At 39.7% G+C, this 124316-nt stretch overlaps 2 protein-coding genes across 2 annotated transcripts; both read left to right on the top strand.

The window, feature by feature from the left end:
• The first annotated feature begins 60519 nt into the window (after window positions 1-60519).
• SLC30A5 (solute carrier family 30 member 5) lies at window positions 60520-96488 on the top strand. The gene is given in 17 exon segments (XM_030322305.1): window positions 60520-60830; window positions 70254-70376; window positions 71548-71614; window positions 73506-73591; window positions 77810-77846; window positions 77848-77898; window positions 81591-81678; window positions 82857-82933; window positions 83168-83338; window positions 84572-84860; window positions 85037-85245; window positions 85785-85942; window positions 87240-87369; window positions 89766-89967; window positions 90630-90856; window positions 94686-94814; window positions 95646-96488. Coding segments are annotated over 17 exon segments (2298 nt in total). The 5' UTR covers window positions 60520-60747; the 3' UTR covers window positions 95817-96488.
• Window positions 96489-109764: 13276 nt separating this feature from the next.
• On the top strand, window positions 109765-119069 carry CCNB1 (cyclin B1). Its single transcript, XM_030322314.2, has 9 exons — window positions 109765-109986; window positions 110603-110773; window positions 110871-111023; window positions 113759-113941; window positions 115415-115573; window positions 115792-116028; window positions 116529-116669; window positions 117294-117404; window positions 117807-119069. The coding sequence occupies exons 1-9, from the start codon at window positions 109966-109968 to the stop codon at window positions 117912-117914; spliced, it is 1284 nt and encodes a 427-aa protein (XP_030178174.1). The 5' UTR covers window positions 109765-109965; the 3' UTR covers window positions 117915-119069.
• The last annotated feature ends 5247 nt before the right edge of the window (window positions 119070-124316 follow it).

Genomic DNA, 124316 nt, shown 5'->3' on the forward strand with positions numbered 1-124316 from the left:
CTCAAAAAATAAATAAATGTTGAAAAAAAAATTTTAGTAAATAAAAATAAACTTAAAAAAATAATGGTGAGTGTCTCAAGCACATGTCTATGTTAAACTACCACCAAATACTTAAGTAGAAATAAACCATTAATTTAGGGTTTTTTTAATGTTTATTCATTTTAGAGAGAGAGAGAGACAGAGAGCAACTGGGGGAGGGGCAGAAAGAGGGAGATAGAATTCGAGGCAGGCTCCAGGCTCTGAGCTGTCAACACAGAGCCGACACGGGGCTCAAACTCGTGAACGACGAGATAATGACTGGAGCAGAAGTCCAACACTTGACTGAGTCACCCAGGTGCCCCATAAATAAACCATTAATTTGGAGGCAAGAATCTTTACAGGAGCAGGACCAGCTTCATGGGCTTATGACCTATGCAATTGCACAGGATCCCTAGGCTTAGAAGGGCTCACACACTTGGCTTAATGCCCCACTGTGGCCATCTCGACATTCTTAATGATTTTTGAACAAGGAGCTCCACATTTTCACTTTGCATGGGGTCTTCCAAATTATCTAGCTGTTCCTGTATAGAATTTTTTATTATAAAAAGTGAAGGGAGTTTCATAGAATCAAATAATTTTGGATCCAAGGATTCTTCTGAGATCATTTACTCCAAATATTCATTTGACAGATAAGAAAACCAAGGTCAAAGAAAGGATAATTGGCTTATTCAAGATCCCCCAGTGAGTCCTGGCAATGTCAGACTAGAAACAGATTCTTATCACTCTGTGTCCAATCTCCTCATTCCTCCATGTGGCAGCCTTCCCAGCAGAGAGGACTGCCTGACACTTAGTCTATTTTGCCAAAATATTTGGTAAGCTGCTTAGAATTCTCATAAAATGAGGCTGATATAAAAACACAAATGTCAGGGCACCTGGGTGGCTCAGTCTGTTAAGCTTCCTACTCTTGATTTCAGCTCGGGTCATGATTTCACAGTCGTGAGATCAAGCCCCGCTTAGGTCTCCAAGCTTAACGTGGAGCCTACTTGAGATTCTCTGTCTCTGTCTCTCTCTGCTCCTCCCCCACTTGTTTTCTCTCTCTCAAAATAAATAAATAAACATTAAAAAAAAAAACCACAAAGAGGGGGGTGCCTGGATGGTTCCATTGGTTAAGTGAACGACTCTTGGTTTCAGCTCAGGTCATAATGTCACAGTTCATGAATTCAAGCCCCACATCCGGCTCTGTGCTGACAGTGCAGAGCCTGCTTGGGATTCTCTCTCTCCTTCTCTCTCTGCCCCTCCTCCACTCGTGATCTCTCTCTCTCTCTCTCTCTCTCCCAAAATAAATAAATAAACTTTTTGAAAAAACACAAATGTTGATCTTTCCTTGTTCAATCTTACAGTTTATTTCTTCACCTCTTCACCTTTGACTTCCTCAAAACAAATGGCACTGACAATCCCCAAAATCCAAAAGGAAAGCTGGGTGGAGGAATGTAGACTAACGGAAATTCTGTGGAGGATCTTTTGGTAATAGATATCAAAATTGCACTGTTCATACCCTTCAACCCCGCAATTCCATTTCTACACGTAGTCTCACATATGCACAAGGACTTCTGGGTGCCCAAGCCTACTCACTGCAGTATTGATTAAAACAGCAAAAGATTGGAAACAACCTAAATATCCATCAACAGGAGACTGGCTTAAAGAAAAAGATGATAATACATTCAGGGAACAGAATATTACATAGCTCTTATGAAAAAAAAGAACTTAATCTCTATCTACTAGTATAGAAAAAGACCAAATTACTGTTTCATGAAAAAGCAATGTACAAAACAGTATACGCCATGCTTCTGTTTGTGAGGGGCAGGTTATTTCATTGTATGTCCTATAATTACTTACACACGTTTGGGGGATTTGGATATGCATGGAATTTGTCTGGAAGCATCTGCAGAAAAAGAGTGACTGCCTCTGAGGAAGGGACATGGGAGACTCAGAGATAGGAATGTGGGGGAGATTGTCATTCTATGCCCTTTGTTCCCTTAAAATTTGTACTCTGTGCACATACTATGTTTTCAAAAACTAATTAGTTAAAATAAATGAGTGTCTGAAGAGGGACCCCATGACACCACCAGTATTATATCACATCTACAACAAAGAGAAACATACTATTGCCATCATTTTTACTTTTTCTGGGACCTTGTATTGAACTGGCAGATAAAGGAAATGATACATAGTTAAATCAGAGCTTGAAAAACAATTCTCTCCCTTTCCCCTCCTCTGTTCTGCATTAAAAAAAAAAAAAAATCTGCATGACCCATTGCTTGTTTAGTCATTGGCACAACTGTGTGACACAGTGGAGAAGATGAGGAATGTTCCCAATCTTCCTTTGGAAAGTTGCCAATATCATCTGTAAAGTGCCCTTCAGACATAATCCACGTACATTTTCTCGGTGCACCTACCATCAGCGTTCCTACGCACTTTAATGAGAGTTTTATTTTGAACCAAAACCACAAAGGGGGACAGAATCTTCGACACTGCCCTGGTTTAACAGAAGTATGTTTTCCTCAGGTGACAGCAGAAGAGGTGAGCTTAGTCGTCTCACTAAACCCACTTCCCTTGGGAAAACTGTGGTCCTTAGCTGGGAAGCAAACACAAGGGAGTATCTTTCCACCTCATATCCTCTTTGCAGCTCCTCCTCTACACAGCGTACCTTTATACAACGCACATGTGGTGGATCAAAGACGGCCACAAATTCTTGGACACTTCTCTCCTTGGAAAAATGATATGTGTTTCCATTCTCCTCGATTCTGGGCTGCCCTGTGACTGCTTTGACCAATGGAGTATGGCAGAATTGGCGCCATGCCAATTCCAAGTGCTGTCTCTGCGAGAAGCAGCACCTTCCTCCTTGTCTTCTTAGAGTCTTAAGCAAGGCACTGTGTAAAAGTCCGAGTGCCCTCTGAGCACATGAGATGCCCTAGGACTACATGGAGATGGAAAGGGACCTAACTAAAGTCACTCCTATCAGGACATCAGGCTGTGGGTGAAGCCATCTTGGACCCTTCAGCCCAAACCAGCCACCAGCTGAAGAGCATCAAGTGACCCAGTCAATGCCACATGGAGCAAAAGAATCGCCCAGCCAAGCACTGCCCAAATTCCTGACCCACAAAATGAAGAGATACAACAAATGTTATTTTAAGACACTAAGTTTGGGGCTAGTATGTTATGCAGAAATAGATACCCGGTATACCACACCATCACTATGAAGCACCGACAGCTTCAAACCTTTCATACTCAGAATTCTCTTTCCTAATTTGCCTCCGAATAATGACAGAAGGATCTCACGCCAGGCAGCCATAGCTACTGGGAAAAGGGGCCAGGTCCAAGCTGAAACAACAAAAGAATCTCCAACTCCCAACACCTACTCCCCACAGTGCTAGAGATAAGTCTACATGGCCAAGTTGAAGCACCATCCCCTGCCACTGAGGACCCCAGAGATCGCGGGCCACAGAACTTGGAGTTTGCCAGTCCATGTAGGGCCACTATCCCGGAGGGTGTCCTTTGCCCCCCCAACCACTCCAGTGCTCCACCAAATCCATGTCCACCAACCCCCTGTATTCCACCTCATGGGGGTCACATATGTTTATTCTTGGATATGGGGTGAAAACCACACCCTCTTACTCGAGCCCTTGCCCTTTCAGGCTGGGCTGAGAGAAGGAAAGCTAAGTCTATGAGAGAGAGATTTCTGGATCAACTTCCCAGGCCCACAACGACTGGCAGGTCACCACCCACTCCAGCCCCTGTGCCTGTTCTCACCCACCCACAGGGTTACCAAGGCCTCAGGGAGGTGGCACCGTCAGAAACCATAATTACAGATTTCATCATACACTCGAGCTCCCCACGAACAAATTCTTCCATACAACATGCAAATCTATTGTTCGACTTTCAAACATCCAACCAACTTTCAAACACATTGTGGGGAACCCACTAAGTACAAAAGTAACACATTGCCTCTTCTGAATTGTAGACATGGCCTTGAAATTCAGAAAAGGGCATTTTCAGGGTTGAGGCAAAAATGGAAGATTTAGAAGTAACATGGCGAAGGAGGACAATGAGGCTAGCAAACATGGTTTACAAAGTCCAGGTTGTGCAAAGGGGCCCATGAGCAGAGAAGCCGTGTGAGGGCAAAAGGGAGGTACCAGGTGGGTCTCTCCCCTCCTGCTTCCTGGCTTCCAAGGAGTCAAGTCCCTTTCATTGTGACTGAAGGCCTTTCCTTCACCATGGTCTATATAGACAAACTGGAGTGGTGACTTGGCCATCTGAATAACCTATTTTGATAGATCTGAAAGTCTGAATATTACCCACGAGAAAGGTGTTGGTTTGAGAGAAAGCTGTTTCTCACAAGCCAGAGGAAGAAATTTTAGGATTTTCCTAAATTATCTCAACAATTTTCTCAATCTCTCACTTCAGACAAAATATTTAAAGAAAAACTCTTTCTAAAGCATTCTTGGGTCAGGTCTTACAGAAGCAGAGAAGAGAAGAGGGAAGGGTAGAGCCACCCAGATTACCTGTCTGGTTGCTTAGACTGGTCCAATTTCACTAAGAATCACACAAACCTCTTCATTCCTTCTGCCGTGCTCACCTGACCTTTTTCAATTTCTTTTTCTTTTCTCCATTACCTTAAGGGAGTAATCTAGACACTCTGGCTTTCTTTGCATGCAAAATGTAACAGTTCTTTCTTTCTTCTTTTCAGATAAAGGCAGTCTTGGGGAAAGGAAAAGAAAAGCGCCTGGCTTCTTCAAATTAGCTCTGAAATAAAAGTCACTGCCAGATGTTATATAAAAGGTGACGTAATCCTAAAGTACTTCATTACATATGCAGCTCTGCTCTTCAGCCCAGGAGGAGTTTATTACATTTTGTCGATCCCATTTTCTATACCCACATCATTTTTACATAATTTTTCCTGCCTGACAGACATCTTCACATTTTCACAGCAACCCATCAAGATAGCATTACAACAGCACAGGGAGCCAGGTTAGCAGTTTACAAATAACGGCGCTAATAAGCCAGATTTGTCCCTGAGATACAAATCAGGGGTAAACGGTCTATCCATGCATGTGAGAAGCACATCTATTTTAGAATAATAGGGAAGAAAGCAGACCTCCATTCCAGCTGACACCATGTTCTTTCAGAACATGGACCAAATCTAGTCCACAAGTAGGAAAACGGGGAAATGCCAATCTAAACTTATTTCTGCAATTCTCTTTGTTTTCCTAATAAATTCCTGGCTCGTAGTGAAATAGATAGCCATGGCAAACGCCATTAAGATCGAACTTCCTGCCTTTTGGGATTGGCACGAGATTTAGAAGAAAACGCACCGTTTGTACCAATGCAATATCTAGTTCCTGAGATGCTGTAAGTGCGCACCCTGCGAGACACTTCCTCCCACTCCCCAGGTGCTAAATAGCTTTCCCCCTCCTTCCCAGGCACTCGCGGCCCCACTGCCCTCTGATGGTGAAAGGCGGCAGTGCAGGCTGGAAGCTTAATTGCTGCAGAAGGATTGAGAGTGGCTGGAGGGAATGGCTGGGAGATCATCTGCCTTAACGTCAGTGTCAAAGGCCAGGTACATTCAGCTCTTAGCTACTTACCAGAAATGAATCTATCTGACTTAGAATTCCAGTGGGATAAGAAAATGCCCTGTAACTGTCACCCCAAGGAAACAAAAATGCCATTCATCTTGAGAACCTCCTTAAGTTTTAAGGAAAGACCCCTCTTAAAATGAACTTTGTGGTTTTAAAGTATAATTACATACTTAGGGTAACAGAGGTGCTCATTCTTTTATAAGAGCAGGATTTGAGGGGCGCCTGGGTGGCTCAGTTGGTTTAGCATCCAACTTCGGCTTGGGTCATGATCTCGCAGTTCATGAGTTCAAGCCACGTGTAGGGCTCTATGCTGACAGCTCAGAGCCTGGAGCCTGCTTGGATTCAGTGTCTCCTTCTCTCTCTGTCTTTCCCCTGCTTGCTCGCTCTCTCTCTCTCTCTCTCTCAAAAATAAACATTAAGGGGCACCTGGGTGGCTCAGTCGGTTAAGCGTCCAACTTCGGCTCGGGTCATGATCTCATGGTTCGTGGGTTCGAGTCCCGCATCAGGCTCTGTGCTGGCAGCTCAAAGCCTGGAGCCTGCTTCGGATTCTGTGTCTCCCTCTCTCTCTGTTCCTCCCTCGCTTGCACTCTGTCTCACTCTCTCAAAAATAAATAGACATTTAAAAAATTAGAATTAAAAAACAGATATTTAAAAAACATTTTTTAAATAATAATAATAAAACAAAAAAAAGAGCGGTGTTTGAATACAGGATAAAGGGACATGTGAAGGCTTTATAGAAGAACTCTGACCCTCCCTGACTGCCAAGGAAATAGATACAGATCTGTGGATAACTAGCGCACCAAATAAATGTATTCTATTTCTTATTTGTGTCCAAAGGCAACACATTCCTTTGTTCTACAAGTAATTTCCTTCAGAGGTTCAAAAATTCTTTTCCTTTTTAAAGTAGTTTTTCTTTATATGAAGGTTATTCATGCACATAGTGTAGAATCAAATAATTCTACAGGTCTCATTCCAAAAACAAGGCAGTCCCAGCCACGCTCTCCTTCTGTTTTTAGCTCTGTTAACTGGATCACTTGCTATGTACATTCACATTTCTAAATAACCTCTTTATGTTGCTACTTCTCAATATTCCAGTTTAGGCACCTTATACTGACCTTGCACTATGGAAGATGATTTCATACACACACACACACACACACACACGCACACACACACGCACGCGCGCACACACACACACACACACACACACACACACAACTCCACCACACATATATAGTTCCCAGTATAGAATAATTTGGGTAAGGTTAATAATATTTATAACACTATGAGTAGTAAAGTCTTGACAGCTAAGTCATGCGGTACAACCCTATTTACCCTTTCTCGCATTAACAAGTTTTTAATTTTCCTTGGAGTTAACAAATAAAGTTAACTTTTTTTCATATGCTACGCTTTCTTCATTGTATTAGTCTTGTCAGGCTGCTATAATAAAGTACCACAACTTATGTGGCTTTAAACAACAGAAATTTAGTTTCACAGTTCTAAAAGCTAGAAGTCTGAAATCAAGGTGTCGGCAAGGCCATGCTCTCTCTGAAGTCTACAGGAAGATGGTCCTTCTCTGCCCGTCTAGGTCCTAGGAAGATCTCTGCTCTGATAGTCACCTGTCCTTTTCCCTGTGTATATCTGTGTCTCCATCTGGCATTCTTCTTACTTTGTATGTGTCTGCGTCTTTTCTCCTCTTGTTATCAAGACATCAGTCTTCTTAAATTAAGGGCCTGCCCTACTCCAGTATGACCTCACCTTAACTTACATCTTAATTACCTCTGCAAAGACCTTATTTCCGAATAAGTTCACATTCTCAGGTATCAAAAGTTAGGACTTCAACATATTTGGGGGGGGGCCATTATTCTACCTAAAACATTTATCTTCACTAATTTATCTCAAACTCTGTCCAGTTCTCTAAATCTCCTTTGAGCGTATTCAAACATTTTCTGTTTCCTATCAGGTTTCATCTCTTGGATTAGTTTACATTCAAGTGAGCTTTTCCTATATGATTGGCTACAGTTACAGCCCCGTGTAGCTTCGGGTTCAGTGCAAAAACAGTGTATGTTTCCCTCTTAATAGTCTCATTGGCTATACAGGGTCACATGCCAATCTCAAGCCAACAATTACAGGCAGCAGAATGCTGTGTGCACATTGGCTTAGACCTGCATCTTCTGTTCCATCACCGAAGATGGGAATAGGGCAGCTTCATTTAACTACCTGATCTGAACATGGGGAAATAGGTGATTAAACATGAGGTGAATAGATGCGGAGCACCAAAAGTAACTTAATGTCCACTATAGCTTGTTAATAAGCACTTTAAGAGAGGTCACTTTCCCCCAAGGCCCAACACAGATTTGGGCCCTTTACAGAATTTTATGATAATCTACTCACTCCAAGAAGGTTAAGAAAACAGAAAAGAAATTGAATGAAAATACATTTAGATCTACACTTTATCCTTTTTCTGATATTATAGGGATTCGTTTGGTAATGTCTAAGGGAAAAATACTTGTCACTCGAATACATTTTTATGTCCTAAAATGTTTGGAGAGAAGGTATTACCCCTCATACAAAATGTCCTACAAATGGAAGGAAATATCCTGTGGTCAAATCCCCATGATTTCAAACAGAATGATTCAGAAAATAAAAAATTCCAACCAGGCAGGCAATCACCATCCTGTTGATAAAAATGTTCTCCTGCTGAGATGCCACAGAAGCTTTCTCCAAATGAGTTTTCGCACCACACTCCAGTTGTCCAACATCATCTCTTCCCTTCTATGAAGGAGAGAACAGCAGCCTCATTTCCCATCCACCTTACAGCACCTGCCCCCGGAAAGGAACAGAAAATATTTAACTTTACATTTCCTTTTTATTGGTTCCCCTATTAATTTTTTCCATCTTTGGCTAATTTTTTTATACTTTTGAACTACAGGTCCAAAACTTTAACAGTCACTTTATTCACGGAAACTGCACATTTGAGCCTAAGAAGTCTTCCAGCGTGAGTGGCTGGGACAAGGCAAACAAAACCTTAAAGACATAAGTACCTGGGTGGCTCAGTCCAGTAAGTGTCTGACTCTTGGTTTCAGCTCAGGTCATGATCTCACAAGTTCCTGAGTTTGAGCCCCATGGTGAGCTCCATGCCGGTTCAGAGGCTGCTTGGGATTTTCTCTCTCCCACTCGCATGCTCGCTCTCTCTCTCGTTCTCTCTCTCTCTCTCAAAATAAATCCATAAATAATAAAAATAAAATAAAATAAATTAAAGATATAAGACCTAAGACAACAAAATCAAAAAGAAAAATGAGGGAAACAGGAGAAGATGATGTGATGATTAATTTCATGTGTCAACTTGACTGGGTCATGGGATGTCCAGATATCTGGTTAGACATTATTTCTGGGTCTGTCTGTGAGGGTGTTTCAAAAAGAGATTAGCATGTGAATTAGTGGACTGAATAAAGCAGACTGCCCTCCCCAGTGTGGGTGGGCTCCATCCAATCCTTTGAGGGCATAGGTAGAACCAAACGGCAGAGAAAGGCTGACTCCTCTCTGCCTGACTGCTGGAAGTGGATCATCTCCTCTGCCTTTAGCTCTCCTGCTTTTCAGGTCTTTGGACCCAGACTGGAATCTCCAGCCCTCAGAGCTTCAAACTACACCCTTAATTCTCCTGTGCCTCCAGCTTGCAGATGGCAGGATCATGAGTCTTCTCAGCCTCCATACCATGTGACCGAATACCTTATAATAAACTTCTTTATATATATGCATATACCATAGGTTCCGTTCCCTGGAAAATCCTAATACAGATGGAGTCAGAGCGGGGCTAGGAAAAAACAAAAAAAGGAAGAAGAGAGAGAGAAAGCCAAGAAAATGGTGAGAAGACAGAGAGACTGATATAAGAGAGGAAAAGCCCTAACCTCCATATGAGGATCAGCACTCTGTAATTCACACTCAGCTGCTCCGTAATTCACTGCCTAACCTGTCACCTCTCGGGGCCTCAACCTCCCCACTGAGAGGAGTGACCCGACACATCTCTTGAGTCCTTCTGGTTCTACACACTGTCATGATCCTCTGCAGGTGCCACCCACTCAGTTAACCCTCATGCTATATGGGTGCCTACCTGGCAGGGTCCTTACCCATATGGGATGGCAGTCAAGCAGCTCACTGTAGGAACTAGACGTAAATGCTGCCTTTGCCAGTATAGCCATCTTCAGCATTCTGAGATCAGAGAGGGAGGATCCCAGGGGGCTGGGCAGCTAAGTGCTGGATGTAAAGCTGCCAAACCATCAGGCCCAAGGGAGGTGCTCTAAGAAGAGCATTTCCTAAAAACTCAGCATTTAAAATGACACATCTTAACATGCCATTCCCAGAACCCATCATCTCCCCTCCTGTGGGGTTTTAATGGTTGAAAAGACAATGAGGTCTCTTTTCCAGGTCATATTAATGAAAGACCTATTTCCCAGATCAATGCCCTCCAAAGCAAATATATACTCTCTTCATGTTGTATTCACCCTTCTATTTGTTGCTGCTCTACATGTAAGGGTATGAGATTTTATAGTGTAATTAGTATTGAGAAGTTTGGGCCAGCAGTGATCTTCAACTCTGGGGCATTAAATCATGTAGAGAGGTTTTTTGTGTTTTTTTTTAATATGAATGTATGGGCCTCTTTCCTAAAAATTTTCATTTAATTGGTCTGGTGAGGAGATCCAAGTCTTTTTTTTTTTTAACCACTCCCCAGGCAATCTAATATGAGGCCAGGTGAGAACCACTGGGCTGAGGGATTGCGGTGTTTCCAAAAGGCTCAGAGTGGCCACGAACACCTCTGACACACGTGCTTTACATTCCCGGTTTTTTTAGCCAAGAATTCTTAAGGAGAAGTTCCACCCACAACAGGAATAGATGCTGTGTATTTGGGTCCAGCTTTTCTCTTTCCCATCTAGAGCTTACAGCTTGTATAGACATTCCCCCAGGCAAGCAAGGGTCCTAGCAAGGGTGAGAACACCACCAAATTTTCTGCCAAGCTTTTAAACTTGGGTTTATGTTGCCATTTCAGAACTCACACTAATAGTCTAGTACTTCCATCTAAGGGAATGCATTCCAATGCCAAGTCCTTGTAGTTCTGTGATATATTCACCAACAAAACCATATCTTGGGTAGTGGAGAAAGTAGAGTCAATGCCCATATGTTCCTGAATCTTAAGTTTTCTCCAGTATTCTGAAGAGTCAGTCTCTCTACCGAGTTTAAAAGAGCTATATTCTCCTGAGCACTATCACACAGTTTGTTGTGGATTTTTATTTATTTTAAAGTCTTTTTGTTAATGTTTATTTTTCAGAGAGAGAGAGAGAGACAGAGTGTGAGTCGGGGAGGGACACAGAGAGAGGGAGACACAGAATCCGAAGCAGACTCCAGGCTCTGAGCTGTCAGCACAGAGCTCGACGAGGGGCTCAAACTCATGAACCGTGAGATCATGACCTGAGCCAAAGTCAGATGCTCAAATGACTGAGCCACCCAGGCACCCCTGTTGTGGATTTTTCAAGAGAATTATTTTGTTTCTATGGCCTTTTTTCATTTTCTGAAATTTGGCGATAATAATCCCCCCTATAACCTACCATATATTCAGTCCTTAAAATAGATCAGTCACTATATCAGGCACTAAAATATACTATCTCTAATCCACAGGACAACCATGCACAATAAGCACTGTTTCCCCAAATTTACAGATGAGAAGCTTCATAGCTGTAACTGTTAGAGCTGGGATTCAGATTCAGGTCTGTCTGGCTCCAAAAATAACAATCTTTTCACAATGCTCTACTGCCCACAGAAAATCTGTTGGAAGGTCAGTAACTGTAACAAAACAATAAAAGTAGATATTCTTGTAACAAATGTTTTCTCCTGAGCCATGGAAGTCACAGTTTCTACATCCTCAACTACATTAGAGTCTTTGGAGCCTCCAGAAAGGAGACTTTGAGAGTGGAAATACTTCCTGATTAACTTGTGTGATGTGTTATAAAGTCATTTCTAAAATATATACAATCAAGTCCTATAGATGATTAATAAGTATGGCTAGTAGAGTAGGAACCAGAAGGTCCAAGAGATAGACAGACAGCTTTTTGAGTCAACAAGGAAAATCACTTTGTAACAAGGCATGCGAGTTCTTCTGCAGGTGGGGATCCTTGAGAGAGAATAGAGACTTTGGGCAGGGTTGCCTGGAATATTGATTCAACCACATTCAAAGAACAATGGTGAAGAAAAAGCACACATGCACTGAGTCCCTACCCTCACAAAGCTTTCAATCTAATGGTGGGGAGACAGGTATTGATCAAATAATCCCACAAGCATGATCATGTAAAAAATACTCTGAAAGAAAAGCACAGGGTTCTTTGACAGCATATAGATCAGTGGCCTTGATCTAACGGAAGGCAAGAAGGAATCATGTACAGTGAAGAAAGACTTCCCTGAGGAATTTCTATTTTCCCAGTAAGAGTTCAATGTTCCCAAGTTAGCCGATGGCATGTTCTGTTTTATGTAACAATGACAGCTAGGAACAGCCTACTCTCCAACCTCCACTTCAAAGCCACCAACCAAACCCATGAGATAATGGATATGAGCCATTAAATTGCCACCTGCCAATTTTTCTTGTCACTTTCTCTTCCAGGGTTTGGATTTCTAAGTTTTAGGTTTAGCAGCATGGACTCAATTGCTTCCCTTTTTATGACCCTTCTGCACTTCTCTTCCCCACTCTTTATACCCAACCTAACAACCGTATACCCATGGGGTGATGGCAGTTCTCCCATATCTTCAAAAACAAGGAAATTAGGATTCTTGCCAGATTTTTTAAAACAAAGAAAGATCCCCCCAGCACCCTACAAGCCAACTGAATTGACTGAGAGCCTATAATATTTGGTCAGCTACATCCACCCAAGGATGTCTTTAGGAAGCCAGGAAGAGCAAGACCATAATAGACAAGCCCCTACCTCACTCCATAGGTCATGCAAAAGCTGGAGGAATGTTATAGTTTCAATGTTTAGATCCGAGCAGACTTGGCCCTTCCCACAGAGACCATCTAGTCTTAAGGAAAGACTGTCCCCTCTTCTCTATTAGTAGGCAGGGGCTGCCTCACCATCCCCTCGAGAACCAGGAAAGCCTATTATCTATCTCTTAGATTTAGTGAACCAAACAGAAGTTTGATTTCTTTTCAGATAAAAGAGATGATGCAAATGAGAATTTTATCTTGCACGGAGGAGTGACAAAGTAGGAGAATGAATCCTACTTGATTACAATCTTCCATCATTCTGATTTTATAATTACTGAATGGAATCAATCAGCTTTCAATTGTTACCTTGGTGAAAGATTAAAACATCATTACTTGTCCTACATATTTCACACTTTAGCAAATTTTAATAAACTGAATGCATGAGAAATGGTTATATTATCTTTCATGATATTGGGATGCTAATGACATTTCTATTGATTTTAATTCATATTTGTTGGTCAAAAAGAGTCAGATTCCAACGAGGCATGGAATCCTATAATCAACACTAACAAATGAAGACCACTGAACACTGAAATAGGCCAAATGAAATCATTAATCAGAAATATCATAAAATAATTACCAAAAAACTAAGGAGGTCTTATCTTCCTAATGAACATCTTTTATGGTATATTGATTCATTTATAACTCTTACACATTGGTGATTTCTCTATTAAAATGTTTTCCGTAAGTATAGAAAAAGCACTTTGAAAAGACAAAATCGGAAAAGCACCAATTTATCAGCAAAGGGGATCATACACACCTCCCCCTAAAAAGTGAAAAAGAGTCCTGAAGATCATATAGGACATGCAACCCCTTGTTAAAACCATTCGCATCTGGACACCTGAGTGGCTAGTCAGTTGAGCATCTGACTTCAGCTCAGGTCATGATCTTGTGGTTTGTGAGTTCATGAGTACGAGCCCCAGAGTGGGCTGACTACTGTTAGCACGGAGCTGACTTCGAATCCTCTGTTCCCCTCTCTCTCTGCCCCTCCCCCACTCACACTCTTTCTCAAAAATAAATAAACATTAGGGGTGCCTGGGTGGCTCAGTCGGGTGAACATCTGACTTTGGCTTAAGTCATGATCTCCCGGTTTGTGAGTTCGAGCCCCGCTGTCTGCGCTGACAACTTGGAACCTGCTTGGGATCCTCTCTCTCTGCCCCTCCCCTGCGCTCTCTCTCTCCCTCTCTCTCCCTGAAAAATAAATAAATATTTATCAAAAATAAATAAATAAGTAAACATTAAAAATTTTTTCACGTCTGAAAAATTCTTAGCCCAGTAGGAGGAAAGATTATACAGAGTAATCAATAACAGAGAACAGAGTAATAGTGAAAGGTGAAGGTTCTGCAGTTAAACATCATGGCTTCAGGTAACTTTGTCTACTTTACTTCTTTGTGCCTCAGCTCCTTCATCTGTAAAATGGGGGGGGGGGTAATAATAATAGTACTCATTTCATAGTCCTGGTCGCAGGATGAAATGAGATGATGTGTATGTATAAAGCATGGTTAAAAACAGCATTAAACTTCATGTATGTGGAGATGTTGTTTTGATTCTCTCCAATGCTCTCTCTTGGTTTGAATTTTTTTCCATTACTTATTCTCTCTAGCTGGTCAAGTGGACTATGCCTCCTAGGGGACAAATCAAGTCTGGGAGGGTCTGATATCTGGAGTTCACACTTACAAGAGGCAAACAATGAGGGGTGAAGTGGGGGCAAGACAGACCAGGCTTTTAAATGCTCTACAATGTGAAAATATCCCCCCACAGCCTCAGTCTTTAATAGACCTATAAAAATCATGATACATGTCATCTATGGGACTTAATTTCTTGTAAAAGCTGGAAAAGGCAATGTTTGTCTCCGAGAGAATGTAGAAGGTAAAATACAGATGGCCCTGTTAAGACAATGAGTGAAGACTGGGGAGCCCAGCCTTATGACAACAAGGACCCAGAGAGTTACAGAAAAGTTGCTGGAGGGGCCTGAGCCAAGGTGACTTGAATCTCCAAGAGGTGGGAGGTAGAGGAACAGAAATGGGGGTCCCAGGTGATACCACTGGGGATTTCCAATATCAAATCAACTCTTCAAAAAAAATAATAATAATAAAATAAAATAAAATAAAATAAAATAAAATAAAATAAAATAAAAAACTCTTCAAAGGCCCCATTTCCTCAACTGAAAATTTCCTGGACTTCTTTCCATTTGGGTTTTTCCGAGAACCTCAGGCCACCAATTCAACACACTATTCTTCAAGTTCCAGTTAAATTCGTTCTACTACCTTTTTAAATCAGATTTTTATTATCCCACATCTTCCTTTAAGGTTGTTTGAAATTTTAGAACAGTGTGATATCAAGATTTTTTTTTAATCAAAGCCCTAGGTCAGAACACCTCTTGTATGTGCTGCAGAAAAAAATTACATAAGCCACCCATACCTTGTCCACAATGATGACAACGGTAACAGTTATTGTTTGTTTATGGAACACTCACTATAAACCAGATATCACACTAATTATGCTTTACTGGCATTAATGTACTTAACCTTTACAACTGCCCAATGAAATAGGTTCAGTTATAACAGATAAGGAAACTGAAGTCAAGAGAGGTCACTTGTCAGAGGGGAGGTGGCTGGGGGGATGAGTGAAATAGGTGAAGGCGATTAAGTTTAGACTTAACTTGGTGAGCACTGAGTAATGTACAGAATTGTTGAATCACTGTACTGTACATCTGAAACTAATGCAACCCTGTATGTTAAGTATACTGGAATTTAAAAAGAGAGAGAGAGAGAGAGAGAGAGAGAGGTCCCATGTCCAAGGTCACAAACTTGGTGGTGAAACCAGGATTAGTTCATTTTTTCAGCAGCTATTCATTAGGGGTAAAATATACCAAGTAAGTCACACTTTTTCAATCTAGGTTAGAGAAAAGAGAGGTGTATTTATTCACAATAAATAAGTGTATTTATTCACAAGAGCTATAAAAGCAAACACACATCACAAATAAATAGTTTTACTTCATGGACCTTGTTGCAGGTCTCATTTTTCAAAACTAGCCACAACAATAACTCACATCCTACATGCCCTCGATGTGATGTTAACTCTCCTCACATCAAGATATGGAAATCTAGGTGTGCCTGGCTGGCTCAATCGGAGGAGCATGTGACTCTTGATCTCAGGGTTGTGAGTTCCAGCCCCACGTTGGGTGGAAAGATCACTTAAAAATAAAATCTTTTTAAAAAAGATACAGAAATCTAGGTTCCCTTCTTGAATGTGGGAGGGTTTATGACTAACGGTGGAAGTGACACTATGTACTTCCAAAACTAGTTCACAGGAAGTTCACAGCTTCTGCCTGGTTCTGTTGAAATGCTTGCTTTTGGAACCCAGCTACCACACCATGGGAAAGTCCAAGTACAAAGAAGACAGCTCTAGATGTTCCAGCCGAGTTTCCAGACAAGATCTCAGCCAACAGTGAACATCAACCTGTAGACACAAGAGTGAAAAAGCCTTTGGATGATTTCAGACCATCATCAAGTTGACCCCTATTCTCCAAATGTTTCCAGCTAAAGCCCCAGACATCATGGAGCAGAATAAGCTGTGTCCATTGTGCTGATTATATTCTTTCTCAATTCTGGACCCACAATACCCATGAATGTAATAAAATGGCTTCTGTTTTATAGCAAGTTTGGGATAATAAATTAAGCAGCAATAGCCCCTGGAACAGCTTTTAACAAACATCATTGGTTTTTGCAATTAATCAAGCACCAAAGCACAGAAACGTAAAATTGTAGGTAACCTGTTCAAATTGTGTGTTGACCTTTTCCTTAACTTAATCATGTTATTCTTTAGTTCTTCCAAAAAAGAAGAGCCTCTTTAGCTTAACAGGGAATTTCTGAAATATTCATTAAAATGATCACAGCAGATACATACTGCATTAAAATAGGAAAAGGCTTCCAGTATGATATTAAACGGAAAGAAAGCAGAATACCAATTTTTATACATGTTATGATTACCCTATGTAAAGATTCCTTATGCAAATGGAAAAAAGTCTAGAAGGGAACTCTGGAAAAATTAAAATAATCAACCTGATATTTGGTAAAGTCTCTTTTTTTTCACAATTGATACATGATGTGGATATATGACTTGATATATGCTTGATATATGATATATAGATAAAAATATATTAAACTAAAATCATCAGAGAAAGAAATGGGGCAAATTTCCACTCCCCTCCTAGGAACTCTTTCACATGACTGGAAACATTTCCTTCATTACACAATCTCTCCGTGTCTCACTTTTCTTCCCTAAGAAATGGGAGTAATAATAACACTTATTTCATAGAGTTGTTATGAGAAGTAAATGAGTTGAGTTAATTAGGGGAAGCCTTAAATAGTGCCTGACACATAGAGAATAACAAACATTAGCTCTTTGAATTATCTCATTCACTCCTAATATTGTAGATGAAGATCATCTCCATTAATCCTGCCTTTAATTCCCAAACCGTGCCACTAACAAGCACTGGAGGACTGAACTAGGAATGAAGACATCTGTGTCCCAGTGTTAGCTAAGGAAATGAGCTGTGTGATCTTGGCCAAGCCACTCAGCCTTCATTTCCTTGTGCGTATAATGAATCGGATGCCTACCTTTTTGGATTTTCAACTGAAAATCAACTGACATAATGCTCTGAAGGGATTTGGTCAAAGTCCAAAACAAATGCCGTTTGTCTATCTTCTTATTTTACCAATTCTATTCATTTGCTAGGGCTGTTATAAGCGAGTACTGTATACGGAGTGACTGAAACAACAGAAGTTTATCATCAGCAGGGTTGGTTCCTTCCACCTACTGTGAAGAAGAATCTGTTCCAGTCCTCTCCGCTGGCTTCTGGTGGTCTGCAGGCAATGTTTGGTGTTCCTTGGCTTATAGGCACATCAACCTGATCTCTGCTTTAATATTCACATCTGCTCTCCCTATGTGCCTGTCTCTGTATCCAAATTCCCCCTTTTCATGAGGACGCCAGCCATATTGGATTAATACCCAGCCTAAAGAACTCATTTTAACTTGATTACCTCTATGAAACCCTATCTCCAAATAAGGTCACATTCTGAGGTCCTGGAGGTCAGGACTTCAACAGGTAAATGTTGTGACACAATTCAACCCATAACATTGATGAAGAAATGAAATCCCCAAATGGGTAGTCTATTTAGGAAGAGTGGGACATAAATCCAGCAGACATTGACAACTTGTTTGATGCATACTGAAAGAAATGTGCAAAACACTTCTTTTGAAATTCCAGACTAAAGCAACTCTGACTGAATCCTTTTATGAACCTCAAATTCAGCCCAGATTCATAAATCCTTGAAGAAAACCCAAGCCAATTTTGGAGTTTCCGACAAGATTCAGAGGCTGAATGGATCAGACAGAATTTCATTTGGTATTTAGGATTATTGAATCTAACCTGAAACTTAATGCAAATTCATGGAACACAAACCCCTTACAAATTGAATAGAAGCAAATACTAAGGGCTCATGAGCCATCTGGAAAGCACATGCTGAATGTTGAGGTTTTTCCATTGCAATAACAAGGTAGGGAGGGGAAAGCCAGGCTGGTAAGTTCTCACCATCACCAACTCTATAATATAATGTATTTGCATCTCATGTGAATTTGAATTATTTCAAATAGTGTAATATACAAATAATAATAAGATCTCACTTTGTGAGCAAAATTTTAAACAATATGAAATCTCCTTAAATATAAATTTTGTCAAAGCTTGCAAAATTTCAAGAAGGGCAGGCTGACTGACTTGCAAACTATGTGTTGGTTAATGCCATAGGAAGGTGTCCCTTTAACTGGTTAACAAAAATACCTACATGGCACAAAAACAGACACTCAGATCAATGGAACAGAATAGAGAACCCAGAAATGGACCCACAAACGTATGGCAAACTAATCTTTGACAAAGCAGGAAAGAATATCCAATGGAATAAAGACAGGCTCTTCAGCAAATGGTGCTGGGAAAACCAGACAGTGACAGGCAGAAAAATGAACCTGGACCACTTTCTCACACCATACACAAAAATAAACTCAAAATGGATGAAAGACCTAAACGGAAGACAGGAAGCCATCAAAATCCTCGAGGAGAAAGCAGGCAAAAACCTCTTTGAGCTTGGCCACAGCAACTTTTTACTCAATATGTCTCTGGAGGCAAAGGAAACAAAAGCAAAAATGAACTATTGGGACCTCATCAAAATAAAAAGCTTCTGCACAGTGAAGGAAACAATCTTATAGCAAAACTAAAAGGCAACCAACAGAATGGGAGAAGATATTTCCAAATGACATATCAGATAAAGGGTTAGTATCCAAAATCTATAAAGAACCTATCAAAATCCACGCCCAAAAAAACAAATAATCCAATGAAGAAATGGGCAAAAAGACATGAACAGGCACTTCTTCAAAGAAGACATCCAGATGGCGAACTGACACATGAAAAGATGCTCAACATCACTCATCATCAGGGAAATACAGATCAAAACCACAATGAGATATCGCCTCACACCTGTCAGAATGGCTAACATTAACAACTCAGGCAACAACAGATGTTGGAGAGTATGCAGAGAAGGACGGTATCTTTTTGCACTGCTGGTAGGAATGCAAACTGGTGCAGCCACTCTGGAAAACAGAGTAGGGAGGTTCCTCAAAAAATTAAAAATAGAAATGCCCTAAAACCCAGCAATTGCACTACTAGGTATTACCCAGGGGATACAGGTATGCTGTTTCAAAGGGGCACATGCACCCCAAAGTTTATAGCAGCACTATCAACAATAGCCAAAGTATGGAAAGAGCCCAAATGTCCATCAACAGATGAATGGATAAAAAAGATGTGGTATATATATATATACAATGGAGTATTGCTTGGCAATCAAAAAAGAATGAAATCTTGCCATTTGCAACTATGTGGATGGAACTAGAGGGTATTATGTGAAGCGAAATTAGTCAGAGAAAAATAAATATCGCATTACTTCACTCTTATGAGGACTTTAAGATACAAAACAGATTAGGGAAGGGAAGCAAAAATAACATAAAAACAGGGAGGGGGACAAAACATAAGAGACTCTTAAATATAGAGAACAAAATGAGGGTTGCTGGAGGGGTTGTGGGAGGGGGGATGGTCTAAATGGGTAAAGAGCATTAAGGAATCTCCTCCTGAAATCATTGCTGCACTATATGCTAACTAACTTGGATGTTAAATAAATAAACAAGTAAATAAATCTTCACAGAAAAAAAAAATTAAAAAAGAAATACCTGTAATCCTTGATCGGCAGAAACTATTACATATGGAAATCCAAACTTGACCAATGGTTTCAATAGCTAATATGCTCTCACTTTATTTTTTTTAAGTTTATTTATTTATTTTGAGAGAGAGCACAACCAGGAGAGAGGCAGAGAGAGAGGGAGAGAGAGAGAATCCCAAGCAGGCTCTGCACGGTCAGTGCAGAGCCCTATTCAGGGCTTGACCCCATGAACTAGGAGATCATGACCTGAGCTGAAGTCAAGAGTCGGAAGTTTAACTGATTGAGCCACCCAGGCGCCCCTGTGCTCTCATTTTAAGTTTGACAGTTGCTAAGAATTAAAATCTTTTGGAGCACTTGGGTTGCTCAGTGAGCTATGCATCTCATGGTTCAGTTCATGAGTTCGAGCCCCCCACATCAGGCTGTCAGTGCAGAGCCCACTTCAGATCCTGTGTCCCCATCTCTCTCCACTCCTCCCCCAGTCATGCATTCTCTCTCTCTCTCTCTCTCTCTCTCTCTCTCAAAAATAAACTTTTAGAAAAAGAATTAAAGGGATGCCTGGTGGCTCAGTCGGTTGGGCGTCCAACTTCAGCTCAGGTCATGATCTCATGGTTCGTGGGTTCGAGCCCTACATTGAGCTCTGTGCTGACATCTGAGAGCCTGGAGCCTGCTTCGGATTCTGTGTCTCCCTCTCTCTCTTCTCCTCCCCCACTTGAGCTCTGTCTCTCTCTGTCTCTCAAAAATAAATAAATGTAAAAATTTAAAAATATTTTAAAAGGGATTAAAATCTTTTGAATAGTCTTTAACAGTGTCATGCAAGTGTTTACTTAAGTGATGGCCCAATTACTGAAAAACTCACTGGAAAATCAGTCTCTTTGGACTGGAAGTTAGTCCAGTTCAAAAAGCTACAGAAGTCCAGATACCAACCTCAAAATACCCTATTGTTAAATTAGGAAAGTGTATTATCTGAGAGATGTAAGGCTAAGAATACAAAAGCACTTCAAGCAAAAAGAGGCCAAAACAGGTGTAGGGTTTTACACTTTGAGAGTACATCCCCTCCGCTTTATACTTATTCCTATGGGAAAATTAGCCTTAGCTTACAAAGATTTTAATTATGCAAAGCCCTCCAGGAACATGTCTCTTGAATTAAGGGCCACCATGCTGTATTTTCTTAACAATTTCATCGAAATATCACTTATACACCATGAGATTCACTCCTCCTGAGTGTACAATTCAATGATTTTTAGTAAATTTACTGAATTATGTAACCATAACCATACTCTAGCTTTAGAGCATTTTCATCACCTCGGTAAGATTTCTCATGCCCATTTACAATTAACCCCCATTCCTACCTCCAGCAACCTACAAATCTACTTTTTGTTTCCTTAGAGTTGCCTTTTCTGGACATTTCATGCAAATGAAATCGTACAATACATAGTCTTTTGTGTCTCGCTTCTTTCATTCAGCATGATGTTTCTCAGTACATCCATGTTGTAGAATGGTTCTGTATTTCATACCTCTTTATTGCTAAATGGTATTCCATTTCATGGATCCTGTAATTGTTTTTAGGCTTGAGTTTAGATGGCCCAAAGGCATAGCCACTTCTTACTATATGTGCCAGATGTAAGTATGGCAGAAAATACCCAAATGTGGCCACCAACAATTCCTCCCCTCTTTCTGCACACTCCTAACATTGAGAGGTGGAGTCTACTTTCCTTCCTTCACTCTAGAATCTGGACCAGCCCTGTCACTTGTCTTGTCCAATAGATGTAGCGGCAGTGATGTCCTGTCACTTCTGAGCCCAGTTGAGAGAAGTGGCAGCTTCTGCTTCCTCTTGGAAGTCAACCATCCTACTACAAAGAATTGAGGGCTGGTCTACCGGATGATGAGAGACATCCCAAGGAGAGAAACTTTTGACAGTAAGAGGCCTTCTCGGGTGTTCAGGCCCCAGCCAAGCTTTCAGCTGAATGTAGCGCCATGAGTGACTACAGTTCCACCCATATGTTGCTGAGAAACCAGCCAGCTTAGCCCAGACAACTCATATAATGAGAAATAATAGATTGTTGCTTTAAGCCACTCCCTTTTTGGAGCAATTCGCTATGTAGCAATAGGCTACTGAAACAGAACAAGTTAACCAAAGTCTTTCTCTTCCATTTTAATTCATGTTGATGTTGTACTTTTTGAGTTTTTATAGTTGTATGTCTTCGCTTCCAAGAGATTTCTAATGGGCCTTGACTTCAATATCACTTCCTTGGCTGTTTGCGATACAATGAAGAGTTTTACATCGGTCAGCCTACTCTCTGATATTCATATGCTGAAATCTTAAGGGAAAGTTTTAAATTCTCAGACGAGAATCACCCAGAAAGCTTTATAAAAATGGATGCTCCACCCTCTCCTCCCCTCTTTCACCACAATAAATAAGGAATCAGTATCCAGCTGCTCCCATAACACTTTACAAGTTAATTTAATAATCTCACCAGGAAAACTCAATAACTCAATCAAGTATCTCCTGAATTTTGATTAAAGGCAAATAAGCATGCTAAACACTGTGCATACAGACATAAAAACTATGAAAATATAACCCTTACCCTCAAAAAGTTTAGAATCCAGTTGCAAAAAAAAAAAAGAAAATATATCATGTCAGTATCAATGGAACATTTAATCAGCCTACACTGGAGATACAAAATTAGGTAATTTTAACTTACACAATGTTAGCTATCAATTATATCTCAATAAAACTGTGGGGAATGCCTTCCTTCTGTGGAAAGCCATGCTGACCCCTTTCCATACATTTGGTCCAGGAGTTACTGTCTCTGGCCTAGCTAATCAGAGGACTGCATCCTTCTGGCCACAGTGATAAATTCAGGGATGAACATGTGACCTAATCACAGGCAATGAGACACAATCACTAGACTTTTGTTGGGACTATGAGAAAGAGGCACTTTTTTTTTTTTAGAGCTATTAACAACAGCTTGCTTCCTCAGGAGGAAAGAAGCCTGTCTTAGAAGAAAACTGAATATTAGGAAAACAGAACTGGAAGTTGTCTAGAGAAATTGGACCCTGATGGTATCAACTGAACACCTCTTTCATGGCACACTGAAAGCTAGTTCCTGCTCTGGACTTTTCAACTCTCTGAGCCAAAACACACACACACACACACACACACACACACACACAGAAAGACATATCTTTTATTGCTTAGGTCAGTTTGAGATGGATTTTCTATCACTCATAATACATATTTCTTAGAAGCATGTTTATCATCTGTAAAATGAGGATAATACTTGCTACCAGGCTTTGGTGGGTCTGAGTATTTTGGAAAATATAAAGCATATTCAAATATAAAGTATTTTCCTACTTCCTCTTGTCCTGTTCCTCCCTGTTCCTTGCATACTAACACTTTTAAAGCATAAAACATAATGCTGGACCAAAAGAACATTTTCATTACCAGATATGCCCGTTCTGTGTTCAGTTCCATGGAATGTTTCATCTCGTAGAATTCTCTGAAACCCCATCAGCAAAGTTCTGTTTCAGTGAGCCATTTTTTCTTTAGGTCACAAAAATAGCTTCTGCAAATAAAATCCTATGTTAAAAATGGTGTTCATGAAAAAAAATTTACCTGTGATACATGCGAACATGCTTTGGAAATGAAATTGCCTAGGAGATTCACTGTTGATGTTTGGAACATTGTCATCACTACTAATTAAAGTCCACTTTCCTTCTGGTTTCTTGATCATGGGACTTGCTGCTCAAAAAAAGACACAGCCAAGTGGGGAGCCAATAATGAAAGCTCTTTGGTCCTTATTCAAACGGCAGATTTTCTTTTCAATAATCAAATGCTCATTTTACTTCTAGAATTCTCTTTCCTTCATTTCTGCTCTTCCCTCCTTTTCATGATTCCTTAAACCACCTTTGAAATTTGATTCTTTGAGTGGGAGAGAGCCAAAGCATAAGAGACTGTTAAAAACTGAGAACAAACTGAGGGTTGATGGGGGGTGGGAGGGAGGGGCGGGTGGGTGATGGGTATTGAGGAGGGCACCTTTTGGGATGAGCACTGGGTGTTGTATGGAAACCAATTTGTCAATAAACTTCATATAAAAAAAAAAAAAAAAAAAACACCCGAAGAACAGAAAAAGGAAAAAAAAAAAAAAAAAAAAAAAAAAAAAATTTAATTCTTTGATTTGACCCATCTGCAATATTTATTCCTCAAAACTACTATCAGTGCCTTTGCAGAAATTTATCTGATGCCTGTGAACATCAGAGGACAGGAATATAAAAAAATCAGCAAACAAAAGCAGTATTTTGGTATGTGAATTCTATCTCAATAAAGCTGTTACTTAAAAAGAAAAAAAAAGCAATGAGTTAATACTGATCCAGCCCTCAAAGAACAAATACAGAGTCACATACTGCTCCTCCCCAGAAACAAACCGTGTCCAGGGTTCATCAGCATGAACGATGGTGATATTCTTCTCTTGGCATCCAAATAAAACCCAGCAAACCCTCCCTCAAGTGTTACCAGTGAGGCATGTGGAATCACAGTGAGCGAATTGAACTGATAAAGGCATTTTATCTGCCAGCATTTAAATGTGCCCTTTAAAGACTAAAATCAATTCCAACGTCCCTATTTATACTCTGGTGGGACCCATGTGTATATATAGCAAAACAGCCATTAGGAAAGAGGCTTTGCATCTTTCCACATAATCCAAAATGATGGCAAATTATGATGTGGTGATTAAATCAAAACCATACATAAGAAAAAATATATTGTGGACTGGATATATGCAAAGCTACCTTCTTTTTAAATTTAACTTTCCATTCCATTTTTTATGTTTAATCCCAACTTGCCGGTGCACTCTCCCTGTAATTCATTCTCTAGCTCAGCTGGACTCACTGCTACTTAGAATGGCAGATACAACAGTGAAAAGATGATGTCACCCTTTAGCCAAATTGCACTATTATTACAGAACTGCATGTACTCTCATTCATTTATCTCTGCTGACATCGCTCCACGGGAAGGTTTTCCAGGGCAGATGCGAGCTCCCTTGGCAACAAAAGTGGTAGAGAGTGCACATTCACTTTAAAATCCTGAGAGGTAGAATTTAGTAAATCTTGACTCTTTGGAAGCATATTGTGAATAAAGGAGACATCTAATGTCCTCAAATGTATTCTGATTAAAAACCTCAACCTTGAGTATGAAACAACCCCCAAAATTTATCCTCATCACAGACATATTTTCTCCATCTAAAGGCATGCTTTTGACCCATAAAAATCATGCAGACTAAAGTAGTCTATTTGGCAGGTATAGGTATATATGCTAAGAAATGACATTACACTTTAGTTACCATTTGATTAGGAGTTGAGCAAAAATTAGTAAAAGTTAATTATGCAGAGTTCTATCCAAGTGTGCAAAAACAGCTTCAAATTTGAATACAAGCATTAGAGAAACAGAAAGGGGTTTTTGAAAAGGAAAGCAAGCAATCAGAGAGGCGGTTGAGAACAGAAAAGGCAAACCAGGAAATGAGAGTGAAAAGAAAACCCAGGAAATATCAGGTTCATTTGAGGGATTCTTTCCCCCCCAAAACTGCTCTTCCTCTTTCTTTCCTCCTTGGCTCTTTGGAGAAGTAAATAACATTTAAAAATACAGTTTCTGGGGCGCCTGGGTGGCTCGGTCGGTTGAGCGACCGACTTAGGCTCAGGTCATGATCTCATGGTCTGTGAGTTCGAGCCCCGTGTTGGGCTCTGTGCTGACAGCTCAGAGCCTGGAGCCTGCTTCCGATTCTGTGTCTCCCTCTCTCTCTACCCCTCCCCCACTCATGCTCTGTCTCTCTCTGTCTCAGAAAGAACTAAACTTTAAAAAAAATTTTAATACAGTTTCTTTCTTTTTTCTCTTATCTTTTTGAAATATAGTTAACGCACAGAACAGAAATTCCGATAGTACAAAAGGGTATCTGAAAAATAGGAAGTCTTGAGGCACCTGGGTGACTCAGTCTGTTGAGCGTCCGGCTTTGCCTCAGGTCATGATGTCACAGCTCATGAGTTCAAGCCCCACATGGGGCTCTGCACTGAGTCTGCTTGGGATTCTTTCTCTCTCACCTCTCTCTCAGACCTTTTCCAAATCATGCTTTCTCTCTGTCAAAATAAATAAATAAACTTGAAGAAGAAGAAGAAGAAGAAGAAGAAGAAGAAGAAGAAGAAGAAGAAAAAGGAAGGAAGGAAGGAAGGAAGGAAGGAAGGAAGGAAGGAAGGAAGGAGCACCTGGGTGGCTCAGTCAGTTAAGTATCTGACTTTGGTTCAGGTCATGATCTCGCAGTTCGTGGGTTTGAACCCCACATTGGGCTCTGTGCTGACAGCTCTGAGCCTGGATCCTGCTTCAGATTCCATGTCTCCCTTTCTCTCTGCCCCTCTCCTGCTTGTTCTCTCTCTCTCTCTCTCTCTCTCTCTCTCTCTCTCTCTTTCTCTCTGTATTTCTCAAAAACAAATAAACATTAGGGGTGCTTGGGTGGCTCAGTCGGTTAACCTCTGACTTTGGCCAGGTCATGATCTCATGGTTCATGGGTTCAGGCCGTGCATCAGGCTCTGTGCTGACAGCTCAGAGCCTGGAGCCTGCCTCTGATTCTGTGTCTCCCTCTCTGTCTGTCCCTCCCCCACTCACACCCTGTCTCTCTCTCCCCCACCCCCCCAAAAAAAATGAATAAACATTTTTAAAAAATTTTTGTCATAAACAAACATTTAAAAAATGGGGGCGGTGGTGAGGGGCCAAGATGGCGGAACAGCATGGAAGTTTTTTTACATCTCTCATCCCTGAAATGCAGCCCAGATCAACACTAAACCATCTTGCATACCAAGAAAGCTGATTTGAGGATTAACAGAACAATTTGCACAACCTGAACCACAGAATTTGGCAGGTATGCAATGTGGAGAGGTGAACTGGAGGAGAGAGAAGCCCTGGAGTACAGGGAGCTGTTTTCGTTTGCAGAGAGAAGACAGACATGGGGGTGGGGGCAGAGTATGGGAAAAGCACCCCCATCAAAGCAGCTGGAGAGAAAAAGGAAGAGTGGAAACAGCCACAAGGGACTGAACAAAAAACGGAGAAAGGGGAAAGGAGAGCATTTAAATACCATTAAGACTCTATAAACGGGGGGAGCACATAATCTGAAACTCCACAGCTTGATACCTGGTAGTGCTCTGGTGGGAAGGGTATATCCCCAGGAGCAGAGAGCAAGGCCCAAGGAACCCTCAGGCCACACGGGGAGAGACAGGTCCCCTGCTGGTAGAGGAGGTGCGGCCTCCCCACAACCAAAGGTCCCAGCAGACCCCAGAGAATGGCCACATCCACTGGGATTGGAGCAAGGATGTTAATGGTGAAGCCTGGTGCCAAATGTGTGCTGTGATTTGCCACAATCCCTGAAATGCTGCTGCTACACAATTGCACAAACTTTTTCTTGGGTGGGCTGGTGCCGGCCACAGTCTCTGGGCATAGGAAGTGGCACAGTCTGGCGAACATTCCTGGGGGTGGGCTGGCACCTGGCCATTGCTCAGTGATACCCTCCCCCAGAGAGTCAGAACGGGTCAAAGCCACAGTCCCTCAGAAGTGAGGGGTTGGGAAACACAGCCCCATTTGAGATAAAACTCAGGAGAAAGGTGGTGCCCAGCAGCCTGACAGCTTGGTCACGAACAGTATAGAAGCGGAGAGTGGACAGAAGCCAGATACAACACAGGGGTGCTGGACTGCAAGTCATAAAGAGCACACAGGTCTGATACTAGAGACTGGGTAGGTAGGTGGTGCCATTTTCACCCCTTGCACACATGCGCATACATGCACCACAGCAATCCACCCCAGTAAGCTAAGTAGTGCCATCTAGTGGAGAAGGGAGCTGTTACACTAAGCCTCACCCAACTGGGCCAACCATGTTCTTGAGGACCACCATAAGTCTCTCCTGCTTAGTTTATGGACTATAAAGTGCTTCATGGTTTGAATTCTAGGGGAAAACAATGTAATTTCAATCATATTTCATTCAGTTCACTGGTCCATCTATTCAATTTTTTCTTTTCTTTTCCTATTCTTGAATACAGAAGGAAAATTTATTTTTATTTTCCATTTTTATTAAAAAGATTTTTCTTTAGGGGGACCTGGGTGGCTCAGTCAGTTAAGTATCCAACTTTGGCGCAGGTCACGATCTCACCACTCGTGAGTTTGAGCCCCGCGTCGGGCTCTGTGCTGACACTCAGAGCCTGCAGCCTGTTTCAAATTCTGTGCCTCCCTCTCTCTCTGACCCTCCCCCGTTCATGCTCTGTCTCTGTCTCAAAAATGAATAAACGTTTAAAAAAATTTTTTTAAGATTTTTCTTTAATTTTTTTACTATGTTTTTTACTTTTTTGTAAATTTTTTAATTTTATTTTACTTCCATCATTTCATTTTATTCTGTTTTATTGTATCTATTTTTTCAAATTTTTGAACATTTCCCTTTATCTTTTTCCTTTTTTTTATTTTCTTATTTTTCCCTTTTTTCTCTAACTAATCAAGGTTTTTTTCAATAACCAAACCAAATAGGATCTAGCATCCTTTATTTGATTTTTTTGTGTTGTTTTTAATTTTTTTACATTATTAATTCCTTTCTTCCTTCAAAATGACTAAACAAAGGAATTCACCCCAAAAGAAAGAACAGGAAGAAATAACAGCCAGGGACTTAATCAACACAGATACAAGGAAGATGTCTGAACCAGAATTTTGAATCACAATAATGAGAATACTAGCTGGAGTCGAAAATAGATTAGAATCCCTTTCTGTGGAGATAAAAGCTAGTCAGGATGAAATTAAAAATGCCAAAATTGAGCTGCAATTTCTAATGGATGCCACAGTGGCAAGGATGAATGAAGCAGAGCAGCAAATCAGCGATATAGAGGACAAATTTATGGAGAATAACGAAGCTGAAAAAGAGCGAGACTAAAGCAAAAGAGCACAAAATAAGAATTAGAGAACTCAGAACTATTCTGGGGCCCCAGAAGATGAAGAGAAAGAAAAAGAGCGAGGAGGTTTATGTGAGCAAATCATAGCAGAAAACTTTCCTAACCTGAGGAAAGACACAGACATCAAAATCCAGAAAGCACAAAGCACTGCCATTAGATTCAACAAAAACTGACCATCAACCAGGCATATCATAGTCAAATTCACAAAATACTCATGCAAGGAAAGAATCATGAAAGCCGCAAGGTAAAAAAAAAAAAAAAAAAAAAAGTCCTTAGCCTACAAGGGAAGACAGATCAGGTTCACAGCAGACCTATCCATGGAAATTTGGCCAGCCAGAAAGGAATGGCAGCATATATTCAATGTGCTGAATCAGAAAAATATGCAGTAAAGGATTCTTTATTCATCAAGGCTGTCATTCAAAATAGAAGGAGAAATAAAAAGTTTCCCAGACAATCCAAAAATTAAAGTTCATGACCACTAAACCAGCCCTGCAACAAATTTTAAGGGGGGCTCTCTGAGGGGAGAAAAGATGGGAAAAAAAAGACCAAAAGCAACAAAGACAAGAAAGGACAAGAGAACACCACCAGAAACTCCAACTCTACAGACAACATAATGGCAATAAATTTGTATCTTTCAGTAGTCACTCTAAATGTCAATGAACTAAACACTCCAATCAAAAAGACATAGGGTAAGAGAATGGATAAGAAAACAAGATCCATCTATAAGCTGTTTACAAGAGACACATCTTAGACGTAAAGACACCTTCAGATTAAAAATAAGAGGATGGAGGGGCGCCTGGGTGGCTCAGTAGGTTAAGCGGCCAACTTCAGCTCAGGTCATGATCTCGCGGTCCGTGAGTTCGAGCCCCGCGTCAGGCTCTGTGCTGACAGCTCAGAGCCTGGAGCCTGTTTCAGATTCTGTGTCTCCCTCTCTCTGACCCTCCCCCGTTCATGCTTTGTCTCTCTCTGTCTCAAAAATAAATAAACGTTAAAAAAAATTTTTTTTAAATAAGAGGATGGAGAACCATCTACCATGCTAATGGTCTCCAAAAGAAAGCCGGAGTAGCCATACTTACATCAGACAATCTAAATTTTAAAATAAAGACTGTAACAAGAGATGAAGAAGGGTATTATATCATAATAAAGGGTCTATCTGCCAAAAAGATCTAAGAAGTGTAAACATTTATCCTCCAAACGTGGACACACCCAAATATATAAATCAATTAATCACAAACATAAAGAAACTCATTGATAATAATACCATAATAGTAGGGGACTTCAACACCCCACTTACAACAATGGACAGATCATATAAACAGAAAATCAACAAAGAAACAATGGCTTTGAATGACACACTGGACCGGATGGACTTAACAGACATATTCAGAACATTTCACCCTAAAGCAGCAGAATACACATTCTTCTCAAGTGCACATGGAACATTCTCCAGAAAAGATCACATGCTAGAACACAAATCAGCCCTCAACAAGTACAAAAAAATCGCAATGCATGCATATTTTCAGACCCCAACAATATGAAACTCCAAATCAACCACAAGAAAAAATTTGGAAAGATAACAAATACTTGGAGACTAAAGAACATCCTGCTAAAGAATGAATGGGCTAACCAGGAAGTTAAAGAGAAAATTAAAAAGTACTTGGAAGCCAATGAAAATGATAACACCACAACCCAAAACCTCTGTGATGCAGCAAAGGCAGTCATAAGAGGGAAGTATACAGCAATCCAGGCCTTCCTAAAGGAGGAGTAAAGGTCTCAGATACACAACCTAACCTTATACCTTAAAGAGCTGTAAAAAGAACAGCAAATAAAACCCAAACAGTAAAACAGATCATTGAAACAAGGCGCTGGTTCTTTGAAAGATTTAACAAAATTGATAAACCCTTAGCCAATTTGATCAAAGAGAAAAAGGAAAGGACTCAAATAAAATCAAGAATGAAAGAGGAGAGATCACAATCAACACAGCAGAAATACAAACAATAAGAGAATATTATAAGCAATTATACGCCAACAAAATGGGCCATATGGAAGAAATGGGCAAATTCCTAGAAACATGTAAACTACCAAAACTGAAACAGGAATAAATAGAAAATTTGAACAGACCCATAACCACTAAAGAAATTGATTAAGTAATCAAAAATCTCCCACAAAACAAGACTCCAGGGCCAGGCGGTTTTCCAGGGGAATTCTACCAAACATTTAAAGAAGAGTTAACACCTATTCTTTTGAAGCTGTTCCAAAAAAATAGAAATGGAAGGAAAACTTCCAAACTCATCCTATGAAGCCAACATTACCTGGATTCCAAAACCAGACAAAGACCCCACTAAAAAAGAGAACTACAAACCAATTTCCCTGATGAACATGCATGTAAACATCCTCAACAAGATACTAGCCAACCAGATCCAGCAATACATTAAAAGAATTATTCACCACGACCAAGTGCGATCTATACCTGGGATGCAGGGCTGGTTCAATATCTGCAAAACAATCAATGTGATACATCACATCAATAAAAGAAAGGACAAGGGGCGCCTGGGTGGCTTGGTCGGTTGGGCGTCCGACTTCGGCTCAGGTCATGATCTCACGGTCCGTGGGTTCGAGCCCCGCATCAGGCTCTGTGCTGACAGCTCAGAGCCTGGAGCCTGTTTCGGATTCTGTGTCTCCCTCTCTCTCTGCCCCTCCCCTGTTCATGCTCTGTCTCTCTCTGTCTCAAAAATAAATAAACGTTAAAAAAAAAAAAATTTAAAAAAATAAAAAAATAAAAAAAAAATAAAAGAAAGGACAAGAACCACACGACCCTCTCTTTAGATGCAGAGAAAGCATTTGACAAAATACAGCATCCTTTCTTAATAAAAACCCTCAAGAAAGTAGGAGTATAAGGATCATACCTCAAGATCATAAAAGCCATATATGAAAGGCTCACTGCTAACATCATAGTTGATGGGGAAAAACTGAGAGCTTTCCGCCTAAGGTCAGGAACATGACAGGGACGTCCACTCTCACCGCTGTTTTCAACATAGATTGAAAGTCTTAGCCTCAGCAATCAGACAACACAAAGGAATAAAAGGCATCCATATCAGCCAGGAGGAAGTCAAACTTTCACTCTTCGCAGATGACATAATACTCTATATAGAAAACCCAAAAGATTCCACCAAAAAACTGCTAGCACTGATCCATGATTCAGCAAAGTCACAGGATATAAAATCAATGCACAGAAATCAGTTGCATTCCTATATACCAAAAATTTAGCAACAGAAAAAGAAATCAAGGAATCGATCCCATTTATAATTGCACTAAAAACCATAAAATACCTAGGAATAATCCCAACCAAAGAGGTAAAAAAATCTATACACTGAAAACTATAGAAAGCTTATTAAAGAAATTGAAGAAAACACACAAAAAAAAGAAAAATATTTCATGCTTCTGTACTGAAAGAAAAAATATTGTTAAAATGTCGATACTACCTAAAGTGATCTACATATTCAATGCAATCCCGGTCAAAATAACACCTGCATTCTTCACAGAGCTAGAACAAACAATCCTAAAATTTGTATGGAACCAGAAAAGACCCCGAATAGCCAAAGCAATCTTGAAAAAGAAAACCAAAGCTGGAGGCATCACAATCCCAGACGCCAAGCTGTATTACAAAGCTGTAATCATCAAGACAGTATGGTATTGGCATAAAAACAGACACTCAGAAAAATGGAACAGAATAGAGAACCCAGAAATGGGCTCAGAAACATATGGCCAACTAATATTGACAAAGCAGGAAAGAATACCCAATGGAATAAAGACAATCTCTTCAGCAAGTGGTGCTGGGAAAACCGGACAGCGACATGCAGAAAAATGAACCTGGACCACTTTCTCACACCATACACAAAAATAAACTCAAAATGGATGAAAGACCTAAATGCAAGACAGGAAGCCATCAAAATCATCGAGGAGAAGACAGGCAACAACATCTTTGACCTTGGCCACAGCAACTTCTTACTCAACACGTCTCCAGAGGCAAGGGAAACAAAAGCAAACATGAACTACTGGGACCTCATCAAAATAAAAAGCTTCTGCACAGCAAAGGAAACAATCTTATAGCAAAACTAAAAGGCAACCGACAGAATGGGAGAAGATATTTGCAAATGATATATCAGATAAAGGGTTAGTATCCAAAATCTATAAAGAACTTACCAAACTCAACACCCAAAAACAAATCATGAAGTGAAGAAATGGACAAAAGACATGAATAGACACTTCTCCAAAGAAGACATCCAGATGGCCGACTGACACATGAAAAAATGCTCAATATCACTCATTATCAGGGAAATACAAATCAAAACCACAATGAGATACCACCTCACACCTGTCAGAATGGCTAACATTAACAACTCAGGCAACAACAGATGTTGGTGAGGATGTGGAGAAAGAGGATCTCTTTTGCACGGCTGGTGGGAATGCAAACTGGTGCAGCCACTCTGGAAAACAATAGGGAGGTTCCTCAAAAAACTAAAAACAGAACTACCCTATGACCCAGCAATTGCACTATTAGGTATTTATCCAAGGGATACAGGTGTGCTGTTTCGAAGGGGCACATGCACCCCAAGGTATATAGCAGCACTATCGACAATACCCAAAGTATGTAAAGAGCCCAAATGTCCATCAACGGATGAATGGATAAGGAAGATGTGGTGTATATATATATATATATATAATGGAGTATTACTGAGCAATCGAAAAGAATGAAATCTTACCATTTGCAACTACGTGAATGGAACTAGAGTTTATTATGCTAAGTGAAATTAGTCAGAGAAAGACAAATATCATATAAGTTCACTCAAATGAGGACTTGAAGATACAAAACAAATGAACCTAAGGGAAGGGAAGCAAAAATAACATAAAAACAGGGAGGGGGGCAAAACAAAAGAGACTCTTAAATATGGAGAAAACAGAGGGCTGCTGGAGGGGTTGTGGAAGGGGGGATGGTCTAAATGGGTAAGGGGCAGTAAGGGATCTACTCCTGAAATCATTGTTGCACTATATGCTAACTAATTTGAAGGTAAATTTAAAAATTAATTAATTACTTAATTTTTTTAAAACAAGAATAGAAAGTCTCTCTCCCACTCCTGACCCCAGGCCCCTAAGTATCCACCTGCACCTCACCCACCAAAGCGAGCACTGTACTACCTTCTTGTATGTCTTGATTTTTGTGCATGCACCATGCACTCATTAGCTGTCTGATAAAGCCTATGGATGCCCCTGAGAATAATGTTTGAAAATATGTAAAATAAAATACAGAGAATTAAAAAGAAACCAATTATATTGAAATATGGTTCTATCTCCGAAGCACTTAGGGTTCCATGGACTCCAGAATAAGAGCCTCTGCTCTTAGTTCCCATGCGTACAAGCATATTTATAGGCATTGCTCCTCCCACAAATGGTAGCACGTCTTCTGCAGCGGGTACTGCTGGAGCTCTGCCCAGATCTCCTGTACAGCCAGCTCACCCATTGCCTGGCTGCTGTGAGTGATGGCTACTAGTGGCTCACAGTTGCCCTCTTCTGAAGGGAATCCTCTCCCCACCCTCCAGCCTGTGACATACCACAGTCAACACAGGGGTAAAAGGTTGGACGACTCTGTGGTGCAATTCACTCTTCTGTGCTTCCCGTGGGATCCAGCTAAAGCTGATGTCCATTCAGACCATCTCCTTGCTTAGCTTCCCCCCCTCCCCTTGCCCCATTCTCCCACTCCCACAGCCCCTCCTAAAAGCACAAGAATCCCTGTCTAACTCTTTGATTCTAGAAATCCTGATGCCAGACCCATATTTACCTTCCCTTACCTTGACATTTCCAGTTATTGATTCCTTGGAAAGGATACCATATCTGTACATATGGATCTGCCACATTCTTTTAACAGCCACATACTATTCCATTAAATGGATTTACCATAATTAATTTAGCACATTTCCAGCACAATCATTTCCAAAATTTCTCTCTGGGAACTTAAAAAATTCAATTTTTACACATTTAAATGTGATTACTGCCTTGCCATATTTTAAGTATCTAGTTAGTTGCTGAGAAGCCTTTCTTCAACTTCATTAGCTATAAAACTTTAGTCCTTTGCTATTTTTTGGAATAAAGCTTTATTCTCAGGGCAATTTATCTTTAAATTTGACAAGCTATAAAGATTCAGCTGGCCCTTCCATCTCCCAGTCCCCACAGCCAAAGCATATTCGCACCCAACCAAGGACCCTTCTCCATTCTAAACAGCGAAAAAGTAGGAGCTGCAAACACGGACCCTCAAATCACTGGGCATCGATGCCTTCCTCCCCACCAGTGAGAGAAGCAGACACCTCTTGAGTCTGGTAGGAACCCCCAGGCCCCTTGCCGTCTCACACATGACTCCCCACAGCAAACACCCATTCCCAAGGACAGCACAGTCTAAACCCACAAGGGGACAAGAAGCAGTTCCTCTCTGCATCCCCAAGAAAGGTGGATTTGTTCCCCCCCCCAACTCCCACCTCTCCGTTCCCCTCCTCCCTCACCACCCCACACCATCCCTACAACCGCCCCCATCCCACCCCACCCCAGTGACAATTGTTTCTGCTTTTATATGAGGTCGAACTGTGCCTTCTGAAGAGACTTCCTCTATGCGGGAATTTCCCATAATCTCTGTTCCACTTCCCCAAGATTGAAACCAGAACTCTTCCCACCTAGCAGCTGCTCACAGTGTGCACGGTGATTAAACCAAGAGCAGAGCAACACGAGGAAGCAGGTGCCGCTAGGAAGCCATTTTCTAGCCAGGAAGGAAGAGAGGGACTGGGAGGGGGATCTGGAGACCCCCATGCTCGATTTCACTCAAAATCACGGAAATGCAAAACAAATCAAGAGAAATATTTTTTTCTACCTATCAGACTGGCAAAGGTGGAAATGTCCAATGAACTACATTAGTGTGAACGTGGGAAAACACGCTGCCAGTGGGAGAATAAACAGGTACAACCTCCATGGAGAGAACCGGACCATAAACTATCCAGTGTGAAATGCAAAACCCCTGACCCAGCAATTTCACTAATTGGAACTTATCCTATAGATCAGAGTCCAGCACACCTTTTCTTTAAAAGGCCAGGTAGTAAATATTTTGGGCTTCCACGCCATGTATTTCTGTTGCAATTACTCACCCCTGCTGTTGTAGCATGAAAGCAGCCACAGGCAATATGTAAACAAACAGGCACGGCTGTGTGCCAATAAAACTTTATTTACAAAAACAAATGGCAGTTTCAAATTGTCCCACGGGCTACAGATTGCCAACCTCTGCCAGGTTTTCTAGCATGTATATACAAAAACATGTATATTATATTCTTCATAGCAACAACCTAAGAATGGAAGCCACCTTGATGTCCACCAAGAGAGGCCTGGATAAGTAAATTTGACTACATCCTTTCAGTGGAATACTTGCAGCCAGTAAGAAGGAGGCAGCTCTATGTGTACTGATAAGGGTGATACCCAAAATATATCAATTTTTTAATGCAAGGTGGAGAACAGGGTACCATATGCTTCCATTTTTTATTAAAAATGTATACGTTTGGGGTGCCTGGGTGGCTCAGTCAATTGACCATCCAACTTCGGCTCAGGTCATGATCTCACAGGTTGTGAGTTCGAGCCCCATGTCAGCACAGAGCCTGCTTCAGATCCTCTCTCTCTCTCTCTCTCTCTCTCTCAAATAAACATTTTAAAAAATCTTTAAAAATATTTATACATGTGGTGGCGCCTGGATGCCTCAGTCGGTTAAGCATCTGACTTCGACTCAGGTAGTAATCTCATGGTTGGTGAGTTCGAGTACCGAATCAGGTGAGCTTGAGCCCTGCCTGGGGTAAAACATGAGCTCTGCCTCTCTCTCTCTCTCTCTCTCTCTCTCTCTCTCTCTCTCTCTCTCCTCCTCCTCCTCCTCTCTCCCCCCCCCTTTCTCTCTCTCTCCCTCTCTGCCCCTTGTGGGATTCTCTCTCTCCCTCTCTCTCTCTGCCCCTCACTCACTTGTGCCCTGTCTCTCTCTTTCTCTCTCTCTCTCTCAAAAAAAGGGATATAGATATACATAGATAGATAGAGAAAGAGATAGAGAGATAGATACACACATACTTGTATATGTATGTTTGCTTATCTAAGCATAACACATATCTGAAAGGACACACAAGAGGGTTAGGGAAGGAAACCAGGTGATGAACAGGAGAATGAAGGAGACTTTTATTCACTGTCTGCCCTTTTGTGCCCTTTGAATCACATACCATGTGCTTCACCAATGAAGGACAAATAAACACAATTTAATTTTTTAATTGCATGTGCACTTATAGTACTGTTCTGGATCAGCAAGTATAGACAGAAAAATAAAGTGGGGCCTCTGGGTAGCAGACCTAGCTATTTCCAAAGTCCCCTCTCATGGCCAGAGGCTATGGTGTCTGTCAAAGAGCACCACGGTGGGAATCCAGAGACCTGGCTCCAAGTCCAGCCTCTGTTACCGACTCAGTGCTGCCCTGGGCCAGTCAAACTCATTGTCCTGCCCACCCCTTTCCTCTTCTGTAAAATGCTGGCAATAGTGCTTTTGAGCTATGTAATATAAAATAATATTACTGTTACTGGGGAAATCTCTTAAAGCCTCTGGGCCACTTTCCTCATCTGCAAAATCAGAAAGTTGGACAAAATGAGGATTTTCACTGTCAAATGCATGATCCCATTAATACACAAAGTAGTCATTTACAAAAATTCAGGCAGAATCATGAAGTTGGCAACCTAGTAGGGATCGCTTCTTGCTTATCTCAAGGGAATGACTTCCGAATCCAAAAAAGAAAATAAGATATCTGTTTGCACATAGAGATCCAGTCCAACCTGGAGGCGGGAAATGTCCAAGGACACCACCTCTCTTTCCTTGGCCAGCAGACCCAGCAGTTGTCACAGTCAGGAAACTTTTTTTTTTTTTTAGCTGCCACTGCATATAGAACATAGCCCATTGGGAAAAAATGTAGGAAATGTCACTTACAAAGAGAGATACACTATTGGTGTCAAACAATACACTCATGAGAGCTGGCAGGAGAAAGAAATGGAAGGGTCCTGCTCAGGGGAGCCATACAGGGAGGGCCCTGCCCTGTCCTGACTTCTGGCCTCTGCTAAGAGCTACCATTTGTATTGTTTCAGGAACTCCAGGGAGATGACAGGACAGTGATGAGGAAGATCAGGGCTGCACTATCCTCCCATTTCTGAGAATTTCTGGTTATTGTTAAACAAAAGTTTGGAGAAGTTAAACTGACAGGAAATAACACGTGTGTTGACTTATAAGGTGGCAAATGTTGTGAAATCCTTTTTCAGAAAAGGCCAACCAGAGGAGAATGTGCCGATGTGATAAGGAGCACAGCTCTTAAGACCATCTCAGCTGGTGAGAAGTCTCTCTGTTTTCCTTCCTCATTTCCATGAGCTCGGGAGTACACACTCAGATGCTTTGAAAAGCATCTTGCAGAGACTCTTCATGTCCCTGACTTCCAAGAATCTTTTGTTCTTGAATAAACCATTTTTGGCCCCTCAATCTTAGAACCAAAGCATCCAGTCAAATCTAAGAGATTTTAACAAATTGCAGACTCTACCTGAAAATACAGAGAGCACAGTGGGGATATGTCCCCAGAAATGATAGACCGGGACAGGCAGGGAGGGATTGGGAGGCCATAAGGCAGCAGAAGAAAAGGAAGGTGAGATTTCAAATGTGAATTAGAGAATTGCACTTTCTCTTTGCGTGATGGACGAAATATTCATTGAATCAGGACATCAGGGTTTGGTGAAAAAATGGGTAGATTATGGGGCAACTAGAAAGAGGATGACAAAGAAAAAAGAAAAGAAGGAAAAAGAGAAAGTGGATTCAGTATAAGAATTTGCTACGAGAGGGGTGCCTGGGTGGCTCAGTCAGTTGAGAGTCTGACTCTTGATTTTGGCTCATGTCATGTCATGGAATCGAGCCTCGAGTTGGGCTCTGCACTGACAGCATGGAGCCTCCTTGGAATTCTCTCCCTCCTTCTCTCTTTGTCCCTCCCCTGCATTCTCTCTCTCCCTCCGCCCCCCCCTCAAAATAATAAATAAACATTAAAAAAAGAATTTGCTATGAGAAAGACAAATACCATATGATTTCACGTGTATGTGGAATCTAAAAAACAAAACAAACAAACTAGAAAGACTCACAAATACAGGGAACAAGCTGGTGCTGGTATGGGCAAAATAGATGAAGGGGATTAAGAGGTACAAACTTCCAGATATGAATAAGTCACCCGGATGAAAATAACGTTGTGTGGTGACAGATGGTGACCACACTTACTGTGGTGAGCATTATGTAACATATAGAATTGTTGAATCACTATGTTGTACACCTGAAACTAATATAGCATTGTATAGCAACTATATTTCAAAAATGAAAATTTTTTAAAAAGAATTTGCTGTTTACTCACTTTGGGGGCTGCTTAATACAGAGAAAATTCCTGATGGGGGACTCTGGGCTAGAACAGGCAAACCCTGATGAGGTAGGGGGCTGAGAGAGAACATTCCAAAGAACCAGAACCCAAGGGTGTCCTACAATTTAACTCAATTGTGACACTACCCTACTGAAGATTGCATCAGATCCCACAGGTGAGGGGCTCAGTACCCTAAGACTGCTCCCCATTTCAGATGCCAATTGCAAATAGATGGTTCCCACATTACCCAAACCTCTGTCTCACTTGGATTACAAGCTGGAAGGTCCCATGACCTTCCCCCTCTCGGATTTGATTCTTTGCTAGAATGGCTTGCAGAACACAGAGAAACACTTATATTTACCAGTTTGTTAAAGACTATGATAAAGGATACAGATGAACAGCCAGATGAGATACATGGGGGAGGCCTGGGAAGGTCCCGAGCACAGGGGATTCTGTCCCCATGGACCTGGGGTGTGTCACCCTCCCATTGTGGATGTGTTCTCTCACCTGGAAGCTCCCCAAATCCCATATGATTGGGATTTTTATGGAGGCTTTCTCACATAGGCACGATTAATTATTAACTCTATTTCTAGTCCCTTTCCCATCTCAGGAGAATAGGGGGTAAGGCTAAAAACTCCAAGCTTCTAATCAGAGGTTGGTCTTTCTAGTGACCAGTTCCCATCCAGGATTCCATCCAGGAGCTTCATTAGAACAAAAGACACTCCTATCACCCAGGAAATGCCAAGGGATTTAGTACCCTGTTTCAGGAACTGGGATCAAAGACAAATACTAGAACAAGAGATGCTCCTAACACACTTATCATTTAGGAAATCACAAAGGGCTTAGGAGCTGTGGGCCAGGAACCAGGTGTAGAGACTAATATGTGTTTTCTATTACCTCACAGTACCTTCCAATTTTACAATTTTTTTAGTGTCTATTTATTTTTGAGAGACAGAGAGACAGAGCATGAGTGGGAGAAGGATAGAGAGAGAGGGAAACACAGAATCCGAAGCAGGCTCCAGGCTCTGAGCTGTCAGCTCAAACGCACAAACCATGAGATCATGACCTGAGCCAAAGTCAGACACTTAACCAACTGAGCCATCCAGGTGCCCCCCAATTTTTTTTTTAATTATTTTTTTTAATTTTTTTTCAACGTTTATTTATTTTTGAGACAGAGAGAGATAGAGCATGAACGGGGGAGGGGCAGAGAGAGGGGGAGACACAGAATCGGAAACAGGCTCCAGGCTCTGAGCCATCAGCCCAGAGCCCGATGCGGGGCTCGAACTCACGGACTGCGAGATCGTGACCTGAGCTGAAGTCGGACGCTTAACCGACTGAGCCACCCAGGCGCCCCCAGGTGCCCCCCAATTTTAAATCAATTTGCTAAATACCAAAAATGTTGACTAACTCACAATTCCCTGAAAATTCTAGTGGTCTACTATAAACGTTTTACATATTTTTTTAATTTCTGAATGCTTATTTATTTTTGGGAGTGAAAGAGAGACAGAGCACGAGTAGGGGAGGGGCAGAGAGAGAGAGGGAGACACAGAATCCGAAGCAGGCTCCAGGCTCTGAGCTGTCAGCACAGAGCCCAACGTGGGCTTGAACCCACGAACCACAAGATCATGACTTGAGGTGAGTCAGATGCTTAACTGACTGAGCCACCCAGGCACTCCATATGTATTTTTTATTTTTAAGTAATCTCTGCACCCACTGTGGGGCTCAAACTCACAACCCTGAGATGAAGAGTCACACGCTCTACCAACTGAGCCAGCCAGGTGCCTCTACTATAAACTTTTAAATGTTAATGATGACAATTTGAAATTATATAGGAGCAAAAAGCTTAACCGCAGGGCCAGATACATAATTTGTGGAACGCTTGATCTATTTTCCACCTTTCATCTCTAACAAGGAGAAGGATTATTGGACAGAAAATAGTAACAACAAGCATTCAAATGAGAGACCTAAAAACCCAAACTGATGGACAGAGTATAAGAGAGCACCTGGGTTCACGACATCAGTGCAAACCTCCTATCCCCAACAAACTACATCCCAGTCTACTACTAGAAGAACGTGGTGATAAAATGAGCTGCTGTTCGTTATCTCTGAAGCATCTTAGAAAATGGGGCAACAATGGACAATGCAATTCTCAGACAGGCTATTGAACATCACTTTGAACACAGAGAGGAGGACCGGAAGCACTTAAACATGCCCAGGAGTCAGGAAGGACAAGTCAGAATTTAATGAATTAACAGCACTTCCCTTCCTTTTTTTTTTTTTTTTTTTTTTTTTTTTAAACTCTGCCAGACTGGTAAATCAGAGAAAGCTGTCAAGGCTGTGCTTCAGCATTTTAGCTCAGTGTTTGACAGAGACATCCACCTGTGAACAAGATGGAGGCGTGTGGTCCAGATAACCACAAAGATAGATGCTAATGATGAATCCATGGCAACCCAGAGTCCCTAGACTCTGTCTTCAGCCTCGTCCTGTTCATTCAGTAGGTAGCTGAGTGTATAGCCAGCTTGCTTTTCCTCTGCCTTGATGACTGGGAGAGGTAGCCAGTATATTGAATGGCAGAGTGAAGATTCAATGGCCATAAAAACAAGCTAGATTTAACAATGAAAACTTTGAAATAAACGTAAAACACTACACTTACATTTTTTTAATGCATAAGAGTCAGAAAAACATGACTATGCTTCAAATCAAACACGATGGGTTTTACCTCTTGCTTTTATTTCTTCTCTTTCCCAAAACCTACCAAAACAGGGGTGGCTGGCTGGCTCAGTCAGTAGAGCATGTGACTCTTGATGTTGGGGTTGTAGGTTCGAGCCCCACGTTGGGTGTAGAGATTACTTAAAAAAAAAAAAAGGCGCCTGGGTGGTTCAGTCAGGTAAGCATCCAACTCCAGATTTTGTCTCAGGTCATGAGCTCACAGTTGGGAGATTGAGCCCCACCTTGGGATCTGCGCTGACAGTGAGGAGCCTGCTTGGGATTCTCACCCTCCCTCTCCCTGCACCTCTCCCACCTGTTCTCTCTATCTCTCTATCTCTCTCCCTCTTTCTCTCTCAAACTTAATAAGTAAACATTTAAAAAATAAAATCTTTGGGGCGCCTAGGTGGCTCAGTCAGTTAAGTGTCCAACTCTTGATTTCAGCTCAAGTCATGATTTCCGGGTCCCTGAGATGCAGCCCTGAGTCAGGAAACAGCCAGAGCCTGCTTGGGATTCTCTCTCTCTCTCTCTCTTTCTCTCTCTCTCTCTCCCTGCCCGCCCCCCTGGCTTGTGCTCTCTTTCTCTCAAAATAAATAATACACTTTAAAAAATAAAATTAAATAAACTCTTTTTTAAAAACCTACCAAAACAGGGGCGCCTGGGTGGCTCAGTCGGTTACCTCCAACTCCAGCTCAGGTCATGATCTCACAGTCCGTGAGTTTGAGCCCTGCATCAGGCTCTGTGCTGACAGCTCGGAGCCTGGAGCCTGCTTCAGATTCTGTGTCTCCCTCTCTCTGTCCCTCCCCCATTCATGCTCTGTCTCAAAAATAAATAAATATTAAAAAAAAAACTACCAAAACAACAGTAAATGAATGTTTTTTAATAAAAGCATAAATCCACAAGCACAAAAAGAAGGAGTGAGGAGAAAAAGAGGACAGGAGATATAGGCAGTAATTTGAAACATGGAAAGCAAAGGAACTGAATTGGCAGAACCCACCAATGAAGTGCCTGCAAAGAGGGGTACACTGAGAATGAAGCAAATTCATGTCAAACAACCTTGAAAAGGCCTGGGACTAGGAGGCCCAGGTACTGCAGAAGGGAGTGGGGAAGCACAGAGTCAAAAGTAGCATTATGTGGGGGGCCTGGGTGGCTCAGTTGGTTAAGCAACCGACTTCGGCTCAGGTCACGATCTCATGGTTGGGGAGTTCGAGCCCCGCGTCGGGCTCTGTGCTGACAGCTCAGAGCCCGGAGCCTGCTTTGGATTCTGTGTCTCCCCCTCTCTCTGCCCCTCCCCTCCTCACGCTCTGTGTCTCTCTGTCTCTCAATAATAAATAAAAAACGTTAAAAAAAATTTTTTTTAAGTAGCATTATGTGAAAATATGAATAGAATGAACTGCTTGGTGAGAGTGTGTTTCCATACACTGAAGTTAGAAAACCACTAATCAAATCATTTATACAAGTGAGTGGGTGGCTCAGTCGGTTAAGCGACCAACTTCAGCTCAGGTCATGACCTCGTGGTTCTTGAGTTGGAGCTTGGCCTCAGGCTCTACGCTGATGGTTCAGAGCCTGGAGCCTGCTTCAGATTCTGGCCCACCCTTTCTGCCCCTCCCCCGTTCGTGCTCTGTCTCTGTCTCAAAAAATACAAAAATAAACGTTAAAAAAAATTTTTAATTGACTCAAGCTTTCAGTAGAAAGCTGGATCCTTTGAAGTCCCATCCTCTCTAAAATCCTGTGATTCTAATCATTCTTTAGACAGGTCTCCAATAGATTTTAAGAACTTCTGCATGTAGTTCCTAGAAGTTTCCTATAGGTGGCACTGTGGTATAAGATAAAGCAGCAAACTACATCTACCTGATTCTTGCAGGCTACAGTAGACTATGTATGGTAATACCTAATAACTAGAATGTTTCTGAGTTTTAAAAAATCAGAAGCCTGAACCCAAAAATCAGAAGCCTAGAACACCTAGGTACAATAGTTCCAGTGACCCATGAGCCCTTGTGTGCATTAATTTGTCATCCTTCTCAGCTCTGGCCATCTACCTTATTTCATATCTCAGCTGTGACATTTCTTTTCAATCTATTTGTCACTCTTGGATAGTAAAAGAAATGATAATGCAAAGCATCTGCTCCTTCACGTCTCAAAAGTGTCCTGCCTCATCATGCACACCTTTTACTTCCAAGCTCCTGGGAGTGTGGCGTCCTACAAGCTTTATCCCCCTTGATTTAAATAGTAATAATAATAAATAAGAACGGAAGAAAAAACTTCTTTTTCCAGCACAAGTTCAGACCAGGGTCTCAAATATGATTGTCTCTGGCTGTCTTCCCTTTCCACAGCTAAAGGAGATTTATGCTTTGCTTCTTACAAATTAATCACTTAATTAATATCTAGCTCTTCCTGACAAATTTTGCTATTCATCAAAGCTATAAATTTTGGTTTCTTTATTTCTTTTTTCTGTTTCAAACTTACAAGGTCCATGAGGAATATCTGCTTCTCATCAAGGAACATCTCCATGAATTCCATAGATTCAGATAATTCTGCTCCTACATTCAGGTCACAATTCCATGAAAACTTCTAACATTAGGAATCTATAAAACTGTCAGATACGCTCATTTTTGGCATACCTTGCCTCTGGGCTTTTCAAACTATATATATTTTTTTCTAAATGCCATTAATAAACCCTAAAACTCCAGACTGCCTTTTTTTATGCTGGGTTTAGTGTACCTGACAAAAAATTATGAGTTGAGCAGTAAAAAAAATCCCACATTCATTCTTTCAGTGATTAGATTTTCAATAGAAATGGTACCCTTGGGGCACCTGGCTGGCTCAGTCAGTAGAGCATAAGACTCTTGATCCCGAGGTTGTAAGTTCGAGCCCCACGTTTGGGTGTAGAGATTACGAAGAAAGGAAGGAAGGAAGGAAGGAAGGAAGGAAGGAAGGAAGGAAGGAAGGAAGGAAGGAAGGAAGGAAATGGCACTCTTACACCTTATTTCAAGTATGTGTCCTAACAGCCTTGGTCAGTTATAGGCACAGGCCTCCAATATCTGATTGAGTCTGTTCGTATTATTTGTGGTTTTTTCAACAGTGCCCTCTTTAATAACGTGATCTGAAGAATATGCTGTCGTAGCTCACAATATTTCCCATCTGTTTTAATTCTTATACCAACTTTCTAGACTTAGTCTTCCTGTCCTTCTCTGGAGAGAACAGAAATAATTTATTTTATATTTGGAGCAATTAAGAAGCACTTACAGAAACACCTTTGAATTGGCCCACAGAAAGAACCGTGGCACCTGGCTAGGTAGTCCTCCAACTTAATTATTCCTATGGTTTCTCAGCATTTCCAAGATTATCAGTGTACGTGAACACGCATTCTACCACCATATCACAAAATGGAAAACTTTCAAAGGAATGCTATGCATGTGACCTACAGATCCTGTTAGGTTTATTTAGTTTCTTATCTTATTTATAGCACATACTTAAGTCCTTAAGTAGCTTATAAAACAGGAGAGTGCTCTAGTCATCCTTGTAATCTACTGCTATCGGGCAAATTGCAGAGCTTTACAAAAAAATGAAAGAATTTAAACTTTGTGCATTTCAGATTCAAATTCAGCTTTCAAGCGTCCACGCAAGCCAAATTCACTACTGCTGTGATGGAAGTGTGTGTTGAGTGACCCTAAGGATGAAACAAACCAGGGTCTCGGTCTGTATTTCATGCATCTTGTTACAGATGTGGTTGGTGTAGGGACCAAGGCAGGATGCCCCAAGATGGGTCACTCTGACATGAAGATTACTCTCTCCTGAAGACAACTGAGATCATACAGGTTCAAGAGAAACTTCTGCCTCTCCCTTAACCACATAGTAGAATCTAAATTATTTCCAGAATAAGGGCTATTAACAGAGGTAAATTTCATCTGAGTGACCCATCTGTCTGACAAGGCAAACCTCTGATTACCAAATATTTGCTCTTCTTGTTGCCCTGTGAAGTGCATTCCTTTCCCCTGAAATCCCAGACCCCTACTTCTTTCTCCTTAGGTCAGGATGACATATATACCTCATTCTGCCTGACTATCTTTGGAATTTCCATGTCTGTGTGGATTCCCTGTACATACCCTATCAAATTTGATTTCCTCTTGTCTTGTGTCAATTTGATTCTTAGTCCAACCAGAAGGACCTTGAAGACGACAAGGACGCTTGCTCCCCAACACCAGCATAACACCAGAATGAAGGAGAAGCTTCCAGAGCTGATGAAAGAGCTTCTCAAGAAAGAATAAAAGTTTTTGTTTCTAAGGGGAAAAAAAAAAACGACTTGAGCCTATACTTACTTCAAGAAAATTTGCAACGAGCTTTAACACATACATTAAGCAAAAACAACTTAACAGATGCTCCAGAATTAGTTTCTCATTAGAGCACATCGAGGGGTGCTAGGTGTCTCCAAAAGTCTACTCAAAAAAGACTCTGAAGATTTCCCCAATTTATGTCTGTTATGAAGTTCATCTTCCCATGTTTCTAATAAAACTAAGACCAGAATTATGAAGGTAATGTTGAGGAGAAAAAATTTCCCTTCTTCCTTTCTAGGTTCTTTGTCTGGCCTAATAGTTAAATAGACATAAAAGAGATTCACAGGAGAAAAACAAATTTAATTCCATGTATCTTGGAGCCCCACAATGACACAAGACTGAAAGGCAGTCATGCAGTTGAGGCTTACAAACCAACATGAGCTAAGGAAAAGGGGGTAAGGGCCTGAGACTTCAAAGGGAAGGAAGACAAATAACAGGAATACAGAAGGGCAAATGTGTGGTAAACAAAAGTTTGCCAGGCCATGCATATTAGTCTTTTCCTTGTAAAAAGTTATCTCTGGCTATAGCTTTCTTCCTGGTACAAGCTCCCTCTCTAAATTCTTTTAGGCAGATAAGGGAGAGGTAAAAAGCTTTCCCTGAGTCTGTTGGGTCTTGATCACCTTCAGCTCAAAATAATCCACATGCCAAAATGGCACATTTTCGGGTGGTATATTCTTCTCCCTTTCAATAACAACTTTGACTAGGCTTCTGTACGATTATAGCATATGAAGTATAATTATATACAGTATTTTATTGTGACCTGCTTGGTCAATGTAAACAATTTGGAAAGCTTAATACTTTACAAATATAGTGTTTTGGGATGACTTCTTTAAAAAGAAAGGGGCACCTGGGTGGCTCAGTCGGTTGAGTGTCCAACTTCAGCTCAGGTCGTGATCTGAGGTTCGTGGGTTTGAGCCCCACTTTAAGCTCTGTGCTGACAGCTCAGAGCCTGAAGCCTGCTTTGGATTCTGGGTCTCTCTCTCTCTGTCCCTCCTCCTCTCATGCTCTCTGTCTCTCTCTCAAAATAAATAATTTTTAAGAAACATTAAGAAAAATAAATAAAAAGAAATCAAGCTCCAAAGCAAGGGTGACACCTCCCTTCACTACTTTTGTTTCCACAAGAAACTAAGATTCAGTTTGATGAACATCAATTTAAAGAAACTTTTCTGGGGGTCCCTGGGTGGCTCAGTCATTTGAGCTTCTGACTTTCGCTTTTGGCTCAGGTCATGATCTCACAGTCTGTGGGATCGAGCCCTGTGTTGGGTTCTGCGCGGGCAGTGCAGAGCCTGCTTGGGATTCTGTCTCTCCCTCTCTCTGCTTCTCCCCTGTTTGTGCTTTCTCTTTCTGTCTCTTTCTCTCAAAATAAATAAATAAACTTTAGAAAAAAATATTTAAATAATTAGTTATGAAGTGTTCATAAGTTTTAACTCTGAGTAAATCAAAGTATATTACGATGAAAACAAAGTAGGCTGTGAGCTCCCAAAATCCAGCTGCATGCAAAGGAATAAAGTAAGCACCTCTGAAAAGGAGGAGGTATTCAGCAGATCTGCTAGACGCAGGAAAAAGCCAAACATAAACTAATTTTAGGAAACAGCATATATAACCAGCCTGTGAAATGGGTGCTAGGCAGAACAGTATACACAATTTTTTTTTAACATTCATTTATTTTTGAGATAGAAAGAGAAACAGAGCATGAATGGGGGAGGAGCAGAGAGAGGGAGACACAGAATCCGAAGCAGGCTCCAGGCTCTGAGCTGTCAATACAGAGCCCGACTCAGGGCTCGAACTCACAAACCGTGAGATCATGACCTGAGCCGAGGTCAAAGGGTTAGCTGACTGAGCCAGCCAGGTGCCCCAAGTATACACAATTTTTTATTGACAATAGATCGGGCTAGAAACCTGCTTCCTTCTCTAATCATTCCCCAGTCATTCCTGCTTCGCTCTTCTTGCCCCAGTCTGGCTTTTTGCAGCAAGTACTGTACAAGTTCACGGAGGATTCTGTTGTATTACACTGTCCTCTAGTGGTTTCAAACAGTTCGAGTCTTCCTTTTCTAAGGGCAGTTTTTATCACAGAGCCACACAAAACATATGGTGTTAAAAAAAATACCTGTTAAATGGACTGGAATGAATGGCAGAGACCCTATGATGACCATGACTAGATAACCTTGTTCAGCTTCCACGAGAGAATGGGTACCCAGGTAATTTAGGCTCAGGTTGCTTACACCATCTTTGACTTTCCTTGAAAGTGGATAATGCTGTGGTTTTTGCCTTTGCCTCTAGTTCAGGTTCAAGGACCTCCAGTGTAACCTTTTTGGGTCGTATAGCCTGGGAATGCAAAATTTCAAAAAATTATAACTTCACGTTCTCTATTGATCAGAACAACGGTACACAGTTGACGTGTTAGAAGCTGGTCTCTGTTCCAGAACATTGTAACTGCAAGGCATTTCAAGTGAGCCTTCACATCTCAGTCATGTCTGAAATGTGAACAGCTCACTTACTAAATAAGGAAACTGTGTACACTAAAGACCCATTAATCTTTCTTTTGTCTGTTTGGTATATTGTGTGTTTGGGTTTTGACTTTTTGTTTTTACTTTATGTAGAATTCAACAACTTTTTATTGCTTCTGCTATGTGCAAGGCACCCTGATGATCATTCTGGGGGTGTGGTGGGGGGGAGTGTAAGTGGGACATACCCTTGCCCTCAAAGTGCCTATAGTGTAGGGACAAACCAGAGTCCACACAGATTCTACATAACCAGTGTTTCAAAGTGCCCAAGAGAGGGGAGCCTGGCTAGCTCAGTTGATGGAGCAGATGACTCTTGATCTCAGAGTTATGACTTCAAGCCCCACATTGGGTATAGAGGTTACTTAAAAATAAATAAAATCTTGGGGACCTGGGTGGCTCAGATGGTTAAGTGTCCACCTCTTTTTTATATTTTTTTAATAGTTATTTATTTATTTTTGAAAGCGAGAGAGAGAGAGAAAGAGAGAGAGAGAAACAGAGCATGTGGGGGGGGGGGCAGAGAGAGAGGGAGACACAGAATCCAAAGCAGGCTACGGGATCTGAGCTATCAGCACAAAGCACATGGGGCTCAAACTCAGGAACCATGAGATCATGACCTGAGCCAAAGTCAGATATTCAACTGTCTGAGCCACCCAGGCGCCCCAAGCGTCCAGCTCTTGATATCAGCTCAGATCATGATCTTCAGGTTCATGGCACTGAGCCCTGCATCGGGCTCTGCACTGACAGTGTGGAGCCTACTTGGGATTCTCTCCTCTTTCTGTCCCTCCCCAGCTCATGCTTGTGCTCTCTTTCTCAAAATAAATAAACATAAAATTTTTTAAAAATTTAAATTAAATCTTTTTTAGAAGTGCCCCAAGAGAGTGATAGAAAGGTAGTTTTAAGGAGTTCCAAAAAGGAAGGGGTTCCCTCTGAAATAATCTTCTTTGAATGTATGGCACCTGTCACTCCTGATTGAAGACCATTCAATAGCAAACAAACCACAGCGAATTAACAATGACTGAGAGCTAATATCATCTCTCTGTAATGAAATTGTAACTAAGGACAAAATTTTCCACACCTATCCTTCAGGAAACAAAAATACTACTGGATTTCAACTCAGAAAAAAAAAATCACTCAATAAATATTGGCTTTAAGACACCTTACAAGGTAAAAGAAAAGAAAAAAATAAGATATTGACCCTGACCCAAAAGTAGTAGGGAAAAGTTGCTTAAAATTAGCAATCATGCAATGTATCACAACTGAGATCTTGTGAACAACATTCCCATCTAAGCTGAGCTATTTTTTTGAAGTTTTATTAAAAGAATGTATAAATACCTGGGTATTAGTATTGGGTTTATGGGTTTTTTTATATTTTATCTTTTTTTGCTGGAAGAAAATGTTATGAAACATTGGCTAACAAAGGAATGGTATTTGCATAATATAAAGAACTCCTACAATTCAGTTTAACAATACAAATCACCTGGGGCATCTGGGTGGCTCAGTCCGTTGAGCATCTGACTCTTGATTTTGGCTCAGGGTCGTGGGATCCAGCCTCCCCTGAGGTGTCCTGCTTGAGATTCTATCGTTCCTTCTGCCCCCTCTCCCCCACTTGCTCTCTCTTTCTCTCTAAATAATAATAATAATAATAATAATAATAATAATAATAATAATAAGGGACACCTGAGTGGCTTAGTCATTTAAGCATCCCACTTGGGCTCAGGTCATGATCTGGTGGTTCCTGAGTTCGAGCCCCACATTGGGCTCTGTGTTGACAGCTCTGAGCCTGGGGCCTGCTTCAGATTCTGTGTCTCCTTCTCTCTCTGCCCTTCCCCTGTTTGCGCTCTATCTCTTTCTGTCTCTCAAAAATAAATAAACATTTTTAAAAATTTGTAATAAAATAAAACATCTTTTAAAAATAGCAATAACACGGGGTGCCTGGGTGGCTCAGTCGGTTAAGCGTCCGACTTCGACTCAGGTCATGATCTCGTGGTTTGTGAGTTCGAGCCCCACATCAGGCTCTGTGCTGACAGCTCAGAGCCTGAAGTCTGCTTCGGATTCCATGTGCCCCCTCGCTCTGCCCCTCCCCTACTCATGCTCTGTCTCTCTCTGTCTCAAAAATAAATAAAACATTTAAAAAAAAATTTTTTTAAATAACAATGACACACAAAAAGTTTTAACAATAAAATTGCCCCAAATCCTTGCCCTTTTATTTTTTTATTTTTTTTTATTTTTGAGGTATCAAAAAATACATTCCAAACTTTTAAATAATACCTCTATTAAGATGTAATTCACAGGGCACCTGGGTGACTCTGTCAGTTAAGCCTCCAACTTTGGCTCAGGTCATGATCTCACAGTTTCTGAGTTGAGCCCCATGTGGGGCTGTCAGTGCACAGCCCACTTGTCCCCTTCTCTCTCTGCCCCTCCCCCACTCATGCCCACTCTCACTCTCTCTCTCTCTCTCTAAAATAAATAAACATAAAAAAAATTTTTTCAGGGGCGCTGGGGTAGCTCAGTGGGTTGAGCATCTGACTTCAGCTCAGGTCATGATCTCATGGTTCATGAGTTCGAGCCCTGCATTGGGCTCTGTGCTGACAGCTCAGAGCCTGCTTCAGATTCTGTGTCTCCCTCTCTGTCTGACCCTCCCTGGCTCATACATTCTCTCTCTCTCAAAAATAAATAAACACTAAAAAAAATTTTTTTTAATTTTTTAAAGATGTAATTCATCTACCATCCAATCCTCCTATTTAAAGCATACAATTAAATGGTTTTCAGTATATTCACAGAGTTGTACAACTATCACCACAATCAATTTTAGAACCTTTTTATTGCCCCCAAAAGAAACACTACCCTTTAGCCATCACTCCCTAGCCTTAGGCAATCATTAACCTACATTATATATAGATTTGCTTATTGTGTACATTACATATAAATGGAATCATACAATATGTGCCCTTCTGTGATTGATTTCTTTCACTTACATGTTTTCAAGATTCATCCATGTTGTAGCCTCTACATAAGACTCTTACCAGACATATGGTTGCAAATATTTTCTCCTATTCTGTGAATTATCTTTTCACTTTGTTGATAGTGCCCTTTTGAAGCACAAAATTTTTAATTTTAATGAAGTCTCACTTATTCTTCCTTTTGCATCTTTTTTTAAGTAGGCTCCACATGAGGCTTGAATTCATGACCCTGAGATTGAGTCAGATACTCTACTAACTGACTCAGCCAGGCACCTCTATCTTTTTCTTTTTCTTTTTTTTTTTTAATCTTTTTATCTTTTTCTTTGGTTGCTTGTGCTTTTAATTGTTACAGCCAAGAAACCATGACCTAATCCAAGGTCATAAAGATCTATATCTATATTTTATTCTAACAGATTTATAGTTTTAGCTCTCAAATTTAGATTTTTAATATTTGAAATTAATTTTTGTCCAAGGTGTGAGATAGGGATTCAGATTCATTTTTTTTGCTTATGAATATCCAGTTGTCCCAACACCATTTGTTGGGAAGATCATTCAACCTCCAGTGAGTTCTCTTGGCACCCTGGTTGAAATCAATTGAGTGTTATGTGTGAGGGTTTCTTCTTAGACTCTCAATTCTACTTCTTTGATTTATATATCTATTCTTATGCCAGTGCCACACAATTTTGATTATTGTATTTTTGTAGTACGTTTTGAAATTGGAAAATGTGAGTCCTCCAACTTTGTTCTTTTTCTATATTATTTTGGCTATTTTAGGTTCCTTGAATTTCCATATAAATTTTAAGATTAGCTTGTCAATTTCTTCAAAAATCCAGCTAGAATTTTTACAGGGATTGTATTGAATCTGTAAATCAATTTGGGGAATATGCCCACTTCAATAATATTAAACATGAACATGGACACCTTTCCATTTATTTATGTTCTCTTTAAAAATTTTTGTAATATTTATTTTTGAGGGAGAGAACAGAGAGAGCACAAGTAGGGGAGGGGCAGAGAGAGGGAGACAGAGGATCCAAAGCAGGCTCTGCACTGTGAGCACAGACCTCGATGTGGGGCTCAAACCCATGAACTGTGAGATCATGACCTAAACTGAAATCAAGAGTTGGCTGCTGGGGCGCCTGCATGTCTCAGTGGGTTAAGCATCCAACTTCAGCTCAAGTCATGATCTCACAGTTCGTGAGTTTGAGCCCTACATCAGCCTCTGTGCTCAGAGCTCAGAGCCTGGAGCCTGCTTCAGATTCTGTGTCTCCCTCTCTCTCTCTGCCACTCCCCCACTCATGCTCTGCCTCTCTCTCTTTCTCTCTCTCAAAAATAAAAATAAACCTTAAAAAAAAAAAAAAGAAAGAAAGAGTTGGCTGCTTAACCCACTGAGCTACCCAGGCATCCCAACTTAGGTTTTCTTTAATTGTTTTCAACATGATTCACAGTTTTCAAAATATATATTTTATACCTCCTTTGGTTGAATTGATTCCTAAGTATTTTATTCTTTTGATGCTATTATAAATGGAACTGTTGAATTGTTTTCCTAATTTCATTTTTGGATTGTTCATTACAAACATTTAGAAATGGGCACATGGGTGGCTCAGTCAGTTAAGTGTCTAACTCTTGATTTCTTTTCTGGTCAGGATCTCACTGTTCTTGATATGGAGCACTGTGTTGGACTGTGCACTGACAGTGTAGAGCCTACTTGGGATTCTCTCTCTCTTTCTCTGCCCCTCCTCAACTCATTCTCTCTCTCTCTCTCTCTCTCTCTCTCTCTCTCAAAATAAATAAACTTTTAAAAAATGTATAGAAATGAAATTTATTTTTGTTTATTGATCTTGCATCCTGTAGCCTTGCTCAACTTGTTTATTTCTACCAATTTTTTTAGTGGGTTCCTCATATTTTCTGCATGTAAGATCATGTCATATATAAATACCAACACCTTTACTTCTCTCTTTCCAGTCTGAATACCTCAAGACCCCTGAATACCCACACCCCTCATGACAGTGTACTATGAATTTTTCTAATTAAATGATAAGTAAAATTTGGGTAGGGGGAAGATGTGGCAAGAACCACGAAGGGACTAAGATGTTACTGTGCTTGCAAACACAATTAGCCTGCCACAGTTTCCTGAAGCCAGCAGAAGTCTGACCAAGACTCCTGGATCAGAGACAAAGGACTTTGTTAACCACACAGGTAACATGAACCTCACGTTTGCACCACTTCGTCTTGCCTCCCGCACCTTCAAATCCCATGAGGGTGATGCCTCACACCCTAAGTAGTTGCTAAGCCTGCAACTGAAAGTTTAGGAAATTCCAGTCCTTTTTAAAGAGTCTGCTAGCCAACCTCCCCAACCCTTGTCTTAGAGTGAGCCTTTATCTTTTTTATCCTGATCAGCAATAAATCTTCCCTCTGCCCCAAAAGGAGTTATTACCTCTACCTTCCAAGGCTGTTTGCTATACAAACATCCTTGAAAACATAGTCTCTAACAAAGGCTGTCAATGCCTTTGCTGAAAAGACACACAGAAACACAAAAGGCCTATACAGAATTGTCTTTCGGCAAGATTCTTTTCAGTTTGTTTTCCCCCAAAGTGTGTTGCTATCAGCTGAGTTTCTCATCAGTTTGAGAAGAAAGATAATACTGTGTTTTCCTCCACTTTGGAATATAAGTGGTACTGGCACATAGTAGGCCTTCATTAAATATTTCCTTTTTGACAGCTGGGTGGATGAATGGATAAATGGAAGGATAAATTCCTGAAACACATGGGGCATAATTAGTGAATGAATTCTTGAATGAAACTTCAAGATTCACAATAAAATTCTGATCTGCTAGTTGAAAATGTGCAAATATGAACTATATCTCTCCATCTCCTCATTTGCATCCTCCTCGTGACTCCTGTAGATAGTGTTTTTCATTTTTAACTGCCCACGTTTAATGTCTGCTAAAAACATTACACAGAGTCCCTAACTGCTAAGAACTCAAATCCTTAAAACAACACACTACTTCCCTGTATAGCTTTGCAATGGTAGTGTGGAGCCCGTTATCTCTGAGAATATCGATATCAATACCTCTGAGAATTCCAACCCCAACCTGCTTCCTACCCTGGTCAGGACAGATATGGAATTACTGAACATTGTCTTACTTTCCTTTTCTGATATCAAATAGAGGATAAAAATATGTTTGGCATCAGATAAAGTCCTTGTGTGGGTTTGGGGAAGCTTTCTCCACTAAGGTGCAACATATTAGGAGTTGATTTTTAGAAGCATGGTACTGTTTCTTGGTCTAAAGTAAAAAGCACTTAACAAAATCTATGTGCAGCTTATTGTTAGTCAGGGTTTGGTACCATATCAGCCGTACCATTCAGTGTTCTTAATTGCAAACCACCACCTCCAGTCTAACTAGTTCATGCAGGAATGTATCAAGGGATATTGGGTAATTCACGGAACCTTGTAGGACCAGAGAGCCAGGCTCTGCCACTGGGCAACCAGAAGCAAGGTCCAACCACACCAGGGGGGTCACTCGGCCAACAACACCACGGTCACTGCCGCTTGGCACCAGTGACCCCTAGGAATGGACACCAGAAGTTCTGCCATTGATGCTTTCAAAGTACTAAATGCCTCCTCCAGAGAAGAAAAAAAGTGTCCCCACTTGCTGCTTTCTCAGCTGAAGTTAAGTCACACTTGAATATGTCTGACTGATGAGACCCAGGTCATATACCAGAACCCTTGCTTCAAGGAAGTCTAGGCTATGAGTTTTCTGGTTTCAACATTGGGACTGTAGAACACAGCACGTGGAAAATGACCAAAATATGTGTAATCTTATAGTGGATACTATCAGTAAGGCCTTTGCCTATATGCCCTTGGATCCCTTTCCCATTATTACACATGCAAGGAGCACTCCTAACAACCAGTACCATCCTCTCATTGTCAGAGAACTCCCAAAATATCCTAATTCCCTTGCATTATGGTCTGAATGTTTGTATTCCCCCAAGATTCATATGTTGAAATGCTAACCCCCAAGGTGATGATATTAAGAGTTGGGTCTTAGGGAGGTTATTGGGTTTTTATGCTCTGCCCTCATGATTCAGATTAGTGCCTTTATTTAAAAAAAACCACATAGATGGGACACCTGGGTGGCTGTCAGTTGAGCATCCGACTTTGGCTCAGGTCATATCTCATGGTTCATGGGTTCAAGCCCCACATTGGGCTCTCTGCTGTCAATATGGAGCCCATATCAGATCCTCTGTCCCCCCATCTCTCTGCACCTCCCCCACTCACGCTCTCTCTCAAAAATAAAAAAATAAACATTAAAACAAACAAATACATAAAAAACACACAGAGAGCTAGCTCACCTCTCCCACCATGTGAGGACACAGCAAAAAGGTGACACCAGGAAGTGGATCTTCACTAGATACTAACACTGCCACTGCCAGCATCCTGATCTGGGATTTCTCAGCCTCCAAACCTAGGAGAAATAAATGTGTGTGGTTTATAAACCACCCAGTTTATGGTACTTTTGTTATAGCAGCCCAGATGCACTAAGACAGCTCACCCCCATCAGGACCCTCTGAGGTGTGATCTTCACGGTATCCAAGCTCCCCAGTGGGACTTTTCCTGATATCACATCTTTACTTGTCTTTCTTTCCTGTTCTCCTTCCCACTCTCCTGCTTTTCCTGGGAATATTTACCAGTAAGTCACTTTTATTCAAATTCTTACCTCAGAGTTTGCTTCTGGGAAATGCAACAAGTACCTGAAAGTGGACCTAGAATATGGTAAGCACTCAACAAAATTCATTGGAAGGAAGGAAGCTGGTGCTAAGTTGCCCCTTATGACAACGTCCACCATATTCTTTAATCAAGATTCCCACAAGCGGTTTATGAAACAGGCGCTCCCCATCTGGTTCTCTTACTACATTGGAGTCAGTTGTCATTCATGCGATCAGGAAGAAAGGAGTAAAACAGCTGACACTGAAGGGCACTTTGCCATTCTAGGGGGTAGTCTTGCCTTACTAGTTATATAATAACTGACAATTTACTTAACCCTTTTTGGGTTTAACTCTGCAGCATAAAATAATGCCAACCTTGAAAGGATCTCAAAATTAAATGAGGGGCATCTGGGCAGCTCAGTCGGTTAAGCCTCTGATTCTTGTTTTCTGCTCAGGTCATGATCTCATAGTTTGTGAGTTTGAGCCCCACATTGGGGTCTGCACTGACAGTGTAGAGCCTGCTTGGGATTCTCTCTCTCTCTCTCTCTCTCTCTCTCTGCTCCTCCCCTGCCCATGCTGGCTCGCTCTCTCTCTCTCTCTCTCTCTCCCTCTCTCAAAAATAAATAAATAAATAAACTTTAAAAATATTAATAAAGAAAAATTAAATAAGAGATTACCTGGTTCTTAGAAGAGCCACTCCAAAAATTTAGTTCCCTTTCTTGCTCCTTCCAGATGATGGACAGTGAAAGTGAAAGAAAATGTTTCAGCTCCATATTTGTCCCTGTGTGCAAATGAGTCAAATGTAGATTAAAAAATAAAAGCTGGGAGGGAGAAGTCTCAGCCCTCCCAGGCTAGCATGGGTTGGCTGTGCCAAAGAGGAGATGACCTACATGATCATGAGATTGGTTACACACAAGAAGACTGAGAAAATAAGGCAGTATATTGAGGATAATGGGAGCCATGTTTCTCATTCTCAGGGAAGAGAGGTAGAAATACAAGGGGAAAGTCTAGAATGAAACATCTACAGTTGGATTGTAATTGGAGGTATCAGTGTGAATTCCTGATTGATTCAAGTTTGTAATGGAGGCCCTTAAGAGTAATGGAAAGAGCGCCTGGGTGGCTCAGTTGGTTAAGCGTCTGACCGCAGCTCAGATCATCATCTCACAGTTCATGAATTCAAGCCCTGCATCAGGCTCTCTGCTGTCTGCACATAGCCTGCTTTGGAACCTCTATCCCCTCTCTCTCTCTGCCCCTCCTGTGCTCTCTCTCTCTCCTCTCTCAAAAATAAACATTAAAAAAAATTTTTTTAAGAGTAACAGAAAGCCACTGAAAGACTGCAGGGTGAAATGCAGTGGGGTAGGCAATTCATTATAAGATTTGCATTAGGAAAATATTACCATACTATGACAAAATGTGGAAAACAGATTGGATAACGTAAAAGACTGAACTTGCAAAATGAGTAAGGGGTTACTGTGGCGTCTGGGTGGCTCAGTTGGTTAAGCTTTGGCCTTCAGCTCAGGTGAGCTTGAGTCCCACGTCGTCAGGCTCTGCACTGACAGTTCAGAGCCTGGAGCCTGCCTTGGATTCGGATTTCTGTGTCTCCCTCTCTCTCTGCCCCTCTCTTGCTCGCTCTGTCTCTCAAAAATAAATATTTTTTTTTACTTAAAAAAAATTGGAATGGGTTATTAATGTGGCTGAAACAAAAGTTAATGGTAGCCTTGACTTGATGGTGGTAATAGAAATGGAAAAATTTAGATTGATTCAAGAAATATTGAGAAGGTAAAAAATGACATGAATTGGTGATGTATTCAATATAGATCACAAGGAAGGGGAGGTGTTCAAGATGATAGCTAAGTTGTTGGTTTGCTAAGCTAAATAAATGATGCCATTCCATGAGGTAGAAAACATTAGAAGAGAATCAGGTTTATGGGAAAGATCACGCACTGACTTTGAAACATAAAGAACTTGAGCTTCCTTTGAGACAACTATTGTGGAGTTCACAAAATCGACAAAAAGGAATGTTTCAAGAAAAGAGATCATCTATGTTGACAGCTTTAGAGGGGTGAGGTAATATATGGCTCAAAAATATCCATGAGAGAGCTGTTTCAGGGTACTGATGGATGGAGAAGCCAGGTTGAAATGGATTGAGAAGTGACCAAAGGGAAATAGCATAGAGGCACTTGTCCTTCCACTACAACTTCCACAGTTGTAGGAAATGTCCTTATATCGGCCTAAAAGAAAAGTGCCATAATTCTAACCAAATCAGAAATATCAAGTGAATTCAAGCTCACACGTGTCATGTTACCTCGTTTTCTGGGCTCCAAAAGAATGGAACTTGCTCTAGAAAAACAATAGTTACTTGTTAACACTACCACTCTAATTGGAAAATAAAAATTCTACAAAAATTGCTACAGAAAAGTCACTTGGAGTCACTTTAGCTTTTTTTTTAATGAATTTCTTTTTTTTTTTTTTTTAGTGTTTATTAGTAATTTTTGAAAGAGAGAGAGAGAGAGAGAGAGAGAGAGCGCACGTATCTGCAGGAGGGGCAGAGAAAGAGGGAGACAAAGGATCTGATTTGGGCTCTATGCTGACAGCAGAAGCCCAATGCAGGGCTCAACTCAAGAACCATGAGATCATGACCTAAACCAAAGTCAGATGCTTAACCAACTGGACCACCCAGGCACCCCTGAAGTCACTTTAGCTTTTAAGGGCATGCATTCCACGAGGCGGTGAGGTGGTTCAGTAGGTTAACTGTCCAACCTCAGCTCAGGTGATGATCTTGCGGTTCTTGAGTTCAAGGCCCGCATGGGGCTCTGTGCTAACGCTCTGATCCTGGAGCCTGCTTCAGATTCTATATCTCCCTCTCTCTGTCCCTCTCCCGCTGGCACTGTGTGTGCAATCTCTCTCAAAAATAAACATTGAAAAAAAATTTTTTTAAGTCATGCATTCTTGTGTGTTCTATACATGGGATGTGTCATCCCACAGTGCTTTCCTCCCATATCTAAAATCTTATCCAAGTTTCAGGTCAAGTTCTGTCTATCAGTGAGTCTTTTCTAGGTATAATCATATCACACCTTATTTGGGAAACCTTAGCATTTGTGCCTTTAACCTTTACTGTGGTGAACCAGGCCTTGCTCGCAAACTGCTAAATATTTCCACAATAGATTATGAAGCCAGAGCAGGCACAGACAGTGATTTCTCAATCTTTTATAGGTTATTAAGACTCTTTATGTATATTCAAATTAAGTACAGTATTGTAAACCGCTCCAAACTCCATTCCATCTCCCAACCCAGTCCACAAATTCCCCTATGAGTAATAATAACAGTTAACATTCACTGATTACTGTGTACCTTTCAAAATGTTCTAGACATTTTCACATAACATATAATCTTCCCAACAACCCTATGACATACATATTTCTATCCCTATTTTACAAATAAGAAAATTGAGGTACAGAAAGGCCAAGTGACCAATTATTAAGTGGCAGAGTTACAATTGAAACTGACAGACACAAGAGCTCACGTTCCTAAATTTTTAGCAACAGAAAAAAAAAAAAACAAACCCTAATACGGCCTGGTCCTCCCTACCCAAGATTTACTGATGTACCAGGATTAAGTAGCATAGTCTAGCAGCCAAATTTTAAAAGATACTGTATTGTATTTGATCACACATTGTCCATTTTCTATGCCTTCTTCCGCGGTGCTACAAGAATCGGCTGTATTCCTGACGACACAGAGGTGGCGCTGCAGGGACAGGTAAGCGCGATGGCAGCGTCGATACGAGGAGCTGATCCCGAGAAACGATCCGATCCCGTCACCCGTGTAGGCGGTGCCTAAGGAAGGGCAAGAGAAAGCGAGTGTTCTGTTATGCGCAGGCGCAGGGCTGGGCACTCCCCCGGGAGTGAGGGCTGCTGGGCCCGATGACGTGGCCTGGCAACGTCCGCTCCGGTGCGCCTCGGGGGAGCCCGGCGCCGCCGGAACTGCCCGCGGCCTAGTCCCGACGCGCGTGTGCTAGTGAGCAGGAGCCGGGGACGGCGGCGGCGGCGGCGGCCTGGCCTGTGGGGACCCGAGGGGGCCGCTATCATGGGGGAGTGACGCGCCTGCGCCCGCTGTTCCGCGGCAGCGGCGAGACATGAGGAAACCCCGCGGCGGGGGCAGCGGCGGCGGCTCCTGAGCCCCGGGATGGAGGAGAAATACGGCGGGGACGTGCTAGCCAGCCCCAGCGGCGGCGGTGGCCTCGGGCCGGTGGACGTGCCCAGCGCTCGGTAGGTGTGACCCACCCGGCTCGCGCCTCCGGAGCGGCTCTCCCACTCGCGGACCCGGACGGCAGCTGCCCCCCGGGCGCGCGGGCACCGGCGTCCCTCCTGTCCCATTGACAGCCCGGTGCGCCCTCAGCTCAGCTCGCGCGCGCCGGGAGCCGTCCGTCCTCTCCCTTTGCCTCGGGTGCCTGTGACTTTCATTGGCTCCCCTGTTGCCCGCTGCAGAATGAACGCTCTAAAACCCAGGGCCGTTCTGCTGGAGTTTCTGGTCTGTTCAAGGCAGACCGTTAACCTTCGCTCTGCCAGCCGGCCCACGGGAGACGTTTCTCTGGTCTGTGACAAACATTTCTGTTGGCTCTTTCTCCCTGCAACAGTAGTTTAGTGACTACTTAACCTTTCTGGCGTCTCCCTGCGTAAGTTAGGAGAAGGTGTCACCATCTTCAGGCGAAGAAACCAAAGTACAAACGGATGAACTTCGATATTCAGGTTAACCCCGTACATCAAAAATGCAGCCCGGCATCTAGTTTTCTTTATCTTTCTGATTTTATTTTCTTATTATTAAATGAGAAATGTGTGCTCATGGTAAATACAAAAAAAAAAAAATAACCCACCTCAAACACTACAAAAATTTCTAGAATGAAAAGCGGAAATACCACTTTACCAGCCCCCCCCCCCACCATGTTCCCACTAACCTGCAGGGGTAAGTACAGTGACCACTTGCGAGTGTCTCCTTCTTGATTTGTCTTAAGTTCTGAAGTAGTGTCAAAGATGCATAGAATTCAGCCCAACGGTTTTGTTGGAATTGGTATTTAGTGTCTTCATTTTTAATGAGGTTCTGTTTTTTCCTTACTCCTTTTGAGATTTAAAGATTGTTTTGATAAATCCTTTGAAACTGTAGAAATAGCGTTGCTAACACACTTTTTTTTACTGAAAAGGAAAGAACACATAAAATGCTGGAACAGAACTTTAATCAATTGCATTTTTGTAGTATAAGTTTAATTTTCTAATCTCTTGTAAATAACAGCATCACATATTATTGACCGAACCATGACAGGGAAATGCAATAGGCGATTCTGGTCTGGATTTTCGTAGTAGAGGGAAAAAATTGCTGTAAAGAACAGTAATAGGTCTGTTGACAAAATTAGACCACGGGTGATCTAGCATAAAAATGTTAAATTTTCTGAAGTTGAAAACTTTTCCTGATTTTATAAGAAAATGTCCATGTTCTTAGGAAATCCAAATTTAGGGGTAAAAAATGTGTTGTACGTAACTTATTCTTAAGTGGTTGAGGAAAAAAACGCATGTATTTAAAGAGAGAGAGAGAGATAATGCGAATGGGACAATAAACAATGAGGGAATCCAGGTAAAGGGTATATGATTCTTGTCACTTTTCTGTAAACTAGAAATTATTTTTATTAAATAGTTTCAAGCTATTATTTATTCAGGATATTACTATGTTAAGTAGATGTAGTAAACAGTGTTTTGCTTAGCAGAACTGCTCTTGTAGTTCATTAGAAAAATTCAACTCAGGAGTGATTGCATTTTTAATAGATACCCAGTTGCAAGCATTTTCCTTTGTCTAGACTAATAATCCAATACTAGTTATAATCTGCAGCAGAAACTAGTTCACAAATCCTTTACTTGTGGGTATTTTTATGCCCAAATTCACAATTTAAAACAATTGTTTAAAATCCTTCTTTTCGGCTTCTGTAAGTACTCTTTGCAGGAAACAGGGTGACGGTCAACGTTGTTGGACACCTGTGTCCGATGTGCTTTGAATATAGCATCTAATTTAATCCTTAATACAGTGCTACAGACTACATAATAGTATCCTTGTTTCACAGATCAAGAAACTGATATATAGAAAAAAGTTTATTGTCGGAAGTTAACAAAGAATAACTGAACTAGGAATCAGTTATCCTAAACCCCATGCCTTACATGCACTGATTTTGTTTTTTGTTTACTGGAGAACCATGAGCTGCTGCGCTGGGCAAAGCCCAAGAAACACATTTAGACCCAAACCCAAATTTCAGTAATTCCAGGTTTAGAGAACCAGAGATTTTTGTAATCCTATATATAAAAGACCAGTGATATGTTTGATGGAACTAGTTAATGGCAAATCATGATTTATAACTTGAGTAGGTCAAGTATGTCTCCCAGAGTTGCCCAGAAAGTAGCTCAAAGACCACTGCCCCTGTTGAAGAGCCTCCCTCTCCTCACCCCCACATCTTTCCTTAGTAAATAAAGCTTTTCAGTGTTTCCCTGCACAATATGAACTACAGATACCTACTTATTAGTATAAGGTTATTTCGCCTTAGCTGGTGTTTCATCTGTAGGCCAGCAGGAAAACTTCGTTCAGACTTTAAAAATCAGACTCCAGGGCAGCTGGGTGGCTTAGTCAGTTGAGCATCCAAGTCTTGATTTCTGTTCAGGTCACGATCTTACGGTTCATGGGTTCGAGCCCCACATCGCACTCTGTGCTGACAGTGCAGAGCCTGCTCTCTCTCCTCTCTCTGCTCCTCCCCCGTGCTTGCACATGTGTTCTCTCTTTCTCTCTCTATCTCAAAGAAATGCTCTCTTTCAAAATAAAATCAGAGAGTCCAACTTTTAACTAAATGTTAAAATAATTTTCCTAGTTTAATAATAGTAGCAAAAATCTTCAACATGTTACACAGAAAGTCACATAGCAATATCAAAATATGTGTACAATTGTAAATATGTCAATATATAATATATGCATGTGTCTATGTGGAAGTGCAAAGGAAAAGGCTTGGAAGGATGACCAGTTGGTCACCTATGAGGAGGAAGTTAGGAACCATTTTACCTAAAATTTTAATAACAAGCAGCTTCTCAGGAATTACTTTATAGTCTCTGTAGTTTAAAAATTAAAAAGGGAATAAAGAAAATTAGTGTCATCATAATAGAGGGGCACCTGGGTAGCTCAGTTGGTTAAGCATCTGACTCTTGATTTTGTCTCAGGTCATTATCTCTCTGTTGTGAGATCAAGCCCTGTGCTTGAACCTGCTTAAGGTTCTCTCCTTCCCACCCCCCCACCTTCTGCCTCTCCCCCCTCAAAAAAATTAATTTTTTTATTTAAAAAAAATTTTTTTTTCAACGTTTATTTATTTGTGGGACAGAGAGAGACAGAGCATGAACGGGGGAGGGGCAGAGAGAGAGGGAGACACAGAATCGGAAACAGGCTCCAGGCTCTGAGCCATCAGCCCAGAGCCCGACGCGGGGCTTGAACTCACGGACCGCGAGATCGTGACCTGGCTGAAGTCGGACGCTCAACCGACTGCGCCACCCAGGCGCCCCAAAATTAATTTTTTTAAAAAAGATTATAATATGGGGCACCTGGGTGACTCAGTCGGTTACGAGTACAACTTAGGCTCAGGTCATGATCTAGCAGTCTGTGAGTTCTGCCCCTCTCCTGCTTGCACTCTCTCTCTCTCAAAAATACATAAACATTAAAAAATATAAGATAAAAAAATAAAAAATCATAATAGTAGTAAGTTATCAAGAACTATTTTACTTAAATTAATGTTCCTTCTGACTAAATCTTGTGTTTGAAGTACCAAACATTTATTTTAAAGTTTTATTAATACTTTAAACAAAAGTAACTTAGAGGCTTCTGGGTGGCTCAGTCGGTTGAGCTTTGGCTCACGTCATGATCTCGCGGTTTATGAGTTTATGAGTTTGAACATACCCAGGTGCCCCTCTATTATGATGACACTAATTTTCTTTATTCCTTTTTTAGTTTTTAAACTACAGAGATTATAAAAGTAATTCCTGCATTAAGGTCCTCTTTCCTCCTCTGTCTCTGCCCTTCCCCCACTCACACTTTCTCTCTCTCTCTCTCTTGCTCTCGCTCTCTCTCTCTAAAAAATAAAAACATTTAGAAAAATAATAAAAATAACTTAGAAATAATTTCTCCTATTGCCCCATCTTGGCAGAACAATTTTATTAAAGATAACTTACCTTTTCCTTAATAACTTCTGGTCATTATGATCTGGTTAATTGAGCTTAAATACATTTATTCGAAGGCTTAATCCTAGTATTAGTATTTTCCAAATGCTGCTGTCTGCTTTGAAATACCCTTTCCCTTTTCTTCCATTGTAATTCCTACATAGTCTTTAATACACAGTTACACATCTCAAACTCTGAAGACAGACCTTTGCTTCCAAAGTTAGAGTTAGTTGCTTCTACATCTATTTTAAAAGTCCCATTACTTATTTGGGTCGCATAAATACTTGTTTGCTTGCCTCACTTTCTTAGGCCTCAGACTCCTTGAGAGCATTGTCTCTATTAAGAGTCACAGGTAGCACCTAGAAATATATTTAGTTGTAACTAACCAAACTAAGAGCTTTAAACAAATAGGGATATATTCTTCTCACATAAAAGAAACCAGCGATTGCAGGTATTTGTTCAGAACCTCAGTGATACCATCTAGGACCCAGATTCTTTGCCTCTGCTTTCTGCCATCCTAAGTGTATCAGCTTTCATATTCAGGCTTGTTAGAAGATGGATAACACTTTTTAGATAATGTTAACATTCTGACAACATTTTTTAGATAAAGCTCCTCCCTTGAAGGCAGAAAGAAGACAGAAGCATTTCCAGCTGGATCTTTCCCTTTTATCAGGAAGAGGGAAGGCTATACTTGAAGCCACCCTGTCAGTCTTCCCTTAGATCTCATTGGCCATATATGGCATCTGGCATATAGTACGTGTGCAAACGAAATTTGAAGAATGGCTAACTAGCCCCATGGAGAATGTACAAGGCTCTTTGCTGACATTGAGAATTCCCACACTGGTGATTTTTAATGTATGTCTGTCTGGTTTTCCCGGTCTTTGTTTTTCCTCTCCCTATCTTGACATTGTTGTTCTTTGTGTCCTTGCTTCTATCCTACTGCCTTATTATTACACCTAATTAAGAGCTTAAGGAGTAAAGCCCTTGAGGTTTCTAGTGTCCCTCTCTACTTGATTTCATTCTTTTCTTTCATTCTGAGTCCATGCCTGGGTTGCTGATAGTTCAGATTGCCACAAGCTTGGACTACCACTTAAGGTACTCTGTTTTTGCACTCTATATGTTACTGTATGAGATGGTACTGTAACGCATAAGTGTAGTTGTAGAGTTCGCCTTCTTTCATTTGGCGAACATTTGCTGACCACATATAATGACGGTCCCTGGGTTTTGAACTAATAGTGGATTTCTAGCCCAACTTTCATTTTCATTGGTTAATTTTGAATTGCTACCCTGACCAGAATATTTACTTAGCATTCATATAGTTAATATGTTCACTGTACTAAAGTCTATATGACTTTTTTTCTCCAGCTTAAATGGGCCAAAATATAAATCAATTCTAGGTTTTAATGTGCATTTTGTCTTTCATATTTAAAGATGATTTTGGGGCTCCTGGGTGGCTCAGTTGGTTAAGCGTCTGACTTGGACTCAGGTCATGATCTTGCAGTCCATGGGTTCTAGCCTTGTGTAGGGCTCTATGCTGACAGCTCAGAGCCTGGAGCCTGCTTGGATTCTGTCTCCCTCTCTCTCTGCCCCTCCCCCACTCACACTCTGTCTTTCTGTCTCTAAAAAATAATTTAAAAAAAATGTTTTAATAAAGGTGACTTTACTATTCATGTAGGCCACTACAAATGTATAATTTAAAGATGATTTTACTGTTTGTGTGAGCCACTATAAATGTGTAATAATTACAATGTGTAATAAATTATTATGAATGTGTAATGTGTAATTGAGATGGGAACCCTCAAAGCCTTTGGATGAACTTTGATTTTGTGTGTGACTTATTAAAAAGAGCATACTTGGGCACCTGGCCAGCTCAGTCAGTAGAGCATGTGACTGTTGATCTCCGGATCGTGAGTTCAAGCCTCACGTTGGGCATGGAGCCTACTTAAAAAATAAAGGGGTACCTGGGTGGCTCAGTCAGTTAAATAACAGACTGTTGATTTCGGCTCAGGTCATGATCTCATGGTTCATGGGATTGAGCCCCCTGTCAGTCTCTCAGCTGATATCATGAAGCCTGCTTGGAATTCTCTTTCTCCCTCTCTCTCTGCCCCTCCCTCACTTGTGCGCTCTCTCATTCAAAATAAATTTTTAAAAAATTAAATAAATAAATAAATAAATAAATAAATAAATAAATAAAGCGAGCATACTTAAGGGACAGGGGCTTGACCCTAGCTAACTTTGTGGGCTTTAATTCCCCAATCTGTGACAGGAGAGGAATTGAACTAGAGAATTTCTAAGGTGTTAGTGTTCAGTTTTTTCTAGCACAATGTACATTTACTTTCATACTTGTACAATTGCTAGACATTTGGTAGATTTCTTTTGTTGTACTGTGTGTTTTTAGCCAGTCTACAGACAGTACAAAAACAAAACACACTTGGGGTGCCTGGGTGTCTCAGTCAGTTGAGCTTCCGACTCTTAATTTCAGCTCAGGTCATGATCCCAAGGTCGTGGGGTCGAGCCCCACCTGGGGCTCCACACTCTGAGTGGAGCCTGAGTAAGATTTTCCCTCCCTTCCTGCCTCTCTCTCTCTCTCTCTGTCTTTCTCTTTCTCTCTTTCTCCTTCTTTCTCCTGTCCCTCTCCCCTGCTTGTGTGCATGTGCTCTCTCATGCTCTTGCTCTTTCTCTCTCTCTCTCTCTCTCTCTCTCTCTCTCTCTCTCATAAATAAATAAATAAATAGATAAATCACTTTATTTTAAAGGTGTAAGTTTGCATTTTTCACAAATGTGTAAACTTATGTAACTTCCATCATAATCAAGTTATAGGACATTTTTTATTATCCCAGAAAATCTGATTTATCTTTTTTTTTTAATGTTTATTTTTGAGAGAGACAGAAACACAGCATGAGTGGGGGCGGATCAGAGAGAGGGGACACAGAATCTGAAGCAGGCTCCAGGCTGTGAGCTGTCAGCACAGTCTTATGTGGGGCTCAAACTCACAAACTGTGACATTGTGACCTGAGCAGAAGTCACACGCTGAACCAACTAAGCTACCCATCGCCCCCTGATTGATCTTTTAAACAGAAATTTTAAGAAAGTTTATACTGATCAACAAATGGGTTAAATGGGAACTTCTTTAGAATGCTTTAGGATGTGACTTACATGATTCGACAATAACGTTTTTATTAGCTTTTGGGAGATTAATTTTCACATAGTTAAAATCCCCAGTTTGCACTTATAAAAGGCCCCCCAGGGGCGCCTGGGTGGCGCAGTCGGTTAAGCGTCCGACTTCAGCCAGGTCACGATCTCGCGGTCCGTGAGTTCGAGCCCCGCGTCGGGCTCTGGGCTGATGGCTCAGAGCCTGGAGCCTGTTTCTGATTCTGTGTCTCCCTCTCTCTCTGCCCCTCCCCCGTTCATGCTCTGTCTCTCTCTGTCCCAAAAATAAATAAACGTTGAAAAAAAAAAATTTAAAAAAAAAAAAAAAAGGCCCCCCAGATTATGTTCATGATAAGAAAAACCACTTTGCTTCAAATCTTTTTTTCTTTTTTTAAATTTAGTATGATACTATCTGGACTAAAACAGAAAATGAGCCATCTTGGCTGGTGAAGATGCTGAGATTCATTCTTTCAAAGACTAAAATTTATTTTAATAATTGCATCAAAATCTTCCTAAAATCTATATTTTCATGTCTTCTTAATCAGATTACTGTTTGTTTAGTGTAGTTTAGCTCTTTCATGTTAATTCACTGCCATGGCACTTGATTATTCACATTCATCAAGTTTTATACTGTCCTATATACATTGATATCCCCATTGATGTCAGATTATTTTAACTCTGAGTGACTTAGGTTTCTTTTAAAATTCTGTTTGCTTTTTGAATTTTTTCTCCCATTGGTAGAGACTTCTCATCTCTGCCAGTGTGCTGGCCTTGGACATCCCTTACACCTACTTTTTAATGTACTAACACCTGTTTGATGTAAACTTAAAAAATGGTCTCCTGAGTATTACTTACACAAGATCTCTTCTTAGGGTGAAGGAAAAAATATTAAATTTCTCAACTTTTTATTTCTTTTTTATTTCTAATTTGTGTATGTTTTATAATGTTCATTATTACAGTATTCATGGTTCAATATTACACGGTTACAATGTACACACAGGTAATGGGTTTCATTCAAAGAATAATGGTTTTGTTCTAAGAAAACTACTAGGCTAGAAAACTGAAGTAATTTCTTCCCTAATTTTAGTTTCTTTTTCAAGAGCTCCTTTTTTCTTTTTTTTATGGCAGCTAATTTTTTCATGCGTGCAATATTCTTTCTTATATCTCGGAGAATATTATTTATTATTCTTTGTTGTTTTCTGCTATTACCTGTAATATCTTTATCTGTTAAATTTGTTGTTTCTGTTTGTTTGGCCTTTCATAAGCTTATCTTAAAGGATTGATTATCCATGTTTGCTATTCATATTTGAGTGAGGGCTAAAAAGCTAATTAGAATGAATACCTGTGTGAGGCATAACCCTAGTGGATCCCTAGAAGGGTTCTGCTGGGAGATTGCAGCCCAGCCGTTAGGATATTGGAGGTAGAAGAGGAAAGGGAGGTGGGGTGGTGTTAAGAAACTTCCTTTAATTTCCATGGTTTTATTCTAGCACTTCATGCCTCCTCTCTTTGCCTTTTGTCTAGACGTCTCCAGAAGCTAAGCCTCATCTGTCCTGTCATGATTGAGGAGAGGTAGTTGCCTGGCTCTGCTGGGTGAGAATGTGGGGATCTAACTACTTGGAAGACTTCTTGATGCTTCTCTTTTTAACTCCCCAGGCCTTTCTCAGGTGCTTCAGATTCCTGAGCCTTTACAAGACTCTGTAGGGCAGGTTGTTTGACTTTTCAACCATGACTTTCACTGCAGCCACATAGCAAAGCAGAGGAGGGGTAAATCTAAGGCATTTACCATTCCTCTGTTTCTTCCTACAGTGTGCTCTTCTAGTTTCATTGCAGGTAGAGTTTGGTGTCTGTTTTTCAACAGACTATCCACACACATACACACATATACATAGACACATGGTCTATACATTGAAAAGAATCTGGGGGCACCTGAGCAGCTCAGTTCGTTAAGAGCCATCTCTTGATTTCTGCACAGGTCAGGATCTCACGGTTCATGGGGTCAAGCCCTGAGTCAGGCTCCACACTGAGAGCACAGAGCCCACTTGGAATTCTCTCCCTCTTTCTCTGCCCCTCCCTCCACCCTCTATCAAAATAAATAAATAAACATTAAAAAGAACATAATCTGCAAGTATATATACCAAAATATTAATAGTAGTTATGTAGATGGTGAGTTGTTTCGGCTTTTGTTTGATGTTTTTAATGAATATCTGAGGTTTTTATAATGATCCCAATACTTGTATAATAAGAAAAGAACAGATGACAGAGTTCCTTGTGATTTTAATGATACTGAAACTTGTTTCTGCTTTTATTTTTCAGATTAACAAAATATATTGTGTTACTATGTTTGACTAAATTTTTGAAGGCTGTGGGACTTTTTGAATCATACGATCTCCTAAAAGCAGTTCACATTGTTCAGTTCATTTTTATATTAAAACTTGGGTGAGTGTGTGTGATTCCGTTTTCCTTATGTTTTATTTATTTGAAACTCCTGTTTTAACTGAGTATCTTTAAGAAATTTTAGATAGAATATATTGTGCTATTTATCCCTCCTCACTAATGTATGATAATTTAATAAAAAAATAGAATACCTAAGGTTAGAGGTACAAAGAGAATTTTTTAAATGATTATTGTACTGTATTAGCTTGCCAAAACTAGACTTATACTGTACTTTGCATTAATGAAGTTTTTGTAGATTTTTTTTAATGTCCACCTTAATAGAAGATTGCTAAGTTCTCATATCTATTTCAGCGTTCAGTCTGTTGCAGGATCTCTTTTATCAGTTAACCTCTGAAGAGCTCCACTGTATACCCCTGAGAGCATAAAAGTGAAAAGAGCAGATAATTTATTAGAATTTTTGTAAAAATAGTTTTGATGCTACAGTTTCCCTAAAAGAGTCTCCAGACCATACCACTGGTGTAGTTCAGCCTTCCAGCAGGTAGAATGTTACCTGAGACTTGTCTTGGCACAGATGTTCCTTATTTTCTAAGTTAATCTGTGCTGGGTTTTGTTCATTATATGTTCCCTTCACACTACAGGGTCCTCATATAATATAAATTTACATTATTCTGCATATTGCAAGAAATTCTCTGTAAATAAAGTTTCTCTAGATCTTGAGATTGATAGTGACCACTTTCTGTTAATAACAGTCTATTATTAAAGACTCCTGGGAGTTAATTTTAGTAATTATGGAAAGTGATTCTTTACTAGGAAATTTTAAGCAGTTGTATGCATTTTTATATAATCATTTTGGGAATGTGAAACCTAAAGACATACAATAAGTACTTTCTTCATTTCTTTTATTTCAAGATTTGTTATTAAATTTTGGAGAAGATAGATTTTTTTTTTTTTTTTTTTTTGGTATTTCCCAGTATGAAAAAACATTGAGACTCCTTTTGTGGCTTGTGAATTGGTTCTGAAGATAATTACAAAATAAGCATTCCCCAAAATGTTGCAGTGGAAGCTTTATTTGAATAAATATTGTTCTCCAGTATAATTTTTTAGAGGGTAACATACCTTTCAAGTTCTAGTGTATTTGTTTAAGATAAATATCTTAAGATTACACCTTGTATATAAGACAAATATTAATATATTAATGTTTCAATATCCACAGAACTGCATTTTTTATGGTTTTGTTTCAAAAGCCATTTTCTTCTGGGAAAAGTATTACCAAACACCAGGTGAGTTTTTTGCACAATTCTTTTTTCCTAGCAGCTTCGTAGTTAGTGGGCCAAGAGACAGTGCCCTTTCTTTGAGCATGGTTACTTAAAAAATGACTTAAGTACACAGCAGATTATTTCCAGAGTTAACTTGGTCTTGATTTGTCTTTCAGTATTGAGGCTTTAAGAGTAAACTAAAGTGTTAAGATTACAGAATGTTTAAACATGCAGAAGAGGGTAGTACCTGGCTGGCTCAGTCCGTAGAATGTGTGACTCTTGATTTCCGGGTTCTGGGTTCGAGCCCCATGCTAGGTGTAGAGATTACTTAAAAATAAAATCTTTTTTTTTTTTTTTTCAATATATGAAATTTATTGTCAAATTGGTTTCCATACAACACCCAGTGCTCATCCCAAAAGGTGCCCTCCTCAATACCCATCACCCCCCCCGCCTCCCTCCCACCCCCATCAACCCTCAGTTTGTTCTCATTTTTTAAGAGTCTCTTATGCTTTGGCTCTCTCCCACTCTAACCTCTTTTTTTTTTTTTGCTTCCCCTCCCCCATGGGTTTCTGTTAAGTTTCTCAGGATCCACATGAGAGTGAAAACATATGGTATCTGTCTTTCTCTGTGTGACTTATTTCACTTAGCATCACACTCTCCAGTTCCATCCACGTTGCTACAAAGGGCCATATTTCGTTCTTTCTCATTGCCATGTAGTACTCCATCGTGTATATGAACCACAATTTCTTTATCCATTCATCAGTTGATGGACAGTTAGGCTCTTTCCACAATTTGGCTATTGTTGAGAGTGCTGCTATAAACATTGGGGTACAAGTGCCCCTATGCATCAGTACTCCTGTATCCCTTGGGTAAATTCCTAGCAGTGCTATTGCTGGGTCATAGGGTAAAAAAAAATACGAAGAAGAAAGTAGAAAAACATTAAGGTATACAGTACTTTTTTTGTAATGCAGTATCCTTATTCTGAAATATTTATGAGTGAGACATGGAGACATACCCAAGAGCCTAGTACAAGTGTCATGAGGAGGCAGATAAAGCATAGGGGTTAAGAATGAGGCTTCTGGAGGCAGACAGATGCATATTCTGTCTGTCCTTACAAACTTTTACTTTGAACAAGTTAATTAATTTCTCCCTTAATATTTTCACCTATGAAATGGAGTTAATAATACCATTGTAATGAAGCTGTGAGGAATAAATGAATTAATACATATAAAGTTCTTGAAGTAGTGCCTGGGATATAGTGACTATGCAGTAAGTATTAGCTGTTACTCTCATCTTCATTATTATTTTCTATAGACCCCTGAAGTTCAGGATACATAGCAGAAATGTCCTGCATTTTGCATAGTCACCTCATATTATCACCTCTTTGGACAGTAGAGGTATATCCTACTACGTGTTTGCTGTATGCCACAACTTAGAAACTTGTACTGCAATTTTTTATTAAAATGACAAATGTAGGTACCTCTCTTTTAGAGACCATGCGTGTTTTAAAAATGGGATTAATATTTTAAACCCCATCATAACTTTTTTTCTCTTTTGAAGTAATTAAAGCTCTGAATATCTCTAGAAAAGAATTTAAAGACTAAAACAATACATGTTCCTAGCAAAGTAGTGAGAAACTAATGGAAAAAAAAAATTATACTCTATAGAAAAAGATCTCAAAATCTAACAACAGATGAGAATATAGAAAATGGAAAACAGACTACTGTCTTACAAATCTAGATTTAGTCAAAGGATCTTAACATTTTCTATTTAATTTCAAGATACGTAATTATTTAGCCTTTAAAATATTTAAGTGCTACCATTATTTTCTTTCCCTATGTGTTTTGTTTAAGACTTTGAGATAATAGCAAAACATACATGAGTAAAATTTTTAACTTTTTGTTTCCATTTATAGTGGATCAAAATATTTAAGCATGCAGTTGCTGGGTGTATCATTTCACTCTTGTGGTTTTTTGGCCTCACTCTTTGTGGACCACTAAGGTAAAAGTGCATATTTTGAATGTTTGTTTGTGTTTCTTAATTTTGAATATTAGTTTTCTTCCATTATATATAATATCAAATGCTTATGTTATGTGCAAATGCTTCTATCACTTGTATAGCATTGGATACAATTCAACATATAGAGTGGGGGAGAGAGGGAGGGAAGGAGAGAACCTGTTGAATTTGTGGTCTAGCTTTTGGTGAACACCATTAATGTATTGTTCATGATCTGTCATGATATTTTAATAGTTAAGAATCTAGTTTCAGGGGCGCCTGGGTGTCTTAGTTAGGCGTCTGACTGGCTCAGTTCATGCTCTCACGGCTTGTCAGTTTGAGCTCTTTGTCAGGCTCTGTGCTGACAGCTCAGAGGAGCCTGCTTCAGATTCTGTGTCTCTCTCTCTCTGTCCCTCCCCTGCTTGCACTCTGTCTCTCAGAAATAAATAAACATTAAAATTTTTTTTTAATCCAGTTTCAGAAAAGTTTTAGCATAGGTGGCTTTTTATCATCCCTTGGTGATCCCTTTTAGCAACTGATTTTAGAAACTAAAAGGTCTGAAGTGGTAAATAAAATCAACCAGTAGAAGAGCAAACTCTTTATTTAAACACTTTTTTCTTCACTACTCTGAAATACTCTTACCAACAGAAAATTCTTAAAAAATATGGTCGTAAACAAATGTCTTGACAACAGTGTGTCAGTCATCAGATTAAAGATGAGTTAACTCTCATATTCCCCTAGATCTATATAGAGCAATCTTTTTGTGTAATGGACCAATTCCCAGGGGTGGGGGGTGGTGTTTAAGGGCCACTTAATAGGAATTGTAACATGTACAACTTTGCATAAACATTTTTAATGCTTCTCTGTAGCTAAAGGGTTTTACTCATTGATTGAAAGTATAAGAAAAAGTACCTGGCCATTGTTGGGAGGAGGGGGGTATGATGATGAGAGGAAAGGAATAAAATTAAGGATATTTTAAAGAATCTCACTCAGAATAATGGGGTAGACAGAGTAAAAATGATAGGTGGAAAATGCTTTGTGAAAATCCTTTCCCCTCTTTTGGCTAATAGAATAGCTTCCAGGTTTGAGTCCCTTTAGCTTGTTTACCGTGTACTTCATCAGATGCAGGGTATACATAATTCCAGATGTCATGTCCTTGTCCATGACAGCAGCAGCATCCTGGAATGGTAGGTAAGGCAGCTGGATTTTCACAGCTTGGGAGAGCTTTTTCACTTTATGCTTGAATATGATTAACAGTATTATCATCTCTAATATTTTAAGTTTCTTTTCCATGAAATTATGTTTTGTTCTGTATGTTATTAAATCACTGTCCCCACATATTAGGGTAGGGAAAGAAGGGGAAAATTGTTAAATTCTTACTTGACTCCTTATTTAGTCCTCTACTTCCTACCCTTAAAATCCCTCACTGCCAGCTCCTGTGCCAACACTGCCCCTCTCATTCTTTTATTAAAACCATCGTGCAGGGTGCCTGGATGGCTCAGTCAGTAGAGCATGCAACTCTTTTATCTCAAAGTGGTGAGTTCAGGCCCCATGTTGGGCATGGAGCCTACTTAAGTTTTAAAAAATAAAAACTATCATGCAGTTTCTTGACTAGAAAGACTTTGTGGAGTTGTGCTTGGGTGGCTCATTTGGTTGAGCTTCTGACTCATGATTTCAGCTCAGGGCATGATCCCAGGATTATGGGATCAAGCCCTGCAGTGGGCTCCACGTTTCCTGTGGAGCCAGCGTAGGATTCTCTCTCTTTCCCTCTGCTGCTGTCCCTCATGCACATGTACACATACACATACTGTCTCTCTCTCAAATAAAAAAGACCTCTTTGGTGTTCCATAGCCTGTCTCATTTCAGGTGGTATTACTCTTTTGATATATTTATTTTCTTAAGTTGTACCTCATAATCATTAATAGAATTGAAGTTAGTATTGCTGTGTTCTGTATTATAGATTTTTGAGTAAAGAGAAAAAATGAAAATGTGTTAAAAGAGCAGCTGAAAATCTTACTATTTAGATCCTATAAGCCCTGTTTTTGCTGGTGATAGTTTTTCAAGTTTTTAAAATATTTCACACAAATAAGAGAGGAAATATGTTTAATAATAGTGAACATTTACGTATCCAACATCCAGTTCCCCAAATAAAATCTTACCAATACTTGGGGGCACCTGGTTGGTTCAGTCAGTTAAGGGTAGTGACTCTTGATTTTGACTCAGGTCATGATCTCACAGTTGTGGGATCAAGCCCCACATGGGGCTCCTCACTGAGTGTTGAGCCTGCATAAGATTCTCTCTCTCCCTCCTGCTGCCCCTCCCCTATACCACATGCTCACTTGCGCATTCTCTCTCTCTCAAAAAAAAAAAAAAAAAAAAAAAATATATATATATATATATATATATATATATATATATATATATCTGTATATGTGTATATAACACATGTATATATATGGGGATCCTGGGTGGCTCAGTTGGTTAAGCATCTGACCCTTGATTTCAGCTCAGGTCATGATCTCATGGTTTGTAAGTTCGAGCCCTACATCAGGCTCTGTGCTGATAGTTCAAAGCCTGCTTGATATTTTCTGTCTCCCCCTCTCTCTGCCCTTGTCTGCTTTCTCTCTGTCTTGAAATAAATAAACTTAAAAAAAAAAATACCGGGGCGCCTGGGTGGCGCAGTCGGTTAAGCGTCCGACTTCAGCCAGGTCACGATCTCGCGGTCCGTGAGTTCGAGCCCCGCGTCGGGCTCTGGGCTGATGGCTCAGAGCCTGGAGCCTGTTTCCGATTCTGTGTCTCCCTCTCTCTCTGCCCCTCCCCCGTTCATGCTCTGTCTCTCTCTGTCCCAAAAATAAATAAACGTTGAAACAAAAAAAAAAATTAAAAAAAAAAAAAAATACCTATCTTACCAATGCCTTTGAATGCTGGTGTTTCCCTCCTGACTGTATCCCCATCTCCCCCTACCCTTGGGTGTAGTCAGCATCTTAAGTTTTGTTTTTCATTTTCTTGGTTTCCTTTATAGTTTTTTCACATATGTACCTAAGTCTTTTTTTTTTTAACGTTTAATTGTGGTTTTTTTTAATGTTTACAAGTTTTTTACTTTATGTACATAGATGATTTTGCGTGTATGTTCTACAGTGTACTTTTTTGCATTTAAATTTATGTTTGAGACTTGCCCATCTTGATGCATGTTATATATATATAGTTCATTTTTATGGCAATTTTTAAATATAAGATTCACATACCTTAAGATTCATTCCTTTTTTCTTAGTCCATTTGGGCTGCTATAACAAAAATCCCAAAGACTGGGTAGCTTTTAAACAGCACAAATTTACTTCTCACAGTTCTGGAAACTGGCAAGTCTCAGATCAAAGTGAGGCAGATTCACTGTCTGGTGAGGCACTGCTTCCTGGTTTCTCTATAACCTCACATGGCAGAAGGGGCAAAGGGAGCGCTCTATCGTCTCTTATATGAGGGCTTTAATTCCATTCGTGAGGGGATTCACACTGGGGATTGAGTTCAACATATAAAATTAGAGGGGATGCAAACATGCAGTCTATAACACATTTAAAGTGTAGTATTCACCATTTCTTAATATATTCATATAATTTTATTCATTTTTTACTGTTGTAAAATAGTCCATTGAATAGATACACTCTAATTTATATTTTTCTCTTACCGGTAGCATTAAGTTGAGGCTACTGCAAACAAAGCTGGTATGAGCAACCTTCTAAGTGTTTCCTGGCACATGTACACAAGAAATTGTTGTGATATAGGGGCGCCTGGGTGGCGCAGTCGGTTAAGCGTCCGACTTCAGCCAGGTCACGATCTCGCGGTCCGTGAGTTCGAGCCCCGCGTCAGGCTCTGGGCTGATGGCTCGGAGCCTGGAGCCTGTTTCCGATTCTGTGTCTCCCTCTCTCTCTGCCCCTCCCCCGTTCATGCTCTGTCTCTCTCTGTCCCAAAAATAAATAAACATTGAAAAACCCAATAATTTAAAAAAAAAAAAAAAAAGAAATTGTTGTGATATAATCATGCAAGTAGTATTACCGGGTAGATAATGCCAAAAGGTAGCTAATTCTAAAGCATTTGTACCTATTTATTTTCCTCAGTGTTTTATGAAATCAGGAATAAATACTTATTTTCTCTTACTCTTGTTGAATTCATGCTTCTTGGTAAAGGTCAGATATATTTTATGTGAATGATAATGTTTTTGTATTTTTCTAGGACTTTGCTGCTATTTGAAACACGTGATATTGTTGTCCATCTCACTACTCAGTGTTTTGTTCACTAGTTCTGGAGGAGGACCAGCAAAGGTATAATTTTCTTTTATTAGTTACTTGAAAATTGAAAGTATACGTGTAAAGTATTAACTAAAGCAATTAAATAATATCTTTTAGCATTTTAAAGAATGTAAGGGTGGGGGCGCCTGGATGACTCAGTCAGTTAAGCACTGACTCTTGATTTCCCTCAGATCATGATCTCACAGTTCGTAAGTTCGGGCCCCACATTGGTCTCCTCACTGACAGCTGGAAGCCTGCTTGGGAGTCTCTCTCTCTCTCTTCCTCTCTTTCCGCCCCTCCCCCCATGCTTGCCCACACACTTCTCTCTCTCAAAATAAATAAATAAAAGAATTCAGGGGCTTTTTCTGCTAATTTTAACTTTTTCTTACAAACTTTTTTTACTTTTTATTCCAAAATCATCATATGTTCCCAGAAAGTGGCAAAAAGAGCATGAAGAGCACCCTTCACTCAGTTTCAGTGGTAACTTCTTACCCAACTCAAACACGCTATGGAAACCGAGAAATTGACATTGATATAATCCATAGACCTTATCAAGATTCAGAACTGTTTGATCACCACAAAAATCTCCATCATGCTGTAGCCAAGCCTGTCACCCACTTTATTCTTTCTTCTTTCTTTTTTTTTTTTTTAATTAATTTTGAGAGAAAAAGAGCAAAGGAGGGGCAGAGAGAGAGAGGGAGCGAGAAGCAGGCACTGAACTGTCAGTGCAGAGCCCAACCCGGTGCTCGATCTCACGAACCATGAGATCATGACCTGAGCCAAAATCAGGAGTCAGCTGCTTAACCACCTGAGCCACTCAGGTGCCCCTCGCACACCTCATTTTTAACCCTTATTCGTCATTTTTGGAAAATACCTAAGAACTTGTTATAAAGTCTAATGAGCATTTTGCCAACTAGGCAGCTTTATTTATCTTATTTTTTTTTTTTTTTGAGAGTGCACACATGAACGGGAGAAGGGTAGAAGGCTTGGAAGAGAATCTTAAGTAGGCTATACACTCAGTGCAGAGACCTACTCAGGGCTCAGTCTCACGACCCTTAAATCGAGAGTCAGACATTTAACCTACTGAAGGTACCCCAGAAGCCTTCTTTATCTTAAATAACTTAAGAATTATCCTTCTTTGGTAAATGAGTCATAAATCTGCAATTCCAAATTCTTAAAACAACAGTATTTCTGTTTTAGCAATTGAATGCTTTCTGTGCATGGTACATTGTCCCAGTTACAGGGAAAAGGAGAAATAAAGATAAATAAGGTATAGTAGTCCGTGTTCTAAAAGGAGCTGTTTCAAGCTGAGTATTGGAGGCACATGAATAAAATTAAGTGAACAAAGTAATATGCCAAGGAGAGCAGAGAGACTACCCAGCCCATAGATTTCAAATAGGATCATTAATATTAAAGCATATGCCAATATTTTTTTCTTTCAATGTTTATTTTATTTTGAGAGAAAGAGAGCATGAGCAGGAGAGGGGCAGAGATAGAGGGGCAGAGAGAGAATCCCAAACAGGCTCTGTGCCATCAGTACAGAGCCCAACAAGGGGCTCGAATTCACAAACCATGAGATCATGACTGAGCTGAAATCAAGAGTTAGTTGCTTAACTGACTGATCCACCCAGGCGTACCCTGTATGCCACTCTTTCTTTGATCCCATTCATATATTACGCCGTAATAAATGTCAAGTGGAGCACCTGAGTGGCTCAGTTGGTTAATTGTCCGACTTCAGCTCAGGTCATGATCTCACAGTTTTGTGAGTTCAAGCCCCACGTTGGGCTCTGTGCTGACAGTTTAGAGCCTAGAGCCTGCTTTGGATTCTGTGTCTCCCTCTCTCTCTCTGCCCCTCCCCCGCTCATGGGTTTTCTCTCTCTCTCTCTCTCTCTCTCTCTCTCATTATTTTAAATAAATAAATATTTAAAAATAAAAAAATGTCAAGTGGATTGAAGAGTTTTGTGGACACAAATATATAATAAAATAAATGTAGAATTAAAATATGTAAAATGTATTAAATAACATAAATATATAACACAGAATAATATAAACATGTATAATATATAAAATAAATATATGTAAAATAAAATAAATTATGAGGAGAAAACCTTCTGAGCATAAAAGCAGTGGGAAAAAATCACAATGGGAAAACTCAGTAAATTTGATTTCATTATGATTATAACCTTCTATGTAACAGAAGTCATTGTGCAGACAACAAACTAACAATAACAACAAAAATTACTGCAAGTAAAAGTTTTACATTTCTTTTAAAATATAAATCACTCAAGTAAGTTAAGAAAAATGCTTAAGATTCTCAGTAAAAATGATCCAAGGGCAGGGAAAGACAACTCACAAAAGAAATACAACTGACTTTTGGGGCACGTGGATGCCTCAGTCAGTTGAGCATCTGACTATTGATTTCAGCTCCCATCATGATCTCAATCTCATGATGTGAGGTTGAGCCCCACGTCAGGTTCTGCACTGACAACATGGAGCCAGCTTGAGATTCTCTCTCTCACTCTCACTCTCTCTCTCTCTCTCTCTCTCTCTCTCTCTTTCTCTCTCTCTCTCTCACACACACACACACACACACACACACACACACACACACTAAATGTTTTTTAAGAAAGAAATAAAAATGACTTAAAAACAAAAAATTTGTTGCAGTTAGACTCAGAAATGAGAGTATAAATCATATATATTTTCTCATTAGTGTGTTACAAATCTGGGCATCTATCCACCAGCAGGGTTTTTTTCTTAGCTGTGACTGAAGCACTACAAAATTTCATTTGCTCTCTTTGACAAAAGATTAAATTACATTCTCCATAGCTGGGTATCGTTGATATTGTGTGGTTTATGTGTACTGACTTTTGTCAAAATATCCACCACTCTAAGAGAATTTATCAAGTGTAGTGGTGATCACATTAATGAATAGGACTCTCACTTTAAATTTTAACTTTTATTTAATGAAAGTGTATGGTAGTACACCTATAAATTTATAAATACAGAATGTATAATAATGCATTTGGATGTATAATAATGTATTTGGATGGCTTTTATACCCAAAATTCTGAAGTATTTGCATAAACTAGGCAGTATGTTCCTCCTATGATTTTTTTTTTTTCATCAAAATCCTTTCCCTGGAATGAGAATATAAAATTTAAAAATTTATCAGCTTTTAAATGCTCTGCACCTTTACTGGATATGAGAAATGACTGCCAATTTTCTTAATGTGCCCTCTTAGTTCTGTTTCCATAGAAGAGTCATAACTGGAATATTGATATTATTATCAATAATTAACTGTAAATTAACTGTCTATCACTTGCATGTTGTAGAATAAAGTAAGTTCATGCTAATAATTCTGTAGCTTCTTGAGCTTTTCAACCCGAAACAAAATAACATTTAGGGATATTAATTCTGCAAACATAAATGGTTTGTGCATGGTAACATGCCTCGTCCTATGAACAAGGAGACAGTTGAAGTCATCATTATTATGTGACTTAAATGCCCTTAAACTATTCTGCAGAATTTGTTGTAGCTCTTTGCTTTTTTTATCTGTTAATACTGCTTATTTATGTTATATAGTAGAAGGGCTTTAATGTCAGATGTTATTTTTTCTTCACATATTTATTTGAAAACAATTTTTCTTTAGTATTTGTATAGTCATGGTCTTAAAAATCAACTCTTAAAATAGTCATCCTAAGTAATATTTTCTTCATTTTCAGACAAGAGGGGCTGCTTTTTTCATTATTGCTGTGATCTGCCTATTGCTTTTTGACAATGATGATCTCATGGCTAAAATGGCTGAACACCGTATCCTTTTGCAATAGATTGGAATTACATAGTCTTGAAAATAGGAAACTGGCAGAATGGGACAAGAAGGATTGAATTAAACTGATCAGTCATGAATGAAACTTCCATGAGTTAATGTAGGTATTCAAATAATGAGTAAATTTATTCTAAATTAAATATTTTATGGCATCCTAATCAATATATTCTACAGAGACAGTGAAAGAATATTTTAGAATGTCCTGGTGCTTAAAACAAAACAAAAAAAAAGGATTTGCCAGTCAACAAAATCAATCTGTTGTCTCCCTTGTAACAAATTTAACAATTCAAATACTTGATTTAGAAGTCAGTTGCAATTAATAAATATAAACTTTTTTTTTGAAATTTAATGAAAAATCTTTGGCATCTTCTTGCCGAAAAGAAAAAGTTGAAATTCCTTAACCTGGTAATCACTCTCTTGCTCTAAACTGTTATTTCCAGTTCAGCTTCTACTCTTCTATAACCCCAACTTTCCAGTCAAATAAGTATACCCTTTTTCCTCTACAAACAGACATGCCTTGTTCCTTCCTGTCCATACCCCTTTGCCCGCTCCACTTAGCAGAACTTGGAACACCAGTTTTAATTCTTCTGGTTACTGATACTGTTCTAGAGCCTGTTACTTAAACAACAATTTACTTTCTTAGACTGAAAGAGGGTGGCATGACTGCAAAACCACATTGCTTGTGATAAGTCTCCGCCCCACCAACCCTTTCTACTTGCTGCTTTACTGAAGCTTACGTGGTCAGTGATTTAGAAATAGATTTAGGATTGATTCGACCTCTTGTTCTGAAAGAGCAACCTTAATTCCTTGGTAGGAATGGTCCAAAATGTTCCTTGGCCTTGTCCCTTTGCCCTACTCATAGTATGCATGCATATACTTTTGAAGGTTAACTCCTGAAATTTAACAACTGTATCTCAAGCACTATTATAATTGTTTTGGAGACAACAAAAATACAAGCCATTCCAATTTATAAATTATGTCCCAAAATTAAATATTTAATTGTTTTGTTTTTAAGGCAATATATTGTTGCAGGTAGTCAGGTTTGGGGTTCCCAAACTAGTCTCTAGTCAACCCAAAATAATGTAGCTAAAATTTTAGGAGGACTTCAGAATTCAAAGAGTTAATATTTGGGGTTTTTCTTCCTTTACTGCAACTCACTTAGCTGAAGGACATCATGACAGCGCTCTAACTCACATGCTTTACACAGCCATTGCCTTCTTAGGTGTGGCAGATCACAAGGTATGTTCTTTTCTTTGTTCCTAACATAAGAGATTTTGAAAAATTACCACAACTGTAACTTTAAAAGTGCATTAAAGTAAGTTATCAGTAATTTACAGTACTGCCTGACATTTAAGTAGTTCGGTAATTTAGGATATGGAAAAAACATAATAGTTCCATTTCTTCCAATACTATGTATTGAAGGATTGAGTGAACCATGTGTTTCTAATCAAACTTATGTAATTTTATTTATAGGGTGGAGTATTATTGCTAGTACTGGCTTTGTGTTGTAAAGTTGGTTTTCATACAGCATCCAGAAAACTCTCTATAGATGTTGGTGGAGCCAAGCGTCTTCAAGCTTTATCCCATCTTGTTTCTGTGCTTCTCTTATGTCCATGGGTCATTGTTCTTTCTGTGACAACTGAGGTAAGAGCAGGAATGTATTGGTCATAAGTAAAATGAATTGCTGTTACTTATAAATTTTAGTTCATTTCAGTACATTGTATTTTATTTCACTTCGAGCTTACAAGTGTTGTAAGTTATCTTTGCTTTTTTTCATAATTTTTGAAAAATTTTTGGAATTTTTATTGCTTATAGAAAATATAAATCAAGTACTATCACATATATATATATATCCCTCCCATTCCTGTAGCTCAAAGGAATCAGTTAAAGACATAATTTAGGAGGTACCTGAGTGACTCAGTTAAGCATCCGACTCAGGATATCGGCTCAGGTCCTGATCCCAGGGTCGTGAGATCAAGCCCCATGTTGGGCTCCATGCTGAAAGGGAAGCCTGCTTGGGATTTTCTGTCCCTTTCTCTTCCTGCCCGTCTCCCACCCACATGTATGTACATGTGTGCTTGCTCTCTCTCTCTCTCAAAATAAAATAAATAAACATTAAAAAAAAAAAAAGACACGGTGCCTGGGTGGCTCGGTCAGTTGAGCGTTTGACTCTTGATTTTCGCTCAGGTCATGATCTTGGGGTTTTGTGGGTTCAAGCCCTGTTTAGGCTCTGCACTGACCCTGTGGAGCCTGCTTGGTTCTCTCCCTCTCCCTCCCCTTCTCCCTCTCCCTCCCCTTCTCCCTCTCCCTCCCCTTCTCCCTCTCCCTCTCTCTCTCTTTCTCTCTCTCTTCTCTCTCTCTCTGCTCTTCCCCAGCTAGCACTCTCTGTATCTCTCTCAAAATAAATACACTTAAAAAATTTATTTTACGTGCGGTAACGCAACCGATCCCGGAGAAGCCGGCGGGAGCCCCGGGGAGAGTTCTCTTTTCTTTGTGAAGGGCAGGGCGCCCTGGAATGGGTTCGCCCCGAGAGAGGGGCCCGTGCCTTGGAAAGCGTCGCGGTTCCAAAAAAAAAAAATTTATTTTAAAAAAAAAGACACAATTTAATACTTAACCATGTGTTACTTATACACAAGGATTTTGGATCACTTAGTATTTATAAAATTATTAAACCATAATGCTTTTGTTTTTTAATACTTTAGGGACTACTAGGAAAATGCAGTAATATTTTATATCTCTTATATTTTGGCATTTTATGAATCATATTTAATCACAGTATTTGTTTATATATAAAGAGATTAACTAAAACATAAGATATGAACTTTATACCTGTGCAGTACTGACAATTTCTTTTTTTCTTCTCTGTTTAATTTCTAGAGTAAAGTCGAGTCTTGGTTTTCTCTCATTATGCCTTTCACAACAGTTATCTTTTTTGTCATGATCCTGGATTTCTATGTCGATTCTGTTTGTTCAGTCAAAATGGAAGTTTCCAAATGTGCCCGCTATGGATCCTTTCCCATTTTTATTAGTGCTTTACTTTTTGGAAACTTTTGGACACATCCAATAACAGACCAGCTTCGAGCTATGAACAGAGCAGCACACCAGGAAAGCACTGAACACGTCCTGTCCGGAGGAGTGGTAGTGAGCGCTATATTCTTCATTTTGTGTGAGCACTTTTCCCCTTAGGAAATTTCATCTTATGGATTCTGGTGTGGAAGTCATTTACTTAATTTGGGAATTTGTTCAGTGCTTGCATTTAGTGCTGACAGGTACGGTGTTGGTTTGGTAGCTTAAGCTTTTAAAGCCTTTATAATGTTCATGGGTTTTTTTTCCTTTTTTTAGCTGACAACATCTTATCATCTCCTTCTAAGAGAGGACAGAAAGGCACTCTAATTGGATATTCTCCTGAAGGAACACCTCTTTATAACTTCATGGGTGATGCTTTTCAGCATAGCTCCCAATCGATCCCTAGGTTTATTAAGGAATCACTAAAACAAATTCTTGAGGAAAATGACTCTAGGCAGATCTTTTACTTCTTGTGCTTGAATCTGGTAAGATTTTTAAATATTAATGACATACCTTAAAAAGTTTAATCTTTTAATTTTGATATTTCTGGTAGAATTTTAGTAATTACCAAAATTTCTGATCATCAGGGGCTAAAACTATATTTTCTGTAAGTAATAGGAAGATTACAGGATCATATTCAGACTACTTATGCAACTTTTGAGGCATTTTAGTTGCATCAGTTTAGCGTACTATTTCAAATCAGTAAATATAGTATCCTGTAAAGATTTTTATCTACTTCTTACAGGATCTCACTACAGACCACAGTGCTAACATTTTGTAGCCTAGTTGATTGAGTTCTACAGTCATATAAATGAAACTGTCTCCTTTTAAATGATGTGTAAGATGAACCTATCTGATTTAGTATCTTAACAGTTTATATGAAATGAAATAAAATAGCAGTTATATCATCAAGTAAGGTTTGTGTAATAAACGGTTAAAATTGTCATGATTGCATTCTGATAAATGTATTGAAACAGTATTTCCCAACACATTCCTCCCCTATTTGTCTTTAAACATATTTTAGCTTTTTACCTTTGTGGAATTATTCTATGGAGTGTTGACCAATAGTCTGGGTCTGATCTCAGATGGATTTCACATGCTCTTTGACTGCTCTGCTTTGGTCATGGGACTTTTTGCAGCCCTGATGAGTAGATGGAAAGCAACTCGGATTTTCTCCTATGGGTAGGTACCTTGACCATCAAGGTGATGTAACAAAATGAAAAAATTCTCAGGGCAAATTCCATCTTAGGAAATAAAATTAAAAAAAAAATTTTTTTTAATTTATTTTGAAAGGGAGAGAGAATATGCATGCATGCGTGAGTGGAGGAGGGGCAGAGAGAGGGGGAGAGAGAGAATCCCAAGCACGCTCCATGCTGTTAGCACAAAGCCTGATGAGATCATTACCTGAGCTGAAATCAAGAGTTGGCCCCCCATGCACTGAGCCACCCAGGCACCCCAGAAAATACAATTGTATTACTTTTAATACAAATAATTTTTCAGAGCTTTTTTTTTTCTTTAATTTGAATTAAGTAAGAGGAAATAAACCAAGCATGATACTGAATGGCAGTGAGCTCAAGATTATACTCTCTGCCAAATCCATCTTACATGGAGGTAGCAAAAATTAGTTAGATTTTGAGCTCTTTGCCTAACAGTTTCTTTGAGACAATGGAATGTGCATGGTCATTCACATCTTTGCTGTTATAAACAGTATTCAAACTTTGAAGTGGCTATGCATGAAATGCCCTTTCATTAACTGAATTCATTTCAGCTGAATTCATTTCAACAAATACTAAAATCCCTGATTTATATGATGAATTTTGATAAGACCCTAAATAGATTGATAAATTCAGCTATTTTCAACTGTTTATATTCTGAAAGACAGAGGGGCCAAAGATACAAATAATTTTGGTACAAAGCAGAATCTGTGTGTTGTGACAGAGGTACAGAGCCCATCAAAGGCTTAAAGGAGAGAGAAGTAACTTCTTGCTAATAAATTAAGCAAGGCCTTGTATAAGAGAGAACATTGAAGAAGGACTTTGATAAATATTTAAAATTTTAACAAACATATACAGAAAGACTCTTTCAGCATTGGTGTGGTGTTTAAAATCTTGATAATTTTCTAGTCTTACTAATTATGTACATAATTGAAGATCTAGACTTATATATCCTCTTTTGTAACATAATAATGTTTATGCTTTAAAAATATTTGTAGGGGCGTCTGGGTGGGTTGAGCGGCCTACTTTGGCTGAGGTCATGATCTCACCATTTGTGAGTTCGAGCCCCACATCAGGCCCTGTGCTGATGGCTCGGAACCTGGAGCCTGCTTTGGATTCTGTGTCTCCCTCTTTCTCAGCCCCTCCCCTGCTCGCACTCTGTCTCTCTCAAAAATAAATAAACATTAAAAATTTAAATAAATAAATAAAAATAAAATAAAAATATTTGTCATTTTCCTTTCTAAAAATATTTTTTACATTTCTAGGTATGGCCGAATAGAAATTCTCTCTGGATTTATTAATGGACTTTTTCTAATGGTAATAGCTTTTTTTGTGTTTATGGAGTCATTGGCTAGATTAATTGATCCTCCGGAATTAGACACACACATGTTAACAGTAAGTCTCTTTTTTTCCTGTTTGATTTTCTACTCATAACCCCTTTAGCTTTCTCCATGCTAAAGTTTAACTACCTGTAATTATTGATGTAGGAAGGTTTTACTTTATTTTTATAATTTAAATTAACATAAGCTCTTGACCCTGTATTTACATTTACACTGCTGACTCTTAGAAATTAATCCTTTTCTCTCATATTTTAGCAGTCAGAATATTAGATGACATTCTAACACATAACAGATATCTTTCTGACTTATCCAGTGTTTTTGTATGAAGATGTGCTTTTATTTTTTTTTTTTAATGTTTATTTATTTTGAAAGGGAGCAAGCATGGATGGGGGAGGGGCAGAGAGAGAGGAAGAAAGAAAATTGCAAGCAGGCTCTGGCTGTCAGAGCAGAGCCCGACGTGCGGCTTGATCTCACAAACCGCGACATATGACCTGAGCCAAAATCAAAAGTTCCACACTTGCGAGTCACCCAGGTGCCCCAAGATGTGCTTTCAAATACCTGAGGAAATTTGCAAAATGTTAGCGAATCAGAAAAATACTATCATTTTAAAAGCTTTATCTTACAGATTATTTACTGTTAGAAATTTTTAATGTTCTCCCTGTATTGCCATACCTTTATATGTGCTGTTTCTTGAAGCTGGCATGCCCTTCCCTCACATCTGCCTTTCCACCTTCCTCAAGACTTTGCTTGTGTGTCTCAAGTGAGAGATTTTCCCTTAACTCCTGTCTTCCTTCCTCAGTTTCTTAGATTTCCCTTTCTCACTATTCGCATTGTATCTTGCTTTTTTTTTTTTTTTTTTTTTAAGCAACATTGAGTTAACTCCTTTGTCATTCTTCCACAATTAAAGATGTAAGTGAAGTATCTTGGGGACCTGAATGGTTTATTATTAAGTGTTAAATTCTAGCACCTGGCTTGTAGTTATGAATCTGGTTGGTGGAAGTATATGTTAGTAAAATGCTTTGGATTACAGTTTGGAAATATATTTTGAATTTTAAATGCTCACATCCTTTAACCTTTAATATTTATTACAGAAATACTTGCACAGGTGTGTAAAGGTGCATGATTCATTGTGCCATTGTTCATTATGGCGAAAAAAATCAATAAAAAGACTAATTAAATAAAGATGTTGTTTATAGAAAACTAGGTGCCCAGTAAGAAGAATGAGGCACATCTGTATATACAGGCATGAAAAATATTTGTAAGCTGTACTAAGTTAAAAAAAAATTTCCAAAAGCAGTATTATAACATGATGCTATTATTGGTTTAAAAGGGGATTGATGTATGTATTTTAGTACATGCATAGAGTGTACACTATTCTCTTAGTGACTAACTCAGGGTTAGAAGTATAAGGGGGATTATACTTTCTATGTTGTTTTTTTTTTTTTTTTCTGGTGAAATCTATACAAATGAAGTATTTATCATTAGAGGACAAGTAGTTGAGATGATGGGGATCTCTTTATGCAGTATTTGATTTAATTCAAAGTTCAGTAACCATCTTCAAGCTCATAAAGCTAACTAAAATTTTAAAGTCTGACAAACAAATGAGCCACAATAAGAAATACATAGTTTCCATATATGATTACTAAAGTAAATCTCTTCTCTTACATCCTTTGGAAATTGATTAGAATTATCTGTACCCGTTATTTTTATATATTCTTTTTATAAATCAAATGAATTTCTCTGAAGGAGAAATTGTAGACGTACATAAATTAAATAACACCCTTAACTATTACCCAAAATCATTTTGTAAGGATAATCAAGGATAAGTAACTTTATGTATCCTTTAGGATGTTGTTGTGGCATTATTAAATCCAGACAATGCCATTTATATCTTTGCTTTTCCATTATACTTTTTTCTTTTACTTTGGCAAATTTTACTGTATTTAAGACACAATAAGACTGTATGTATTTGGAATCTACTAGTTAGTAAATTATAATCATTGCCTTACAAACTGAAATTTACCTAGTAATATAAATGAGATTTCAACTACAGTGTATACTTAAGCAGTACTTTCAAACTTTATTTAAATAAAACAAAACTTTAGCATAATTTATTTATTCATAAACCATGAACCAGGTGCATATTATTCTTAATCACTTGCTTAAAGCAAGTCCAAATCCTTCTACTTGCCAAAACTTTGGTTTTTGGAAGTTAAAAATGTTTCTTCTAAAATACTCAAAAATCCGATTTTTAAAAATTTTGGATTTCCAAACAAAACTACATTAATAAGTAAATAAAATTTCTGAATTTCCTTATTGAACTTTGTGAGGTTTTACCATAAATACTTTTAAAACCATAAACAGAAAAACATTTAGATCTGTAGTAACTTTTAAGTAACAAATTTATTTTTTTAACTACAAATTGAAGGTTTTCTTTTCTCCTTTTACTAGCCAGTCTCAGTTGGAGGGCTGATAGTAAACCTTATTGGTATCTGTGCCTTTAGCCATGCCCATAACCATAACCATGGAGCTTCTCAGGGAAGCTGTCATTCATCTGATCACAGCCATTCCCACCATATGCATGGACACAGTGACCACGGACATGGTCACAGCCACGGATCTGCAGGCAGAGGCATGAATGCTAACATGAGGGGTGAGTCCTTGCCAAATATTGTCCTACCTTTCAGTTGTGTTCTGAATTGACACTGTCTTACTTGTATTAAGTATTAGGCTTCTGGTACAGCTTTATTTTTGTAAAACAATCTGTGGTTAAAAAATAAATAAATAAAGTCATCTGTTGTAGAAAATGCTCACATTGGTTCATAAATGTCAATTTTTAAACAGATTATTATAGAGTCCTTTTCCTGTGACATTTGCATAAATATTATTTGGAACGGGAACACTGAGTGTGTCATTATGAACTTTCACTACAAAAGAACCAGGAAATTTTTATTGTATTATAAATATACATGGGGGAATTTTTATCACTTACTGTGTTAAATTATATATTCTGATGGTTTAATAGAAGTAATTTGCCTAATGTCAAAACTTGGCTCATGTGTGATTTCTAGGAAAACCACACCATCATAAAACTTAACACTCTCTGTTACCGTTGCCTACATTTTTCCCTTTACCACTGGTCTGTGAATTGTTTGAGAGCAGTGACCTTGTTTTTTGTTGGTTTTTTTTTTTAAGTACCATCCCCTAGCAGAATTTCTGGTGCATAGTAGATACCCAGTATTGTTTATAAAATGGATAAAAGAACTAAATTAGATGTGCTTTAATTTTTAATGTTTTCATGTGTTTTACTTGCAGGTGTATTTCTACATGTTTTGGCAGACACGCTTGGCAGTATTGGTGTGATCGTATCCACAGTTCTTATAGAGCAGTTTGGATGGTTCATTGCTGATCCCCTCTGTTCTCTTTTTATTGCCGTATTAATATTTCTCAGTGTTGTTCCACTGATTAAAGATGCCTGTCAGGTTCTACTTTTGAGATTGCCACCAGAATGTGAAAAAGAACTACATGTTGCTTTAGAAAAGGTACTGTGTGTAATTTCTTTACTATATTTTTTCCTTTTATTGTTCTTTTTTAATGTTTTGTTTTATTTTTGAGAGAGAGCATGTGCACGCATGCAAACGGGTGGAGGGGCAGAGAGAGGGAAAGAGAGGATTCGAAGTGGGGTCTGCCCTGACAGCAGAGAGCCCAATGCGGGGCTCAAACTCACAAATGGTGAGATCATGACCTGAGCTGAAAATGAACACCGACTGAGCCACCCTGGTGCCCCTATTTTTTCCTTTTAAAATAGCATTTGAAATTGAGTAAGTTGACTCAACTAGGAATGTGAAAAATATGAATGAAGAAAATACAGTCTTATTTAAAGGACATAAGGGGCGCCTGGGTGGCGCAGTCGGTTAAGCGTCCGACTTCAGCCAGGTCACGATCTCGCAGTCTGTGAGTTCGAGCCCCGCGTCGGGCTCTGGGCTGATGGCTCAGAGCCTGGAGCCTGTTTCCGATTCTGTGTCTCCCTCTCTCTCTGCCCCTCCCCCGTTCATGCTTTGTCTCTCTCTGTCCCAAAAATAAAATAAAACGTTGGAAAAAAAAAAAAAAAAAGGACATAAAAATAAGTACTGAATAAATGGAGACATTTTTCTTGGATGGGAAACAGTATTGTAAAGATGTTGCATTTCTTTTATTTAAATCTCAGTGCAGTTGCCTTTCCTTGGGATTTTTGGGTTTTTTTCCTTTTGTTTGTTTGTTTTATTTTGTTATCCAGTATTACTTGGAAGCTTATTTGGAAGAGTTAATGCTTGAGAATAACAAAAAAAAACCCATAAATTACAGAATTAACTAATAGGATGCTGTTTGGTGATTATAAAGTTACGCAATTATCCAACACAAATAATAGTTTTGTTTTTGCGCAACAGTAAACACATAAATCAATTTTTTTTAAATTGGTGGTCCAGAAACAGACCCAGGAATTTATGGAATTCAGTACGTAGCAAAGCTTGGCATTTTTGATCAGTGGGGAGAAAGGGTGGACCTAATTAATATTTCTACTTAGTGGAATATAAAAAGCTGTATCTCTTTACCACCAAATATCAAAATGTATTTCTAATGTACTGGATATGTAAAAGATAAAAAATAATGAAGGTACTAAAATAAAATAGAAGAATACTTTCAGGGCTACAGAGGTAGAGAAAGCCTTTTTATAAGTTCGAATTGAAACCAGAAGCCAAAAAAGGACAGAAAAAAATCTATAGATTGGAGCAGTTAAAAATTGTTGATTGGCAAAAGACTCCATTAACAAATAAGAAATACAGAAGGCAGACAAGAGAAAAATATTTGCAGCACATATAAGCAACCAGAGACTTACTGTGCATAATTTTTTAAATTAAGAGAGTCTTGGGGCGCCTGGGTGCCTCAGTTGGTTGGGCAGCTGACTTCAGCTCAGGTCATGATCTCACAGCTTATGGGTTCAAGTCCTACATTCAGCTTGGAGCCTGGAGCCTGCTTCAGATTCTGTGACTCCCTCTCTCTCTGCCCCTCCCCTACTCACATTCTGTCTCTCTCAAAAAATAAATAAACACTAAAAAATTAAAAATTAAAAAAAAAAATAAGAGAGTCTTGAGGCGCCTGGGTGGCTCAGTGGGTTGAGCTCCAGCTTCAGCTCAGGTCATGATCTCACAGTTCGTGAGTTTGAGCTCCATATCAGGTTCTGTGCTGACAGCTCAGAGCCTAGAGCCTGCTTCAGATTCTGTGTCTCCCTCTCTCTGCCCTTACCCCTCTCATTCTCATTCTCTCTCTCTCTGTTAAAAATAAAAAAAATATTTTTATAAAACAAATTTGTTTAAAAAAGAAAGTCTTGTAAGAAAATGGACTAGAATATAAATCAGCAATTCACAGAAAAAACAAATACAAAAGAAATTTTTTTCAGCTTGTGGTTTGCCATGTCATATTTTCTTTTAAAGTAAGCCTCACCCATTGTGGGGCTCAAACTCACTCAAGATAAGAGTCACATGCTCTACCAACTGAGCCAACCAGGCACCCTTGCCATATCACATTAAATCAGGATCTGCTGATGAAAAGTTGGCATCTTGAATATTAAAGGAATAGCATCTTAACCCACTGTTTTCATAAATAAAATTAGTAGTTCCCTCACCTTCTTGTTATTAGTGAATACTACATTATTCTAAAAGTGAAAAAAAGTTTTATTTCAAAAATAATGTATGTCCATTATGGGAAAAGGAAAACTTCAAAATACAGAAAAGCACACACACACAAAATCACATATAATTCTACCACCTAGAAAGAAACCTCTTTATATTTTATTTTATTTTATTTTATTTTATTTTATTTTAATTTTATTTTAGTGATCTCTGCCACCAATGTGGAGCTCAAACTCATGATCAAGAGTTGCATGCTCTAGGGGTGCCTGGGTGGCTCAGTTGGTTAAACGTCCAACTCTTGGTTTCAGCTCAGGTCATGATCTCACGTTTCAGGAGTTCGAGCCCCACATCAGATTCTAAGCTGACAGCACAGAGCCTGCTTGGGTTCTCTCTCTCTCTCTCTCTCTGCCCCTCCCCATTTGTGCTGTCTCTGTCTCTCTCAAAATAAGTAAATTAAAAATATATATTTAAAAAGAAAAAGAGGGGCACCTGGGTGGCTCAGGTGGTTAAGTGTCCGACTTCGCCTCAGATCATGATCTCACGGTTTGTGAGTTCGAGCCCCACGTCAGGCTCTGTGCTGACAGGTCGGAGCCTGGAGCCTGCTTCTGATTGTGTGTCTCCTTCTCTCTCTGTCCCTCCCCTGTTCACGCTCTGTCTCTCACTCTCTCTAAAAATAAAATAAAAAAACATTTAAAAAGAAAAAAGAAAAGAGTTGCATGCTCTACCAACTGAGCCAGCCAGGTGCCCCTGGAAAGAAGCACTTTTAAAAATTGTTTTTCTATATTTTAGGTATTTTGAACATGGCAAAAAAACTATTTTGTGCTACTTTGTAAATTTTTCCCCATTTAATTATGTCATATTGATAAATACCTTTAATACATTTTTGATGACAGTGTCCTATTACATTATATGTGTTGTCTGTTTTTAACCAGTTCTCCATTACTAAGCGTAAAGGATATCTTTTGAACATGTTTCTATACTAAATAATATGTGAATGTATGTATCAACATGAGGAAACCATTTAGTCCATTGAATGTATCCCAAAGTTTAGCATCGGTAAAGTACCTCTTCAAGAAGGGAAAATGGGTGTGCAACTATTATTCACTTCCCATTCAGAGCTGTCTTCCCTCGGTATCACTCTGTTGGAAATATTTTACTTCAAGCGAGTTGTCCCTTTCCTTTCTCACTTCCTTGCTCTCCTTATTATCTTTTTTTTTTTTTTTTTTTTTTTTTTTTTTTTAAATTTTTTTTTTTTTTTTTTTTTTTCAACGTTTATTTATTTTTGGGACTGAGAGAGACAGAGCATGAATGGGGGAGGGGCAGAGAGAGAGGGAGACACAGAATTGGAAACAGGCTCCAGGCTCTGAGCCATCAGCCCAGAGCCTGACGCGGGGCTCGAACTCACGGACCGTGAGATCGTGACCTGGCTGAAGTCGGAAGCTTAACCGACTGCGCCACCCAGGCGCCCCTTTTTTTTTTTTTTTCTTCTTAAGAGAGGGAGAGAGAGGATCCCAAGCAGGCTCCACACTTGTCAGCACAGAGCCTGATGTGGGGATTGATCCCACGAACCTTGAGATCATGATGTGAGCCGAAATCGAGAGTCAGACACTTAATCATCTGGTTCCTGGACCAAAAAGATTGCTTTGTGTTAAATAAATTAGGCTTTATGTCCATTTATGTCACCTCTTTTTTTATCTTACAGATACAGAAAATTGAAGGATTAATATCATACCGAGACCCTCATTTTTGGCGTCATTCAGCCAGTGTTGTGGCAGGAACAGTTCATATACAGGTGGCATCCGATGTGCTGGAGCAAAGAATAGTACAGCAGGTGATCAGCTTTTCTTTTTAAAGTAATTTCAGTTGAGTTAATTCATGCATAAATTTGCACACATCATAAATTACACAGTTCAGTAATCATTTGTTCAAAAACATCAATCTTTTGGCTGTCTAAAGATAATATACCTTATTTTTTACATCTAGATTTGTTTTCTGCCCAAAAATGGTAAAAATTAAGTTTTAGTATTTAGAGCACAAGCTTAAGGTAATGTTAAAATATCACTTGTGATCCACCTTGGTTCCCAATAGGTTATCTAGAAATTAATTATTATAAATATAGCTCTAGATTAATAATAATCACAATAAAGTTGGCAAGGTATATGCTATGGTTGGAGGTAAGAATCAAAATAGTTTTAATATCCCTTTTCTAAACATACCAAATTGGAAACAAAAGCTGTTTTTCTTTTCAAATTGGAATGTCAGGTCAGTAATTTACAGGTCTTCTAAAAGATTATATTTAACATTTTACCAAGTAAATAATAAACATTACTTTGAGGATTATCTTTTTTTTTTTTTATGTTTATTTATATTTGAGAGAGAGCGTGGGCAGGGGAGGGGCAGAGAGAGAGACAGAGACAGAATATGAAGCAGGCTCCAGACTCTGAGCTGTCATCACAGAGCCTCATGTAGGGCTCAAACTCACGAGCTGTGAGATCATGACCTGAGCCGAAATCAGATACTCAACTGACTGAGCCACCCAGGCGCCCCGGGGTTTATCTTTGACTATCTGTGGCTATGAAAAAAATGTCCTATCAGTTATTTGAGACATATGTACTAAATGCACTAATCTAAATGCTTTAAAATGTATGGGTTTTTATGACAGGTTACAGGAATACTTAAAGATGCTGGAGTAAACAATTTAACCATTCAAGTGGAAAAAGAGGCATACTTTCAACATATGTCTGGCCTAAGTACTGGATTTCATGATGTTCTAGCTATGACCAAACAAATGGAGTCCATGAAATACTACAAAGATGGTACTTACATCATGTGACATAACTCAAGGATTACCTCTGGGGTATGGACAATGAAGATGAAATTGCTCGGTATTTATAATATTGCCAGAAGGAAGAAAATTGCACATAATTGTACAGAAACATTTTGCTGTATTTGAGACAAATTCTAAAGTTCCCTACTATTGGATCAAGGAATCTTTCATAAAGGAAATTTAAATACAGAATGAAGCATTAATTGTACAAGTAAAGTAATTTCTTGAATTACGTGTATAATGAGAATCTTAAAATTTGAACATGTGTCACATCATCTTCGAAAATGAACATATAATGATGGATTCTGGTGAAGACCAAAATTACTTCTGTGTGTTTACTTTCTGTCATAAAATATCTCCATTGTAAATAATGTATTTACATGTTTATTACAAAGACCCAAATGAAAAATTTTTAGTCAATTTTTTGCATAGCCCTAGGATAAAATAGGAATAAAAGTTCTATATTTATGGATTTTCTGTATATAAAACTGGTTTCTAATTATAACTTAAATCCATTACGTAAAAGCTGTATTGCCACTTTAAATGTAAACTAAATTATTTAGGAGAAACCAACCACTGAAATGAGACAAGCTGAAATGAGAATAGGGAATTAAAACATTATTGATGTATTGAAAACCAACCACTCTGTAAAATAAATTTTTTTTACTTTTGGTAATATTTGCAAATGAATAATTACTTTATTAGGGTAAAGAATTTTACCAAGTTGTGTGCATATTATTCGATCACTTGTCTTCTTCCTCTGTAGTAGAATGTTCCATTTCTTGTAATGCATCTGCCATTCCAAGTTGCTTATCAAGCTGGTATCCACGCAGTGCTAGGGTTTTCATCTATTCAGTTAGCTCCATATTTTGTGGAATAGCCAGTTGAGAGAATCGTAGATAATTGTCAATTCATGTTTGAATTTTCTGCCTTTAGACTAACGTAATTTTTTTTTTAAGTTCTGGAACATGTAGATCTATAAGAAATATCAAAGAAAAGGTAGTTATTTTAAAGTTTAGTAGGTAAATCTTGTCCATAAGTATTTGGGCACCATGACATCAAAATACTTACCCTGTAACTATTTTCTATAGCGATATCTAATTTATATTTTTTCATTTCCAGTTTAAAATGAATTTATAGTCTGAAAAGACTGTATGATAAATATAATATATGCCGTTTTATGAACACCAAAGAATGTTGTTCAAAAGACACTTTTGAATACCTATTTATAAACAGGTGAATATTTTCATTCTTATAATAGGAATTTTGATAAGTAGGATGAATTAATTTTAGTATGGTTACTATTTTCTTATCTATACCATAATGGCAAACATGTATTGTAAATCATATTTTTATCTTACCAATTTTAATATGTGAGAGGTTTTAGAAATTTGTTATAAGTTATTTTGATATTCTTTGTCTTATCTTTACACATTTTCTGGTCCAGAATCTTCAATACATATTAAAATTTTTGAGTGGTGGGAAAATAATCGCATATTGATGTTTTAATGCAATTTTGGTTTGTTAAAAAAATTTTTAAATAGATAGGTACAATAAATATTGCACCATTATCAAAATTGTCATTTCCCTTTGGAGGCATATAAACAGCAGGAAAGTTAAATTACTGTGATGAGAGATAAGGTGAGAGAGAGGGCAGGGGCTGAAGGTTAAGGGATTGCAGATGGAAAGTAGCACCAGTGTTAAGAACACCAGGGTACTAGGTCTAGCTCATACAAAACCATGTGATTTGAGGTAAATTAGCTTCTCTCAGTATCTTTTTTTTCCTTATACATAAAGTCAGAATAAAATTTCAAAATCGTAGGGTTATGAGGAGCAAAAGGAATAATGTGTGAACAAATAATGTAAGGAAAAAATTTTCTTAATGAATTGAAAGTTGAAAAGGGCTAAATAAAGTTGAGGTTTTCTTACTATTTTAAATCTGCCTTTAAAGGTAGCTTTCAATTTGTCTGTTTTTTTCTATTAAAATCAGCATCCCAAGAGATTAACTACATGTTAAATGTATTAATAAGTTCAAAATAATACCCCAAACCGTAGCCTGTAACAGTTCATTTGCACCAAGAAGAATGGTTATGGTTGTTTACCACACCTACTAATTTTTTTCCCCTTCCCTTTATTCCAAGCATTGTTTTTCCCTTATTACCAACTTGGGAGCTCATGATTTCCACTTAGAATTAACTTTACATCTGTTATAGTATAGATTTATTGTTCCTTTTACATAGTAATTGATAAAACTTTTGGGGCACCTGGGTGGCATCCAACTTCAGCTCGGGTCATGATCTCGTCGTATGAGAGTTCAAGCCCTGCATCAGGCTCTCTGCTTTAAGCACAGAGCCCACTTGAGATTCTCTGTCTCCTTATCTCCCCGCTCACTCTCTGTTTCTTAAAAATAAAAATAAAACATTTTAAAAAATAATTTAGAAAATTAACAAACTTTACATTTTTCTAATCATAATAGAATAATGAAGCTCTATATATAATTAAATATCTGTAACATAGGATTCGTTTTACTTTAAATTTAGATTATCATTCTCCCCTAAAATTTTAATGCAGAGACGTTTGTTTTTACTAGTTAATGGTCACATTGTTCAAAATTAAAGAGTGAATGGCAAAAAGCTTCACACCTGTCACTCAGATACACAGCTCTCCCTCCTCTCTAGAAATTACCACACTTGGGGCACCTGGGTGACACAGTTGGTTAAGTGTCTGACTCTTGGTTTTGGCTCAGGTCGTGATCTCACAGTTCATGAATTCAAGCCCTGCGCTGGGATCTGTGCTGACAGCCCAGAGATGCAGAGCCTGCTTAGGATTCTGACTCCCTCCTTCTCTTCCCCTCCCCGGCTGGCTTGCTCTCTTGCTCTCTCAAAAATAAATAAATATTAAAAAAAAAAAAAAGAAATTACCACTTTTCAGTTTCTAGTATATCCTTCCAAATACCTTATGAATGTGCAAATATATGTATGTATTATTTTTCCCTTAGAAATTATTCCATACTTGAAACATTAAGTAGCATCCCCACTTTTTTCCTCAGCTGTGTAGCAACCCTGTGATTTAGCAACCCTGCATTTTTTTAGATTGGTTCAAATGTTTTGCTATTACAGACTGCTGATATGAGTAGCTTTGCATGAATATTGTGCATATGAGCAAGTAAATATGTAAAATGTATTCCAACATGCAGGAGTTCAAGGTCAAAGGGTTTAGAGCTTGTATAAATGTGAAAAATATTACTAAATTGTACTCCATAGAGATTGTAACAGCTTACCCTTCCATCAGCAATGTTAGAGGTCTTAAAATATTTTAAGACCACGGGTGCCTGGCTGGCTCAGTTTGTAGGCCATGTGACTCTTGATCTCAGGGTGGTGAATTTGAGCCCCGTGTTGGGCATAGATATTATAAGTAAACAAACAAATAAATAAATAAATCTCACCTAATAAGAATTCTAACAGTTAAAAAAAAGAATTTTAAGACAATAAAATTCTTAAAAATTTAAGAATTTGGGGGCAAACATTTCTTATAGCCCTAATTCATGTGCAAGTTAAATACGCAGAGATTATATATAGATGCTAAACTGAATTCGATTATAAAACCACTAGTGTTCATTTTTCAGAGTGACCTTTCAGAAGGAAAATTTTCTAGTAAATAATGTATAATAAAATTAAAATGGTAAAGTTGTATTTTTTTAATCAAATTTATTCTATGACTTACTTGTTCCTTGTATCCACAGTACCGTTTCTGAGACGAATAATATTATATTATCTGCATATACAAATACAGTGTTCTGTTACATGTTTTTCTTTTCTGATATATTTGTTGAGGTACACTTATGTACACAATGAAATACACAGATTTTAAGTGCTCAGTTCAGTGAGCTCACTCCAGGCAAGTGGGAGGGAACATGAAACATGCAGCCGCTTTGGAGAAGTGTTTGCCAATTACTTTTAAAGTTAAACATATATCTCCCCTGTGACCCAGCAATTCTGTTCCTGGGTATTTACCCAATTTACCTGAGAAATGGAAAGGTGTGTCCACAAAAAGACTTGTATAAGAATGTACCTAGTCATGATATCCAAATACCAGAAACAACCCAAATAGCCGTCAACAAGATGGATAAATAAACTGAGGCATATTCATAGCAGAACAGTACTGAGCAGTTAAAAAAAAATTACTGTTCTAAAAATGTAGGTAAATATCAAAAACATTATGTCAAGTGAAAGAAGCCAGATTCAAGAGTTCTTACTTTATGATTACCTGTATATGAAATCCAAGAGCATCTGGGAGAATCTATTTCCTTGCTCATTCAGATTGTTGACTGAATTCAGTGCTTGTAGTTGTAGGACTGAGGTCCCTGTTTCTTTGTTGGTATCGCAGCTTCTAGAGGCCACCTGCATTCCTTGGCTTCCTCCACCTCCAAACCCAGTACCATGGGTCATATGCTCCTCACCTCAAATCTCTCGTTTCCTCTCCTACTGTTGTATCTTTCTCTGACCTATTTTTCTGCCTTTCTCTTCTACTTCTAAGGACTCATGTGGTTACACCAGGCCCATCCATGAAACATATTCAAAGGTATGTTCATATTCTCAGGTTGTAGGCATTAGGGCAAGGAAGTTTCTTTAATTTTTTATTTATTTTTTGAGAGAGAGCAAGGGAGCATGAGCAAAGGAGGGGCAGAGGAAAAGGGAGAGAGAGAATCTTAAGCAGGCTCCATGCCCAGCACAGAGCCCAACGCCAGGCTGGATCTCACAACCATGAGATCCTGACCTGAGCTGAAACCAAGAGTCAGACACTTAACCAACTGAGCCACTCAGGTGCCCCAGCAAGGACATCTTAAAGGGGAGTGGTTCATTCTGCCTACCACATGGTTGGCTTGGGGAGACAGAATTTATTGAAAAAGGGGCAAGGGGCATCTTTTTGAAGTAATGGAAATGTTCTATATCTAGATCTAACATAGGTGTATATAATTGGCAAAATCCTTTAATTATAACATATATTATTGCACTTTTGTAAGTGTACCTATAATTTGCTAGTGAGTATTCATTTAGAAGCTACTATATGCTAGGCACTGTATAAACAGTTTACATAATCATCTCTGCATTTTTTTTCTCCTCATACTCTGGTGTTATCATATACTAAGTTTGCTTTAACTGATCTAGTTCAATAATGCAGCCTGGTGGAGAAGATTTTTTCAGGTACATTTTGTTCCACTTTATTGCCATTTTCCACTTGAATTTAAAGACCAAGGAGATTTCCCCCTGCAACAAAGTATAGTACACAGATCTATCAATGTTAATACTCACCTAGTTACGGGAAACATAAGAAAATAATACATTCAATGGTTTATGGCTTTTTAGACATTCAGTAAATTCATACTCAACAAGAATTTGTGGGAGTCCTTCTTACCAAGACACAGCTATAGGGATAAAGTCATAAGTGAAACAAAGTCCTGCCCTAATGGAGCTGACTTTCTAATCGAGGAGACAGACTAATATGTGAAAAACAGTTTATGATAGTTGAGAAAAGCAATAACTTATTGGCCCCTTATCGTGTATCAGATGGGCAATGTTCCAAGCAACAAATACAGAATTACCCCCACTTTCTTGATGAGGAAACTAAGGCAGGAAAAGGTTAATTTAGCTTGCCCCAAGCCATACACCTAGTAAGTGGTAAAGTCAACTTTTCAAACCAGGCACTCCGGTTTCAGGACTAACACTCCACTGGAGCACAACACAAGGATAGAGAGTAACATGGTGCTGGAGAATGGCCAAAGAGGATCTCCGTGGAAGAAAACCTGAGAACCTGATTTAAGTAAGGAGGCAAACAATATCTAGAATTCTAGACTATTCTACCCATACCCAGTGTTCTAGACTGAGCATCAAATGCAAGGCATCTGGGGCAGGAGGTGCTTAACATGCGAGAAGAAGAGCAGGAAAACCAGTGTGAAAGCAAATCAGGCAGGTGGTGTGGTCAGGACATGGAAAGCCTGTAGAGGGCTTGGAGGAAGGGACTTACTGAGCTGATAGGTTTCAAGAGGATCAGCGTGGGAGAGTGACAGTGCAACCTTGAGGAGAGTTAGAAGGCTTTTGCCCAAGCCCCAGTGAGAGAGGATGGTGATTTGAACTATGTGACATGTTCATTGCCTCATATTTGTAAGTTTGCCATTTAAAGTAAAAAAAAAAAAAAAAAAAAAAAAAAAAAAAAAAAAAAAAAAAAAATCAGACACAAACCCTTTCTTCAACACACTCGTTACAGCAGAGAAGATAAGATGAAAATAACTATAATTCAAGATTTGGAGAGATTTGGTGCCATAAGGGAGTGGTAAAATTCAGTATGGAGAGGTCACTTTTAGCTGAAGGAGGTGGCATTTGACAAATCTAAAGAACTGGTGGAAATAAGACGGCAAGGGGCTGAATTCCATCAGAGTGAACTGCGTAAACCCATTAGTATTTCAGTTTTGCATAATCATGGCTTTCGCATATGAAATTCTTAGGCCTGTGATTAGAAGGTTTAAGAGGAGAGCGCTGAGGGTACTTGAATACCAGAGTACAAGTTAACCATAGACCTCTAGGTAATCCTATGGGGGCGTTATTGTCTAGCCCTGTGAAAAATGTTAGCTAAATGATACATACTTTTCAAGTGGAGTGTCCCATTTGGGTTTGCTTTGATTTTCCATAGAAGCAAGATAGGAATGCCTAATCTGAAAGGCTGCAAGTTGATACAGTGGGCTGGACACTGGCCTAGGAATCACCACAGCCGTGATCTAAGGGCTGGTCACTTGTTCTCAGATGTAAAATGATGGGGTTTGGATCCAGTGAACATAAGATTATCCCTTTCATTCCTATGAAATTAAGGCAATAGTTCTATTTACTTTTTATTTTCTTTTAAGGTTTATTTATTTACTTTGGGAGAGAGAGAGTGAAAGCAGGGAAGGGGCACAGAGAGAGGGAGAGGGAGGATCCCAAGGAGATCCACACTGCCAGCACAGAGCCTGACCCGGGGCTCAAATTCAAACCCTGAGGTCATGACCTGAGCCCAAATCAAGAGTTGAATGCTTAACCTACTGAGACACCCGGGCGCCCGAGGACAATAGTTCTATTTTTTTATATAATTTTTTTAATGTATATTTTTGAGAGAGAGAGAAGCTTGATCGTGAGCAGATGGGGGCAGGATAGGGGAGTGGGGAAGAGGAGGGGGGGAAGGGAGCAGAGAGAGGCAGAGACCCAGAATCGGAACTCCCAGACTCCAGACTCTGAGCTGTCAGCACAGAACCCAACGCAGGGCTCGCACTCACGAGCCATCATGACCTGAGCCAAAGTCTGTCACTTAACCAACTAAGCCACTCAGGGGCCCCAAGGCAATTGTTCTAAATTAATGTACGGGAACTTTTTTGTTAAAGGCACCTACCTATTTAGATAAAAGATGCATTAATGGCCTAATATGTATAAAGCAGAGTGGATGACGCAAAGAGGTCTGATAGGGCCTCTGTCCTTACAGTAAAGCAATAGTTACTGAGCATATAAAAATAAGTGAATGAGGGGTGTCTGGGTGACTCAGTCGATTAAGCATTGACTCTTGATTTCGGCTCAAGTCATGATTTCTGCATTCGTGGGTTCAAGCCCCAAGTCAGGCTCTGCGCTGACAGTGCAGCTCCTGCTTGATGTTCTCTCTCTGTTTTATATATATATATATATATATATATATATATATATACACATACACACACACACATATACACACATATATATGTATATATATTGTATATATGTATATATATTGTATATATGTATATATATTGTATATATGTATATATATTGTATATATGTATATATATTGTGTGTATATATATATATATATATGAGAAAGAAGAGATTGATGTTGGGAAAAAGATGAAGGAAATATCGCTCTGAGTTCAGAAGAGAAAGAAAACTCTCCCGGGAGATTAGAAAAACCTTTATGGAGAAGAAGGCATACATTGTTAATAGGAAAAATCAGTGGAATTCACGATGATTTTGAACTAGACTTGTCCTCATCCTGGCCACATGACAAAGCGGCTTAAACTCTGAGCTTCAGCTTCCTCAGGAGCATCACAGAGTTTCTGCAGGATCAGTGGCACCTTTCATCTACTCCCCACCTCTGACTCTACCCAACAGCTGATTGTAGAGTTCAGCTGGGCACCATTGCAAGACGTAACTTGTCCTGTAAAGCTTCTGCTCTGGACCAGCCCCCAGGTTACTTAGCCACAGTCTCAGAGCCTCAGGCTACACAGCTTTCTAGACTACTCACTCCACCAAGACTGACTACTGTGCAGAGCAAGTCAGATCACATCGGTAGTGGACTGCAGAAGAGAAGCCTGACTTCAGTTTCCAGGACTAGCACAGGCCCTCTCTCATTCTCTCTCACGCCTCTTTGGCCCTTCCTCTTCTTCATTCCCTTTTATCTGCCTCAGCCTTCTTGGCATCCCTTAACTCAGCACAGTAACTGAAGTTACTACAAGGACTGAAATTAGGCCTTGGAGGCGCCTGTCTGACTCATCGGAGGAACGTGTGACTCCTGATCTCAGGGTCGTGGATTTGAGCCCCATGTTGGGCATAGAAATTACTTAAAAAAAAAACATAAACTTAAATTTTTTTTTTAATGTTTGTTTATTCTTGAGAGAGAGAGAGCGCGACAGAGCCCGAGCAGCAGAGGGGCAGAGAAAGAGGGAGACACAGAATCCGAAGCAGGCTCTGAGCTGCTCAGGCTCCAGGCTCTGAGCTGTCAGCAAAAGCCTGACGCAGGGCTCGAACTCAGAGACCGTGAGATCCTGACCTGAGCTGACGTCGAGTTGGACACTTAACCGACTGAGCCACCCAGCACCCCTCTTCCCTTTATTCTTAATGTTATATGCCAGTACAGCGTGTTATGGGATCAGTGTTTTGTTCATTTATTTTGCAGAGTAATCAGATGTGAATTCATGAAACTATGTTCTTTGGTCCTGGGAAGTTTTCTTGCATTGTTTATTTAACAGTATCCTCTGTGAATTTTCTCTGGTTTATTTTTCTGGAACTATTAGTTGTATATTAGACCTTGTGGAATGATCCTCTAATTTTCTTTTCTTTTCTATAGTCCATCTGTTTGTCTTTTTATCCTTTTTTTCCCGGGAAATTTCTGTGACTTTCTCTTTCAAACCTATTGCATTTTTAATTTTTGCTGTCATATTTTTAAGCTTGCAGTGCTGTCTTATAAACTTACTTGTGGATGCATTATTTTTATTTTTCTGATGATATGGGTGGTAACTTTTTTTTATTTTTTAGCTTTCTACTTGAATTGCTTGTTCATTTGAGGTTTCTTTTTGTTTGTTTTGGTCTCTTTCTTTCAAGTTGGAGCATGTCCTCAAATGTCTGGTGCTCAATGGCTGGCTATTAATAGTTTTTGTTTATTTGTCTCTTATTTTATTTTTTTATACTTATTTATTTTTCAGAGAGAGAGAGCACAGAGGAGGGGCAGAGAGAGAGGGAAAGAGAGAGCATTCAAAGCAGGCTCCACGCTCTCAGCACAGAGCCCAATGTGGGGCTCGAACCCACAAGCTGTGAGATCATGACCTGAGCTGAAGTCGAACATTTAACTGAACTGAGCCACCCAGGCGCCCCAGTTTGTTTGTTATTTAAATGTTTATTTATTTTTGAGGGAGAGCACACCTGCACATGTGTGTGAGTGGGGGAGGGACAGAGAGAGAGGAGGACAGAGGATCTGTAGCAGGCTGTGTACTTACAGCAGACAGCCTGATGCAGGGCTTGAACTCACAAACCATGAGATAATGACCTGAGCCAAAGTTGGATGCTTAACCAACTGAGCCATTCAGGCGCCCCTGTATATTAATGATTAAGAGTAAAACACTAAAATTGACTAGAAGCTCTGTGTCAGCATGCCAGCATGTCAAGTAATGAGCATCACTTTCAGGGTGACCCAGCCATTTCTTTGGATAGTCTACCCATCAGTATTTTTGAGATTTTTCTTTTCTCTTGGGCAGGTCCACTCCCCAGAGAGGCAAGGCCTTATCTCGTTTTGGAGAATATAAGTTCAGCTACCTGCATTTAGGGGACTGAGTGGAAGAAAGGAACTGGAGGTCTCGCCATTTGGCGTAGAGAATTTTACTTCATCCTCTCTCAACTTGCCCAGCACCTGAGTCCAGAGTTCCTTTAGTTCAGCCTCTCCAAACATAAACTTCCAGTCAGCTGGGACCAGAAAGACGCTGTGCTCTCACCGCACTCAAATGCGTAGGAGGGAATCAACTAATTCTGTTTCAGCTCCACCTACACCACCACTTTCATAGGCTCCTGGTACTCCCCATTCCTGAAACCCGCCGGCGCCTATAGCAAGATTCAGTTTGCTTCTTGGTTTCCCACCACTAGCTTAGATTTCAACTTTCTTGGGCTCTCTGGTACTTCCATTACCACTTTTTGATTTGATTTCCTGCTTCCAAAATGTTGGCATTATTGTCTCCTCACCTATCCTTCTTCTGTTTTCTGAGACACCTCTGAGACAACACTGATCTCCAACCTCTCTGATCTTATTGCCCAATTTTCTTAACGGACTTCTCCCATTTGGTTCAATTTTAAATATGGAGTGCCCCAGGGCTTGCTCTTGGCATCTAGGCTTCTTTACATTCCTTCTCTGGATGACCTCCTCTGTGTTAGGATTTAAATACCATTTACAGCCAAAGAAGACTTAAGCTCCCTCCCTGGGCTCTGCCTAGTGGACCTCTCCTCCCCCATACCTTTAAGCATTCCAAATGTAGCAGAATTCTTGATCTCCTACTCACAACCTGCCACCCATTAAAAGCTGCTCCTCTCTTAGTCTTTCTGTTTCAGTTACTCAGGTCAAAACCTGGGAGTCACACTTTACTTATTATTATTTAAAGTTTTATTCATTAAGTAATCTCTACAACCAATGTGGGGCTTGAACTCAAGACCCTGAGATCAAGAGTCGCATGCTTATCTGACTGAGCCACCCAAGCGCCCCTCCTACAATAGTTTCTTAATGGCTCCTCTGGCTGTTCTTTTCCTTCCTCCTGCTTCCCTCCTCCTCCCGAACCTACATACATTATCTCCACAGTAACTAAGGTAATCTTTTTGAAAGATGGATTATGCCACAGTTTGGCTTGAAACCCTCCAAAAGGTTGCACTGCATTTACATAGCCCAGACTCTTGACCTTGCTTTACAAAGACTTGTGTAATTTTATTCTTTCTAATTTCTTCGATCTCATTTTCACTCTATCCCCCATACTCTAGCTACACGCTTTTCTGAATATGACAAATTCATTGCTATCCCTGGGTATTTAAAAGGCTATTTCCTCTATCTGGAATGTTCTCCTTCTTGTCATTTAAACCTCACCTTAACCTAGGAATTATGTCACCTTCTCAGACCATCCCTGACTACCAAGTCCAAGGTAGCTACCAAGTTACTCTATTTATATCACTTTCTTTTCATTCTCTGCCTAGCACTTAGTAGTATCTGACTTTTCTTTTTTTCACTTTGTTTACTTATTTACCTGTTCTCTCTCTCTCTCCGTCTCTCTCTCTGTCTCTCTTTCTCTTTCTATCTCCCTCTTACTGGAATATAAGGTTTGTGAGAATGAGGAACTTCTCTGTTTTGTTCAGAGATATATTCCTAGCACTTAGAACAGGGCCTGGTATGTAGTCAGCCCTATTAACTTGGCCAGAGGAGAGAACATTGAGTTCATTGACTTCACACTGTATAGTTAGCTCACTTAGGAGAAAGACACACACATTTTTAAATATTGTAAAGAAAGGAGGTGATCCATGGTACTTAATGCTAATTAAGCAAAACAAAACAAAACAAAACCCAAAACTAGCATATTGAATGAGTCTATAGGTATGTACATAGTTGGCAAGATTTCTCAACTCTGGCTCTACCAGACTATTGACATTTTGGGCTGAATAATTATTTGTGTATGTGTTTGGGAGGGTGGGAGCTGTCCTATGCATTGTAGGAAAAGCTGTGGGAACTGTTCCAGATTAAAGGAAGCTAAATGCAACATCTGGCTCTAGACTGCATCCTCTACTGGAGGAGGGAAGATGCTGTAAGTGACATTATTAGATCAACTGACAAATCTGGAATATAAACTAGGTTGCATTTAATACTGTAATAAAGTAAACTTATGAGGCACCTCAGTTGGTTAAGCTGCTGACACTTGATTTTGGCTCAGGTCATGATCTCATGGTTCATGAGATTGAGCCTTGAGATAGGCTTTGTGCTGATAGTTCCGAGCCTGCTTGGGATTCTCTCTCTCCCTCTCTCTGTGCTCTTCACCTGCTCATGTGCATGCACATGTGCACTCTCTCTCTAAAAATAAACATTTGGGGCGCCTGGGTGGCGCAGTCGGTTAGCGTCCGACTTCAGCCAGGTCACGATCTCGCGGTCCGGGAGTTCGGGCCCCGCGTCAGGCTCTGGGCTGATGGCTCAGAGCCTGGAGCCTGTTTCGGATTCTATGTCTCCCTCTCTCTCTGCCCCTCCCCCGTTCATGCTCTGTCTCTCTCTGTCCCAAAAAAATAAATAAACGTTGAAAATAAATAAATAAATAAATAAATAAATAAATAAATAAATATAAACATTAAAAACAGTATACTTATGAAGTTGATAACTGTATTGTGGTTATATATGAGATTATCCTTTTTTCTTAGGAAATGCACACCAAAGAATTAAGGGATAAAGGGCCGTAAGTATGTATAACTTACCATCCAATGTTTCAGGAAGAAACAAATTTTTCATAGAGTTTATTAATTTTGAGACAGAGAGAGAGAGAGAGAGAGAGAGAGACTGCAAGCAGGAGAGGGGTAGAGAGAGGAAAAGAGAATCCCAAGAAGGCTCTGTGCTGACAGCAAGATCGATTTTGCAAATCCTGAGATCATGACCTGAGCCGAAATCAAGAGTCAGAGGCTTAACCAGCTGAGCCAGCCACCCAGGTGCCCCAGGAAGAAAATTTTTATATACAGTGAGACATAGAGATATATATAGAAAGAGAGAAAAATAAATGATAAAGCAAATGAATTAATATGTTAAGGGTACTTGAATCTGGGCAAAAGGTATATGTATGTTCTTTGTAATAATTTTGTTTGCAACTTTCCTAAATTTGAAATCATTTTCAAATAAAAAGCTAAAATAAAAGATTGGCTTTGGGAAGCAATTGGAGTAAAGTAATCTGGCGGGTTAAAAAGCCGACAATATTCTTTTTAATGTTTACTTATTTTTGAGAGAGAGAGAGTGAGTGAGTGAGTGGGGGAGGAGCAGAGCGAGAGGGAGACACAGACTCCAAAGCAGACTCCGAGCGCTGAGCACACAGCCTGACGGGGGGCGGGGGTTCGAACCCACGAACCGTGGGATCCTGACCTGAGCCGAAGTCGGACGCTAAACCGACTGAGTCACCCAGGCGCCCCGAAGCTGACAATATTCTTAACATACAATTGGTGCTGTGGAAACTTCAGGGATCCAAAAAATAGCCAAAGTTTCGTTCCCACGTAATTCATTTTGTGATCCTGGGAAAGTCACCCAAACCCTCTCTGAGCTTCAGTTCCTCCACCCCAGGAATGAAAACAAATGAAAGATATTCAAATCAAATGAAAGAATGTATTTTAAAGCCTTTCCTGCTACAGTCCACTGCAGAAGAGGAAAGTGTGTAACAACAAGCAAGATTACAGCCATAACTGCTTCTCAGTTTCTCCAACTCTCGCTGCCCCACTGGCACTTTTCAGAGGCCACCAGCCACTCCCTGGGCGAGCTCCCGCTGAGCTCAAGGTCTCCTCTCCAGGCCGGCGGCACACTGCCTGCTCGCCTCTCCAGGTGGCAGCACAGCTGCCAGAGAGCAGAGGCCTGGCCCCGCCCCCTCTCGAACGTCTCCGCGGGATCGCCCAGGAAACGCATTCTCGGAGGAACAGGCAGCCGCCAATGGGAAGGGAGCGAGTGCCACGAACAGACCAATGAGGAGGGAGCAGTGCGGGGTTTAAACCTGAGGCTGGGTACTGCTCCTCCCGGCGTGCTGCGGAGGAACGACTGTTGGTCTGCGGTGCGTTCAGGTCCCCGGCTCTTCGGTGGCTACCGTGCTCTGCTTCTCCCCGTTGAGCTGCTGCCTGGTGAAGAGGAAGCCATGGCGCTCCGGGTCACCAGGGTGAGCTGCTGCGGACGATGAACAAACGCGGCCTTCCTGGCTTGCTGCGTGTCCTCATATCCTCTGTCGCCTGCCGGAGGCTCTCGAGCGGACCAGGGCAGCGATTTGGGGAGGAGGACGGGGGCGGGGGGGATCGGTGGGCCCCTGGCTTGGTGGGGGAGTTAGGTGGACCGACGGAGAGAGGAAGAGAACTGGACCAGCCTTGGATAAATGCTTGCCGCGAGTGGGGAGGGCGATGGAGGGTCCACAGGAAACCTCTTTTAAAATGTGATACAGGGCCCCAGAGCAGACACCCACCAACCTCATAACCCCGTTCCCGGAGAGAAAATGCCTGCAATTGCAGGCTTCTCTATTTCCTTTCAAATGTAAATTCGTGGAATTTTAGGGTCGGCCGGGACTAAACCGACCACCCCTGAATAGATGAGTGAAGAGGTTCTGGGAAGAAATTGACATGTCACAACCGAAGGGTAGATCCTGGAACCCCGGTTTTCCTTGGGAACCCTTTTTTTACAGCCAACTTTTGTCCTGAAAGCCTCTCTCTTGCCCCACCTTAATTGACCCTTGACTTACTCCGCTCTGATTGGGCCAGCTCTGAAAGTGGTCTTGCTTCTTTCAGAACACGAAAGTTAATGTTGAAAATAAAGCAAAGATCAGTATGGCAGGCGCAAAGCGCGTGCCTCTGGCCACTGTTGCAGCCTCCAAGCCGGGACTGAGGCCAAGAACAGCCCTCGGAGACATTGGTAACAAAGTCAGTGAACAGCCACAAGCCAAATTGCCTCTGAAAAAGGTAACTATCTCTTCCTGATCTAACTTCTCAGTAAGAGTCCACCTTACAGCTGTGACCCTTGATGCAGAAACAGTTCGTTTTCTTCTTTCATCCACAGGAAGCAAAAACTTTGGCTCCTGGAAAAGTTATTGCTAAAAAAATACCAAAACCTCTGGACAAAGCACCCGAGCCTGTGTCTGTACCTGTGCCAGAACCAGAGCCAGAACATGAGCCTGTTAAAGAAGAAAAGCTTTCTCCGGAGCCTATTTTGGTAAACTTTGGTTTGGTTGTTTCTTTCCCTCATTTAATAATAACGTGGAATCAGTGTTTGAACAAATAGTAATAATAGTAACATTTATAGAGTGCTTAGCAGGAGGTAGCCTCTGCACTTCAAATACATTTAACTCCCCCAATTTTTAATTTTTTTTTTAATGTTTATTTATTTTTGAGAGAGAGAGTGTGTGTGTGAGCGAGGGAGAGGCAGAGAGAGGGGGAGACACAGAATCCGAAGCAGGCTCTGGGCTCTGAGCTGTCAGCACAAAGCCTGATGCGGAGCTCAAACCCACAAACCCAGAGATCATGACCTGAACCAAAGTCAGACGCTTAACCAACTGAGCCACCCAGGCGCCCCATAACTCACCCAATCTTTGTATGGACTCTCTTACTTGTATTACTACCTCTACTTTTTAGATAATGGCTTAGAGAAGTATTAGGTAAATTTTCTAGAGTCACACATCTGATCACACATATGGACTTAAACCCAGGCCATCTGGCTTCAGAACCTAGGCTCTAAATCGTTTTGTTATACTGCCTCCCCCCTTTTATTTATTTATTTATTTATTTATTTATTTATTTATTTATTTATTTTAAGTTTATTTGAAAGAGAAAGTTCTCTCAAAGGGGCAGAGAGAGGGAGAGAGAATCCCAAGCAGGCTCCATGCTTTCAATGTGGAGCCCACTGCGGGGTCAAACCCTTGAACCATGAGATCATGACCTGAGCCAAAATCAAGAGTCATTGGAAGCTTAAGAGACTGAGACACTCAGGAGCCCCTCCCACTCTTTATTAATGGTATTGATTTATCATATGTGCATGGATCAAAGATTTTACTGTCTTTGGTACAAGCCATCTGACCAGAATTTATTGACTGAAACAGATGATCTTGAATCCTTTTATTCCCTAATGTGGCCACTGAATAATTAATAAGCCTGTAACACTGGAATATATAAAAGTGTAAAGCAGAAAAAAATGTAGATTTTCAGAGTAGATAAAATGAGTTAACATTTGGCCTCAAAAACTAAAATTAAGAACTTAACTAAACATCAGTCATGTAAATATATCCACTCCTTTGAAGGAGAAACGGGGCACCTAAAAGGGGCTTTGCTGAATTTACAATGAACTGCATTTAATGAAGCTCTAATTTTATAAGAATACTTTTTTTTTCAGTGTTTATTTTGAGACAGCACATGAGAGAGAGCAGGGTAGGGGCAGAGAGAGGGAGAGACAGTGAATCCCAAGCAGGCTCTGCACTGAGAGTGCAGGGCTCGATGTGGGGCTCGACCATAAACTGGAGATGACCTGAGCCAAAGTCGGACGCTTAACAGACTGAGCCACCCAGGTGCCCCTACAATGGCATCTTTAAATTAAAAAACAAAAAGTAGGTGCCCCTGGGTGGTTCAGTCAATTGAGCATCCCACTCTTGATTTCTGCTCAGGTCCTAGGATCTGCCGGGGTGGTGGGATCAAGCACAGGCTCCACTCCTAAATAAAAAATTGCATGCATGCATACATACATACATACATACATACATACATACATACAAACAAAACAAAGTAGTTAAAACCAGTTGAGAAAATGATCTGTAAAAGTCATTCAGCCTAGCCCCTTATATCTAAGGGTGGGAGATCTGAGGCTGTTGCTTTAGTATTAACATTCTGGACATGACACATGAAACCTATAGCATGTACAGTCATACCAACTATGTGTGGTTTCCTTGAAAGTCCCATACTGATGGTCTTTGCTGTCCCACTTATTTAAAAAAGGCCTTTCCTACCCTCACACTCTTTTAGCTAGTAATCTTTTCATCTTTCAAAACAGCTCAAACATCAACTCCTGAAATTTTCCCTAACTTTCCCCACCCCTGTTCTTAGACTCTTATCTCCTCATTTTATTTACTTCTGTCTTCTAAATTCAAATCCCTTTGGGGTGCCTGGGTGGCTCAGCCACTTGAGTGATCGACTTCGGCTCAGGTCCTGATCTCACTGTTTGTGAGTTCAAGCCCCATGTCGGGCTCTGTGCTGACAGCTCTGAGCCTGGAGCCTGCTTGGGATTCTGTGTCTCCCTCTCTCTCTTCCCCTCCCCCCCTCATGCTCTGTCTCTCTCTGTCTCAGAAATAAACATTAAAAAATAAATTAAAAAATAGATAGATAGATTCAAATCCCTTTGAGGACACTGTAAAGACCATGTCTTGCACAGGACTTGACTAGAAGAACATGATCAATGAATGTTTGAACAAAGGGGAAACTGGAGCTTGAAGGAAATGGTTAATGATAACGAATGAACTCTGTTAGTCCTTGGTAGGTAGGACAGACATTGTGTTTTCCTGGGCAGTGAGAAGCAGTCCATGTTTTGAAATGAAGACAAAAGACTCATTCATTTGGATTGACTTCACATGACACTGATAAACAGATTTGTTATTTAATCATTTCCTTTAGAAGAAAGTCTAACGTGATTTTGTTTGCTTTTTCTCTGTTTTACCCATTCGTGTCGAGGTTCTACTGATTTCAAAGCGGCTCATTCTGTTTGGGCATTTCACTTTTGTATTAATCATGTCCTAAAGAGAAACTGAATAAATTTGAAAAGAAACTAATTTTCCTTTAAGGAAATGAACTGTGAATTATATGTCTCTTTAGCAGTTGGTCTGTTGAATTGGTACCAATAATTGGGCCTTCATTCCTGGATGGTATGCTTCTCTTTTCTACTATTTCAAAAGGTTTCTCTATTTCAAGGTTGATACTCCGTCTCCAAGCCCAATGGAAACGTCTGGATGTGCCCCTGCAGAAGAATATCTGTGTCAGGCTTTCTCTGATGTAATTCTTGCAGTGAACGATGTGGATGCAGAAGATGGAGCTGATCCAAACCTTTGTAGTGAATATGTGAAAGATATTTATGCTTATCTGAGACAACTTGAGGTCTGTATTACTTCCAGAATATTTGTTTTTTCTAAATGGTGCTTAGCTTTATTAAAGATATTTTACTTTGTTTACAAGAATTCAAGCAGGATGTAAGTAGCGTTTCTTAACAGATGCCACTTGGAAATTCTTCTTCGTGGGGTACCAAAAATCAAGTCCCCAGACAAGCCAAGGATATCTTTTGTTTGCCATTTTGGACAGAGAAAATTCAAAGTGACACTGGGTACTGCCCGAATGCTTTTTTTTTTTTTTCTCTTTTTCAAAAAAAATTTTTTGATGTTTATTTTTAAGAAAGAGAGTGCAAGCTGGGGAGGGGCACAGAGAGAGGGAGACATAGAATCTGTAGCAGGCTCCAGGCTCTGAGCTGTCAGCCTAGAGCCTGATGCAGGCCTCAAACTCAACAAACCACGAGATCATGACCTGAGCCAAAGTCAGATGCTTAACCAACTCAGCCATCCAGGTGCCCCCAGAACCCTAATGAATGCCCATAGGTTAAGGATGGGCAATTCCCAGGCTCTGTGTTTGAGGATTAGAGGCAGGAGGTAGGCCGTAATGGAGAATATGCCGAAAAACTATGACCACCAGCAACACAAGGCACTTTGGGTCCTTGTGGCTGATGTGCATGTAACACCAGGGAAATTTTTCTGTGTCTGAGAGTACAATAAAAAAGTTTTTGGTTTTCTTCCACTTCATATCACTTCTGAAACTTCATATTAGTGGCATATGCCCTCTGCTCCTCCTGCCCACCAAAACAAGGAAGCATTCTGTATGCTAACAAAAAAGCAAACAAGCACATTTGCCCAGTTGTGTGTTTATAAGGCATTCTCTTCTTTCAGCACCATTTAACATCTTTTCTCTCTTGTCTGGTTCTTCTGGGCATCCAAAAGATTTTCTATACAATTGTTCTGTAAGAAGACTTCCTTGCCAGGACCAGTCTTCCACTTTGGGTTTCATCTCCCTTTTTAAAGTTTTCTAACTTTGGTGGGGTGGGTTTAGCAGATGTATGCGTTGGTCCTTGATGGTTCATTCTTTTTACCTATGGTGTGTTGAGGGTTTAAATCCTACAGCAGGAGAGTGGTAGCATATAGGTTCCAGCTGATCTGGAAAATAGCTGGTGCTATTTTTCTCTACTTCATAAAGCTCAGGTTCTGGGTTTATAGTCTTAAGTGAAAAGATCTGAGATGATGGCAAGATATCTTGGGGTTGAAGTGGTTACAGAGTGTGGGCAGGTAACAGTGATGGTAAGTTGAACTTAGTGAGATCTGCCAATATGAAAAACCTGTCAAACTGCCCTATTTAATGTTTGCTTTCTTCCTCAGTGATAGAGCTGATTGTAGTGACAGTATGAAGAATTAAGTTGACACCTGTTAGAGATTCTAAATGCTCCATTACTGTTCTGTGATGACTAATATTTCTGATCAGAAATGTCACAGGGAGTCTTGCTTCTAAAGGATAATCAGCATTCTTTTGCAGGAAGAGCAAGCAGTAAGACCAAAATACCTCCTGGGTCGTGAAGTCACTGGAAACATGAGAGCCATCCTAATTGACTGGCTAGTACAGGTTCAAATGAAATTCAGGTTACTGCAGGAGACCATGTACATGACTGTTTCCATTATTGATCGGTTCATGCAGGTGAGCATAATTCAGTACCTGAGGGTTCTCCATTCCAGGGTTCTAGCTGAGTCCTAAGAAACAAACTTCTCCGGCTAACATCTGTCTTGTGGGGTAGAGTGTCATTAATTGAGATTTTGCTATTAGAATGTTTTTTCCCATGTTCCCTTCATAGCTATGTTGTCTCTTTTTTTTCAAGTACATATTAGTTGTTCATCAGGTTGGAATTCCCGTTGCAGAATAATTGTGTACCCAAGAAGATGCTGCAGCTGGTTGGTGTCACTGCCATGTTTATTGCAAGTAAATACGAAGAAATGTACCCTCCAGAAATTGGGGACTTTGCCTTTGTGACTGACAACACTTACACCAAGCACCAAATCAGACAGATGGAAATGAAGATTCTAAGATCTTTAAATTTTGGTCTGGGCCGCCCTCTACCCCTGCATTTCCTTCGGAGAGCATCTAAGATTGGAGAGGTACAGATTTCTTGGATAATCTTTAGTATGGGACATTATGAAATATTGCTAATCACAAAGATCTGATTCACCTGACTTATAACTCTACATGAGGAAGACATCAAGATGTTCTTTATTTCCAGTCAGGCTATGTATTAATGTTTTCATTGAGGCTTTCCATGGGTAGTTGAATTTGACAGTTTAAAAAAAATTTTTTAATGTTTATTTTGAGAGAGATATAGCGGGAGTGGGGGAGGGGCAGAGAGAGAGAGAGGGAGACACAATCGGAAGCAGGCTCCAAGCTCCCAACTGTCAGCACAGAGCCCGACGTAGGGCTTGATCTCACAAACTGTGAGATCATGACCTGACCTGAAGTCAGATGCTCAACCGACCGAGCCACCCAGGCGCCCCAGCATTTGAGAGTTTATAGACAAATACTTGTAATGATAGTTAAGGGTATACTGGTTATTGCCATAACAGAATTCTGACAAAAGCTCAGAGACCTGTGGGTTTTGTTTCAGGTTGATGTTGAGCAACATACTTTGGCCAAATACCTGATGGAGCTAACTATGCTGGATTACGATATGGTGCACTTTCCTCCTTCTCAGATTGCAGCAGGAGCTTTTTGCCTAGCACTAAAAATTCTCGACAATGGTGAATGGGTAAGCTCTTCCCGCAGACTTACATTACCCGAAGCTTTTAAATTTTAAGTGATGTTTGCGCTAATACTGGACCGTTTTCATTAAAGGACAATTCAAATGATTTCTAAAAATAGAGCATCGACTGAGAGAATGATTAAAAATGTTATCTTGTTTACTATGTGTTCATAAGATATTCCCACTTCGTTACCTAATTTCACCTTACACAGATGAAGACTCTCAGGCAGGTCAAATGACATGCTAGAAGTCCATTCATACTCCCTGATTCTACACATATTTCTCCTATGTGCCATGTGCTACCCTAGGCCTTAGGAGTAGTATTAGGCATGCGAATGTTGGTGTCAAACAATTTGGAGCCCAGCTTTGGAGGGTACACTAGTCAGCAATTAAAGAAGTTTAATTAGGTTTGAGCACATTAGTGTATAATAGGTTTAATAAGTACAGGGTCCTGGAGAAGCAAGAAAGAAGAGTATTTGGGGAAGAAGTCATCTTAAATTTATCTTAAATTTCAATTATAATCAGTCCTACAGAATCCCTCTTCCTACCCCCTACTCTTGACTAACTTACAGAAATTTTCTGAGAACCATTCTTCATGAGCATTTCTAACATTAACTTTTGTTGCCGTAGACACCAACTTTACAGCATTACCTGTCATACACTGAAGAATCCCTTCTAAATGTTATGCAACACCTGGCTAAGAATATAGTCATGGTGAATCGTGGGCTTACAAAGCACATGGTAAGTCAGGGGCATTGTAAGATGTTGGGAGGACAAGTGAAAATACTTAAGACTTCAAGTCTGTAAATGAATAGTTTATTTTCAAGGAGTTGATTTTTTTTTTTTTATATATAATGTTATTGTTTTAAGTGTATTAATACTTAAGAGAGAGAGAACACCAAGAGAATGAGGGGGAGGGAGAAAGAGAACAACAAGCAGACTCCACGCTGGCAACGGTGTGGAGCCCAACACAGGGCTCTGTCCCACGAATTCTGAGATCCGTGACCTGAGCGAAAACTGAGGCGCTTAACCAACTGAGCCACCCAACTGCCCTTGGAATTATTTTAAGTGACTCTCTGTACTATTGGGTCTCACAATGTTTTCCTTTTTCCCTTCATTAATTATTATGCTTTTGTCTTCCAGACTATCAAGAACAAGTATGCCACATCTAAGCATGCTAAGATCAGCACTCTAGCACAACTAAATTCTGCACTAGTTCAAGATTTAGCCAAGGCTGTGGCAAAGGTGTAACTTGTAAACTTGAGTTGGAGTACTATAATAACTACAAATAAAATTGGCACCATGTGCCATCTGTACATATTATATGTTACGTTTACTTACTTTTAATAAAGTTTGTGGTCCTTTTTATTTCTTACACCTTAACTCATTTGAATGTGGCTACTTCCTACTCAAGGGTAACCAAAAAGGTGTGTTAAAGATACGATGGGGAATATAAAAAGTGCTTTCAGTTTATTGGGACCCAGCACATATATATAATTGTTACTTGTGTTTGTTTTATGTACCTGGCTTTGCATTCTTGTATGAATTACTATGGTCATGAAGGCATTTAAAGCTGTTCTCTAGGGCATACTGCATGTAAGCCCAATTATCTTGGAGAATATGCTGCCTTATTCTGTCAAAGATCTGCCACCTTACCCCTAGTCCTCCTGTTTTCTGTTTCTTCTGGTGGTTGCTGCCATAATTCTAAGTAGTTTTTACTTCTACCACTATTTCTTAAACTATCAACTTTTTTATTTGCAAAAATAAAAACTTTATATTCTACACTTTTTCACTTTCTTGATTGATCAAATAAAAGCAGATCCTCAAAACATAAAAGTATCTAAAAAAAAGTTAATTTACTCCCCACCCCCTACTCTTACAGCTCAATCCCATCCATCTGAAGGTACCAACAACAGTTTGGGGTGTATCCTTCTTTGCTTCTATAAATACAAATATACTTATAAATAAGTTGTTAGGGGGATTTCTAAGAAACGGAATCATTCCATATATAAGCAATTCCTTTTAACATGTATAGGCCTTACCTGTATGTAGGCATTTCCATTCCATAGTATGGATAAACTATAGGTTATCCGTTCTGTTGATCTTCAGATTGCTTTTCCTCTTCGCTCCTACAGATAAACCTGTTGATCATTAAATACCATGCTTTCCTTTTTGTACTCTGGGTTCTCTAGGTATGTGCATTCTAAGTTTTGGCAGGTGCTGCCAGATGACTCTCAAGTGTCATCAGCGATGTACAAAAGTGCTGGATTTCTCTGCTTCCTTGCCAGAACCGAAGATAATGATTCTCCAATTTCTGTGAATTTGGCAAGAAATAATCTAAGTTGTTTGCTGTCCTAATTTTTTAATTCTGATGGCTAGGTTGAATAAATTTTTGTTGATTACTTATCGATATGTAAGGTTTTTCCATTTTGTCATTTGTCTTTTGATTGTTGATGCTCTTTTGCCATGCAGACACTGAAGTTTTTATATTGTTAAATCTTGTTTTCTACAGTTGCTTTTGGATTTTCAGTCTTAAGATCTACTCCATCTCAAAACAGTAAACATGTAAAATTTGGAGTTTTCCCCATTTATATCTATAATCCCTCAATAAACTTTCTGTATATGGCATAAAGTAAGACTCTTCCAGATGGGTGCCCACCTATGCCAGTGTCACATGATCAAGATTATCCTTGTCCAGCTGAATTGAAACAATTCCCATCTATTTCCTAATCTTTTTTCCTGTGATAAGTGTAAAACTATTATATTATCTGGTAAGGTGAAGCAATCACTATTTCTCAGATATTTGGGGGCAGTTTCAAACATAACAGAAAGTTATGTCCAGTTACCGAGAAGCTCCTTTGAGGTTTTGAGTATACATCATGTCTTCCCATCCAGAAGCATTTGTCTCCAAAATCTGTTGCATGCCCTCCAATGGAATGTTAAAATTTTAGTTCTAGAATTACTGCACTTGTATTGTCAAGTTTATTGCTGGTTTTGTGGGGGTTTTGTCACTACTGTGAATACAATCTATTTCCCACTAATTTTATTGCTAGTTGTAGTTTGCTTACCCAACTGACATCAGTTTTTTTATTCAATTTGTGTTTTTTGTTTGTTTTGGTTTGATTTTTTACTCAATTTGTTTTAATGGAGTTCTCTAGGCCTTAAATCCACAGATTTTGTTTTTTTTCAGTGTTTATGGTATTTATTGTTTTAGAGTCTCCAAAATAATCATAATAAACAGATCCCAGCCCTCTATTTTGTTCCTGGATTAGACATCTAAGTATTTTTATTTACTCTTTTTGCTGTTAGGCTTTAAGTACTCTTTATGTTTTAGATTTTTTTCTTTTATTTCTGTTTAGAGTTAAGTGGCAAGGCTGTGGAAATTCATTTGCTTTTTCAGCTTTAATATTCCACATTAGAGTTTTCCTAAAGTGGAATGAATTCTTGCTCATGATACATGGGTTTAATCTGTTTCTTTGAGAAGATTGTGTATCTTATTTGGTAAACTGGTTCAGTCTTGTTATGGTTTTCTAGTTTTTCTCTTACTACCTTTAAGTTGGATCAAAGACATTTACATTTTTACATCTCATAATTGAAAATTACTCGTTCATTGAAAAATTTTTAATGTTTTTATTTTTGAGACAGAGAGCATGAGCAGGGGAGGGGCAGAGAGAGAAGAAGATACAGAATCTGAAGCAGGCTCCGAGCTGTCAGCACAGAGCCCGACAGGGGGCCCGAACCCACAGACTATGAGATCATGACCTGAGCCGAAGTCAGATGCACAACCGACTGAGCCACCCCGGCGCCCCGAAAAATTTTTTAATTAAACTGTAAAGTCGTGGGGCGCCGGGGTGGCTCAGTCAGTTAAGCATCCAACTTCAGCTCAGGTCACGATCTCACGGTTTGTGCGTTTGAGCCCCGCGTCAGGCTCTTGTGCTGACAGCTCAGAACCTGGAACCTGGAGCCTGCTTCAGATTCTGTGTCTTCCTCTCTCTCTGCCCCACCCCCACATGTGCTGTGTCTGTCTCAAAAATAAATAAGTGTAAACTGTAAAGTCCTTTGGCCTGGATCTGCTTAGAATGGTATGTTTTACATTGCCAGTATTTTTTAGGAATTACCTTCCCTCTATTAATAGGAAATAACTATTCTAGATTCTTAAAATTATAGTCGTATATATAGTTTGTGTCTCATTCTTGATACTTTTGTTTTCTAACTGGGCTTGACTGGCGGGTTTTTATTGGTGTTTTGAGAAAAGGGGTTTTGTCCTTGCTTCGGCAGCACATTTACTAAAAGAGCCAGGTTTGGTGTTACCATTTCTGCTACCTTTGTTTTGTAGTTTTAGTTTTTTATTTTTTTAACTTTTTAAGTTTATTTCTTTGAGAGAGAGAGAATTCGAAGCAGGCTCCGCACTGTTAGCGCATACCCACACACGAGGCTTGAACCCAAGAACCAAACCATGAGCTCCATGACCTGAGCCAAAACCAAGAGCCAGAGGTCACTGTAATTTTAGCTTTTACACCAATTCTCACCATCTGTTTTTCTTTTTCTTTTCTTTTTTTAGTTTCAGTTAAATACTCCATGTATTTTAGTGGTAAAATCCTTGATGCATTCTCCTTTGAAACAGCTTGTTTCTGAAGCCCTCCTTTTCATCTTTTTCTGGTCATTAAAATTTCTTTTGCAGTCCTTCCTTGATCTGGAGATTATTTAACTGCTCATTTTCCTTTTAATTTTTTTTTTTCTTTTCTTTTAGATAGAGTGAGCAGGGGAAAAGGGGAGAGGTAGGGAGGGAGGGAGAGAATCTTAAGCAGGCTTCACATTGAGCACAGAGCTGGGCATAGGGTTAGATCCCACAACCCTGGGATGATGACTTGGGATGAAATCAAGAGCTGGTTGCTCTACTGACTGAGCCACCCAGGCACCCCTTAACTGCTCAACTTCTAAGTAGTTTATTTTTATTTTTATTTTGTTTAAATATATGAAATTTATTGTCAAATTGGTTTCTCTAAGTAGTGTTCTTTTGGAATATTTTGGAATTCTTTGGTGATTTTTAATTTCATTGGAAATGGAGGTTTTTAAAAAGACTCTGAAACCACGTTTTCTCTGTGGGTAAGTACTTGAAAGACTTCTGTAAATATTCCAAGGATACAAGAAAGAATTGTTTTCTGATGGGCAAAGTTGTAGGTACTTATGTAGGCAAATATTAAACTCCAGGTGTAAAGAAAGAAAAGTATGTGTGTGTGATGGGGGGATATATACATGTTTGCATATATTTTTCTTTCTCAGAGCCACTTCAAAGTAAATTTAAAGAAAAAAAATTTTTTTAACATTTATTCCTCTTTGAGAGACAGAGCATGAGTGTGGGAGGGGCAGCAAGAGAGGAGACAGAATCGGAAGCAGGCTCCAGGCTCTGAGCTGTTGGCACAGAGCCCAATGTGGGGCTTGAACTCACAAACCATGAGATCATGACCTGAGCCAAAGTAGGACACTTAACCAACTGAGCCATCCAGGTGCCCCTCAAAGTAAATTTTAGATGTCAAGATAAGGTCACCTTAACATACTAGGTCATGCATCTCCTAAGAATTCAGTCATTTTCCTAAATAACCACAATCTTTATCATGCTAAGACAATTAACTTCTATGTGTAATATGCAGTGTGTATTCACATTTTCTCCATTGTCCCAAAATGTTTTACAAACTTTTTTTTCCAATTTAGGTTCCAACTAAAATTAATTTGTTTCCATATACATGCTTTTTGTTTTTCAAGGCATGGACATGAACTGTCTAGTCCATTTGTCTTATAGAATGTCCCTCATTTTAGATTTCTTGTCTGATTTTTTTTTTGTCTGATTGTTTTTTGATAGTTAAATTCAGGTTATGCATTCCCCAAGAATATAGGTGATTTGTACAACGTATGCATATTGGAGTTAAATATTAGTTGTTACACTACTGAAGATATTGTGTTTGATCATCCGGTTAAGGTGGTAACCACCTGATAGAGCTTTGCTGTAAAGGCGCTGTTCTCTTTAGTTTTATTATTCATTAATATTAACTTTGAAACCTACACCTCACTAGAATGACATGATGTATTACCTAATTGCATTATCCCTTCTATATTATTAGAGATTCTCTAAAGAATAGCTCCACACTCACATCTGTCCCTTTTTGTTTTACTATGGATTAAAAAAAAAAAAAAAAACAAAAAACCTTTGTTATAAACAATTATCATAGTGCTTCTCAAAGTGTCATCCCGAACCAGCAGCATGAACATCACCTGGGCATTTGTTAGAAACATAAATCATAATCAAAACTTGGGAGAGACACCAAGCAATCTTTTTTTTTTTTTAATTTTTGAAATTCCAGTATAACAGTGTTACGTTAGTTTCAGGTGTACAATGTAGTGATTCAACAATTCTCCACATACTCAGTGTTCTGCACAGTAACTGTGCTTTTAATCCCCTTCACCTATTTCACCCATCTCCCCATCCACCTAGTAGTCTGTTTTAAACCAGTCCTCCCCATGATTCTCATTCCTGCTCAGATGGAGAACTACTGCATTGTCTTTGTCCCAAATTTGGCCTTGGACACCTGATAGGTTTAAAAGGATGAGATTCATGTGAGATACTGGAAGACGTCCAGGGTAAAGCCAAAGCACAAGATTGTTTTTGTATAAAACAAATAATGGGGGGTGGGGGTGCCTGGATGGCTCAGTCTGTTAAGCGACTTACTCTTAATTTCGGGTCAGGACATGATCTTATGGTTCATGGTTTCCAGCCTGGCATCCGGCTCTCTTGCTGTCAGCACGGAGGGCTTCAGATCCTGTCTCCCCCTCTCTCTGCCCTTTCGTCTCTCTCTGCCTCTATCTCTAAATAAGAGATAATTACTTTGATAATTACTTTGATAATGAAGAGGAAGAAAGTAGAGAGCACTGTGTGATCAAGTGTAACTGAGCGGAAACTAGTTATACGAGGGGAATGCTCGGCTCCCTTGTTCAAAGAGGTCTGAGTTGCTGTGCTTGTGCTACAAGGCTAGAGTGTCCCTTACACGACCGACCCTAATGAAAAACTACCAATCAATGGGGCGTTTTACGTCCCACATTGTCTCCATTAGCCGCTCATTTAGCTGCCGAGCTAAAAAAGCTTGATTGCAAGCTGATAAATCGACAAGGTGGCACTTGGGGGCACAGGACTGTTGTAAGAATGAATCTTACGGATAGTGAAATTTCACACTGCAAGTCTGGGGTTCAAGGATATGCACTGACTCATAGAGGGCTTTAAGTTATCTCTGAACTCTAGACACTGTTCTCCGCCAAATGAGGGAGTCTGGACACTATGAGCTCAGATGGAAAGTCTACTTAAACAACATTCCGGTGTTTCCCTTTCCAAGCCCGCGAATGTTAAGGGAGTACCAAGATGGGTTAAAAAAAAACCAAAACAACAAAAAACATACACACACACACACACACACACACAAAAACCCACAAAACTGTCTCGAAGATCTCCTGTCCCAGAGCCAAGGATGAACGGCCATTTATGTCGGAGTTTTCCAGCCTGTTCCTGGGCGCCGGGGTGTGTCCCAAAGGGCTGTAGCCCAACTCCTAGCCCAGCACTCGACAGAGCTGATGCTTAAAGTTCAACTTTTCTTTTTTTAAATTTTT

Source organism: Lynx canadensis, chromosome A1 (assembly GCF_007474595.2).
Source record: "Lynx canadensis isolate LIC74 chromosome A1, mLynCan4.pri.v2, whole genome shotgun sequence".
Lineage (NCBI taxonomy): Eukaryota > Metazoa > Chordata > Mammalia > Carnivora > Felidae > Lynx > Lynx canadensis.

Bases quoted from the DNA above. Each gene is read 5' to 3' on its own strand.
- CCNB1 (XM_030322314.2), top strand. From the start codon at position 109,966: ATGGCGCTCCGGGTCACCAGG. The intron at 116,029-116,528 runs GTACAGATTTCT...GTTTTGTTTCAG, and splicing joins GAGCATCTAAGATTGGAGAG to GTTGATGTTGAGCAACATAC. The intron at 116,670-117,293 runs GTAAGCTCTTCC...TTGTTGCCGTAG, and splicing joins TTCTCGACAATGGTGAATGG to ACACCAACTTTACAGCATTA.